Below are 141,520 nucleotides of genomic sequence, written 5' to 3'. Positions count from 1 at the left end.
AGTTCAGTCGCTCAGTCATGTCTGACTCTGTGACCCCATGAATCGCAGCATGCCAGGTCTCCCTGTCCATCACCAACTCCCAGAGTTCACTCAGACTCATGTCCATCGAGTAGGTGATGCCATCCAGCCATCTCATCCTCTGTCGTCCCCTTCTCCTCCTGCCCCCAATCCCTCCCAGCATCAGAGTCTTTTCCAATGAGTCAACTCTTCGCATGAGGTGGCCAAAGTACCGGAGTTTCAGCTTTAGCATCATTCCTTCCAAAGAAATCCCAGGCTGATCTCCTTCAGAATGGACTGGTTGGATCTCCTTGCAGTCCAAGGGACTCTCAAGAGTCTTCTCCAACACCACAGTTCAAAGGCATCAATTCTTTGGCGCTCAGCTTTCTTCACAGTCCAACTCTCACATCCATACATGACCACAGGAAAAACCATAGCCTTGACTAGATGGACCTTTGTTGGCAAAGTAATGTCTCTGCTTTTCAATATGCTATTTAGGTTGGTCATAAATTTCCTTCCAAGGAGTAAGTGTCTTTTAATTTCATGACTGCAGTCACCATCTGCAGTAATTTTGGAGCCCAGAAAAATAAAGTCTGACACTGTTTCCACTATTTCCCCATCTATTTCCCATGAAGTGATGGGACCAGATGCCATGATCTTCGTTTTCTGAATGTTGAGTTTTAAGCCAACTTTTTCACTCTCCTCTTTGACCTTCATCAAGAGGCTTTTTAGTTCCTCTTCACTTTCTGCCATAAGGGTGGTGTCATCTGCATATCTGAGGTTATTGATATTTCTCCCGGAAGTCTTGATTCCAGTTTGTGCTTCTTCCAGTCCAGCGTTTCTCATGATATACTCTGCATATAAGTTAAATAAGCAGGGTGACAATATACAGCCTTGATGTACTCCTTTTCCTATTTGAAACCAGTCTGTTGTTCCATGTCCAGTTTTAACTGTTGTTTCCTGACCTGCATATAGATTTCTCAAGAGGCAGGTCAGGTGGTCTGGTATTCCCATCTCTTTCAGAATTTTCCACAGTTTATTGTGATCCACATAGTCAAAGGCTTTGGCGTAGTCAATAAAGCAGAAATAGATGTTTTTCTGGAACTCTTGCTTTTTTGATGATCCAGCAGATGTTGGATCATCGAAATTTGGAAAACTCAGCAGTGACCACAGGACTGGAAAAGGTCAGTTTTCATTCCAATCCTAAAGAAAGGCAATGCCAAAGAATGCTCAAACTACTGCACCATACTTTGGCCCCAGGTAAATAACAGGGAGGGAACACAGCCCCACTCATCAACAGAAAACTGGATTAAAGATTTACTGAGCACGGCCCTGCCCATCAGAACAAGACCCAGTTTCCCTCTCAGTCAGTCTCTCCCATCAGGAAGCTTCCATAAACCTCATCCTTCTCCATCAGAGGGCAGACAGACTGAAAACCACCATCACAGAAAACTAACCAATCTGATCAAATGGACCACAACCTTGTCTAACTCAGTGAAACTATGAGCCATGATGTGTAGGGCCACCCAAGATGGATGGGTCATGGTGGAGAGTTCTGACAAAACATGGTCCACTGGAGAAGGAAATGGCAAAGCACTTCAGCATTCTTGCCTTGAGAACCCCATGAACAGTATGAAAAAGGAAAAAGATAGGATACTGAAAGATGAACTCCCCAGGTTGGTAGATGCCCAGTATGCTACAGGAGATCAGTGGAGAAATAACTCCAGAAAGAATGAAGAGACAGAGCCAAAGTGAAAACAACACCCAGTTGTGGATGTGACTGGTGATGGTAGTAAAGTCCAATGCTGTAAAGAACAACATTGCATAGGAAACTGGAATGTCAGGTCCACGAAGCAAGGCAGATTGGAAGTGGTCAAACAGGAGATGGCAAGAGTGAACATTGATGTTTTAGGAATCAGTGAATTAAAATGGACTGGAGTGGGTGAATTTAACTCAGATGACCATTATATCTACTAGTGGGCAAGAATCCCTTAGAAGAAATGGAGTAGCCATCATAGTCAATAAAAGAGTCCAAAATGCAGTATTTGGGTGCAATCTTAAAAATGACAGAATGATCTCTGTTTGTTTCCAAGGCAAAACATTCAATAATCACAGTAATCCAAGTATATTCCCCAACCAGTAATGTTGAAGAAGCTGAAATAGAACAGTTCTATGAAGACCTACAAGATCTTCTAGAACTAACACCCAAAAAAGATGTCCTTTTCATCATAAGGGACTGGAATGAAAAAGAAGAAAGTCAAGAAACACCTGGAGTAACAGGCAAATTTGGCCTTGGATTACAAAATGAAGCAGGGCAAAGACTAACAGAGTTTTGCCAAGAGAACATACTGGTCATAGCAAATACCCTCTTCCAACAACACAAGAGAAGACTACACATGGACATCACCAGATGGTCAATTCCAAAATCAGATTGATTATGTTCTTTGCAGCTAAAGATGGAGAAGCTCTATACAGTCAGCAGAAACAATACCGGGAGCTGACTGTGGCTCAAATGATGACTCCTTATTGCCAAATTCAGACTTAAATTGAAGAAAGTAGGGAAAACCACTAGACCATTCAGGTATGACCTAAATCAAATCCCTTATGATTATACAGTGGAAGTGACAAACAGATTCAAGGGATTAGATCTGATAGAGTTCCTGAAGAATGATGGACGGAGGTTTGTGACATTATACAGTAGGCAGTGATCAAGGCCATCCCCAAGAAAAAGAAATGCAAAAAGGCAAAATGGTTGTCTGAGGAGGTCTTACAAATAGCTGAGAAAAGAAGAGAAGCTAAAGGCAAAGGAGAGAAGGAAAGATATACTCATTTGAATGCAGAATTCCGAAGAATAGGAGAGATAAGAAAGCCTTAGTGATCAGTGCAAAGAAATAGAGGGAAACAGTAGAGTGGGAAAGACTAGAGATCTCTTCAGGAAAATTAGAGATATCAAGGGACCATTTCATGCAAAGATGGGCACAATAAAGGACAGAAATGGTATGAACCTAACAGAAGCAGAAGATATTAAGAGGTGGCAAGAATACACAGAAGAACTATACAAAAAAGATCTTCATAACTCAGATTACCACAGTGGCGTGATAACTCACCTAGAGCCAGACATCCTGGAATGTGAAGTCAAATGGGCCTTACGAAGCATCTCTGTGAACAAAGCTAGTGAAAGTGATGGAATTCCAGTTGAGCTATTTCAAATCCTAAAACATGATGCTATGAAAGTGCTGCACTCAATATGCCAGCAAATTTGAAAACTCAGCAGTGGCCACAGGACTGGAAAAGGTCAATTTTCATTCCAATCCCAAAGAAAGGCAATGCCAAAGAATGTTCAAACTACCAGACAATTGCACTCATCTCACATGCTAGTAAAGTAATGCTCAAAATTCTCCAAGCCAGTCTTCAACAGTATGTGAACTTCCTGATGTTCATGCTAGATTTTGAAAAGGCAAAGAGATCAAATTGCCAACATCTGTTGGATCATTGAAAAAGCAAGAGAGTTCCAGAAAAATATCTATTTCTGCTTTATTGACTGCGCCAAAGCCTTGTGTGGATCACAACAAACGAGAAAATTCATCAAGAGATGGGAATACCAGACCACCTGACCTGCCTCCTGAGAAATCTGTATGTAGGCCAGGAAGCAACAGTTAGAACTGGACATGGAACAGCAGACTGATTACAAAATCGGGAAAGAAGTATGTCAAGGCTGTATACTGTCACCGTGCTTGTTTAACTTATATGCAGAGTACATCATGTGAAATGCCAGGCTGGATGAAGCACAAGCTGAAATCAAGATTGCCAGGAGAGATATCAATAACCTCAGATATGCAGATGACACCACCCTTATGGCAGAAAGCAAAGAAAAACTAAAGAGCCTCTTGATGAAAGTGCAAGGGGAGAGTGAAAAAGTTGGCTTAAAACTCAACATTCAGAAAACGAAGATCATGGCATCTGGTCCCATCACTTCCTGGCAAATAGATGGGGAAACAATGGAAACAGTGAGAGACTTTATTTTTTTGGGCTCCAAAATCACTGCAGATGATGACTGCAGCCATGAAATCTTTTAATTTAACATTTGCTCCTTGAAAGAAAAGTTATGGCCAGCCTAGACAGCATATTAAAAAGAAACATTACTATGGCAACAAAGCTAGTCAAAGCTGTGGATTTTCCAGTAGTCATGTATGGATGTGAAAGTTGGACTATAAAGAAAGCTGAGCACTGAAGAATTGATGCTTTTGAACTGTGGTGTTGGAGAAGACTCTTGAAAGTTCCTTGGACTGCAAGGAGATCCAACCAGTCCTTCCTAAAGGAAATCAGTCCTGAATATTCTTTGGAAGGAATGATACTGAAGCTGCAACTCCAATACTTTGGCCACCTGATGTGAAGAACTGACTCATTTGAAAAGACCCTGATGCTGGGAAAGATTGAAGTGGGAGGAGAAGGGGATGACAGAGGATGAGATGGTTGGGTGGCATCACCAAGTCGATGGACATGAGTTTGAGTAAGCCCTGGGAGTTGGTGATGGACAGGGAATCCTGGCATGCTGCAGTCCATGGGGTCGCAAAAACTCGGACACAACTGAGCAACTGAACTGAAGTAGACTTATTACTGGACATGGTGCATTCTTCAGGTCAGGACTTTAAAGGCCCTGCAATGCTGCAGACCACTTATCATTTTATATGTATTGCTGATCTCTCTGCTGTGTACACTCAACTCTGCTGATTACCTTCTGTGCTCTTCAGATTAGTGAACTTTGATTGGTATAAATGGATATTGTCTAAGATTTGTCTTGATGTCAGTCTGAGTGTACTGCTAACATTTATCCACACAGTTGTCATGCAGAGTAGTATCAGAAGCAGGAATGATGCAGAGACTTGGACCATGATGTCTAAGTCCTTGGGGAGAAAGTGCCAAGAATAATGAAGGGGTGGAAGATGATCTGAGAATGCCTTGTTAGTCTGCTGACTGGTATTCTCTCAGCTGACTCTCTTCAGGGTCTCCCAGCTGAGAAAATATCAGCTAATGGTCTGGAGGTCCTCTCTACACACAGCTCTTTCTCCGGGAGTGGTATCATATTGTAGTACCCTCTGTTCCTGCCCTGGAGTCCTAAACTATCTGTTTATAGTTTCCCTAATACTCTGTCTTCATTTAAAAAATAATCCTTTTTGAAACACTTCTGGAATGACCTTGGTCTGCAAATTATTTTTGCCCATGCCCTGACTTACCTTACTTACTTTGGTCTTTTACTGAAAAGAATGGTTGAGAGCAAGTGTGTGATCTTAGTATTCTTTTTAGGTATCTGCAGCCTGGGTTGCCACAATATCACAGCTCCAGTATTGATTTCTCCAACAAACTTCAGGCTTAATAGAATGGAAATACATGTGGTTACTTGGTAGACCATGGTCAATGTACATTTTGGAAGCAGCCTTTAGTAATGCTGTGGTTTTAGTTATAGTATGATGGTTCTACTATTTATGTTAAGAAATGAGAATAGTTATAACTGTGGGTTCATAATTCCTATCACTGATACCTGATGGAATGATGGCAGTGATAATGATATTCAACAAAGTCATTTGAGAAATTGAATTCTGGTCACCAGCTAATGAGATATACATGGAAGCACACTGTCCTGGGAAATTTGTAAGGCACTGTTTTGGTTCACAGAGAGTGTCTATATGTTTTTTTGGTTAGCCTGAATTATTGCTGACATGTCAATACAGTGGTCAGGCGCTCTGAAAAAATCCATCCTTTGAGCAGCTTTTACGATACTTCATTATTGTTATCATTTAAACATTCAGGTACTGAAGAATTTCCGATGTCGTGACTCCCTAGAGATGAGCTTGTAGCCCCTTCATGTGAAGCATACTCTAAGAAAACAAGGAAAGAGGCACTAAGAGGCACTCCATTTAATTCTGATCCAGGACCATTGACTCTGAATTTTTCCTGTTTTATGAATGTAAACCTCCCTCCAGGATGATTGTGATAGTGCCATATGGTGAAATTCTGATATTTCCCCCTTTTGTATGTGTCCCTGAGTCGTTCCTCCTGAGTGATTCTGTGTGACCCTTCTGGTGACCCACCTTTCCACTCTGGGTTTGCATTCCACTTTCCACTCAGAGCCCTACCACCTTTGAAATGGAGCCCAAATCCTCCATCTTCTTTGTGACTCATCTCTTTCTTCTCTGTGTGACACTGGACACTACTCTATTTGCATTTTGGCAAAGAGCTTCCGAGTTTAGATCGTAGATGGGATGTGACAAACCAAGTCATCCTCTAAAGAGGACAGACTAACCTGAAAGAGCCAGGAGAAGGTTTGCTGTGTTGTGTCTACAACAGACCAAACTGGGCAGAGATAAGAGACAGGTACAGAGAAGCAGCAGGTAGAGGTGATTAACAGGAATTTCAAATCAGCAAGAGAATGTTTCTCAATGGAAAGAACAAAGATCAGGTCTGCTGAACAGCAAACATGTTGAGACTCAGCAATATGGGGTTTCTGGTTCTGACCACCATTCAGTTCATCCTGGGAATGCTGGGGAATGGTTTCATAGGGTGGGTCAATGGCAGCAGCTGGTTCAAGAGCAAGAGGATCTCTTTGCATGACTTCGTTATCACTAACCTGGCTGTCTCCAGGATTGTTTTGCTGTGGATTCTCTTGATCGATGGTATTTTACTGGTGTTCTCTCCCAAACTACATGATGAAGGGATAATCATGCAAATTATTGATGTTTTCTGGACATTTACAAACCATCTGAACATTTGGCTTACCACCTGTCTCAGTGTCTTCTACTGCCTGAAAGTGGCCAGTTTCTCCCATCCTATGTTCCTGTGGCTCAAATGGAGAGTTTCCAGGGTGGTTGTATGGATGCTGTTGAGTACCCTGCTGTTATCGTGTTGCAGTGCCATCTCTCTGATCCGGGAATTTAAGATCTATTCTGTTCTTGGTGGAATTGATAGAACCGGGAATATGACTGAACTTTTTACAAAGAAAGAAAAAGAATATAAACTGATCCATGTTCTTGGGACTCTGTGGGACCTCCCTCCCCTAGTCATATCGCTAATCTCCTACTTTCTGCTTATCCTCTCCCTGGGGAGGCATATGCGGCAGATGCATCAAGACTGTGCCAGCTCCAGAGATCTCAGTACCGAGGCCCACAGGAGGGCCATCAGAGTCATCCTCTCCTTCCTCTTTCTCTTCCTACTCTACTATCTTTCCTTTTATGTTTTAACATCCAGTTATTTCTTACCAGCAACTAAGATGATTGCAAAGATTGGAGAAGTAATTGCAGTGTTATATCTTGCTGGCCACTCCTATGTTCTCATTCTGGGAAATAGTAAGCTGAAGCAGATGTTTGTGGCGATGCTCCGGTGTGAGCCTGGTTGTCTGAAGCCTGGATCCAAGGGATCTGTTTATCCATAGAGCATCGTGGGGTGTGGGAGGGAGCCTAGGAGTCCTTAGACCTAGGAGTCCTTAGCCAGGATCACAGGGCTCTTCCTCACCCTCCTGTGGCACCAATTCTGTAACTACTGCTTCATCCTGTTCCCCTCGGGGACGCTTCTCATGGCCTCTCCTTTTATGGTTGCTTTGAAGAGGCTGAAATAGTCTTTGGAATATGTAGACAAGGAGTTTTATTTTAATAAGTATCAACTCAACATAATGAGCTGATTACTAGCTTTTAAGTTCAAGTTTATACTGACAGTGATGTAGTGAACTAGAGGGGAGAGAGCAAAAAAGCACTATAGTCCCACAGGCTTGTGTTTGAATTCTGCTTCAGTCCATTTTCCAAGACTTTTTTTTGGCCTTAGGGGAGTTACTTTAATTACCTGTTTGACTCTGTCTTTCCCCATTTAAAAATGCAGACTATGATAATGACTTCACAGGGTTTTAGAGATTCAGAAGACTGTGTGCTGTCATTTCAGCACAGCATATTGTGTCAGGATTATATCAGAATTAGGGGAGAAGGGGGCAGTTGGATAGCATCACTGACTCAATGGACATGAGTTTGAGAAAACTCAGGGAGATAGTGATGGACAGAGAAGCCTGGCGTGCTGCAGTCCGTGGGGTCACAAATAGTCAGACATGACTGAGCAACTGACCAGGAAGGAAATCTGCAGGCGGTGAAGCTGTTACTGTAACAGTGAAGTGTGCCGCTGCAGTGGTCACCACAGGAGACCTGCTTCCACAAATCCATTATGTACTGACAACCAGAGAAATGCAAGTCAAGACCCTTGGATACTAGGTTCCAATCCAGTCTGCTGGTTAAGTCATTTTACTCTAATTTCAATAGTCCTTTGCTTTCCTTTATCATTTTGCTGAAGCAAATTTTCAAGTAATTTTTAATTTTTTAGATTGGTCAAAATATCCAAGATGCGTATCTGTTTTTAAAATGTCAGAGTTTTATGTGAAATAAGTGGTTTTTCTAAATGTAATCACTTTTATTTTAATAAAATTATGGAGACTTTGATTTCCTTCCTGTCACTGAGCAGTGCTGACAAGTCAGTGAGAATATTATTCCTTGAGATCTCAAACTTGTAAACATATTTAGGACACATGGCAACTCTAAATCTGGATTTCTTTCACTAATGGAGCTCTCAGGTATAAAGTTTTGTGGCTAAAAACATAGACCAGATGGCCTGAGCTCAAATCCTGACTCAGACCTTAACAAACTGAGTGACTTTGGGGATGTTTCTTAACCTCTCTCTATTTCACTTTCCTCATATAGTCAAAGGTATGGTTTTTCCAGAAGTCATGTACAGATGTGAGAGTTGGACTGTAAAGAAGAATGAGCGCTGAAGAATTGATGCTTTTGAACTGTGAACTGTGGTGCTGGAGAAGACTCTTGAGACTCCCTTGGACTGCAAGGAGATCAAACCAGTCAATCCTGAAGGAAATCAACCCTGAATATTCATTGGAAGGACTAATGCTGAAGCTGAAGCTGAAGCTTCAGTACGTTGACCACCTGATTCGAAGAGCTGACTCATTGGAAAAGATCCTGATGCTGGGAAATACTGAGGGCAGGAAGAGAAGGGGGTGACAGGATGAGATGTTTGAATGGCATCACCAACTCAATGGATGAGTCTGAGCAAACTCAGAAAGATAGTGAAGAACAGGGAAGCCTGGCATGTTGCAGTCCCTGGGGTCATAAAGAGTTGGATGTAACTTAGCAACTGAACAACAACAATTTGTAAAATAGAAATAGTATTTTCTTGATAGATTGTTGAAAGCAATGAGTGAATCAACACATGAAAACTAGAGTCCCACATGGAGTAAATCAGTAAATACTGCTATTATTATTTTTGTTCTTGTTTTGTGAAAGAGGTTACATTCTGACATAGCATGAAGAATTAACACATCTCTTAGCACTTTGACATATGTAGCCCAAAGTGAGTTTTCAGGTTCTGATTTATACATTCATTTTCAAAATTATAGAAATAAAATGTCTTTTGGTCTGTATTGTTTGCTTTCAAATTGATATTTGCCTCTTGGAGGTGCTAGGAAAATTCCTAATTCTGACATCAAGTTCTCTTTCAAAAAGATATCTATTGAAACTTAAAATGATAATTTTTTTCTTAATAAAAATTTAATTTGGAGGAAGAAGGAATTTTCCAAGAGGGTGTAGACACACAGAGAGAAACAAATGGGAAAAAAAGCTAAAAATATATAGAGAAAAATCATCAGTGGAAATAATGATTTAATATTCATTCATAATTCACTAACATAGAAGGATTCTAAAAGGAGAACTTCTGTAATTAAAAAATCTGTGCTTCTTTTCAGCACAGGGAAGTTTAACTGTGGAAAAACTGCGGTCTCAACTGATATGTGCTTTGTTCACCTTGAACCCTACTCTTGGATTTATCCTCTCCGACTCTTGAACACTTGTTCTTACTTCTGGTCATTTTGACAGCTTCTCCACCTAGCCCTGACTTTCTGGTTCCTTAGCCTTTACCGGAATTCTTAATCCTGCCTTCTGCCTTGGGTGTGGGAATTTTCTTCTCTTTTAATTGAACATAGCATTTTATTAGAGATTTTGGCTTGGCTGTTATTTGTTTCTTGGTGCCTTTGGCTAGTTCCTGGATGTTTCCTCCTCCTTTTTCTACTGAGGTTTCATTAAATCCTACCCCAATCTAATAGATTCAGTTGGGTGGGTCCAGTAAACTTGCTCAGGCTACCACTAACATTCATTCCACTGGAGCCTGGAGTATGGATGGAAAATGTGGAATTCCCCAGTAAGGAGTCTGTTGTCGTAGTCCAGTTGGCTGAGTGCAGAGTTTCGCTCCATGAGAGCAAATGAAATCAGACTCATAGGTGTGGCATTCCCAACCCCTCCCCTGTTTCCTCTTTCAGAGAAATCTGGAGGTGACTCCTGGGAAAGCTCAGACTTTGTTATGTGACTGCAACAATATATTGGCTGCCCTTAATCAAAGACTGGGGTGGGAGTAGGGATGTGGGTCTGAGTAGTGGGTGATTTGCTGAGGAATGGAATCTTACTTGTGGCTAGAGGCACACTGAAGGGAAGTTTAGCTCTTTTGGAGAGGATTTGGTCTTCTGAAACCACCAGGGGAAATACTTAATCTGCCTTCTCCTGACTGAGTCCAAGGCCATAGGGGAGAATTACCTAATACCTCACTCCCATTTTTGAGAAACCCTGAAAGTGGCCATCTGGTTTGTTTTGTTTTCCTTAAATTAGCTTTAGTTGCTAAATCCCTTAAGATTCTTATATCTGGCCATTTCAGGCACAAAGGACCAGAGCATACCTTTTCCCCACTGTGACCAGGTTCTTAGGGTCAAAGTATGAGAATGAGAATTGTCCTTGCATTTGGAGTCCAGTTACAGGCTAGAGCTTGTTCCTGAGGCCATGTGTCTCCACCAAGCGCATCTGTTCTTTGGTGTATGGTGGAGGGGCCTTTAACACATGAATCCACAGTAAGTTATGACAGTACCTCATGAAACATTCCACCAGAGCCCCCTATATACCCTGTGTCTCATGGAACTACTTCTCATTTTTGATACTCTCTGACCTCTCTGGCTTATCTTGATTCTACTTCATTCTTTCATACTACAGACACTTATTTAACACTCTGCACCAGTGTACTAGATCATTCATTATTCTCAGAAGCATTGCATGTAGTGGGCAATAAAGATGCAGAAATGAGTATTCCATCTCTCCATCACTGAAACAGATGCTTCAGGTATGATGAAGGGATCCTGTGTTTATCAGAGGGTTCTGGCCCAGGTGATCTCTAGCTCTCTCTTTCTGACAGCTATTAAAATGTACTGTTACAATATTGTAAAGTAATTAGCCTCCAATTAAAATAAATAAATTAAAAAAATATAAAATGTACTGCTCACTTCTCTTGCCCTGGGGAGCAAAGTTGACTGAGGGCTCCAGCTCCTGAGGCCACACTTCCTGCAGACTGCTCCCAGCCAGTGATGGAGACCGGAGTACTAAGGTAGGTCTGCTCCACTGAGACATGAGACTCTTCCAACAGGCAGTTTTGACCCAAGGACTCTCCATCAGCTTGGTTGACCCCTTTTTGGAACTGTGCTGCAGTCTATAGCTCTTCTTAGCCAATTCTTTCTTCTCCCTCCCTTTTTATAGGTATCAGACCTACATTGCTATCTGAATATTCACCTTCCTTTGCTTCCTGCCACCTAAAATCTCTTGCATGTCTAATCCTATTTCTGCCTGTGTTTCTTGTGTAAAAGATATGTGTTGTGTTTTTTTCAAGTGAACTAGAATTTTGAAAATCATCCCAGATTCTTCCTTTTCCTTCAGTTTTGATATTCATTTGGTCACTAAATCTGGTTGTACTCTAAAAATTTTTCTTTCAAATGCCCCACTAGTCTCTATTCACACACCCACGATGGTGTGATCACTCACGAGAGCCATCCTGGAATGTGAAGTCAAGTGGGCCTTAGAAAGCATCATTATGAACAAAGCTAGTAGAGATGATGGAATTCCAGTTGAGCTTTTTCAAATCCTGAAAGATAATGCTGTGAAAGTGCTGCACTCAATATGCCAGCAAATTTGGAAAACTCAGCAGTGCCCACAGGACTGGAAAAGGTCAGTTTTCATTCCAATCCCAAAGAAAGGCAATGCCAAAGAATGCTCAAACTATTGTACAATTGCACTCATCTCACATGCTAGTAAAGTAATGCTCAAAATTCTCCAAGCCAGGCTTCAGCAACACATGAACTGTGAACTTCCAGATGTCCAAGCTGGTTTTAGAAAAGGCAGAGGAACCAGAGGTCAAATTGCCAACATCCGCTGGATCATGGAAAAAGCAAGAGAGTTCCAGAAAAACATCTATTTCTGCTTTATTGACTATGCCAAAGCCTTTGACTGTGTGGATCACAATAAAGTGTGGAAAATTCTGAAAGAGATGGGAATACAAGACCACCTGACCTGCCTCTTGAGAAAGCTGTATGTAGGTCAGGAAGCAACAGTTAGAACTGGACATGGAACAACAGACTGGTTCCAAATAGGAAAAGAAGTACATTAAGGCTGTATATTGTCACTCTGCTTATTTAACTTATATGCAGAGTACATCATGAGAAAAGCTGGGCTGGAAGAAGCACAAGCTGGAATCAAGATTGCCAGGAGAAATATCAATAACCTCAGATACGCAGGTGACACCACCCTTATGGCAGAAAGTGAAGAGGAACCAAAAAGCCTCTTGATGAAAGTGAGAGGACAGTGAAAAAGTTGGCTTAAAGCTCAACATTCAGAAAACGAAGATCATGGCATCTGGTCCCATCACTTCATGGGAAATAGATGGGGAAACAGTGGAAACAGTGTCAGACTTTATTTTTCTGGGCTCCAAAATCACGGCACATGGTGATTGCAGCCATGAAATTAAAAGAGGCTTACTCCTTGGAAGGAAAGTTATGACCAACCTAGATAGCATATTGAAAAGCAGAGACATTACTTTGCCAACAAAGGTCCGTCTAGTCAAGGCTATGGTTTTTCCAGTGGTCATGTATGGATGTGAGAGTTGGACTGTGAAGAAAGCTGAGCACAGAAGAAGTGATACTTTTGAACTGTGGTGTTGGAGAAGACTCTTGAGAGTCCCTTGGACTGCAAGGACATCCAACCAGTCCATTCTGAAGGAGGTCAGCCCTGGGATTTCTTTGGAAGGAGTGATGCTAAAGCTGAACCTCCAGTACTTTGGCCATCTCATGCAAAGATTTGACTCATTGGAAAAGACTCTGATGCTGGGAGGGATTGGGGGCAGGAGGAGAAGGGGACGACAGAGGATGAGATGGCTGGATGGCATCACCTACTCGATGGACATGAGTCTGAGTGAACTCCGGGAGTTGGTGATGGACAGGGAAGCCTGAAGTGCTGCGATTCATGGGGTTGCAAAGAGTTGGGAACGACTGAGCGACTGAACTGAACTGAGTCTCTATTTGTACTCATTTCATTCCTTAAGAGTGACTGCAGCAGGTTTTATTTATTTATTTACCTTAATATCTGTTTGTTTATGTAGTGTCACTGGGTCCTAGTTACAGTGTGTGGGATCTAGTTCCCTGACCAGGTATCAAACCTGGGCCCTCTGCATTGTGAGCTCAGCGTCTTAGCCACTGGACCACCAGGGAAGCCCCTGAAGCATGATTTAACTAGTTTCCTTTTCTGATTCCATCCCCTTCCAGCAACGCATTTCCACATTACTGGGTTGTGGGCTTCATGCAGTGAACGTACAATCATGGTGCTCTTCTCTTAAAATCCTGCAGTGACTCTCCATTGCTCACCCCAGTCTTTTGCTTGGATAACCCCTTTGCGTCTTCAGTAGTTAATTTATATGTCTCCTTAAGGATGCCTTTTGTGAATCCTCAAAGCTGTGTTAAAGGCCCCTGTGGGACACTCCCAGTGTACCCTTTGTTTTTCCTTGTTATAGCACCTAATACATGATCTAATTGTCTATTTGTCTGTCTCTCCCACTATTCTGTATGTTCTTTGAAGGCAGGGTGTGCTGTGGGTGATTCTTCCCTGTTTCCTTAGCACCTAATGTATAAGTGACTGGCTGATAATAACAATTTACTGAATGAATGAACCAATGAGGAGCTGCCTAGTGTAGAGACAGAGCTCAGTCTCAAAAGACCTTCCAAATTAGCCACTGATTTTCTGTGACATTTGGCAGTCACTTACTCTCTTTGATCTAAAATTTCCTCATCTGGAAGTAGGAATAATCAGATTTCCCTCTTAGAACTGTTTTAAAGATGAACTGAGGTTTATGATGCCTGGGAACATAATAAGCACTCAAAAAAGTCTAAGAAATATTAATAAATGTTTTCTTCTTCCTAAGCAGCATTGATACTCTTTTGAAAACAATTAAAAGTTTTAAATTCCTGTTTATCCACACCTGAACTCATTTTTCAAAGTCTTCATCAAATAAACCAAGTCATCCTTTTGCTTTGACTGTTTGCCCTAAGACTTTTCCTACAGATCTACTGAGTAGCAAAGTATGGACTCAGGACTACACTGTATCCACCCTGGGTCTTCTTGGGCTCTAATAAATAAATAAATGGTCAGACTCACAAGACTGTCTTAGGCCATTCTGGCACCAGTGTACTCAGACGGGTATAGTTCAGGGATCCAGTTCAGCAGCAGGGGAATGTCAGACCTTCTTCTTTTGCAGTGTCCTTGCTGCCAGTTATACAGTTCAGGTACAAGGAGAAGAGATCCACATTTAGGTAAGGGTAGAAGCTGCCCTAAAATAAAAGCCTCATGTTTCAAAGAATCAGTTTCTCTTGTAATAATTTCATGGCCTTAGTTTCCAGGTTGAGCCAAGGGATACACACCTAGGAGTTATCCATCACATTCAAGGAAGCAAGAGGTCTCCATAACATATTTAACTGAAGGTCAAATTCTCATGCAGGGGGAGAAGGATTTTGTTAACACTTTGCCTATAGTGACCCTTTCAGAAATGACTTCAGATAGAACCAGCTTACTCATTGCTCTTGCTAGTTAACATGCTGCTGCTGCTAAGTCACTTCAGTCGTTTCCGACTCTGTGTGACCCCATAGACGGCAGTCCACCAGGCTCCCCGGTCCCTGGGATTCTCCAGGCAAGAACACTGGAGTGGGTTGCCATTGCCTTCTCCAATGCGTGAAAGTGAAAAGTGAAAGTGAAGTTGCTCAGTCGTGTCCAACTCTTAGCGACCCCATGGACTGCAGCCTACCAGGCTCCTTTGTCCGTGGGATTTTCCAGGCAAGAGTACTGGAGTGGGGTGCCATTGCCTTCTCCGCTAGTTAACATGATCACATCTTAATTCCATGCTACTGAGAACTCAACCACTTCATGTATCAACCTCTGAATGTGGCCTATTACTGCATGACACTGGGTTTCCTCTTTTTTGGGACATTTACTACTTTTTTCTTTTAATTAAAGTATAGTTGATTTACAATGTTGTATTAGTTATTGGTATATAGAAAAGTGGTTAAGATACACACACACACACACACACACACATATATATATATATTCCTTTCAGATTTTTCCACTATATTACAAGATATTGACTATAGTTCCCTCTGCTATACAGTAGGTCCTTGTTATTTATTTTATACATAGTAGTATGCATCTGACAATCCCAAATTCCTAATTTATCCCTCCCTTACCTTTTCCCTCAGGGTTGCTTTGGCAGCTCTGGGTCTTCTGTGGTTCCATATAAATCTTAATATTTGTTTTAGTTTTATGAAAAAATATCATGGGTAATTTGGTAGGGACTGCATTAAATCTGTAGATTGCTTTGGGTAGTATGGCCATTTTAACACTATTAATTCTTTCAATCCAAAAGTGTGAGATAACTTTCCATGTGTTTGTATCATCTTCAGTTTCCTTTATTGGTGTTTTATAGTTCACAGTATATAAGTCTTTCACCTCATTTGTTGGTTTTATCAAGTAGTTTTTTAGATGTGATTTTAAAAGGGATTTTTCCCACTTTCCCTTTCTGATATTTCATTGTTGGTATAAAGAAATGCAATTGATTTCTGTATACTAATCTTCTATACTGCTACCTTTCTGAATTTGTTTATCAGTTCTAATAGTTTCTGTGTGGAGTCCTTAGGGTTTTCTATATATAGTATCATGTCATCTACATATAAAGATGATTTTACCTCTTCCCTTCCAATTTGGACACCCTTTATTTCTTTTTCTTGTTGGATTGCTGTGGCTAGGGCTTCCAATAATATGTTGAATAGAAGTGGTGAGAGGGGACATCCTTTTCTTGTTCTGGATTTAGTGGGAAGGTTTTTAGCTTTTCACTTTAGAGAGTTATGTTGGTTATGTGTTTGTCATAAATAGCTTTTATTATGTTAAGATAAGTTCCCTTGATATCCACTTTGGTAAGAGTTTTTGTATCATGAATGGATGTTAAATTTTATCAAATGCCTTTTCTGTATCTATTGAGGTGGTCATGTAGTTTTTATTTTCTTTTGTTGATGTGGTGTATCACATTGATCAATTTCCATATGTTTAACCATCCTTGTGACCCGGGAATGAATCCAGCTTGATCATGGTGTATGATCCTTGCAAAAGCTAACAAAGTTTTGTCAAGAGAACACAGTGGTCATAGCAATACCCTCTTCCAACAACACAAGAGATGACTCTACACGTGGACATCGCCAGGTGGTCAATACTGAAATCTGATTGATTATATTCTTTGCAGCCAAAGATGGAAAAGCTCTATAGAGTAAGCAAAATATAAGACCTGGAGCTGAGTGTGGCTCAGATCATGAGCTCCTTATTACAAAATTCAGGCTTAAATTGAACAAAGTAGGGAAAACCACTAGGCCATTCAGGTATGACCTAAATCAAATACCTTATGATTACACAGTAGAGGTGATGAATAGATTGAAGAGATCAGATCAGGCAGACAGAGGCCTGAAGAACTATGGATGGAGGTTCATAACACTGTACAGGACATGGTGTCCTGTACACTATGTACTAAAACCATCCCCAAGAAAAAGAAATGCAAGAAGGCAAAGTGATTGTCTGAGGAAGCTTTACAAATAGCTGAGAAAAGAAGAGAAGCAAAAGGCAAGGGAGAAAGAGAAGGATATACCCAACCAAATGCAGAGTTCCAAAGAATAGCAAGGAGAGAGAAGAAAGCCTTCTTAGGTGAAATGCAAAGAAATAGAGGAAAGCAATAGAATGGGAAAGACTAGAGATCTCTTCAAGAAAATTGGAGATATCAAGGGAACATTTCATGCAAGGGTGGGCACGATAAAGGTCAGAAATGGCAAGGACCTAACAGAAGCAGAAGAGATTGAGAAGACGTACCAAGAATACACAGAAGAACTATGCAAAAAAGATCTTAATGACCCAGATAACCACAGTGGTGTGGTCACTCACTTGGAGCCAGACATCCTGGAGTGGAAGTCAAGTGGGCCTTAGGAAGCATTATTATGAACAATGCTAGTGGAGGTGATGGAATTCCAGATGAGCTATTTACAGTCCTAAAAGAGGATGCTGTTAAAGTGCTGTACTTAATATGCCAGAAAATTTAGAAACTCAGCATTGGCCACAGAAGTGGAAAAGATCAGTTTTCATTCCAATCCCAAAGAAGGGCAATGCCAAAGAATGTTCCAGCTACCATACAATTGCACTCATTTCACATGCTAGCTAGGTTATGCTCAAAATCCTTTAAGCTAGGCCTCAGCAGTATGTGAACTGAGAAATCCAGATTTACAAGCTGGATTTAATAAAGGCAGAGGAACCAGAGATCAAGTTGCAAGAATTCATTGGATCACAGAGAAAACAAGGGAATTCAGAAAAACATCTATTTCTGCTTCACTGACTATGCTAAAACCTTTGTGTGGATCACGACAAACTATGAAAAATTCTTAAAGAGATGGGAATACCAGACCACCTTACCTGCCTCCTGAGAAACCTGTATGTAGGTCAAGAAACATCAGAACTGGACATGGAATAACAAACTGGTTCAAAATTGGGAAAGCAGTATGTCAAGGCTATATATTGTCACCCTGCTTATTTGACTTATTGCAGAATACATCATGCGAAATGCTGGGCTGGGTGAAGCTCAAGTGGGAATCATGGTTGCTGGGAGAAATATCAACAGCCTCAGATGTACTGATAATAGCACCTTAATGGCAAAAAGTGAAGAGGAACTAAACAGCCTTTTGATGAAGGTGAAAGAGGAGAGTGAAAAAACTGTCTTAAAAGTCAACATTCAAAAAACAAAGATCATGGCCTCTGGTCCCGTCACTTCATGACAAATAAATGGGGAAGAAATGAAAACTGTCACAGACTTTTTTTTCTTGAGCTCCAAAATCACTAGAGCCATGAAATAAAAAGATGCTTGCTCCTTGGAAGAAGAGCTGTGACAAACCTAGACAGTGTATTCAAAAGCAGAGACATCCCTTTGCTGACAAAGGTCATATAGTCAAAGCTATGGTTTTTCCAGTAGTCATATATGGATGTGAGAGTTGGACCATAAAGAAAGTTGAATGCCAAAGAATTGATGCTTTTGAGCTGTGGTGCTGGAGAAGACTCTTGAGCGTTCCTTGGACAGCAAGGAGATCAAACCAGTCAATCCTAAAGGAAATCAACCCTGAATATTCATTGGAAGGACTGATGCTGAAGCTCCAGTCTTTGGCCACCTGTTGTGCAGAGCCAACTCATTGGAAGAGATCCTGGTGCTATGGAAGATTAAGGGGAAGAGGAGTAGGGGGCGACAGAGGATGAGATGGTTGGATGGCATCATTGACTCAATCAATGGACATGAGTTTGAGCAAACTCCAAGAGATATTGAAGGACAGGAAAGCTTGGTGTGCTGCAGTCCACAGGGTTGCAAAGAGTCTGAAATGACTGAGTGAACAAAAACAATTGATAGATATGTATTTATTGCTGCTTTAAACCTTGTTTTCCAGTTGATTTTGTATTTCTTTGTATTTCTTTTTCTTTTTTGTTTTTCCTTTTGTGGTTTGAAGGTTTTTTCTTTGTATCATGCTTGAGTTCTCTTGTTTTTGTGTTTGTGAATCCACTCTATGTTTTTGATTTATAACTACAAACCTTGGTTTTCAAGTATTGAACGTTAATTCTTATGAGTTCAGTTCAGTTGCTCAGTCGTGTCCAACTCTTTGTGGCCCCATGGACTGCCGCATGCCACACTTCCCTGTCCATCACCAACTCCTGGAGCTGGTGATACAATTAAGATGTAATTCTTGTATCTTACTCTATATTGTTTATTCTGTTTAAATGTGGTAGGTATAATATTTCAACGTAATTACTTCAGTGTAATAATCAATTTTGTAGATAGTTAAGTGGAAATATCTGCTCTGATACAACCTTTCCTTTAATTGTTGCCTTGTTTGCTCACTCTGTGTTGCCTGTTTGATGTGGCCACCCGTGGTTTTGTGTGTGTGTGTGTGTGTGTGTGTGTGTGTGCGTGTGTGCAGGAGCGAGGCATGGGAATTCCCACCATATTCTGAGGTTGCAATGAGGGGAAGTCCAGACATGCTGGACCAGAATTCAGTCATTTGCTTTTGATAACCTCGGAGTCTGCTGTAATTTTTCCTTCTAGCTTTCCTTCTCCCAGAGAAGTGGACTCCCAGGTTCACTTTGTTGGTTTTAATTAGGCATTTCTAAGGAAAACAGGACATGAATGAAGAAATAGTAATACAATCCTTGGAAGATTTGCATCTCAGTAAAAGCAGCTGGCTCTTAGACCACTAATGGTTCATTTGCCACAGTGGGGAAATTAAAATAGGAAATATCTTTTCTGGCTTGGTACTGGTGCCTACTTGTACATTACAATATTTTCCCTGCTCCCACATCAGCACTGCATCTCCTGAGTCCTCAATGAGTAAAGATGCTTCGGATAGTCTTTTTTTCTTCTGTCGTTGTCTCTGAAATTTTAACTTTTGTAGGACTCATTGTGAATCTCTTCATTGTAGTGGTCAGTTACAAGACTTGCATCAAAAGCCACAGGATCTCTTCTTCTGACAGACTCCTGTTCAGTTTGGGCATCACCAGATTTTTTATACTGTTACTGAATGTTGTTGTCATCATCTCTCCAAATGTGGAAAGGTCAGTCTCCTTATCCTATTTTTTTCTGTCATGTTGGATGTTTTTGGACTGTAGTAGTCTTTGGTTTGTAACCTTGCTCAACGTCTTGTATTGTGTGAAGATTGCTAACTACCAACACTCAGTGTTTCTCCTGCTGAAACGAAATCTCTCCACCAAGATGCCCCGGCTGCTGCTGGTCTGTATGCTGCTTTCTGTCTTCACCACTCTCCTGTATGTTATGCTCAGACAGTTGGCACCCTCTCTTGAATTTGTGACTATGAGAAATGGCACAGTATTTGACATCAATGAGGGACTCTTGTCTTTGGTGACTCCTTTGGTCTTGAGCTCATTTCTCCAATTCATCATTAATGTGACTTCTGCTTCTTTGTTAATCAATTCCTTGAAGAGACATATACAGAAGATGCAGAGAAGTGCCACTGTTCTTTGGAATCCCCAGACTGAAGCTCATGTGGGTGCTATGAAGCTGATGATCTGTTTCCTCGTACTCTACATTCCATATTCAGTTGCTACCCTGGTCCATTATCTCCCTCCTTCTATAGGGATGGATTTGAGAACCAAGTCTATTTATGTTATTATGTCCACCATTTACCCTCCAGGACATTCTCTTCTTATTATTCTCACACATCCTAAACTGAAAACAAAAGCAAAGAATATTCTTTGTTTCAGTAAATAGTGGGATTTCAATAATAAATGGTGCTAAAGTCACCTCAGGGGGAGCAAGATTTTCTTTGTTGGTAGTTTTCCCAATGATCTGAGAAATTCATTTTTGTAATTACTGATCTGACTCCATAAACCTTCAAGTGCCTGTATTTCAGTTAATTCTACAATATATTGTTTAGTAATATTCTAAAATCAGGCACTTTCTATAAGGAACTTGTTGGAGGCATTGCTTATCATGTGTTTTGCATGGGCATCACATCCCTGGATCATGGAAATCACCACACTGTTCCACTGGCTACTGAAGTGTAATGGGTAGTTCCCCCAAATTAAGCAATATATTAGAGGTCACTTCATTAGTTAAATTTTTGAAGTTTAGCTGAGGAACCCTGAGTAAGGGATCAGCAATGGGTAAATGGTCATCGGGAGCCACTCAACTGGCTTAGGCATAAAAAGAGGGTACAGTGAGAAAAAGAGGAAGGGAAAGTTTCAGAGAGACAAGAGAGGAAAGAGAAACATCAAAGGAGATAGGTGTACATTATGTTAGATGTAGAAAAAAGGATCCTCAACTTGCTGAGGGACAGTAACTGCCAGGACTGAATTTCTACTTTTGTTCTGGAAAAAAGGGAAGGGCCAGAATTGATGGGTGGAGGGAAGTGACCAGCATTAAAGAAGCCCAATCCAGGATGCCTTTAAGGATCTTCAAATCTGGGAAGCCAAGTTCAGAAGCATATGCCAAAGAGTGAAATCAACACATTCTGAGTGCCACATTACAAAAGATTTGACCCTATCATGATATGGACTTCGGTAGAAAGCTGAGAGGAGTCACTGGACTGGTGGTGGAAACACCTGACCTTTGGTGAACTTCTGTCATCTCTGTTTGAATTTATGTACTGAATTTTATGGGCACGGCATAATTCTCCAGAATGTTGCGCTTTCTGTTTATTTGTTTGTTTGAAACAGCAGGACTGTGGCTACAGAGGAATAGAAATCTGAAGTTGAAATACTGATGTTTTGAAATGGGATTTGGGAAATAGTAATTTATATAGTTTTTTTTGTGTGTTTACAGGATATGTAATATTTATACATCTCAAAATGATCTTATTAAAATAACATTTTCCTTATTAAAAATTATCCCAAGAAATCTCCAAATTTTACAGTTTACCTGATATTTCTCATCCCAGCCACCAGAATCTTGACTAGAGTATTCAGTAAGATTACCCAAACCAATATTTTATACTCCAAAACTTGGAGATATCTGTTAGATTAGAATCTGAAGATTAGGAGATAAAGGATTGCTGAGAGTGATTAAGCTACACTATGACATCAGAACTCTAAAGGAATAGCAGAAAGCCTGATGGACCCCAACATCTTTTCTTTTCCCCCATAAATTCATAGTTACAGAATTTTTAGCTACTTAGAATTCTGGTAGCTTTCTCTTGTAATTAGGTATTGCCATATGATTGAGTTCTGCCAATACAGTATGAGCAGAGGCTGTGTATATGATTTCTAGGTGGTGCCCCCAGAATGGGTGTTAATAGATGCTTGCCTTCCTTTTCCCCCTTCTCCTTTCCTGTGGGCTGGAACGCTGATACAGGGATTGGCCATCTTGCATCACAGATGAGGTGACGGCCTGGGGATAGTGGAGCAGATTTTCATCCTAGACTTGGCTGTTTGGTTCCTAACACTGTGGAACTGCCTTACCTTAACTCCAGGACTGTTTATGAAAAATAAACATCTCCATTCTTTTCCACTCTATAGTTTGATGTTTCTATTGCCATACTCAAATAACTTATGCTATACCGTAAGTATGTACAATAGCATATATCTTTATGATGAAGTAATGTGTAGCTATTTACCATTTTATAGTCAAGGAATATTTTTATATGATCTGGTAAAATACTTATACTACTAAATGAAATAAAAATAAATAATGCATATGCAAAAAAATTGAAAACAACAATTTTTTTAGGTAGAAAGTTTTGTTTTGCTTCCCTGGTGGCTTAGATGGTAAAGAATCTGCCTGCAATGCAGGAGACCCAGGTTCGATCCCTGGGTCACGAAGATCCCCCAGAAAAGGGAATGGCAGCCCACTCCAGTATTCTTGCCTGGAGAATTCCATGGACAGAGGAGCCTGGTGGCTACAGTCCATGGGGTTGCAAAAAGTCGGACACAACTGAGTGACCAACACTTTCACTTTCAGAAAGTTTTGAGAAATTCCACCCCCCCCTCCCAAGTTTCCAAGTTTTCTATGATGAACATATATTTCTTTGATAATCAGAACAAACTACATACTTTAAAATATAAACAGTAAGAAATTATCTGTCTGTCAATCTATCTAAAGGAGCTATGGGGTCTTCTGATGTCAAAATTCTATTTTTCCTCACTAAGAAAGGCTGCGTGAATAACTGTTCTTCGAGTTTATCTGGATTCTTTTTCTAGTATTGACAAAGTTCTGCTAATTCATTTCTTGATTGTCTTATATTGTATTCATTTATTTCCTATTTGGACTGGATATATTGGTTTTGTATTAGGAATTTTTTTTTCCTTTAAATCTTTTTTTTTTAATAATTTTATTTTATTTTTAAACTTTACATAATTGTATTAGTTTTGCCAAATATCAAAATGAATCCGCCAAAGGTATACATGTGTTCCCCATCCTGAACCCTCCTCCCTCCTCCCTCCCCATACCATCCCTCTGGGTCGTCCCAGTGCACTAGCCCCAAGCATCTAGTATCGTGCATCGAACCTGGACTGGCAACTCGTTTCATACATGAGGAATTTTTTAAATTAGGTTTTGCTACTTGAAGAAAGTCTAGAACCTTCCCTCACCTTGAGACTCTTTCTTCAAGCTGTTTCTTGAGAAGAGTCACTTTCTGAAATGAATGGCAGGCACCAGGACAATGTCTGTATAACATCATGAAATATTCACTGTGGTAGCTATAACTGGGGAATTTGTTACTAAACTTTTAACTGCTACAAGTCCAAATATTCTCTGGGCTACATTTTCACATGCTGTTTTATTGGTTCCTCACAATTTCTTTGGTAATGTAGGTGTCATTATGCCCATTATATGACTGGGAAAACTGAGGTACAAACAGATAAAGTAAATGACTCATAACAGTAAAACTAGGAGAGGGTAGACCCAAGGCTCCAATTCATCTTCTGATTCTAAAATACAGTTATTTTTCCCCTGTGTCACAAGATGACTGGGAAGACATAGTGACAGAGTAGAAAAATGTCCAATTATAAAGCTTTATTTTCTAGGACAATAAAAAAGTATTCAAAATGATGTCTGAAGCCGGATGTATCCAACCTGAAAATCTCACCCTAAGGCTGCTAGAATTTATATTTATCTATTTATCTCTATCTGTCTATTTATCTGAGAGAGGTAGGGGAGATATGAAATCTTGTGGGTGCTTAGTTTCCTTCCCAAATAAGTATTATGGGATCCTGTAGATTACTGGATTTTTAGGCCCTGGAATTTGTGTGAGATATGTTTTTTAAACCAACAAGTAGGAACATTAAAGAAGAAACCATTTTACGATTTCTTTTGAATGCTACTATTTGGGAAGGAATAGGCCAATAGATGGCAACCCACTCCAGTACTTTTGCCTGGAAAATCCCGTGGACGGAGGAGCCTGGTAGGCTGCAGTGCATGGGGTCGCTAGAGTCGGACACGACTGAGCGACTTCCCTTTCACTTTTCACTTTCATGCATTGGAGAAGGAAATGGCAACCCACTCCAGCGTTCTTGCCTGGAGAATCCCAGGGACGGGGGAGCCTGGTGGGCTGCCGTCTACGGGTTGCACAGAGTCAGACACAACTGAAGCGACTTAGCATCAGCAGTAGCAGCAGGCCAATAGAAAGAGGGTGGGAAGGTAGATATAATTCATGGAAGAACTAAATAAGATTCTTGGCCTTTTCAAGTATTTTGAAGGTTTCTCTATATTGCTGAGATTTCACTTAAACATGTGACTTTGGGTTTCCCTGATCATTGTTACCAGCTTTTTTTAGTTGTTTCAGTTAAAAAACAAAACAAAACAAAACACTAACAAAAGAAAGAAGGGATTAAGAGGAAGAAGACAGTAGTGTCTGAAAGCATAAATTGAATGTAAATTTTAAGATAGCCTCAAATGCCAGAGTTTTCCAGTGAAACTGAAGCTTACTGAAAGCATTTAGAGTAGGTTTCCCAATAATGTTCTTTTTTATAAGCTCAGGCTGGAGATGTAGCCTCTCATCTGCCCACTGCTTCTCAGAGAGCGCTGGAGAAGCTGGGACTTTCTTTCGAATTTTGTATGCTTGCTTCCTGTTCTTCCTGAGTGAGTAGAAGGTGGAAGTGGTAATTTGATAAAACTCCCTAAGGAGTTAGATAACTGACCCTTGGCCAGTTTGATTCCTTAAGTAAAAAAAGGAGAAAAGAAACTCCATGGATGTGTGAGAATTTGCCTGGCATGGAAATTGACAACAGGTAGGTGATAGAAGTTAATGGACATTAGGGAGGGGAGGGAGAAGGAGAGGGGTCAGAGGGTAAGGGCCACAGCAGGGGGAGGGGCACAGACTGCACATCAACCTCCCCAAGCTGCTGGGGTGGGTGTAAGGTCAGTCTTCTTGGGGCATGCCAGTAGTAACTTCACGTCAGAACAGCTGGCTTGTTCTCTGGATGATGGCTGAGGGCTGGGTAGGGTCTGGGAAAAGGCAGGAATGTAGCTCCATGTCAGGAGGAAGGAGACTGAGGCCCTGGTGATGGCTCCATATGTGTACAACTCGCTTGCAAATGAGGTGTCTAAACACAGGGACATGATTTGTTTCATGATTTTCTGACCTATTTTATACATAAAGTGAAGTTGCTCAGTCGTGTCTGACTCTTTGTGATCCCATGGACTGTAGTCTACCAGGCTCCTCCATCCATGGGATTTTCCAGGCAATAGTACTGGAGTGAGTTGCCATTTCCTTCTCCAAGGGATCTTCCTGACCCAGGGATTGAACCCAGGTCTCCCACATTGTAGACAGACACTTTACCATTTGAGCCACCAGGGAAGTCCTATTATATATATATATATATATATATTTTTTTTAATTAGAGTATAATTGTTTTATAATGTTGTGCTGACCTATTTTAAATACAGAAAATTATTTGTCTCAGTTTGCTGCTTTCATAGTTGGGAAAATGACTATATAATTACCTGAATTCAGGGCTCTCAAGAAATAATCAAATATATTGATATTACTCAGAAAAACCTAACTCCCACTTGTTCCTCTGTATCTTTGACTTCTCTGCCTGTTTTTAAAGGCCTGTCACCTATCATCACTCTTACTGTCCAGAAATTCTGGAATTGTGTAGAGCTGATCACCTTTTTAGAAGCACCATCCCAGTTCTTATATTTGTGTACTGTGATACCAGCAGACTTCAGATGTTCCCCTACTTTGTTGACAGGAGTGAAAATGGAGAGAAATCACCAAGGAAGGAAAGAAAAATACTGCCATTAATTTGTAGGAACCAGGCTAGGTAAATTCAAAACTTTCTTCATTAGGAGGAACCAGGAGCTCTGAGAGCTTAATTGACTTGTCTAAGAACATGGCTTCTGACTGATTGAGCGGGGAGGCACACCCAAACCTGTCAGATTTTGAAGCATGGTGCCTTTCTGTGAGTGGCCCCAAGCACCCCTCTTTAAATTCCCCTTACAAGGAGCTGGTCAAGAGATTTGCATCCCATTGAGGGTTAGTGCTAGCACGGGACTATGGACACTTTACTTTGGATGAGCAGATATCCAGAACGTCCTGTCTGCCATCTCTGTCGCTCAACTCTTTTCTTAGCATGATCTTGCGAGGGGAAAACCTCCATCTCCTAAATTTCCTCTGGAAAAGCACAAGTCCCAAAATGTTAAAAATGTGATTGTCATGCGAACAGCCTTCTGTAACTGGGTTTTATGTAACTTTTCAAAAATAAAGTTTTAATTTTATTTTGCAGAAAAGTTGCAAGGAGAGTATGTAGAGTTCTTATATTCTCTTCTCTCAGCTTTTCTGATGTTAATACCTTACATAACCTGATACATTTGTTGAAACCAGGAAACCAGCATTCATACACTTAACTGTTAACTAAACTACAGACTTCATCCAAATTTTACTGGTTTTCCCATACATGTTCTTTATCTGTTCCAAGATCCAGTCCAGGATATCACATTGCAGATAGTGTTGGTCTCCTCTGGTCTATGATGTTTCTCAGTCTTTCCTTGTTTTTCATGACCTTGAGAGCTTAGAGGGTTACTGTTTGGGCATTTTGTAAAATGTCTCTTCACCTGAGTTTGTCTGATGTTTTCCTCACAGTTAGATTTGGTTTGAATGCCTTTGGGGAAGAGTACAACAGAGGTGAAGCACCCTTCTTATCTCATCACATCACATCAGGGGTACATGATGTCATCATGACTATTCATTGGTCCTGTTAAACTGGATTGCCCTAAGGTAGTGTCTGCAGGTTTCTCCACTGCCTGCTTACTCTGCTTCCCTTTCCAGACATTCTAGTTTAGAGGTAAGTCTCTACGTCTGGTTCACTCTCAAGGGAAGGGGCATTAAGCCGTGCTTCCTAGAGGGTCTCCCAAATTTTGTCTATCTTACTTATTTCTCCTCCCAAATTTTCATACTTATGGAACCAGAGAAAATAGCTTCTGCTCTCCTATCTTGGAGAAGGCAATGGCAACCCACTCCAGTATTCTTGCCTGGAGAATCCCAGGGACGGGGGAGCCTGGTGGGCTGCCGTCTGTGGGGTCGCACAGAGTCGGCTACAACTTAGCAGCAGCAGCAGCAGCAGCTCCCCTATCTGCCAGGTCCCCTCACTACCATTTACTTTTTCTGCCCCAGCATTGTTGCTGCTGCTTATATTTTTACACTGATTCTTGCTGCACACAAGCCATGGAGGATGATGTAGTTTGGCACTTCCTTCTCCCTGCAAACACCTGAATTCCAGTAGCCAAGACATGGTACCAACCCAAGAGAACAAGAACTCCACCTCTTCATAAAGTGGTGGGAAAGAAGCTGGAAAGACAATAAATATATGTATATTGATAGTTTTGGTTACACATGCTTATTAATAACATGCTTAATTTGCTCAATTTCTGAATGTTTAGATTCATACAGAGTATTAAGAGAAGAATTAATTTGCTCAGGTGAACAACTGCTATTGGCTAGTTGCCTTCTAGATGCCTTCTGATGGTGATGTGGGCACAGTTCTGGGAAGCATTGAAAAAGGCTGTGTACAGGAGTACAGAATGGTTGAGTCCCCGGGATATGTCAGATGTAGGAGATGGAGCTGGACTGAGTCTGGTAGCTTGTAGGCGGAAGGCATGTTTTGGATGAAAGTGTCAAACCTGAGTCTTTGAAACCAAAGTCTCTTAGCTGCTGCTTCTTCACGTGGCTTTCATGCCTTGGCTAGCCTCTCTGCCATCATCTCCAGCTCTTCCTCTGCTGAACCCAGCACTGGCTCATCTCTGAGATACTCATGGCTGCCTTTACATATTGGGCTTCCCTGGTAGCTCAGCTGGTAAAGAATCCACCTGCAATGCAGGAGACCTTGGTTTGATTCCTGGGTCGGGAAGGTCCCTGGAGAAGGGATAGGCTACCCACTCTAGTATTCATGAGCTTCCACTGGCGGCTCAGACGGTGAAGAATTTGGCTGCAATGTGGTGAGACCTGGGTTCGATCCCTGGGTTGGGAAGATCCCCTAGAAGAGGGTATGGCAGCCCACTCCAGTATTCTCGCCTGGAGAATCCCCATGGACAGAGGAGCCTGGCGGGCTGCAGTCCATGAGGTCACAAAGAGCTGGACACGACTGAGTGACTAAGGACATTTAGATTACAATGGTTAGGAGGAATCAGACCTGTTGAAGAATTCTATGGAAGGTGTCCACGACATGGGAGGGAGATCGAGTCAGCCCTTACTCTAGAAAACTGCCAATAGTAAAATTCACTTACTGTAAAATTAACTTATTATAATTAACTTACTGTAGAGTTAATGAACTTTCTGTTCTCTTTTTCTTATTTCTTCTTTAAGTTTGAAATAAAATGAGAAAGTAATGTGAAAAGCAGAATAGAAACCAGAGCTGTTGCTCTCTAAGCAATGCCAAGTGCTTGTTTTGTTAAACTCCAGATGTCAAAACTGAGTTTTCATGTTTTGCATGGAAAGGATCACATTTTTCTAAATTATGATAGGTAATCCAATTCTCTTTGCCAATGTAGACTATGTATCCCCTGATGAAATGAAGTAAAAAAAAAAAATAGCTGTAATCTTGAAATAATGAGTGTTAAAAAGACTTGAACCTTGTGTTAGTTGCTAGATGTTTTTTAGACAAACATTTTTCTTATTAAAGTTAACTAATTATCTCATTTCTCTATGTGGTTTAGCCTTTCTTAATACCACTTATAATCTGTCAAGAAACCATCTTTTTGTTTCTGGTGATTTTTTTTTCTTTCGAGGCGAGACTGGGCTTTCTGGATACATGTCAGTGGCTACCCTGCTTTGCCTGAGGTTCCACTGCCCAAGACCTGGAGCGGCGGGTAGGAGAGAAGGATGGTTGCACCTGCTGCCTGAAAAGTCACCATAGAAGCCTTGCTCTTGGAGAGGCTCATGCCTTATCCCAGCTCTCTGACTGGTGGCAGTTGTGGTCTTCCCCTTTGCCTCTCCACAGCTGCAGGCGGACTTCTCAGGTGCCAGGCCCTCAGGTGGATGGGGTGAGATACAACGCGTGCGCCCTGGACGCAGGGGCTGCTCGCTGCTGTGTTCCTGGGCCTGCTACACTGCCAGGCACATGATGAGCGCTCTGTGTATCTGACCTAAATGAGCTGAAATCCAATCCTACAATCCATTATATTTTTAGTGGAACAGCTGAGACCTCGAGAGGGTGGTGGCTCACTTGCAGCTTCATAGAGTGCCCCAGGTACTGCTGGGACGTGGGACAGAACTCTTTTCACTACACCCGTGCTGCCCTCCTAAGAAGCCAGCCTGGCCTTTCCCCTTCTTTCCAATCCAATTCCACTGTCTTCTCATTTCCTTTATAGTTGTTTCTAGCCTGTATCAAATACCATACTGGTTTTTCTGTTCTCTGCACAGCAAGACAAGTTTAACAGCTTAAAACAGCATACTTTTATTGTGTCATGGTTTCTGTAGATTAGGCTCCCAGCACAGCCCAAGTGGGCCCTCTGTGCAGGCTTCTCAAAAACCACAGGTAAGATGTTGGCTGGGCTGTGTGCCTTCTGGAGCTCAGGGTGCTCTTCCAAGCTCTTGGTTATTGGCAGGATTCAGTTCTTTGCATTTGTAGGATGAGGCCCCATTTTCTTGCCAGCTGTCAGGTGGGGGTGTCAAGTCCAAGCATCTAGGGGCCTCCCAGAGTTCCGCAACATGTAACACTCTCATAACATGGCAGCTGGACTCTTCAGGGCCAGAAGAAGGGCTCAGTTCCTCCTCTAAGACATGAGCTGATTAAATCAGGTGAATCTCCTTTTTGATTAACTCAAACTTGACTGATTAGGCCCTTAATTACATCTGCAAAGCCCTCCGTCTTTGCCATGTTATATTGCCTAATCACAGGAGTGACATCCCCTGTTCTTCATAGTCCTACACCTGCTCAAGGATTATTCTGGGTGTGTACACCAAGGGGTGGGAACTTTGGAAGCCAGTTTAGAATTCGGCCTCTCACAAACACATTTGCTTTTGGCTGGTCCCAAGGAAGTTGGGATCTGAACAATAAATGAAGCAGTTTCCCTGTATTTCATGATAACTGGGCTAGTCTTTTTCCCCGTCTTCAAGCCCATCTCCTTTTTCTTAAGATTTTGATGTGAGATATACGCTAAGTCAGGTGTGTGTGGATAATTAATCATAAGGGCAGATGACCTCAGAGATCCTAATTAATAGTAATGGTTTCTGTACCCTATCTCCTATATGTTTTTTTTATTATTTGCCACTTAAGTGAAATATGTTCTGGTTCTCTGATTGTCTTCTTTTCCCAGACTCCCCTAATTCTGTCTTTAATAATAAAATATATTTTGAAGTTCTGAATTTATTCAGCTTTCATTCTTACATGTTCAAAGTTCTTTTTATGAAAATAGAATTTATCCTGGGTCGTCCCAGTGCACCAGCCCCAGGCAACTGGGAGGGAGGAGGGAGGGGGGTTCGGGATGGGGAACACGTGTATACCTGTGGCAGATTCATGTTGATGTATGGCAAAACCAATACAATATTGTAAAGTAATTAACCTCCAATTAAATAAATTTATATTAAAGAAAGAAAACAGAATTTCTTTTTTATATGAATAAGCTCACATCTGGCATGGTATAGAATCTGAGAATGTTTTGATTTGGTGTCTCTTGTTGATGAGCATATATGCTAAGTTGCTTCAGTTGTGTCCAACTTATTGTGACCCCATGGACTGTAGCCTATAGGACTGTAGCCCTATGCATGGGATTCTCCAGGCAAGAATACTGGAGTGGGTTGCCATTTCCTACTCCGGGCATCTTCCCAACCCAGAGATCAGACCCATGTCTCTTATGTCTCCTGCATTGGCAGGAGGGTTCTTTATCACTAGTGCCACCTGGGAAGCCCTTATTCTATGATGTGTTAGTATCTAATGTTAACCCAATATCCTTGAGAAGGAGACTTGGTGTCTGTGATCTTTCAAATGTCTTGTTTCAGGGTTTGTTCTGTGTTCATTCAGGTGAATGCAAATACAGAGAGATTTGTAACTTCTAAACTCTTTGCTCCTGGTCAGAGCTGTTCAGTCTATGCTTGAGAACAGATTGCAGAAGGGTAAGACCAAATCCAGATTTTGTGATCTAAGAAATTGCCTTGAGTGTGGTATCACCTTCAGGGAATCTTCAGTATAGCCAGGAGCTGTATACACTTATCTGCACTAAGGCAGAGCACCTTCTGCGACAGCAGTAAGGGACTTCCCTAGCCATGCCCTCTTCTATCCTAGGACTGCTGATGCTGGTGGCAGTAGCTGAATCTCTCATTGGCCTCATTGGAAATGGAGTTCTTGTGGTCTGGAGTTTCGGAGAATGTCTCCAAACGTTCAGGGCGTCCTCGTATAACCTCATTGTCCTGGGCCTGGCGGTCTGTCGGTTGCTTCTACAATGGTTGATTATGGTGGACTCAAGTCTGTTCGTGCTTTTCCAGAGCAGCCATTGGCTTCGCTGGCTCAGTGTCTTCAGGGTTCTGGTAAGCCAGGTCAGCCTGTGGTTTGCGAGTTTTCTCAGTGTCTTCTATTGTAGGAAGATCATGACCGTTGAACACCCTGTCTCTTTGTGGCTGAAGCAGAAGGCCTGTTACCTGAGTTGCTGGTGCTTTCTGGTGTACTTCACGATCCATTTGTTACTTACAGTCAGGGGTAGCTTAGACTTCTCCAGTCCTTCCCAAGGAAACAGCAACATCTTATTCCCCATTTCAAACTGGCACTATATATGTATATTACAGCTCAATACAGAAAGTATGATGCCTTTCACGATGTTTCCTGTTTCCTCTGGGCTGCTGTGTCTCTTTGTATAGACACTACAGGAAGATGAAGGTCCATACAGCCGGCAGAAGAGATGCTCAGGCCAAGGCTCATATCACTGTCCTGAAGTCCTTGGGCTGTTTCCTTGTACTTTACATGGTCTACATCCTGGCCAGCCCCTTCTCCATCAGCTCCAAGACTTTTCCTGCAGATCTCTTCACTGTCTTCATCTCTGAGACACTCATGGCCACCTACCCTTTTCTTCATTCTGTCATACTGATCATGGGGAACCCCAGGATGAAGCAGGCATGTCAGAGAATCCTGTGGAAGACTCTATGTGCTTGAAGAGCCCAGGGCCTGTGAGCTGGAGAGAGGGGTGGTCAGGAGACTGTTTTGAGATAATTTTTTGATAGCTCTCCCAAAGAGGACTGACTTTAAAATTTTTCCTTCTTTAAAAATTTTTTTAAAATTTTATATTGGAGTATAGTTGATTAACAATGTTGTGTTAGTTTCAGGTATACACAGAGTGATTCAGTTATACATATATATGTATCTATTCTCTTTCAAATTCTTTTCCATTTAGGCTATTACACAATATTGAGCAGAATTCCTTGTGCTATACATTAGGTCCTTGCTGGTTATCTGTTTTAAATTTACCAGTGTGTACATGTCAATCCCAAACTCCCAATCTGTCCCTCCCCCAAAGTCTCTCCCCCTGGTAACCATAAATTTGTTCTCTTAAGTCTTTGAGTCTGTGTCCCTTTTGTGAATAAGTTCGTTTGTATCAATTTTTTCTTTTTAGATTCTGCTTACTAGCTCAGCTGGTAAAGAATCCACCTGCAATGCAGGAGACCCCGGTCCGATTCCTGGGTCAGGAAGATCCACTGGAGAAAGGATTAGGCTACCCATTCTAGTATTCTTGGGCTTCTGTGGTGGCTCAGCTGGTAAAGAATCTGCCTGCAATGCAGGAGACCTGGGTTTGATCCCTGGGTTGGGAAGATCCCCTGGAGAAGGGAAAGGATGCCCATTCCAGTATTCTGGCCTGGAGAATTCCATGGGTTGTATAGTCCATGGGGTCACAAAGAGTCGGACATGACTGAGTGACTTTCACTTTCACTTTTTATAAGTGGTCTCATATATTTGTCTTTCTCTGTCTGACTTATTCCACTTAGTACGACACTCTTTAGGTCCAACCATGTTGCTGCAAATGTTGTTACCTCATTCTTCCTGAAAAAATGTTTTTTTTGGACTATAGTTGATTTCTAATGTTATGTTAGTGTCAGGTGTATAGCAAAGTGAATCAGTTACACGTATTCACATATCCACTCTTTTTGCAGATTCTTTTCCCATATAGCCATTATAGACTATTGAGTAGATTTCCCTGTGCTATACAGTAGGTTCTTATTATCTATTTTATAGTGTGAATATTTCACTCTTTTTAATGGCTGAGTGAAAACTTTCCTTCTTTAACACTAAATCAACAAATGGGAAATAGAAAATACAGAATAAAAATCAGTAGTATTTCTCTCTTGATAATATGAAGTACATTATTTTCATGTATTATAGAAATCAAGCCTGGGGCTTCATGTTTGGTAAAAGAAGTGTTATGTTCTGTTTATATATAACAAATAATTCATTTCTTTTAAATTTACATATGTAAGTTGTGTTTTTCCTAACCTCTAAAGAAATAGAGGTTAGGAACAATTAATATAGTGATTATTAATTTTTATGAAATTTCATCTATCTGTTAATGTTAGTCATTTTAGATAAGTTTAATAAAAGTATCAATGGATTTTCCCATTTCTCTAGTTATCTAACTGAAAAACAAAACAAAATATATTTCTATTTGTGGAAGTTTCTTTGAGCCCTAGACCTGCCTTTTAGGATAAAAGTCAATTGGCTGCCATAATTGGTATTAAGTTCTGATGCCCAGGACCTGGGGGAAGCAAGATGGGAGTGAGGGGCACTTGCTTCTGCTCCCCAAAAGAACACTGCTCCCTTCAGAGGTCAAACCCTATTTCCTTTGGTCATTTAGCCATCCTGACCGTCCACTCTGGCCTCTCTGCAGCCTAAAGGCAGAGTTTTAGCATGCTGGGTCTTGGAGTTGAATGGAGATCATCTAGCACATCAAATCCATGACAGTAGGAACTGTGCCTGTTTTTGTTTCCTGCTTAGGTTCCTGGAGCCTAGAATATTACCTGGCCTATAATAAACAATTTCTAAATGGTTGATTTGCTGTGTGAAGTAGACTTTTAACTCCTTTTATATATTATAGAGAAAATGAGGACCAGAGAGGGCAATGGGCTGTTCCAGAGTTTCAGAGAGCCAGAACTAACTTTCCTGACTCCTATCCCAGGCTTTCTTTATATCACACTACTTTCCTAAGGAGTTAGCTTCGCATTCTTTGTATATACTTCCTCAGCCTTCTTTTTACGCTTATTTGAACACATTTTCCCTCTGTAATATAAAGAACAGTACTTGATATACTTACATTTTTTTTCATCTCTTACTAACCATGCTAATCTACTTCCATTAACGTGTTCTAACACATATCTTTTCCTTATCCAAAGCTGTGTGCTGAGGAGTGTGCTAGGCGCATGTGGATGTTGGTCATCTTTCAAGGGAGGCATAGCTCCACTGATGTCACTGTGAGTTGTGTGAGGTCAAGCACCATATTAGTCTTCTGGAAATGATAATAATCATCCTTTTCAAGTAGAGAGATACCTCTCTCTGGCTATATTTTTAGTAGTAGGATAGATTTTCCATTATGCCATGCCTATACAGCTGTCTTTTGTGACCAATTGTTGTAATAATGATAATTACCTAACATTTGTATTGGGCTTTATATCAAGTATTCTTATGTGTAGTCTATTATCTCGTTTGATTTTAATAGCAACCCTATGAAAGTGGTAATTGTTTTCCCATTATGTAGATGACAAAACTCAGGCTGGAGTGATGATTTGATCAAGATCATCAGCTAATAAAACAGTCCCAGATGTTTGAACCTCAAATCTTATGCTTTTTCCAGTAAACCTTAAATTCCTCGTGTTCATACTTGTGAGACTTCATGCTGGGATTAGTCTGTGGTATGCTGAGGTTTTTGAGTATTTTTAAACAGGTGAAATAAGCAGCTAATATTTCAAATTTGGTGTTAGTGGGATGCTTGGGAGCCAAGATCCAAAATCATGACGGACTGAAGTTTCTGTGACTTGCTTTTCTCAGGGACAGAACACTTGCATTTTCCCAGTCATCTTTTGGGATTGAATTTCCTTCCTCTTCTGTGTGTGATTTAGCTCATGATGGATGTGAGGCTACTTTGTGTTTTAACCAAGGAAACAAATCTGGAGGCAAATCTGTGCTCTTGAGTTAAATCTTGTGTAATTAAATCTTTTATAGTTTGCATTCTCAGAGCTGCAGCTGGGTCCGTGTGCATGTGCGTGTGTGTGTGTGTGGGTTCAGCTAACCTTCCTTTCTCTTATGGACTGAGATCTCTGACGGTGCAGCCTAGAGGGGAACTAGGAAGAGATGTGAGCAGTACAGAAAGGTAGAAAATGTACAGCAGCATTTTCCCATTCCATGCTCTGACGTTAGTCCCAGATGTAGTCACATTTTACCTTTTGTCTTCATTCTTCTGGTGATGACTTTCACAACACTAAATATTCTGCCTCTCTTACTTGGTTTGTTAACTTTGAACTGTAACTTTTGAATCCCATTCATCAAAGTTTGGGGATTGTCTCACTTAACCTCAAATTTATTCCCCTCTCCGATATTTGATTATTTTTATTTACTTGTCATTCTTCTGGTCACTAATTTTTATGACTTTAAATAATATATTTTTTACTTTGCTTTTTAAAATCATAACTTATGACAGTAGCTACAGAATCTGAACTATGTAGAAGGAATAAATTAGTTCTTTAACTCTCCTGTACTCTCCCCATATCCCAACTCATGTGTCCAACTTGATATGACTTAAGAATAAATTTAGTTTATTGGAAGGGAATTGGCTATCTCTTGGAACCAAAGGGAAGTCTGGAGAATCAGTAACAGAAAGAGAATCAAGGGGGTTGAAACAACTGAGAACACAACCAAATCATTCTTGAGGGACTGATGCTGGCACCACCATTCACATTTCAACTGGCAGCATGTGTCTTTGATATGGCCACTGCCTCTGTAAACATGTCCCTTTGAATTATAGAACCAAGGTCTAAAATCCTGGCTTAAGAGCCTCTGCTTGGTTGATTCTACGTCATACCTGCCATAGATGACAGGTCTTGTGGCAAGGAAAAATCTGATTGCACTTTGGTTTCTGAAACATGTATTTTTAGATTAGATGACATATTCAACAGTGACATTAAGCATCAGATTCGATACAGCTGATGTGAATTAATGAACTGGAAGGTGAGCTCAAAGAACGCTCTGAGAAGGTATCAGGAAACAGTAAAAATATGGAAATAGGAGAAACAGACCAAAGAAATTAAGCATATAGATTGAAGACAAAATGAACTGTTGGAGACAACTTACTTTCAATTAAAGAGAAAACATTAGCAATGTATGAGCATTTTAAGAACAAAGCTGAAAACTTTGCTGAGGTTCTTTCCTCTAGTGGGAGCTAGTGGAGTAGCTTCAAAACTTCAACATTCTACCTTAAATACAGTTACTATATAAGCCAGCAATTCCTCTCATAGGTATATAGCCAAGAGAAATGAGAATATATGTCCACACAAAAACTTACCAATGAATGTTCACAGCAACACTGTTCATACTAGTCAAGAAGTGGAAACAACCCAAATGTCTGTTGCCTGATGAATGGATAAACAAAGTGTGATGTGTGTGTGTGTGCACGTGCACACACATAGGCATATAATAGAATATTATTCAGCTGTAAGAAGGAAAGAAGTACTGATACATGGCACAGCGCAGATGGACCTGGAAACATGCTAACTGAAAGAAGCCTGTCAGAAAGACTTCATGATTTATGGTTCCCTTTATATGAAAGGTTCAGAATAGGCAGATCTGCAGAACAGAAAGTAAATTAGTAGTTTCCAGGTGCTGGGACTATAGGTATTGGGTAGTGACTTTATGGATATATATGGTTTCTGTCAGGGTCATGAAAATGTTCTAGAATTAGATAGTGTAGTAATTTTTGCTTAAGTCTGTGACTATATGAAAAAAACCCCACTGATTAATATGCTTAACAACACATTAAAGAAATAAAAACTTTAAATATTAGAAAATAATAAAACTATCATTATTTTAAGCAGATATGGTTGTCTACATAGAAAATCCAATCAATTAAAAATTTTTAGGAAATAAGTTAATTTAGAAAGGTAACCATATATAAGGTCAATATCTAAGAGTTAATGTGTTTCTATATTAGCAGTATGAAGCAATCAGTAAACATGAGTTTTTAGAAGACCATTTTTTTGTAGCCTCTAGTGTTCTATAAAATTCTGGGAAAGATTTAGATAGTACATGCTTCATGGTAAAAGTTAGTTTCAAGTTCTCAGTCTTGGCAGCATATGAGAATCACTTTGGCAGATTAAAAGATACCACAAATACCCAAGTCTTGCCCAAGAGCAATTCTGTTAGAGTCTCTGAGATAGGACTCAGGCATGATGTCTTTTAAGTGTGCAAAAGAGGTTAAGAAGAGTAGAGTATTAATCTCATTGTAGTTTTCTTAGCATAGTATCATTAAGATGAACTTATCCTGAATTTAAGGTAAAAGATAACTTTGAAAATCAGGTATCAACAGTTCAGGCTTTCTTTCTTTTAATAAGGTTTTGTAACTCAGCACTGGATATCTCTGAGGAACTGGTAGAAGAGTTGGGGGACTATCTGATGGCAGCATCTTTCACTCCCAGGCCCCTAGCTTTGTAAATTGGTTTTGGCTTTCCCAGTATCTCCAGAGGAATGGTAGCCAATTCAACCCTTACTCCTGAGATTCCTGTCCTGGATGTTCCCTAGATGGATCTCTTATTCTCTTCCCTTCTTCTGCCCATTTGTCAGCATCAGTGCCTGCCGGGTATGTTCAAGACTCAGGAGCCACATTCTGTCACACTTTACTGTCACAACTTGTCATAAACATATTCCTCATCCTCACTTCCTCACTCCTGATCGTCGCATTTTGACTCTTCTGTGTTAATCATGATTTCTCTAGGAGGGCAGACACTGCCTTTCCCAACCACCTTTCAACTCTATTTTCTGCATTTCCAAGAAGATTTCATAGAACCTACTCCAGTTTTGGGGATACTTGTTGAGTAATTCTCAATGTATGTTCTCTTTAAAATGTTACCTCAGTACTCCCCAGTTTTACTCTAGTTTTTTTTCATAGTACTTACCTGACATAATACATTTTAAAATTTACCTGTGTCTCTAAACTAGAATGTATACTCTGCTGCTGCTGCTGCTAAGTCGCTTCAGTCGTGTCCGACTCTGTGCAACCCCAGAGATGGCAGCCCACCAGGCTCCCCCGTCCCTGGGATTCTCCAGGCAAGAACACTGGAGTGGGTTGCCATTTCCTTCTCCAATGCATGAAAGTGAAAAGTGAAAGGGAAGTCGCTCAGTCGTGTCCAACTCTAGCGACCCCACGGACTGCAGCCTACCAGGCTCCTCCATCCATGGGATTTTCTAGGCAAGAGTACTGGAGTGGGGTGCCATTGCCTTCTCTGGAATGTATGCTCTATGAGGACAGAAATCTTTGATTTTCTCCTATGTCTTCAGTGTTTAGAACAGTAGATATTATTGAATGACCACACATATTATTGTGTATGATTGTACTGCCTTTTAAAAAATGAGCCACACTCTGTGGCCCCCCACCCTACCAGAGTTTTGCTCTCTACGGTGTTACAGTGAACATCCTTGTAAGACTCTAAAGGTAGACATCAGAGAATATGCATATGCATAGTTCTAAGGTTTATCATATGCATTGCCAAATTCTTGTGGAAGATGAACATGCACCAGAAGTGGGGTCCTAATTTTAGATAGGGTAGTCAGACAAGACTTTACTAAGAAGATATTCATTATTATTTAGACAAATGTTTATTTAATTTACTTATTTGACTGCACTGGGTCTTAGTTGTAGCATGTGAGATCTAGTTCCCTGACCAGGGATTGAACTCAGGGCCCCTGTATTGGGGGCATGGAGTCTTAGCCACTGAACCACCAGAGAAATCCCTGTATGCTTTTAAAAAATGTATTTATTTATTTACTTTTGACTGTTCTGGCTCTTAGTTGCTGTGTAGGGGCTTTTTCTAGATGCGATGAGAAGGGGCTGCTCTATTACAGTGTGCAGGCTTCTCATTGCGGTGGCTTCTCTTGTTGCAGAGCACAGCCTCTGGGGTGGACAGGCTTCAGTAGACGTAGCACGCAGGCTCCGTAGTTGGAGCTCTTGGACTGTATAACGCAGGCTCAATAGTTGTGGTGCATGGGCTTAGTTGCTCCAAGGCATGCGGAATCTTCCCAGACCACAGAGCAAACCCATGTGCCCTATGTTGGCAGGCAGGGAACTTATCTACTGTGCCACCAGGGAAGTCCAGAAAATATTTAAACAAAGATTTTAGGGAGTGAGGGAAGTAGCCATTCAGGAATCTGGGAAAAGTGTGAAAGTTTTGAGTAAAAAAGTGTCTAATGTGTTCAAGGGAGAGCAGGGAGGCTAGTGTGGCTGGAGTAGAGGTGTGGGTGATGAGGTCAAAGGGGCGGAGGGGGGGCCCATGGTTTTAGGGCCTTTATAGTCCAGTGTACACATTTTTTGTTTATTCTGAGTGAGGGGACCATTGGAGAGTTTTTAGCAGAGACAAGTGACAGAGCTTGACTTATGTTTTAAAAGAAGTTGTATTGAGAATAGGTTGAATTTAGTAAGGCAAAAATGGGAGATACTGCAATACTCCAGGTTTACCAGAGTGGTAGCAGTGGAGGCAGAGAGAAGTAGTAAGATCAGATAGACAGAGTGCCTGATGAACTATGGATGGAGGTTCGTGACACTGTGCAGGGATCAAGACCATCCCCAAGGAAAAGAAATTCAAAAAAGCAAAATGGCTGTCTGAGGAGGCCTTACAAATAGTTGTGAAAGGAAGAGAAGCCAAAGCAAAGGAGAAAAGGAAAGATATACCCATTTGAATGCAGAGTTCCAAAGAATAGCAAGGAGAGATAAGAAAGCCTTTCCTTAGTGATCAGTGCAAAGAAATAGAGGAAAACAATAGAATGGGAAAGACTAGAGAACTCTTCAAGAAAATCAGAGATACCAGGGGAACATTTCATGCAAAGATGGGCTCAATAAAGGACAGAAATGGTATGGACCTAACAGAAGCAGAAGATATTAAGAAGAGGTGGCAAGAATACACAGAACTATACAAAAAAGATCTTCACGACCCAGATAATCACGATGGTGTGATCACTCAGCGCCTGACATCCTGGAATGTGAAGTCAAGTGGGCCTTAGGAAGCATCACTACGAACAAAGCTAGTGGAGGTGATGGAATTCCAGTGGAGTTATTTCAAATCCTGAAAGATGATGCTGTGAAAGTGCTGCACGCAATATGTCAGCAAATTTAGAAAACTCAGCAGTGGCCAGAGGACTGGAAAAGGTCAGTTTTCATTCCAATCCCAAAGAAAGGCAATGCCAAAGAAAGCTCAAACTACCACACAATTGCACTTATCTCACACGCTAGTAAGCTGCTGCTGCTGCTGCTAAGTCGCTTCAGTCATGTCCGACTCTGTGTGACCCCATAGACAGCAGCCCACCAGGCTCCCCTGTCCCTGGGATTCTCCAGGCAAGAACACTGGAGTGGGTTGCCATTTCTTTCTCCAATGCATAAAAGTGAAAAGTGAAAGTGAAGTTGCTCAGTCGTATCCGACTTTAGCGACCCCATGGACTGCAGCTTACTAGGCTCCTCCGTCCACGGGATTTTCCAGGCAAAAGTACTGGAGTGGGGTGCCATTGCCTTCTCTGACACACTAGTAAAGTAATGCTCAAAATTCTCCAAGCCAGGCTTCAGCAATACGTGATCCCATGAACTTCCAGATGTTCAAGCTGGTTTTAGAAAAGGCAGAGGAACCAGAGATCAAATTGCCAACACCCACTGGATCATCAAAAAAGCAAGAGAGTTCCAGAAAAACATCTATTTCTGCTTTATTGACTATGCCAAAGCCTTTGACTGTGTGGATCACAATAAACTGTGGAAAATTCTGAAAGAGATGGGAATACCAGAAAACCTGACCTGCCTCTTGAGGCCTTACAAATAGCTGTGAAAAGAAGAGAAGCAAAAAGCAAAGGAGAGAGGTAGCAGGGAACAGAAGCCAGTATCTGTTGTAATGCTATGGACTTGCCTATAATTTCAAGGCTAAGAATCTGGCGTTTTGGGGTTCCATTTCAGGCTCTGATAAACTACCACCTATAGATAATGTTAAGTAACTTCTCTTTGTCTCAGTTTTCCCATTTGTAAAGTGGGAAGAAAAGACAACTTCGAGGGTTGGTTATAAGCTTTAAATGAGATAATAGGTATAACCCTATTATCTTATTTCACGTTTCGTTCTTGGTTCTTCAGCTCTTTATGGGATATGTGCAGAGATACAAATGAGAAAACACAAGATACTGGTGTGGTAAATCCAAATATTTCTATTTGGACATTTTATTTTGAACCTGGGGTAAGTTGTTCGTGGTTGGTATCGTCCATGGTGGAGCTTCTGGGACACTTAGGGAGAAACACGTCTCATTTGTCTTTAGTGGTGCTCTCAATCCAGCTGACGTATTTCTGAACGTTGGTGTAGATGCCCACATCCCCTCCCATGAAGTGTCCGACCTCGATCCCCTGCAGCTTGTTTTTGCAGATGACAGTAGCAACGGCCAGCTCCTAGAAGGTATCATCGCACAGAGAGAGGGAGGCAGACAGATGTGGTCAAATCTCCTTATAGGCACTCTCTAGTCCCCGTGTGGACGCACCCTGCCTGAAGGTAGCATGCTGCATCAAGATAAGAGTCCGCAGACTGGAAGCTTGATTCATTCATCTAACTTTGTCATAACTAGCCTTGTGTGACGTTGAGAGAGTCAGAGAAAAGCCTTTCTAGAACTCACATTTAAAATGAGTCAAACTCCATTTACTTGAACTGATGAAGCCTATTTCAATTTGTGAAGTATTTGAATTATTTTTTTTTTAAGTGCTACCCATTTTCAGTTGCAGCTATGAGAAAAAAAAACCAATTATTAACTCTTGGTGTTGCTTGATGCCCCTTAATGAATACAGATGTCTCTAATGAGGGCTCTTTACTGAAGATAATGGGAGGCTTTGCTGCAGCCTTACCAAATTCTCAAAAATTTGTGAAGTTGTCGGCTTTCTATTTTTTAAATACCGTGATTAAATAGTTAACTAGACATATCCAAATGAATGAAAATTGGATAGAGAGAAAAGATTACCCCAAAAATTCGACTGAACACTTTTAGAAATTTAACACATATGGAGTTTCTGTGGCTTTTTCCTTGTTCGGTTTCCTGGCAGGCTGTGTCGGACATCACGGGGGCCTCCAGGTTCTGCCTTAAATCAGGGTGTCTGCCTGAGGGAAGACAGGGATAAAAGAAACCTTCCTGTTCACAAATGTCATTTAGCTCTCCAATCCCCAGCTTCTGTTTCAACTGATGTTTTGTGTCTGTCTGAACAATACTTGAGCCACCTGATGTGAAGAGCTGACTCACCGGAAAAGACCCTGATGCTGGGAAAGATTGAGGGCAGGAGGAGAAGGGGATGACAGCGGATGAGATGGTTGGATGGCATCACCAACTCAATGGACATGGGTTTGAGCAAGCTCCGGGAGATGGTGATAGATAGGGAGGCCTGGCATGTAGCAGTCCATGGGGTCGCAAAGAGTCAAACATGACTGAGTGACTGAACTGAACTGAACAAAATAATGAGGAAGAAAGAAGACGTGATTTTGTGCATGGTTATGAGGGTTAATCTTGAAGATTTTGAAATGGCCTTTATGTCTCTTTAAAAAGCAGCATTTTCTTTCTACTCTGTGTCTGTTCTTGGAGGAATAAGAGGTGACCTGACTCAAGTTCTCAGGTGTCCTCAACAAGAGAAGTGAGCCAGTACGGGAAAGCGGAGCCTTTTTAATGTGAGCTGTGCCTCTGACAATCAGGAGGCGTGGCCTCTGTGCTGAGTCAGGTGGCCTGGTAGCTCCATCTGCCAAAGCTCTGAAGAAGCAGTGGAGCTTTAGACAGCCTGGGAAAGGAGGAGTCTGGACTTCTGACAGGGTCTCTTTTTGCCAGACCCCTCAGACAGTACTTCCCCCTTGGTCTCCACCCCACCCTCCTCTGCTCTCAGTTACACAGACATGGGGCTCCTCCCGGCCTGTCTCATCAGATATAACTCATGACCTGATGTTCGGGGGCAGGTGCACTCACCATTGTTGTTTTGGCTCCAGTCCAAACCGGAAAGCATGCAGATGGTGCCTGGCTTGACGGTGCTGGTGGCGAGGGCAATGGGCTGGACTTTTTCGTTGAGGATGGCGGGCTTAGCCAGCCTAATGAGCATGAGGTCATCTTGGGGCGCAGTATGACTATGGTTCCAGTAGCGAATAATCTGGATAGGGTTAATTGTCTGCTCTGTCCCATCTCTGATTCTGATTCTGAGATTTCCCAGCATCACCTTCAGATTTCTGGAGGGACAAGGGGTTGGAAGTCACCATCATCGTTACTGTTGGTATCATCATCAAAGCTGATGTTACAGTGGGCCAGGCGCTTTGCCAAGAGCTTTGTCTGAATCCTGGATTCCCCGTTTACTACTCACAACAAAGCAGGGATTCAAAACAGAATCCCCGTGTTACAGATGAAGGAATGGAGGCACATGAGAGTATTCACCCATGATCACACAGTTAAGTGGTGGAGCCTTTCACTTCTCTGTTTTCATGTAGTGGGAGAGAAAAGAATGCATGGTCTAGAAATATTATTTCCCCTCCTTTCCGGCTCCAGCCTATCTGGGCATTTCCATTCCGGTGTCGGGAAGAGAATGAGGTGACTTGAGTGTTGGACAGCTCCTGTTTGCTTTATCAAATCTCCTCACAACTCTATTTCACCCATCTCTGTACTTTGGAAGGTGAAATAGGTGGATTAAGTCCACGTGCTTTCTTGTCCTTTGGCATTTGATTGGTATTTGGCTGATAAGAAGCACCAGAAAGGAACATGAAGGAGAAGGGAGAGGTTGGCAAGTTTATCCTCCCACCTGCCGTGCCCCGTTGGGTTGCTGCAGGGTTGTGGCTGTCGACCGTCTCCTGATCAAAGGTTAGGACTGCTATCAGGCTGTCTCTGTACACAGTGCTGTCTCTTTCTCTCTCACTGACTCTTTTCCTCTCCCCGCTTAAAATCATTCTCCCCCTGCCCCTTTAGGTCTGGGAGTAGTAAGTGCATCTTTCTAATACTGAACCCCAGAGGAACTGAACTGTTGTCTATGTTTTCCCTGTAACTAGACCATACCTTTGTCATTAGTTCTTTTTTTTATCAATTCTTCTCAATTTAATAAAATCTGAGTGCACCATCAGTTGTCTGCTGGTTCCTTAACTGACAAAACTCATATTGCCAGTAAAAAAACCTTGGAAAGACTTATGGGAGACTGAGGAGGCCCCCCAGCAGCCCTGTTGGCGTGCAGGGCTGGATGGCTGTGTTGTGGGGGGCTGCTGTGTCCAGCGTAGGATATTAAGCAGCATCCTTGCCCTGGCGTTCACCAGGCAGATGCCGTTAACACAGCCCTCCCCGCAGCCCTCACTCTATTGTGACAACCAAGAATGTCTTCCTTTGCCACATGTACCCTGGGGGGAACGTTGCCCCTGTTTGAGAATCACCAATGCAGAGTGAGTAGAGTGGATGAGGATGGTCAACACTCACGGTAAGTAGCAGTGAGCAGGGGCCAGCACCCAGTTGCTTTTGATGAGGACGCCCACACAGGGGTTGAAGTGAGACTTGAGGTAGACCAAATAGGGGGAAGGATCATCTTTCTGCACAGATGAGTGAGCGGAGAAAAATGTCCCTGAGGAATAGATATGAGAAGTTCTTAGAAGTTCTTAGAACAGTCAACAGCTTCTTAGCTGAATGGAAATATGGACAATTTTAAAGTAGTAATCAGTTGGGCAGGAAATGTGAAGGTACTTGACATTAAAAAATCAAAATGTACATGAAAATGACATACCATTTTATCTAATAGTTTTAATAATCATTTTTGTCCAATGTTAACAATATTCAGCCTAAGAAAGTAAAATGAGAAAGACTCTCATTTACTACTTATAGGAATGGGAATTGATTCTGTCTGCTTCAAAAGCAATTTAAAAATGAGCATCAAGAATTGTAAATGGTTTGTCACCTTTGACCTAATAATTACAACCCCAAGAATTCTTGATTCTAAAGAAATAATCAGATGTAGATCAAGATTATTAGTAAATGTGCTCATTTTAACACTATTTATAATAGGTAATTCTTGGGCTTCCCTTGTGGCTCAGCTGGTAAAGAATCTGCCTGCAATGTGGGAGACTGGGTTTGATCCCTGGGTCGGGAAGATCCCCTGGAGAAGGAAATGGCAACCCACTCCAGTGTTCTTGCCTGGAGAATCCCATGGATGGAGGAGCCTGGTAGGCTACAGGGTTGCAAAGAGTCGGACACGACTGAGGTACTTCACTTTCTTTCTTTCTTATAATAGGTAAATGTTTGAAATACGAATGTCCAATACAGTAATCTTGGATATTGAAATACAAAGGAGTGTGAACAAATGGAACAGCATATATATTAAAACTGCATTTATAAAGAATATTAAACAGCAAAGGAATACTAATAACCTTTTAGTTAAAAAATAATAAAAATGTGCATTTAATCTAGTAATCCAATTATCTAAGAACAAGTAAAGAAACAAAAATAAGCCATTAAAATAAATAAAATAAAGCCTGGGAATAAATTCAAAAAGTGCATTAGCATGTGTTGACTGAGGTGGGACTATGAAAGCTGTTTATTTTTTATACTTTTTAATATTTCTCAATTTTCTAGTATGACTGTGCAGTGCTTTTATAATGAATTTTTTAAAAAAGAGAGAAGAAAGAGGAGGAAGGCTGATTCTAATGTCAGAAATATTGTTTTTGTTTCAGCTGCCCTTGGTTCTTATGTGAATCCTTTCCAAGCCCAGGCCTGTACCTCACCACACCCTTTTCTGTGGACTCACACTGTTAGAAACCCCAAGGAAAAAAGGGTGGGGTATTAATAAGGACAAGAGCCATTGCACCCTTGTCCTAAATCTTCACAATGACTCTATAATGTAGGTAGGAATATCCCCATTTTGACTGTAGAAACTGAAGCCCAGATAGATTAATTAACTTGTCCAAGGTCACACAGCTAATTTGTGATGCAACAACCTAGGTAGTCAGGGTGTGGTGGGAAAGGCCGCTCTGGTGAATTCAGAAGAGCTTCACATAGTCAGGGAGTACAGATGGAGGGTCCTTGCATTTGATCTTTTGTTCCCATCTTCTCCATTCCCCGCATTCTGAGTCTCTAAGCTTTTGCAACAGGGAGGCATCAGTTCAGTTCAGTTCAGTTCAGTCGCTCAGTCGTGTCCGACTCTTTGCGACCCCATGAATCGCAGCACGCCAGGCCTCCCTGTCCATCACCAACTCCTGGAGTTCACTCAGACTCACGTCCATCGAGTCAGTGATGCCATCCAGCCATCTCATCCTCTGTCGTCCCCTTCTCCTCCTGCCCTGAGTCCCTCCCAGCATATCAGTCATCAAAATGAGTTCTCTGTCCTTGTGACTACACTGAGACTTGCCCCTGTGTGATGAAGCCTGTATTTTGGAATAACCAAGGTGGAACACTCACTGTTGAGTGTTGAGTGTGGAACTCTCCAAGTGTGGAACAAGAAGCCCAAGCTTAGCACTGGGCTTCTCAGCCTGTCCAGAGAGCCTTTGGCTAGAGTCTGAGGGGGGATCCCCAGTGCTGCTCCTGACAGTTTCTCTTGACTTTTGTGCCATCCCCACATCCTGCATCTGCCCTCCTCCGTTCTGTATTAACCTGTGCCTTATACGACAGAGTAGAAAGTCCTGGATACATACCAGCAAGGACAGTCAAGCAGAAGGTAAACTTCATAGTCTTCCCTTGTGAGGTGCAGAAGATCAACAGAGTATGGAGCTCTCAGTTCAGTAGTTTCTCTGAAACACCTAGTAGAACCAGTGGGTATGATTAGGCAGGAGGGTTGAAAAGCAGCTCTGGGCATGAACAGTACAGGGGAAGAGGGCTCCAATAGGCAGATGGAGGCCCTTCTGTTCCACGGAAGGTGGGGGACTATGCCTCTCATGGAGAGACAAGGAAGCTTCGTGACTGGACTTCAGGACCCAAGTCCCTCAATTTACTGTCCCTAAAAGCCCATCTGCCTAAAAGCAGTTCAGCTGTCTGTGGGAAAGGGAACTCCAGGCTTAGGACTTATGTCCCCTTGGAGTTTTTCAGGCCAGGGCTGTGGGGGGACAGTATTCTGCACCTTAGTTCAGGAAGACAGTGTGCCCAGATTTTCTCTGAGCCTCGTCACAGCTACTTATACTTTTCTTCAGCCCCTCCCCTCTTTATTACATTGGCTTCACCTTTCCCTGGGTTCACTATTTCATCACTCCACCGTCATAGCTGCCTGGAGAATCCCAGGGACGGGGGAGCCTGGTGGGCTGCCGTCCATGGGGTCACACAGAGTTGGACACGACTGAAGTAACTTAGCAACAGCAGCTGTCATAGCTTGGCCTGGTTGTTGTGATCAGCAGGTCTGAGCTAAGCAAATGGGGAAATGTAAAGCATTCATTGAGCAGTCATTTTGACAGTCAGGGAATGATTTATAGTCTAGATTACATTAGATCTAGGATCTACTGAATGGTTGGCAGGACTTCTAAGTGCTTCTTACCTAATGAAAAGATTGGTCAGCCAATAATAGACTGCCGTGTCATCCTTGGATAATTGGGAACACAAAGAGCCTGGTTGCTAATAGCCAACATTTTGTGAGCATTTACTGCATCCCAGCCACTGAGCGAAGTTCTTTACAGACATTGTTAGTGGTGATTTTATATCAGGTTTTATATCAAAAGCTGAGATACAAACTTAAGTAAGCTTTGTATCATTCTTACCCCTGAAGGTTTCCTAAACTCATAGTCTCATTCCAGTGTCACAACAACCCTGGAAAGATGAGTCAGGGCTGGTATCATTCTTTCTTTTCTCCTGATCTGTAGTGACAGGACTGAAACAAAGAATTAAAATGATTTTCTCAAAATCACACATGACTGGAAAGACTAGAAATACAGTATCTATATTTTATTACTGGATACCCACCACTTTTTAGCCACATCCTCCAGGCTTCAGCTCATCAGCCAGCATTCATGAATCCTGGAAAATTATACAGTCCCTCACACAAATTTCCTGAAGTATGGAATGAAGAGTTAACATGGGAACTTCTCTCGTGGTCCAGTGGTTAAGAATCTGCCTGCCAGTGCAGGGGAGACAGGGTCAGTCCCTGTTCTGGGAAGATCCCACATGCCTTGGTGCAGCGGAGCCCCTGCACCACAACCACTGAGCCTGAGCTCTAGAGCCCGCAAGCCGCAACACGGAAGCCTGTGTGCCTGGAGCCTGTGCTCCGCAACAAGAGAAGCCACTTCAGTTAGAAGCCCGGACACCACAAGGAAGAGTATCCCCTGCTTGCCACAACTGGAGATAGTCTGCGCCTTGCAATGAAGACCCTGCGCCACCAAAAACCAATACGTTTTAAAAAGTTAACATGGCACATACTTTCCTAAACCTCACAATGAACACAGAGCCACACTGGGATTAGGGCTCGTTTATGAAATACACTTGAGATTCCTGGACAGGATGGAGTTGTGGAAGGTTTTCTGTGGTGGGGGTTCAGTTCAGTTCAGTCGCTCAGTCGTGTCCGAGTCTTTGCAACCCCATGAATTGCAGCACGCCAGGCCTCCCTGTCCATCACCAACTCCCGAAGTTTACCCAAACTCATGTCCATTGAGTCGGTGATGCCATCCAGCCATCTCATCCTCTGTCGTCCCCTTCTCCTCCTGCCCCAATCCCTCCCAGCATCAGGGTCTTTTTCAGTGAGTCAACTCTTCACATGAGGTGGCCAAAGTACTGGAGTTTCAGCTTCAGCATCAGTCCTTCCAGTGAACACCCAGAACTGATCTCCTTTAGGATGGACTGGTTGGATCTCCTTGCAATCCAAGGAACTCTCGAGAATCTTCTCCAACACCACAGTTCAAAAGCATCACTTCTTTGGCGCTCAGCTTTCTTCACAGTCCAACTCTCATATCCATACATGTCTACTGGAAAAACCATAGCCTTGACTAGATGGACTTTTGTTGGCAAAGTAATGTCTCTACTTTTTAATATGCTGCCTAGGTTGGTCATAACTTTCCTTCCAAGGAGTAAGTGTCTTTTAATTTCATGGCTACAATCACCATCTGCAGTGATTTTGGAGCCCCCAAAAATGAAGCCTGACACTGTTTCCACTGTTTCCCCATCTATTTCCCATGAAGTGATGGGACCAGATGCCATGATCTTAGTTTTCTGAATGTTGAGCTTTAAAAGCCAACTTTTTCACTCTCCTCTTTCACTTCATCAAGAGGTTCTTTAGTTCTTCTTCACTTTCTGCCATAAGTGTCATGTCGTCTGCATATCTGAGGTTATTGATATTTCTCCCAGCAATCTTGATTCTAGCTTATACTTCTTCCAGCCTAGTGTTTCTCATGATGTACTCTGCATATAAGTTAAATAAGCAGGGTGACAATATGGAGCCTTGATGTACTCCTTTTCCTATTTGGAACCAATCTGTTTGTTGTTCCATGTCCAGTTCTAACTGTTGCTTCCTGACCTGCATATAGGTTTCTCAAGAGGCGGGTCAGGTGGTCTGGTATGCCCATCTCTTTCAGAATTTTCCACAGTTTATTGTGATCCACATAGTCAAAGGCTTTGGCATAGTCAATAAAGCAGAAATAGATGTTTTTCTGGAACTCTCTTGCTTTTTTGATGATCCAGCAGATGTTGGCAATTTGGTCTCAGGTTCCTCTGGCTTTTCTAAAAGCAGCTTGAACATCTGGAAGTTCATGGTTCACGTATTGCTGAAGCCTGGCTTGGAGAGTTTTGAGCATTACTTTACTAGCGTGTGAGACGAGCACAATTGTGTGGTAGTGGTGGGGGTGGGATTAGTTAAATAGAGGTTAAACATTTAAGAAAGAGAGAGACTTTACTGTCAGGTTGTTTTTCCTAGTTCTTTTGGAAAGATTCTGGGCCAGGAAGGGAGTTTGTCTGGGGATGTGAGGACTGAGAGCAGAAAAGCAGATTTTCTGGAGAAGCTGGCACGGGGGTCTGCTGCCTGTTGATGAGCCTCACATTGGTATCTGTAGCCAAGAGCTCTGGTCCTGCATACACAACTGCTTCCTGGAAACCACTGTTTGCACCTCCTCTCGGCTCCTGAAATGTAGCCTGTCAAGCTAAACTTCTTATTCCGCTAGCCTTTCAAATTCAGTCTTCTGCCAGTTTTCCTCCTTTTGGGAGACAGCTCTGCCTTTCAGTTTGATTTTTTTTTCTCTTTTTCTGACCACTCGATCCCAAAGTTCATCCTGCTCTCCCAAATCTCTTCAATCCATCCGTGCCTTTCCATTCTCACTGCTGCCACCCTACTCCATGCCATAATCTTGACTCACTTGAACTAATGCGTGTGCCTGCCTACTATCGCTCCACTTAACATTGTTGTACTCAGACATCTTTCCTAAAATGTAGGTGAGAGCATTAGTTTCTTCCTTAAAACTCTTGAGTAGTTCCCTACTGACCGTAGAATGACCCCTAACATGGTTTAGGGAGATCCCTTGACATCACCTCATTTCATCTCTTCTCATCCCCTCTCTGCTACCCCCTCCTGCCTGCCCACCCCACACACTTATTTGTAGGCCTACAAAACTAGTTTCAAGTGTGAATTTTCTTGTTTCAATAAATAACTTTTTTTTATGATACATTAGCTCTTGAATGTTTCCTTTAGTTTGCCAATTTCATTTTTTTCCCAAAAAGATATTGATATCTGATATGGACATTGTTCTTAAAGTTTTTTTGTGAAAGATAACTTTAGAATCCTATGAGTATGTATGTATATGTACAATATTCAACATTTCCTCATGTTTGTAAATTTCTTATCATTAAGTTCTTTATTAGAGTTATTATAGATTCCATACATATATATACATGGAGATATACCTGTCCATGGCCTCATTGCACAGAATATCTAAGGTTTAAAGGGACTCTAAATCTATTATTGTTTCATTCTGTCATCTAATAGATTTTCTATTTAAGTAATATCCTTGTTGTATTTGGGCTTCCCTCATAGCTCAGTTGGTAAAGAATCCACCTACAATGCAGGAGACCCCGGTTCAATTCCTGGGTCAGGAATATCCTCTGGAGAAGGGATAGGCTACCCAATCCAGTATTCTTGGGCTTTCCTTGTGGCTCAGCTGGTAAAGAATCTGCCTGCAATGTGGGAGACCTGGGTTCGATCCCTGGGTTGGGAAGATCCCCTGGAGAAGGGAAAGGCTACCCACTCCAGTATTCTGGCCTGGAGAGTTCCATGGACTGTATAGTCCATGGGGTTGCAAAGAGTTCGACACGACTGAGCGACTTTCACTCACACTTCTTGTATTTGCTGCCAAAAAAAATCCATTTAAACAAAGCAGCCACAGAGAAAGGAGAGAGTGAGTGAACAAGAGTATGCTGTCCCAGAGGGCAGTGTAGTAGGAACAGATTTGGAGATCTGACAGGGGCCTCTAGTACTGGTGTTGGTTGAGAACTTTTCTTCAAATGGTATGTGTGAATACAACATGCACAAGTGAAGCAGTTCTGAGGGGGCGGGCTGAGTGTGACATGGATAAAGGAGAAGGGAGTCTGTGTCACAGAGAAGGGTGGAGTCATAGCTCTGCTTCATCAGAGTAGCCCAGAAAGCAGAGGGTCAATGGGACATGTAGAGGGAGGGGTGCTAGTTAAACACTGTGGGGGAGGAACTGGTGAAAAGAACTGAGAAGCTAGGGAAAGAACTTGGGATGAATTTTAATACCACAGAAGTTTCACTCGGTTCTCACTTCCTTAGATAAGGGATAAGGCTCAGACCCCTGAAGCTCATCTTCCCATAGGGCAGATATCAATTAGACTGCGAGGATTTCCATGCCAATTGACTGAGAGAGTTGGCAGGTGTGACTAATGAATCCTTTTTTATACTAAGGATCAAGACTGGAAGAAGCAGCCTCTAAATGACGGGCTTATAGAGTCCCCATCCCAGTTCTCTCATTTGCACTTCATCCTGCTGTCAGAATTCCTAAGTGGGTTATAAGTTCTGTTCCTGCTTTGTGACTATTTCCACTAGAACCTTATCCTCAGGACAAGATTCAGGCATCAACATGAAGTGTATCCTATTAACCTTGCTGATGATAACTGGTGAGTGACTAAGGGTATCTCTGTCTTGTCTGATTGGGCCTCAACTAGGAGATAAGGCTATAGAGCTCCGTTGGGAGGGAGAGCTGATGGACCAGAAACAGGAAAGTTTGGGAAATATGTCATCTACCAGTCATTTTCTGTGCAGGCTATGCAGAAGCTTTTTAGTTTGATGTACCATCACTTGTTGATTTTTGCTTTTGTTGCTTGTATTGTTACTGTCGTATCAAAAGCATTCTTTTCTTCCCTATGTTTCCTTCTAGGAACTTTATGGTATCCCATTTACAATAGCATCAAAAACATAAAATACCTAGGAATAAATTTAACAAAGGAAGTGAAAGATCTGTACAATGAAAACCATAAGACTTTGCAGAAAGAAATTAAAGAAGACATAAACAAAATTGAGATATCTCATGTTCATGGCAGAGAAGGCAATGGCACCCCACTCCAGTACTCTTGCCTGGAAAATCCCATGGATGGAGGAGCCTGGTGGGCTGCAGTCCATGGGGTTGCTACGAGTAGGACATGACTGAGCAACTTCACTTTCACTTTTCACTTTCATGCATTGGAGAAGAAAATGGCAACCCACTCCAGTGTTCTTGCCTGGACAATCCCAGGGACAGAGGAACCTGGTGGGCTGCCATCTATGGGGTCACACAGAGTCGGACATGACTGAAGCGACTTAGCAGCAGCAGCAGCATGTTCATGGATTGAAAGAATTAATGTTGTTAAAATTTCCATACTACCCCAAACCATCTATAGATTCAATGAAACCTCCATCAAAATTCCAATGACATTTTTCACAGAAATAAAAGAGCAGTCCTAAAATTTATATGGAATCACAAAAGACCTCAAATAGCCAAAGTAATCCTGAGAACAAAGCCAGAAGCATCACACTTCAAACTATACCACAAAACTATAGTAATTAGAACATTGTGGTATTGGCAAAAAAATAGAAACATAGAGCAATGAAATAGAATAGAGAGCCTAGAAATAAATGCTTATATATTCAATCAATTGATATTTGACAAAGAAGACAAGAACACTTTATGAAGAAGTGATGGTTTCTTCAATAAATAGTGTTGGGAAAACTGAATAACCACATGCAGAAAACTGAAATGGAAAACCTGTCTTACACCACTCACAAAAATTAACTCAAAATGAATTAAATACTTAAACAAAAGACCCGAATCTTTGAGATTCCTAGAAGAAAATATAGGAAAGAGCTCCTAATTGATTTTCAAATGTTGAACCAGTCCTGCATACATAGCAGAAATCCCACATGGTCTTAGAGCATGTATGTTTTTTATACATTGTTGAATTAGATTTGACTAATGTTTTGTTGAGGATTTTTGATCATGAGAAGGTCTTTTTTTTTTTTTTTGTAGTTTTCTTGTAATGACTTTGTTTTTGGTATCAAGATAATGCTGGCCTCATAGAATAATTTAGGAAATATTCCCTCCGCTTCTATCTTCTGAAAAAGATTGCAGAGAATTGGTGTAATTTCTTACTTCAATGTTTGGTAGAATTCATGAGTCAACTCATCTGGGCCTAATGCTTTCTCTTTTGGAAGGTTATTGTTTAATCGATATCTTTAATAGATATATCTGTCCTTTTCTCCTTTGCTTTTCGCTTCTCTTCTTTTCACAGCTATTTGTAAGGCCTCCCCAGACAGCCATTTTGCTTTTTTGCATTTCTTTTCCATGGGGATGGTCTTGATCCCTGTCTCCTGTACAATGTGGCGAACCTCAGTCCATAGTTCATCAGGCACTCTATCAGATTTAGTCCCTTAAAGCTATTTCTCACTTCCACTGTATAATTGCAAGGGATTTGATTTAGGTCATACCTGAATGGTCTAGTGGTTTTCCCTACTTTCTTCAATTTAAGTCTGAATTTGGCAATAAAGAGTTCATGATCTGAGCCACAGTCAGCTGCCGGTCTTGTTTTTGTGACTGTATAGAGCTTCTCCATCTTTGGCTGCAAAGAATATAATCAATCTGATTTCGGTGTTGACCATCTGGTGATGTCCATGTGTAGAGTTTTCTCTTGTGTTTTTGGAAGAGGGTGTTTGCTATGACAGGTGTGTTCTCTTGGCAAAATTCTATTAGTCTTTGCCCTGCTTCATTTCATATTCCAAGGCCAAATTTGCCTGTTACTCCAGGTGTTTCTTGACTTCCTACTTTTGCATTCCAGTCCACTATAATGTAAAGGACAATAGCAAGAAGAGATAAGAAAGCCTTCCTCAGCGATCAATGAAAAGATATAGAAGAAAACAACAGAATGGGAAGGACTAGAGATCTCTTCAAGAAATTAGAAATACCAAGGGAACATTTCATGCAAAGATGGGCTTGATAAAGGATGAAATGGTATGGACCTAACAGAAGCAGAAGATATTAAGAAGAGGTGGCAAGAATACACAGAAGAACCAAACAAAAAGATCTTCATGACCCAGAAAATCATGACGGTGTGATCACTCACCTAGAGCCAGACATCCTGGAATGTGAAGTCAAGTGGGCCTTAGAAAGCATCACTATGAACAAAGCTAGTGGAGATGATGGAATTCCAGTTGAGCTCTTTCAAATCCTGAAAGATGATGCTGTGAAAGTGCTGCACTCAATATGCCAGCAAATTTGGAAAACTCAGCAGTGCCCACAGGACTGGAAAAGGTCAGTTTTCATTCCAATCCCAAAGAAAGGCAACGCCAAAGAAAGCTCAAACTACTGTACAATTGCACTCATCTCACACGCTAGTAAAGTAATGCTCAAAATTCTCCAAGCCAGGCTTCAGCAATACGTGAACTGTGAACTTCCAGATGTCCAAGCTGGTTTTAGAAAAGGCAGAGGAACCAGAGATCAAATTGCCAACATCCACTGGATCATGGAAAAAGCAAGAGAGTTCCAGAAAAACATCTATTTCTGCTTTATTGACTATGCCAAAGCCTTTGACTATATGGATCACAATAAACTGTGGAAAATTCTGAAAGAGATGAGAATACCAGACCACCTGACCTGCCTCTTGAGAAATCTATATGCAGGTCAGGAAGGAACAGTTAGAACTGGACATGGAACAACAGATTGGTTCCAAATAGGAAAAGGAGTATGTCAAGGCTGTAATTGTCACCCTTATTTAACTTCTATGCAGAGTACATCATGAGAGACGCTGGACTGGAAGAAGCACAAGCTAGAATCAAGATTGCCAGGAGAAATATCAGTAACCTCAGATATGCAGATGACACCACCCTTATGGCAGAAAGTGAAGAGGAACTAAAAAGCCTCTTGATGAAAGTGAAAGAGGAGAGTGAAAAAGTTTGCTTAAAGCTCAACATTCAGAAAACGAAGATCAAGGCATCCGGTCCCATCACTTTATGACAAATAGATGGGGAAACAGTGGAAACAGTGTCAGACTTTATTTTTTTGGGCTCCAAAATCACTGTAGATGGTGACTACAGCCATGAAATTAAACGACGCTTACTCCTTGGAAGGAAAGTTACGGCCAACCTAGATAGCATATTGAAAAGCAGAGACATTACTTTGCCAACAAAGGTCCATCTAGTCAAGGCTATGGTTTTTCCAGTGGTCATGTATGCATGTGAGAGTTGGACTGTGAAGAAGGCTGAGCACCGAAGAAGTGATGCTTTTGAACTGTGGTGTTGGAGAAGATTCTTGAGACTCCCTTGGACTGCAAAGAGATCCAACCAGTCCATTCTGAAGGAGATCAGTCCTGGGTGTTCTTTGGAAGGAATGATGCTAAAACTGAAACTCCAGTACTTTGGCCACCTCATGTGAAGAGTTGACTCATTGGAAAAGACTCTAATGCTGGGAGGGATTGGGGGCAGGAGGAGAAGGGGACGACGGAGCATGAGATGGCTGGATGGCATCACCGACTTGATGGACGTGGGTTTGAGTAAACTCCGGGAGTTGGTGATGGACAGGGAGGCCTGGCGTGCTGCAATTCATGGGGTCGCGGGGAGTCAGACAGGACTGAGCGACTGAACTGAACTGAATAGATATAGACATATTTAGATTGTCTATTTCTTCTTGTGTTTTGGCAGAGTATATCTTAGACAGAATTCATCTAGGTTTTCATGTTTGTAGGCAAAGAGTTGTTTATAGTATTCCTTAATAGTCCTTTTGGACTTCCAGGTGGTACAGTGGTAAAGAATCCACATGATGATGCTGGAGACATGGGAGATGTGGGTTTGATCCCTGGGTCAAGAATCTCCCCTAGAGTAGGAAATGGCAACCCACTCCTGTATTCTCGCTTAGAAAATTCGGTGGACAGAGAAGTGTGGTAGCTACAGTTCATGGGGTTGCAAAGACTCAGACATGACCCAGCATTCTCGCTAACAAGAGATGATCTGGATTCAGGATAGATTGTGGGAGTTAAATAAGAATTAGAGTTATGTGCTGGAATTAGAACATTGCCTATGCAAGTGTTTTGCCACTTTTTGACCATAAGAACTCCTCTTAGTCTTATTAATAAAACATGATGTATTAACATCATATATCTTGAGAGTCCCTTGGACTGCAAGGAGATCAAACCAGTCAATCCCAAAGGAAATCAACCCTGAATATTCATTGGAAGGACCAATGCTGAAGCTGAAGCTCCAATATTTTGGCCACCTGATGCAAAGAGCTGACTCAGTGGAAAAGACCCTGATGCTGGAAAGACTACAGGATAAGATGGTTAGATATTATTACTGACACAACAAACATGAATCTGTGCAAACTCCAGGAGGCAGTGAAGGACAGGGAAACCTGGTGTGCTTCAGTCTATGGGGTTGCAGAGTCAGACACGACTTAGTGACTGAACAACAACATTAACATCATAAAAAGATTCAAAGTATTTTAAGACTAAAAGGTGTTCTTATGCTAAAAAAAGTTGCGAAGCAGGTGGCACTAGTGGTAAAGAATCCACCTGCCAATGCAGGAGATGCAAGAGACGCCGGTCTGATCTCTGGGTTGGGAAGATGCCCTGGAGTAGGAAATGGCAACGCACTGCAGTATTCTTGCCTGGAGAATCCCATGGACAGAGGAGCCTGGTGGGCAACAGTCCATGGGGTTGCAGAGAGTCAGATATTACTGAAACAACTAAGCATGGATTCATGCATGCATGGCAGAAACCAATTAGTATTCAACAGATTTAAAAAATGCATGCATGTATATATTTGGACAGAAGTATACATGTCTGTATACATAATATTAGCCTTTAGTGATGATGCTTGTTTCATATATGAATCCATAAAATCCTTGCATTAATTTCAGAGCCTTCCTGTGGCCCCTTGCATGCAAAGTGAGTTTTACTCTAATCTGTCATTAATTCATTTATATAATACCTATGTATTGAGTTTATACTGTGTGCTGGGAATTATGCTGAATGCTTGGGGATATTGCATAAATCATTGTTCTTTTACTACTTATTAGATGAAAACCCATAGACCAGTAATATAAATTGATATAGCAAGAGAAACCCCAGTTGGAACATAGATTTTTTAAAAAAAGAAATAGTTTTATATTTTCCTGTTTCCTTTCCTGAACTGGAAAAAGCAATATTTGACCTAACTTGTTGAACCCACTAACCAGATGCCACCAAGAACACCACCAAGAGTTTTTTTAAGTGAGGTTTTTTTAACTTTATGCAGTAGGGACAACACACTCCAGAGAACCTCATGTGTCCCAGTACAGGGAACTTGGGAGGAGCATCTTAAATGGTTTGATGGATAATTTGGAAGATGGAGTTAGAGAAATGGAGTCAGTTCAGAATTCGGTGTTGTCAAGAAGGAACATTCTGACTCTAATTAGGGTATCCTAACCCTAGTTGACTAGACTATCCATCTAATCAAGGCTATGGTTTTTCCAGTGGTCACGTATGGACGTGAGAGTTGGACTGTGAAGAAAGCTGAGCACCAAAGAATTGATGCTTTTGAACTGTGGTATTGGAGAAGACTCTTGAGAGTCCCTTGGACTGCAAGGAGATCCAACCAGTCCATTCTGAAGGAGATCAGCCCTGGGATTTCTTTGGAAGGAATGATGCTGAAGCTGAAACTCCAGTACTTTGGCCACCTCATGCGAAGAGTTGACTCATTGGAAAAGATTCTGATGCTGGGAGGGATTGGGGGCAGGAGGAGAAGGGGATGACAGAGGATGAGATGGCTGGATGGCATCACTGACTTGATGGCTGTGAGTTTGAGTGAACTCCGGGAGTTGGTGATGGACAGGGAGGCCTGGCGTGCTGCGATTCATGGGGTCGCAAAGAGTCGGACATGACTGAGTGACTGAACTGAACTGAACTGAACCCTAATTGGGTACTTCAAATGTTTTAATTAGTAGGTAAGAGGATTAAATTAGGGTTGGAGCTGTCACTGATAAAGAAGTAGCAATAATGCAAAAAAAGGGTGATATCAGTCAGTATCCAATGTTTAGTTGTTTGGTAGGTAATGGAGAGGCTTTGTCTGTATCTTTTTCTGAGTATTAGTTTGCAATTTATCAGTATAAAAATATTCTTGAAACTGCCATAGTGTAAAATAACACTTATTGAACACACATTATATGCATTATTTGCCAAACATTCTTTCAAGTGATTTACATACATTAATGCATTCAATTTTCACAGCAATCTTAGGAGAGAAGTTCGTTTGTGATTTCAGTGTACAAATAAGGAGATTAAGGTACAGAGATCTACCTAATTTGTACAAGTTCCTACTACTGGTAAGGATAGAGCTAGAATTTGAATCCAGATAATCTGTTTCCAGAGAATAAGTACTGACCTATATTTACATGCCCATCTGTTTAGAATATCTCTCCCTATATTTTCATGCCAGAATTAAAGTTTTAATTTTGGTTAACTAATGAACTTATTGCTGTTGGAGTCACACTGACTGGTCTCTGAGCATCCCTGCAGTGTGCTGGTAGGAAAAGTCAGGGAGCTGCAGGACAGGCTGCGTGACTGTGACTGTGGATTCAACCAAGAAGGCTTAAGCCTTTGGGAGATTGGAAATGAGCTAAGTCATCCTGGGAAACTGCAGACAGGGCGAAGAAAAGCGGGAGATCGTGTGGAGGAGAAGGATGTACATGGGATTTGGAATCAGGTAGACTGAAATTGGGATGCTTGAACAAACCATCATTTACTAGTTGTATGACCTTAAGTATATTTCCTAAGGTTAAGTTCTTACTTTGTAAAATAATATAAAATGTACCCACTTTATCTTGTTTCCTGTGAAAATTAAAAAAAAATTTTAAGTACTTAAAGTGCTTAGTGCGGCTGCATAGGTGGTTCAGTGGTAAATAATCCACTTGCCAGTATAAGAGACCTGGGTTCAATCCCTGGTTTGGGAAGATACCCTGGAGGAGGAAGTGGTAACCCATTCTAGTATTCTTACAGAGAGGCCTTGTGGGCTACAGTCCATGGGATCTCAAAAGAGTCGGACACAACTGAGTGACGAAACAACAATAACAAACTGCTTAGTACAGTGTTTGTACAGTGTGCGATTCTAGTACCATGAAGTGAAAAGTGAAAAACTGGAGTAGGTTGCCATTTCCTTCGCCAGGAGTACTTCCTGAACCAGGAATTGAACCCATGTCCCTAACACTGACAGGTAGATTCTTTACCACTAAACCACCTGGGAAATCCCACTAAGTACTTTGAGTTCAGTTCAGTCACTCAGTGGTGTCCGACTCTTTGCGACCCCATGAACCACAGCACGCCAGGCCTCTCTGTCCATCACCAACTCCTGGAGTCCACCTAAACCCATGTCTATTGAGTCAGTGATGCCATCCAACCATCTCATCCTCTGTTGTCCCCTTCTCCTCCTGTCCTCAATCTTTCCCAGCATCAGGGTCTTTTCAAATGAGTCAGCTCTTCGCATCAGGTGGCCAAAGTATTGGAGTTTCAGCTTCAATATCAGTCCTACCAATGAACACCCAGGACTGATCTGATCTCCTATAGGATGGACTGGTTGGATCTCCTGCAGTCCAAGGGACTCTCAAGAGTCTTCTCCAATACCACAGTTCAAAAGCATCCATTTTTCGGTGCTCAGCTTTCTTTATAGTCCAAGTCTTACATCCATACATGTCCGCTGGAAAAACCATAGCCTTGACTAGACGGACCTTTGTTGACAAAGTAATGTCTCTGCTTTTTAATATGCTATCTAGGTTGGTCATAACTTGCTTTCCAAGGAGTAAGTGTCTTTTATTTTCATGGATGCAGTCATCATCTGCAGTGGTTTTGGAGCCCAAAGAAATAAAGTCTGACACTGTTTCCACTATTTCCCCATCTATTTCCCATGAAGTGATGGGACCGGATGCCATGATCTTAGTTTTCTGCATGTTGAGCTTTAAGCCAACTTTTTCACTCTCCTCTTTCACTTTCATCAAGAGGCTCTTTAGTTCTTCACTTTCTGCCATAAGGGTGGTGTCATCTGCATATCTGAGGTTATTGATATTTCTCCCTGCAATCTTGATTCCAGCTTGTGCTTCTTCCAGCCCAGCATTTCTCATGATGTACTCTGCATATAAGTTAAATAAGCAGGGTGACAATATGGAGCCTTGACATACTCCTTTTCCTATTTGGAACCAGTCTGTTGTTCCATGTCCAGTTCTAACTGTTGTTTCTTGACCTACATACATGTTTCTCAAGAGGCAGGTCAGCTGGTCTGGTATTCCCATCTCTTTCAGAATTTTCCACAGTTTATTGTGATCCACACAGTCAAAGGCTTTGGCATAGTCAATAAAGCAGAAATAGATGTTTTTCTGGAACTCTCTTGCTTTTTCGATGATCCAGTGGATGTTGGCAATTTGATCTCTGGTTCCTCTGCCTTTTCTAAAACCAGCTTGGACATCTGGAAGTTCACAGTTCATGTATTGCTGAAGCCTGGCTTGGAGAATTTTGAGTATTATTTTACTAGCATGTGAGATGAGTGCAATTGTACAGTAGTTTGAGCTTTCTTTGGCGTTGCCTTTCTTTGGGATTGGAATGAAAACTGACCTTTTCCAGTCCTGTGGGCACTGCTGAGTTTTCCAAATTTGCTGTCATATTGAGTGCAGCACTTTACAGCATCATCTTTCAGGATTTGAAATAGCTCAACTGGAGTTCCATCACCTCCACTAGCTTTGTTCGTAGTGATGCTTCCTAAGGCCCAATTGACTTCACATTCCAGGATGTCTGGCTCTAGGTGTGTGATCATACTATCATGAGTATCTGGGTCGTGAAGATCTTTTTGGTACAGTTCTGTGTATTCTTGCCACCTCTTCTTAATATCTTCTGCTTCTGTTAGGTCCATACCATTTCTGTCCTTTATTGAGCCCATCTTTGCATGAAATGTTCCTTTGGTATCTCTAATTTTCTTGAAGAGATCTCTAGTCTTTCCCATTCTGTTGTTTTCTTCTATTTCTTTGCATTGATCGCTGAGGAAGGCTTTCTTACCTCTCCTTGCTATTCTTTGGAACTCTGCATTCAAATGGGTATATCTCTCCTTTTCTTCTTTGCTTTTGGCTTCTCTTCATTTCACAGCTATTTGTAAGGCCTCCCCAGACAGCCATTTTGCTTTTATATATTTCTTTTCCTTGGGGATGGTCTTGATTCCTATCTCCTGTACAATGTCATGAACCTCTGTCCCTAGTTCTTCAGGCACTCTGTCCATCAGATCTAGTCCCTTAAATCTATTTCTCACTTCCAGTATATAGTCATAAGGGATTTGATTTAGGTCATACCTGAATGGTCTAGTGGTTTTCTCCACTTTCTTCAATTGAAGTCTGAATTTGGCAATAAGGAGTTCATGATCTGAGCCACAGTCAGCTCCTGGTCTTGTTTTTGCTGACTGTATAGAACTTCTTCATCTTTCGTTGCAAAGAATATAATCAATCTGATTTTGGTGTCAACCATCTGGTGATGTCCATGTGTAGTGTCTTCTCGTGTTGTTGGAAGAGGGTGTTTGCTATGACTAGTAGGTTCTCTTGGCAGAACTCTATTAAGTCTTTGCCCTGCTTCATTCTGTACTCCAAGGCCAAATTTGCCTGTTACTCCAGGTGTTTCTTGACTTCCTACTTTTGCATTCCAGACCCCTATAATGAACAGGACATCTTTTTTGGGTATTAGTTCTAGAAGGTCTTGTAGGTCTTCATAGAACTGTTCAACTTCACCTTCTTCAGCATTACTGGTCAGGGCATACATAGACTTGGATTACGTGATATTAAATGGTTTGCCTTGGAAACGAACAGATCATTCTGTCGTTTTTGAGATTGCATTTTAGATACTTTAAAAATACATTTTTTAAAATTTTCACAGGAAATAAAAAGGTGAAGTGGATGCAGTTTATATTATTTTACAAAGTAAGAACTTAACCTCAGGAAATTTACTTAAAGTCATATAACTAGTAAATGATGGTTGTTTCAAGGATTCTGACTTCAGTCTATCTGAGTCCAATACCCGTATATGTCCTTCTCCTCTGCATTATCTCCCTGCTTCTCTTTAGAAGGAAATGGCAGCTCACTCCAGTGTTCTTGCCTGGGAAATCCCAGGGACAGAGGAGCCTGGTGGGCTACAGTCCATGGGGTCACAAAAGAGTCAGACATCACTGAGCGACTAAGCAGCAATAACAAAGTGCTTGGTACAGTCTTTGTACAGTATGGGACTCAGTACCATAGGGTAGGCTAAGTGATCAATGTGGTAAATATTGATACTATCTGACACTGGTGTCTTAAAATCTCCATAACCATGCCAGTTCCCTTTAACCAGCTGTGTTATATCCCAGTGATTCTTCTCTTTGTGTGTTTCAGGTGTTATTTCAGTTTTTGTTGAAGATACTGCAGACCTAAACAATCTTTTCTATTTATTATATCTGAAATCCAGTTACAAGTCCTGTATGGGGACTCTGATTGCTCCTCAGTGGGTGATAACGGCAGCACACTGCTTCTTACCGTAAGTGGTGGGGAATGTTCTACTCTATTAAGGCTTCCAGGCTGAGGCTCAACACTCCTGTGGAAATTGTATAGAACTTGTGCTAGTCAGGAATTCTTAATGATTTGATGGTAAAGGGGAGCTCAAGTACACAGATAAAATTTAACTACACGTTCTTATGTTTAACATGTCCAGAAAGGAAACAGTTTTATGGTATAGAACAATATTTCATATACACATAAAAATAAACCTGCACATTGTTCTTAACATTTTTAAGATTCATCCAAAACTGTTAGATGTGACTGTATTTCATTTTTCATTGCTGTATAATTTTTCAATGTGAATGTCACACAGTTTGGTTCATTCTTTTCTTGATAGATGTTTCAGTTATTTCTAGCATTCTGCTATTTTGAAGTATTACTGTAAACATACTTGTACCATGTACCTTAGAACTTTTTCTTGTGTATGTATCTGTGAGAGATATTCTGTATCTATATATGTATTGGTATCACAACATATTGATTTGTATCTGTAAGTACACCTCTTGGTATATAAATAGAATATATAACAAGGAGTGGAATTTCTTGGTTGTAGAGCTTGCAAATGTTTATCTTTACACACCCTCCAGCAATTTATGAGTTCTTCCAACATTGGGTATTGTCAAGCTCTTTAATTTTTTTGCTGATTAAGTGTCAATTATCTTAATTGTGTTACTTTGACTAGTAGTGATGATCAACATCCTTCCTCCCCCTCCCCCTCTTCCTTCTCCTGACAATAATGTATCTTTTGGGAAATACTCTTTTTTGTCTTTCGAACATTTTGTGTATTGTAAAAATACTGCTTCATAGGATTTCTATAAGTGCTCTAGATATTAGTCGTTTGTCAGTTATACATGTTGAAAATATCTTCCACTCTGTGGCTTTATCTTCTCTTTATGGTGTATTTTCATGCATAAAAGTTCTTAATGTCAAAAAAAAGGAAATATATAAATAAATAAATATTTATAAATAATAAATAATATATATATATATAAATAAATTAGAAACCCACATGGTACTTTGCAACTAATGTTTAAGACATATATACAAACATATAAAGCATGCAAGCTTTCAATGAAAAAATAAGTGATTCATTAATGTAAAAAGAGTTCTTAACTTCAGTATAATTAAATTTAAAACTTGAATTATCAGTCTTTATTTGTGGTTATTGATCATTGTGCCCAGTTGAAAATATCTTTTATGATCATAAGCAGAAAGATATTCCTTTACATTTACTTCTAAAGATTTTAAAGCTTTGACTTTAATATTTAAATTTTTTGTATAATTTGGAATTGATTTTTGTGAATGATGTGAAGTAGGGATCCAATTTTATTTTTTTTAACGTATTAAGCAAAATATCCAAATATCATTTGTAAGTAGTCCCTTCTTTCTGCACTGATCTACAGTATCTGTTTGTTGTCTATCAAATTTCTATCTGTCCATGGGTCTGTTTCTGGGCTGTCATTGCTGCTCCATTGGTTTATTTAGTATAGGCTGCAGTGCCTTAATAATTATGACTTTATCATAATTTGTGGTGTATGATGTGGTTGGCCAGCCATCTTATTCTTCATCAGGAATGCTTAGGAATTCTTTTACATAAATTTAAAAATCAACTTGTTGCATTCTATGAAAAGTTCTATTGGGATTTACTTGGAAGTGCTTTGACTTTTTATATCAGTTGGATGGTAATATCACTAATTATTAAAGAAATGCAAATCAAAACCGCAATGAGATATTACTCATACCTGTCAGAATGGTCATGATGAAAAAAGGTACAAATAACAAATGTTGGAGAGGATGTGGAGCAAAGAGGACTCATATACACTATTCGTGGGAATGTGAATTGGTGTGCCAGTGTGGAAAACATCATGGAGTTTCTCAAAATACTAAAAATAAAACTGTAACATGATCCAGCAATTCCATTCCTGGGCAAATATCCAGAAAAAATGAAAACAGTAATTAAAAAAGATACCTGCACCCCCAATGTTCATAGAAGCATGATTTACAGTAGCCAAGATATGGAAGCAACCCAAGCGTCCATCAACAGTTGAATGGATAAAGAAATTGTGAGATATATATCTATATATATCTATATATATATGTCCACATATATATATTCAATGAGAAGTTACTGAGGCATAAACAGAAGGAATTCTGCCATTTGCAGCAACATGGATGGACCTAGAGAATATTATGCTTAGTCAGATAAGTCAGAGAAAGACAAATATGATTTGACTTAAATGTGGAATCTAAAAAATAATACATGAGTGTATACACAAAACAGAAACAGACTCCCAGATATAGAAAACAAGCTGGGATTTACCAGAGGGGGAACAGATGGAGGAAGGGGGAAAGTAGGTGTATGGATTAACAGATACAGACTACTGTGTTTGAAATACATATGCAACAAGGATATATTGTATAGAATAGGGAGTTACAGCCATTACCTTTTAATGACTATGAATGGAGAATAATCTGTAAAAATACTGAATCACTATCTTGTACACTTGAAACTAATATAATATTGTAAATCAAATATACTTCAATAAAAAGAAATAAAATAGAATTTCCACTTGATTAAATCTTCCATTTGTAAGTTTAGAATTTTGGGAGTGAATTTTCTAAATTTTCCCAAATTAAAAAAAGTGTTTTGATAAGGAAACTCCTTCCACTGTTGGTTGATGGGGATGTGAATTGGTACAGCCATAATAGAAGGCAGCATGGAGGATCCTTAAAAGATTAAAAGTAGAGTTACCATATGACCTAGCAATCCTACTCCTGGGCATATATCCAAAAGACAAAAACTCTAATCCTAAAAGATATATGCACCCCATTGTTCATAGCAGCATTATTTATTGTACAATAATCAAGATATGGAAGCAACCTAAATGTCCAATGAAAGATGAATAGATAAAGATGTGGTATAGCGATATAAAACGGAATATTCAGTTCAGTTCAGTCACTCAGTCGTGTCCGACTCTTTGCAACCCCATGAATCGCAGCACTCCAGGCCTCCCTGTCCATCACCAACTCCCGGAGTTCACTCAAACTCATGTCCATCGAGTAGGTGATGCCATCCAGCCATCTCATCCTGTGTCGTTCCCTTCTCCTCCTGCCCCCAATCCCTCCCAGCATCAGTCTTTTCTAATGAGTCAACTCTTCGCACGAGGTGGCCAAAGTATTGGAGTTTCATACTCAGCCATAAAAAGAATGAAATAATGCCATTTGCAGCAACATGGATGGACCTAGAGATTATCATACTAAGTGAAGTAAGACAAAGACAAAGATCATATGATATCGCTTATTGTGGATTCCAAAAAATATTACAAATGAACTTATATAAAAAACAGAAATAGATCCACAGATGTAGAAAACAAACTTATGGTTACCAAAGGGGAAATGTAAGGAGGGATAAATGAGGAGTTTTGGATGAACAGATACACACTACTGTTTTGTGGTCTGAGAATGTGATCTATGTGATACTGATTCTTTGAAAATCATTGAGACTTAGTTTTGGGACTAGCATGGAGTCAATTTTTATAAATGTTTCTTGTGTGCTTGAAAGAAAGTGTACTCTCTAATTTTATGGGTGAAAGTTTTATGTATGTTCAGTATATCTAGTATATCAAACTTTTAAATTATGTAGTTCAAATCTTCTATATCCTTTCTTTTTTTTTTTTTTTTGCTTGAAACCAGGAAATGAGAGGATTGTGTTGAAATTATTCCTCTGTGTTAGTAGACTGGTCAAAATAGTTCTATGAATTTATTTTTATTACTTTTTGTTTTTTAAAAATATATTTTAGGCTATTTTATTTGGTATCTATAAATTTAGGTACATTTATAAATTTAGGTACTTGGTACATTCCTGGTAAAATCAAACCTGTTATTATATGTCATTTGTTTCTCTCATACAATTAATATGTTTTATCTTAAAACCTATTTTTGTCAGTTTTTAATACACCAACCCTGGTTTTCTTTTGGTTACTGTTGTCCTGGTATATCATGTTTACATCTTTTCTTTTCCACCTTTCTGTATCCTTTTGATTTAAGCATGTATCTTAATTTATATATAGGAGGACTTAAAAAAAATGTAATACCATAATTTGTCTTTTAATTGGTGAATTTAGACCATTTGTGGTTATTTTGATTATTGCTATGTTTATATTTGCTCTTTACCTATTTTGAATTTCTACTGTATTTTGTTTGGGTAAAAATACTTTTGCTTTCTTGTTAGATTAGTAATTTAGATAACTTTAAAATTTTCCTTTTTTTTCTATTCTTTCAGTTATTACTTTGTAAATTTTAATGGCTTCCCTGGTGGCTCAGCTGGTAAAGAATCCACTTGCAATGCGGGACACCTGGGTTCGATCCCTGGGTTGGGAAAATCCCTTGGAGAAGGGAACGGCTACCCACTGTAGTATTCTGGCTTGGAGAATTCCATGGACTGTATAGTCCATGGGGTCACAAAGAGCAGGACATGTCTGACTTTCACTTTCACTTTTCAAATTTTAATATGAATATTTAATAAAGTCTTAAGTTAAACAATATCCTGATGTTCATCCTAAACTCCTTCTCAGTTACTTTCCACTCATATTTCTCAGAGGCACCTACGCTTCTGGTACTTTTTCACCATAATTTAGTTTTCTGAAACATTATTTATTTTATTTTTGGTTGTGCTGGGTCTTCGTTGGGGCAAGTGGGCTTTCTCTAGTTGCAGCGAATGGAGGCCACTCTTTGTTGCAGTGCGTGGGTTTCTCATTGTGGAGCGTGGGCTCTAGAGCACAGTGGTTGTGGTGTACGGGCTCAGTTGTCCCGCGGCATGTGCGATCTTCCCGGACTCGGGATCACACTGGTGTCTCTTGCATGGTCAGACGGATTCTTTACCACTGAGCCATCAGGAAAGCCCTCCTCCATGCCACAGAGTTGTTTTAAGCTGAAATTCACTTACCATAATTTGCCCAAGAATCATCTGTTTACTTACGAATTTTCTTCAATATAAGTAGACTTCTAAATTATAAATATATTTTACGATGCTATTGTTGTTCAGTTGCAAAGTTGTGTCTGACTCTTTGCAATCCCATGGACTGCAGCATGCCAAGCTCCCCTGTCCTTCACTATTTTCTGGAGTGCTCAAACTCCATGTCCATTAAGTCAGTGATGCTATCTAACCATCTCATCCTCTGCCGTCCCCTTCTCCTTTTGCATTCAGTCTTTCCCAGCATGAGGGTCTTTTCCAGTGACTTGACTCTTTGCGTCAGGTGGCCAAAGTATTGGAGCTTCAGCTTCAGCATCAGCCCTTCCAATGGATATTCAGGATTGATTTCCTTTAGGATTGACTAGTTTGATCTCCTTGCAGTCCAAGGCACTCTCAAGTCTTCTCCAGCACCACAGTTTTATCTTATAAACTCCCAACAGAGTGACAAGAATAGATTGAGACAAATTATACTGCTGTTAGGAGACAAATAAATTTAGCATTTGAGATTGCAGCAGAAAAGTGGTGTTCAGTACCTGTTGGGGGCCAGAGTGAGGTACTCCGCCCGTGACAAAGGTCATGAGGAAGGAGGCTCGACATACGCAAAGGCGGGATCAAGCCTCAGGAGTCCCCCTGGAACTCCTCGAGCATCTACCCCCATAACCAGAGCCTGCCTACTTTACTACTTTGTGCTCTTACCTACACCTCTGACTTTACGGGGGGGCTGTCCCCCACCACCTCTTTTGGAGAAGGAGTTAACTTAGAGCTCCAGTTTATAATAATTCCTGGGCGTGACAAGAGTGTTTTAACCTACAAACTCCTCTGAAGGTTCTCTGGCCTGCCTGACAGGCTTGTCCGGCCACATGTGATTGCTCACAGCCTCCCAACCGTGAGATGCTTTAAACCCTCTAAAAACAGGTTCTTTAGAGAAGTTAGAAAACTATAAGTATAGTGGGCTAATTAGAAATTGTGTTGGTGAAGGGTTTTTCATTTGTTGAGCCAATGTTTGTTGCTAAGTCTCCACATCCCCTGCCCTTACACACATTAATGAATATATAGAATTAACCTTTGATATTAATCACGTTAGACCTTAGGCTAAGTAAATTCTTTCCTTAACTAAAACCCACTACACCCTCACCCTGTAGGAATGTAACTTTATTTGGGTGGCGTCTGTTTTGAGAATAATCAGCCCTGGAGAAATAAGTGTCCTGATTGACTGACCTCTGTCACAAGGAGAGGGTCGTAAATTGTCAGCAGGCCGCCCTGGCCAGAAGATGATGTAACACCCCTAAGACCTCTGTATACATTTGTGTGAAGCACCTGACTTTAATAAAAGTCAGGACTGCTGTCCCCACGTGACTTTTGTATAACATCTTAGTGTATAAAAACAGACTCTGGAAAATAAAGAATTGGGATCAGTTTCTCGAAATACTGGTCTCCCCATGTCGCTCTCTCTCTCACTCTGGTTGAGTCTCCATCTGGGCGGCGGAACCCACCATGCTTACTAATTTTGCCTGGGCTTCTAAGATCCGACCGGGGAGGCCTCAGTGTCTCCTCTCCTTCGGGAGAATGGAAGGGCGCCTGCGGCCTACACGTAAGTGGTGCAAGCTTCTTGTCTTGAAGTTTTATTGGTCCCCAGCGTAAACCAAGCTACTCAGCCTCTTTTCTCCACTGAATTTTCCTACTGAGCTATCCTTATTCTATTACTCTTTATATCTTTAATTAATATCTAATTGAAGCTATCGTATCCTGATCCTCGCCTACGCCGTCTCTCCTTCGAATACCCTGGATCAGCCGGGGCTGGTCCCCGCCAGGTGGCGCCCGAGACAGGGATTTTCGAAGGTAAGCTCCCCAAAGCAATCAGAGCCATCAGCCCTATTGCTCCCCGTTCTCGGAACAACTGGGTTATCAGCCCTCTTGTTCCCCCACGGAGCAGTTTGGGTGACCAGCCCTACTGCTCCTCCCTCGGAACAGTTTGGGCCATCAGCCTACTGTTCCTCCCCCGGAACAATCTGGGTCATCAGCCCTATTGTTCTTCCAGGGTTCGGGACGGCTAGGACCCCACTCGAGGGTGCCGCGGACCCCCCTGTAGGATAGACAGGGCGAGAGGAGTGGGAAGTGTTGAAAGTGTTAAAGAGTTAGAGTTAGAGAGAAAAAATGGTTTCTGAAGTTAAAAGGCCAAAGAAAAGCCCGATCTTTTGAAAGCTAAAAGCTTTATCTTCTATTATATTTAACTTTCTGACATGGATAACACTGAAACTAAGAATGGCAACTCTTTATACAAGTAATCTTGAAACTGTTAAAGAAGCTACTGTTAATTTAGATACTTGGGTGAAGGTGAAAAAAACAACTAAACACTTATCCTATAAATATGATTAAAAATGTTCTGGATCCTCGTCATGAGGCTGTGGGATGACCTATGGGAGAGGCTATAGCGGTGGATGGTAGTGGGTCTCCACCTTCTGTGCAGATCATATTTTCTGCCATTGACAAGGAAAAGGAGGGACACTGTGCTCTACCTCCCGAGGAGTGAGAGGGCTTACAGGACGCTGCGGCCGGGCGCCTGGCGAGCCCCTCTCCTCTACACAAACCTTTAAAAATTTATCCAACAATTTCTGATTTAAGGCGACTACTCCACCTCTGCTTGCACCTCCCAGGGCCTAAAAATTCCCCAGTTTACATCCAAAGCCTCCCAGAGCATTGCCTAAGGTTGAAAAAGATTAAAAAGTTTTATTTTTAAAGAAAGGAGCTTTTAAAAAATACACAATATACAGAGCCTGCTCCTTGCAGAAAAACCCCCTCAGGGGGGCTTCACCCAAGCAAAAAAAAAAAAAAGAGAGAAAGAGAGAAAAATAAAAAGAAAAAAGAAAAAAGGTGAAAAAGAAAAAAGGAAAGAAAATAGAGAAAGATCTAAAGATAGAAAAAGAACTAAAGAGTGAAAAGGAGAGAGGAACGGAGGAGGAAGGAATCAGGGAATGCAGCAAGATAGAAAAAGGAAAAAAGGAAGTTAGAAAAAGAGATACAGAGAAAAAGAGAAGGAGGAGGAAAGAAAAAGTTAGAAAGAGGGTAAAGGAAAAGAAACGAAATAAAGAGAAGGTAGTAAGAAGGAAGAAGGGAGAATGAAAGAGGGAAACAAAAAGGAAATGATAGAAAGTAAAAGAGAATAGAAGAGGAAGGAAAAAAGATAGAGTGAGGGAAAGAAAACTTGAGAAAGATTTAAAGAGAAGAAGTAAGAAAAAATCAGCAGAGGAGAGGAGAGGACTTACAGGACACTGTGGCCAGACGCCCTGGCGAGCTACCTCCCCCTCTGTGCAAACTTTTAAAAAAACGTATCCACCACTTTCTGATTTGGGGCGATAGCCGCCGCCTCCGTTTGCGCCTTCCAGGGCCCAAGAGTTCCCCACTTTGCCCCCAAAGCCTCTCAAAGTGTTGCCTAAGCCTGAAAAAGATAAAAAGTTTTTTAAACAGTGGAGCTTTTAAAACAGACTGCATGCACAATATGCAGAGCGTGCTCCTTGGAGAAAACCCCCTCAGGGGGGTCTCACCCAGGCTAAGAGAAAAGCCAAACGGTAAGGGGATTTAGCAACAATATTAACCCTTGACGAGGTTACTCCAATTCCAACGGGAGTGGCTGGCCCCCTACCTGAGGGCATTGTAGGACTTGTGCTAGGGCGTAGCTCGCTTTCTTAAAAAAAAAAAAAAAAAAAAAAAAAGAAAAAAAAGAAAAAGAATAAATAAATAAATAAAAAGAAAAGAAAATTTTGGTGGTGTATGGTGTAGTAGATTCTGATTATATTGAGAAATTAAAGTTTTGACCTCACCGCCTACTAAAACTGTGCAAATTAATAAAGGTCAAAGAATAACCCAGCTTTTGCTTTTTACCTTATTATCAGACAAGAAAAACCTTGACTTCTCAAGCTAAGAGCCACAGAACATTTGGATTTAGTGATCTAGCCTTTTGGGTGCAGGAAATTACAGCTCCAAGGCCTTTAAAAGATCTTTTAATTCAAGAAAATAAAATGTCAGGGCTATTAGACACAAGAACAGACGTCTCTTAACATTGCTGGAAAAGACTGGCCTAGTTCCTGGCCCACGTATAATACTGAAAATGAGTTGGTGGGATTAGAGAAAGTGTTATGCGGGGTGAGAATGCTGTAAAAAAAAAAAAAAAAAGGTGAGGGAGAGTTTAAAACCTTGAAGAGTAGTGAGTTCCCTGTTGCTGGAAGTATTCAAGCAAAGATTAGATGGTTGCTTGTCATCTAAAAAGCTATAGACCAGATTTGGTTTACAAAACAATAACTGGAGAAGCTTATAAACATGTTGTGCAACACCTCTTTACTTGCTTCTCATATTTAGGTGTGCCAAAAGTTTTAAAAACTGATAATGCCCCTTTGAAGCTATGGGAGAGATTGTTTACTAACTTTAAATGATTTCCAAAAATTATTAGGGGACATTAATTGAAACGCCTCATTTAAAACTGACTACTGCAGATTTAAAGCCTTTATTTGATTGCTTAAAAATTGATCCTAATTCCAGTTCTAAGAGAAAGTTGACTAATGAGACAGAGTTAGCTCTTGTTGAAGTGTATGAGACTTTAAATGATCAGTTAATTAAGATTAATATTACCAAAAGATAAGATTAAATTATTTTTGCCACGAAACATACACCTACAGGGTGCTTGTGACAAAAAGGCCCATTGGTTCCATCTACCAGTGACCCCAAGAAAAATAGTTATATCTTATCCCAGCTTGGTGGCACAATTAATTATAAAAGGAGGAAAAAAGAAGTGTGGAACTTTTTAGAAAAGAAGTAGCAAATATAGTAATTCCATTCAATAAGGATCAACTGCAAGTCTTTTACAAAATAGTGATGATTGGCAAGTTGCCCTGATAGATTTCAGGGGTCAAATTTTGTTTCATTTGCCCTCAAGCCCCACAGTAGTTAAAAGTTCAAAAATGTTAGATTGGCAGTTTGAGAATACCTGTGGAACTTTCCAACCCTATGTAGTTCCTATGCTCCCCTTTACCCTATGGGGGAGGGACATGCTGTCTCAAATAGGAGGTACTCAGAGAAGGGTTTTCTCAATTTCTTAGTGATCAACAGGCGGTACAATTAATAATACTATATATATTATTATAAATACATAATATAAATATATTTGCCTAATTGCAGTTTGCCTAATTAGGTATGGGTATAAATAAAATATAATAGAGGTATACCTAATTCTATTTATGGATCTATACTTAATTAATCTGTATATAAATTGGTATGTATACTGTATATGCATATTATATATATACTGTATAATCAAATATATATTGCAGTAATATAATGTGTGTGGCTGATATTAATTGGTATGGTTTGATGTGCTGTGATGATATATGCTCTATATACTGTATAATTATATATGTGTGACATGTATTATTGCAGTACATTGGTTTGTGTTGGTTGGTATTAGCTGTGTACGTGTTGTATTGCTGTAATACATATTAATTAACATATTAATTATAAAGATTAATTCAAGTATATTATGTCAATAAGTTTATACTTGTTGCCATGTATAAATACATATATAAATACATTTTGCATTTAGATATATTTGTTTACCAAAATGAGATAAGGTTATACATTTATTATTTAAATTTATACACAGACCTAAACTAAACATTAGACCTAAATTAACATATCCCAAAATTTATGCTGTTAAAATGTAAATTTAAAAATTTAAAGAATTAAATTGACAACTGCTTGACAATTCCTTTGCCATAAAACCCCCATAGGTGTAATTGGGGTGGCCAGACAAAAAATTGGTTTTATAGCAAAACGGCCCCCTAGAGTGGGTCCATCTTCCCGCTCAAACTAAAAAGGTAGTGGCTTCTTATCCGGGATTGATAGCTACTTTGATATTAAAGGAAAAAAGCGGAGCATTAAATTATTTGGTAAAGAGCCATCAGAAGTTGTAATTCCATATAATAAGGAAAACTTGATGCTCTTCTAATGTTTGATGAGGACTGGCAGATTGCCGTAGGAAATTATTTTGGTCAAAATTTTTGCATCATTTACCTTCACATGTTTTGCTAAATTTTATATCCAGACATCCAGTTATTTTTCCTGTCAGATGTAAACAATCTCCTATTCCAAATGCTCAAATAGTTTTTACTGATGGGTCACCAGACGGTAAAGCCTCCATAGTTACTAAAAATCACCAAAAGGTTTTAGAAACATGGAAAACTTCAAACAGCATAGAGGCTTTTGCTATGTTTGCAGATGAAGAATTTAACCTTTATTCTGATTCTCAGTATATTGTCAGGTTGTTTCCACACATTGAAACTGCGGTTTTTGTCTGAAAATAAAACTACCATATTTCATTTGTTAACTAAATTACAGCAACAAATTTGGAAAAGAAATAAAATATTTTTCACTGGACACATTCAGGCTTATTCCGGATTGCCCGGCCCTTTAAATGCCTTTAATGATTTGGCTGACTTAACCAGAAATACAGTGGCTACTGTGATTGAGGAGGCCAGAGCCTCTCACTCACTTCATCATCAATATGCTACTGCCTTAAGATATCAATTCCAAATTCCCAGAGAAACTGCTAGGGAGATTGTGCGTTCTTGCTTATATTGCCCCACTGTTTATAATATAGTCTACCTACGGGAGTTAATCCTCATGGTCTCAAACCTAACGTACTCTGGCAGATGGATGTAACTCATGTCTCTTCATTTGGAAAACTGTCCTTTGTTATACCTTTTCTCATGTCATTATTGCAACGTCTTATACCGGAGAGGCAGTTAAAGATGTTATACAACATCTCTTTACTTGTTTTTCATATTTGGGCCTACCAAAAGCTCTGAAAACTGACAATGCTCCTGCTTACACTTCTAAGTCTTTTCAGGAATTTTGTATAAAGTTTCAAATTAAACATAATACAGGCATCCCTTACAATCCCCGGGGACAAGCCATTGTGGAAAGAGCACATCAAACATTAAAGCTTCAAATTCAAAAATTAAAAGAAGGGGAGTTTAAGTATAGCTCTCCCCATCAAATCTTGCAACATGCTCTTTTTGTAATAAATATTCTAAATGCTGATCTGGCTGGAACTACTGCAATGCTTCGTCATTGATGCCTGGAGCAATTAAATGCAAAGCCATTAGTCAAATGGAAGGACCTTCTCTCAGGACAATGGAAGGGTCCTGACTCATTATTAACTAGCGGTCGAGGATGTGCTTGTATTTTTCCACAGGACGCAGATTCACCAATTTGGGTTCCAGACAGGCCAGGTTCGCGGCGCGCACTCGCTCGCCCCCGCCCACCAGGCAGCCCTCGCCTCTGCGCCTCCAGCCTCGCCCCGCACCCTCCTCGCTGCACCCCGCGACCTAGAGCAAAGAAGTTTGTGCAGCGAGTGAGGGCCAGAGAAGAGAGTGCACCCACAAAGTGCCGACCAGACCAGCGCGACGCCGGCCAGCAGGGGAAACAAGATAAACATCGAGATCCCGGCGAGACTGACAGGGCAGCTGCAGCGTGAACTCCAACCAGAAAATAATTCTACTTATTCTGTTTTAGCTTATCCACCCTCGCCTTATGTTTTCCTTTTTACTAATGACTCCAACAAACTTAATGTAGGCATGAATTATTCAGGTGGACCTAACATAGTGACTTGTGAACAATGTATGCTTTCATCTTATTTAAACCCTCAATGTAATGTTTGCTCCTTTGTGGTGTTACAATGCCCATCCTATCTTATGGTGCCTATATGATAGCTATGGTCTTACTGTGTTACAACAACTGCAGGATTTAATGCGATCGCGACCAGGTTTGTGGTCTTGCTTATCTTAGGAATATCAGCTTTAATAGCAGCAATTAGTTCTGTTACTGCAGCAGCAATATCATTGACTCAACAAGTGCATACTGCCCAATATGTTGATACCATGTTTAAAATTGTCTTTTTAACTCTAGCAACTCAGGAAGCTATAGATAGAAAATTGGAGATGAGAGTAGACGCCTTAGAAGAAGCAATTATGCATATTGGGACTGAGTTACAGGCTTTGAAAGTGAAGATGGCTTTGACGTGCCACGCTGATTACAGGTGGATATGCGTGACATCTTTGAAGGTAAACGAGACAGATTATGAATGGGAAAAGATTAAAAATCATATCTCAGGTGTTTGGAACAGTTCTGATATTGGCCTGGACTTAGGGAAACTTCATAATCAAATACAGACCTTGGAACACTCTCGACTGGATTTTACCGCCACTGGAGCAGCTAATGATTTTTTTAACACCTTCTCTAACTTTATTTCTGGAAAAAATATTCTGTCTAATATCCCTAGTCTCTAATCCTACTTCTCATAATCATTCTTCCTTGTATTGTCAGGATTCTCCGGCAGAGCATTTGGAAGCTCGCGACTGAGCTGCATCTGGTTGTTTTAAGAAATAAAAAAGGGGGAGATGTTGGGGGCCAGAGTGAGGTACTCCGCCCGTGACAAAGGTCATGAGGAAGGAGGCTCGACATACGCAAAGGCGGGATCGAGCCTCAGGAGTCCCCCTGGAACTCCTCGAGCATCTACCCCCATAACCAGAGCCTGCCTACTTTACTACTTTGTGCTCTTACCTACACCTCTGACTTTACGGGGGGCTGTCCCCTTCCACCTCTTTTGGAGAAGGAGTTAACTTAGAGCTCCAGTTTATAATAATTCCTGGGCGTGACAAGAGTGTTTTAACCTACAAACTCCTCTGAAGGTTCTCTGGCCTGCCTGACAGGCTTGTCCGGCCACATGTGATTGCTCACAGCCTCCCAACCGTGAGAGGCACGAGATGCTTTAAACCCTCTAAAAACAGGTTCTTTAGAGAAGTTAGAAAACTATAAGTATAAGTATAGTGGGCTAATTAGAAATTGTGTTGGTGAAGGGTTTTTCATTTGTTGAGCCAATGTTTGTTGCTAAGTCTCCACATCCCCTGCCCTTACACGCATTAATGAATATATAGAATTAACCTTTGATATTAATCACGTTAGACCTTAGGCTAAGTAAATTCTTTCCTTAACTAAAACCCACTACACCCTCACCCTGTAGGAATGTAACTTTATTTGGGTGGCGTCTGTTTTGAGAATAATCAGCCCTGGAGAAATAAGTGTCCTGATTGACTGACCTCTGTCACAAGGAGAGGGTCAGAATTGTCAGCAGGCCGCCCTGGCCAGAAGATGATGTAACACCCCTAAGACCTCTGTATACATTTGTGTGAAGCACCTGACTTTAATAAAAGTCAGGACTGCTGTCCCCACGTGACTTTTGTATAACATCTTAGTGTATAAAAACAGACTCTGGAAAATAAAGAATTGGGATCAGTTTCTCGAAATACTGGTCTCCCCATGTCGCTCTCTCTCTCACTCTGGTTGAGTCTCCATCTGGAGCGCGGAACCCACCATGCTTACTAATTTTGCCTGGGCTTCTAAGATCCGACCGGGGAGGCCTCAGTGTCTCCTCTCCTTCGGGAGAATGGAAGGACGCCTGCGGCCTACGTAAGTGGTGCAAGCTTCTTGTCTTGAAGTTTTATTGGTCCCCCGCGTAAACCAAGCTACTCAGCCTCTTTTCTCCACTGAATTTTCCTACTGAGCTATCCTTATTCTATTACTCTATATCTTTAATTAATATCTAATTGAAGCTATCGTATCCTGATCCTCGCCTACGCCGTCTCTCCTTCGAATACCCTGGATCAGCCGGGGCTGGTCCCCGGCAAGTACCGATATGGTATTTATTTCATTCTTATGGTTGGAGAGACCCCTGAGTGGGAGACTCAGGGGCCTCAGAGAAGTGTCCTGTTCTGAATTTAGAATCTTGAGCCATGTTAGTGAGTGGATTTCAACTGGATCTCAGTGGAACATCCAGTATTTTTGACTCTTATTCTTGTAAAGGACCATCAGAAAACCCTGTTAATTCAGTGAATTTTGACTGAGATGAGTAGAGCATAGCATATTTGGATGATCCTCCCTAGCTTTAAAATATTTCAACTCTCTAAGCTGTTAATTATTTCATTTGTACAGTCTCATATTTCTTGTTTACCCCTAACACCCAAAGAAGTCCACTTACAGAAATTACTTTCAGAGAAACCTTGACTATCCACTTGTACACTTCTTTCAGCTATTTCTGGGTGTCAGATTGAAGCTTCTCCCTGGAAATATGCTAAAATTGGAGACCAAGCTATTGTATGCTTAAGTCCTGGAGGTACCATTCACATTATAGTCTGGGTTAATGGCAACCATAGAGAAGGCTGAGTGCTGAAGAATTGATGCTTTCAAACTGTGGTGTTGGAAAAGACTCTTGAGACAGTCCCTTGGACAGCAATCCTAAAGGAAATCAACCCTGAATATTCATGAGAAGGACTAATACTGAAGCTGAAGCTCCAATACTTTGGCCACCTGATGCGAAGAGCCGACTCATTGGAAAAGACCCTGATGCTGGGAAAGACTGAGGGCAGGAGAAGGGGGTGACAGAAAATGAGATGGTTGTATGGCATCATCAACTCAATAGACATGAGTTGGAGCAAATTCTGTGGGAGACAGTGAAGGATAGGGAAGCCTGGCATGCTGCGGTGCCTGGGGTTGCAAAGGGTTGGACATGACCGAGTAACTGAACAACAACAATAGCAACCCACTACGTTTTATGGCAGACAACCTACCTGACCACAGTGGCAGCTATGCATAAAGGTTTAGATGGACAAAGATGAGAGGAGCTTAAATGGATTACTATGGAAGGAAAGTGCACATGACTGTGTGTGTGTGAGGGAGATAGAAAGAAAGAGAGAGAGATTAGTCTTGTGATATGTGATATGTGATAGTAGATAGTATCAACCTTTTTCTCTCCATTTTCCAGAGATCTCCAGGTTATCTTAACTGGTGGAGCCACCACTTTTCAAGAGTTAATTGGGGAGATTCTGCCTTATGAGGAGGTCATCATTCACCCAAACTTCACTTTCACTTCTCCTAAAAATGATCTTATGCTGATAAAGTTGTCTGTACCTCTCACCTTCTTCTCTACCAGCATGTTTCAGTTGCCTGTTTCCAATTCAAGTGACATTGCAGATTGCTTGGTTTACACCTGGGTGGAGGATAAAAGATCTTTTGGTGAGTGATTGTCAAAAAAGAATAGTTAGCTGTATTCTTGGATATGTTCACATCTTCAGGATCTCTGAGGAGTCAGGGGAAGGAATTGGAACTAATTTTTAAGCATCCAGTTGTAACGGGAGAAATAGAGCAATGGTGTCAGCTCTTTAGAATAGAAGGGGTCATCTCCTTTAGGGCTTTGGGAATCTAATCCTAAATCAATGTGTTGCATGTATGTATCACATTGGTACACACAGCAGAGGGCTGAGGCTCAGGGATTTATGTTTGAGTTTTGGTTCTGCCATTTATTATATGATTACTGAAAGATCCTTTAACTTCTCTGAATCTTAATTTGCAAATTGATGAAAATCATATTTTTCCTTTACCTGCCTGTCAGTGATATGGTTATCACTTACAACAATGACAGATGCTACCATTTGTTGAACACTAATTATGTCCCAGGCACTAAGCATCCTATATGTATTATTCAGTCATCATCATATATCATGTAGATCAGTTTTCTTAGGATTTATATCTTATAAATGAGGAAACTGAGACTCAGGGAGGTTAACTAGTTGTCCAAAGTCATAAACTTCATGATGGCAGAGCTTGGATTCAGATATTGTTTGGAGTGTCTTGGTTGGTACCACACCTTGATGCTGATCATCTTTCAAAGATGATAAATAAACAGGAGGACATGTTTAATCCATGTTCTTTCTCTGCAGTCTATTCTAACTGAAAAGAAGCCCTGAAGGAGAGGGAGGCAAAATACCTTATGAAAATGAAAAGAGGAATGAAAGTCTCCTTTATTTATTATGCTTAGGAAATAGAAGAGGTTACCTGCAAAGCTTCATGACTGAACTGAGTACTGATTTGGTCTGCAGAACATTACTGCATAAAAAGTTCTTTGAAGACGTGTTCTGTGTGGGACACTTAAGAAAAAACACAGATGAGTGCCAGGTAACCTTTCTCATTTCATTTGCCCATAAGCTCAGTCTCTGTTCTTTGTCTTTGTGTCTCTGTTACTCCTCATCCTTCATGAGGGTCTGTATTTTGCAGACAGACTGAGAGCTCAGAGAGTAAAGGGCTGAAGAATGATGACTCTGTCTCCTCCATCCTATGTGAGAGATGAGAGAAATAGATTGTTGAGGAGTGTAAGGCTGTCTTCCAGTTATCATTTTGAAATTTCTGTCCAGGGATGAGTGGGAGGTAGCAGTGGTTAATGCAGTGGAAAGCTTTCACACTATTGTATCCCAGGTCCTTTTGCATGGCAGATATAGTGGCCTTTGCTTTTGTTCAAGAGTTGACAAATTTCCAGGTGGGAAGGAAGTTCTGATCCCCTCTGTTCTGTCTGGCAGGTGACCACAGCTGCACCAGCCACATGTGGCAATAAATTACAAGGAATTATGTCTTGGACAACTGGATGTTTTCTGACAGATCATTCTGCTGTCTTCACTAACATCTACAGCCACATTCCATGGATCAGGAGCATTATTTCTACATAAGCTGATTCGCAACTCCATTGACACCCTCCCTACATCCCAGCTGATCCATGGAAACGACTTTCTGTATCTTAGTCCCAATTTTTCCTAGGATCTATGCTTGCATGGAGTGTCAAGAGAAATCACTGATGACTCCTGGGTGTTGACATTTCTCTAGTTTCTTTAACTACTTCTTTGCTTATTCCCAGCTCACGAACAAGTGTTTATAACATTGAAAACAGGATGCTGGTCTCAAGAAGTGTAGTCCTACCAACTCAGATACTTCTGTTAAAATACTGCCTGTTTTATGCTAAGAACACAGAAGACAAGTGGATATGAGGAACAATAACTACTAGGAGTCTGTTTGGGCATGATGCAAACCACATACCTGAGCAGTAATTTGCTGAAATTAGTTAGATGATTTAGTAATTCTTCTAGTGACCAAATGTCTCCTGGGTGAGTGAGTGAGAGACAAAGAGAGTGTATGTGTGTATGGGTGTTATAGTTAATGTTTCCATTACCTACTTAAAAGATCTGTGAAATCAAAATTTTCTGAGGTTTGCTGAGGCCACCCATAGGTCAGTGTAATTTTGGAATATGGGTTTATATGAATTTTGTAATTCATATTACAAATATCAAGGATTTCATAAGTGGTTGGATTGTTTTTTTCCCCAATATATTTTCCTTCCAATACATTTTCCTTTCTTACAGGGAAATGCAATAGTAAAATTCATGAGGATTTTGGCTGAGAGATTTCATTCATGACCCTGAATGCATTCTCTAGGCCATGCATATATTTGTGAGCACATGCTTTTATTCTCAAGCACACCCAAAAGACACTTGTTTGTCGTTCCACAAATATATTCTCCACATATCAAGTTTCATTAATCCATGATAGAGTAAACTGATTTTGATCTAAAATCTGCTAATTTTTATATAAAATACTGAGTGATCAAGAAATTTTAGTATCTGAAATGTAAAACACATTTTTATTTTGTCCAGTGTAGTGAAATATTGGGATTCTTTTGTTCAAACTGCTGATTGATATAAATTGCTTACTTTCACAAAGCTTCTCAAAATCAAAGCCATTATTCCTTTTAAGACTATCATGGTGATCAGAGATAATGTGTTAAGTGCTAAGTATATTGGAATGCATAGGAGGGATTCAGGAATTGGCAACAGTTAGTAATTTTAACAGTTTCCAACTGTTTCATTTTTTGTTGCCTACTTAATTCCTACTCCAAGTTGTTACGAGATATTCTCTGTCCTTCCAGGATATGCCAGATGGTATATTGTCCTCAGCCATTTGAGCTAGTTGCAACCTGAACTTTTCATTGGCATGATTTTCCTAACAACCTACCTGTACTTCTGTCCTCCTTTTCCTGGCCTCATTCTTACAGTTCTCAATGTCTTTATCCCATTGCAGTTGTTCTAGATTGAATCAGGCCCTCTACTTGCAAGCCTGTCTTATTGATTGGGTCACCAGTACTTCAACCATTGGGCATTTTTGCTTCTTCATATCTTCTGACTTTGGATTTTCCTGGTATGAATTGCCTTCTTTCTATCTCACCTTGCTCTCCAATATAAAAAGGAAGGGTAAATCATTGCCTGTATCTATCTATTTATCTATCTATGAATGTGCTTCCTTGGTGGCTCAGATGGTAAAGAATCTGCTGCAATGGGGAAGGTCCAGGTTTGATTCCTGGGTCAGAAAGATCCTCTAGAGAAGGAAATGGCAACCCACTTCAGTATTCTTGCCTGGAAAAACCCATGGGCAGAGAAGCCTGGTGGGCTACAGTCGGGGTCACAAAGAGTCAGACACAACTGAGAGACTAACACATGAATGGACAGTTAATCAATCTACTAATTTGTGGAGAGTGTGAATACCTTTCTACTTATCCGGTCAATTTCTTCTAAACTCAATTCTGTATATGGAAGAAAGTGAAAGTGTTAGTCACATTCCTGTCTCACTCTTTGCAAGGCTATGGACTGTAGCCCACCAGGCTCCTCTGTCCTTAGGATTCTCCAGGCAAGAATACTAGAGTGGGTTCAGAAGACTGAACCCAGATCTCCCATATCACAGGCAGATTCTTTACCATCTGAGCCATCAAGGAAGCCCCAATCTTGCATATGGTTGCAAAGCCTTTTCATTTCTGTCCCACATTTAACTTGGTTTATCAGTAACTTCAGGTAGCCTCTACCCTGTTTTCCCTCACGTCCACCTCCCTCTCCTGACATATCCACCAATCACTGTTGTATTCCCTTTCTGGTTCCTTTTTCTCTTTCCATGGATTGGGGTTAATATCCCATACCCTTCTCTTTAGCTCACGTCCATTGCACTGAAATGGACCCCTGATACAAAACAGCAGATTTCAGTGTGGTAAGTGAAGAACACAACAAAAATGGAAACATGAAGGATGGCCTGGTCAGGCGGGTGGGTCTCCTCTGCAGTGTGGAGGAGAACTATCTTGTCTCCAGCCTTCTGATTCAATCATGTCTGATCTTTAGCTCATGAGAGAGATCACCTTTCATGGGTCTATAACTTATAAATTATTTCAAAGATCCTTTCTAAACTCATGTGTAAATGGTGCCTATTAACTTCTATTTATCCCTAATTTATTCTGTTTTTATTTATTTATCTTAGACCCATTCCAGTGTCCTGAAGAGTTCGTTCCAAAATCTGATTATGGGTCTTCATTTCTATTGGTTCCCTTGGTAAACTATTCTACTTGCACCACCTCTGTTATTACCACATACTTGCCTACTTTTGCGTACTTCTGACATCACATCTTTCCTTCTCAGTCATTTCCTTCCTCATTGTATACCTTCTTCTTTGGAAATATGTGAGGGATGATATGCAGTAGATTGTGGTTCCTTTATTAGAATTGACAGACTATGTAAATTTAGAAAATAATTGGGCTTTGGCTCTTAGATTTATTTGATATACAAAACAAAAGAGTTAAACCTGTGGATGCTGTGGTTGCCTTCTCAGCATCCACTTCTACTCTCCTCTATTATTTTCAATTATAATGCACTAGGGATGTGACCTGCTTGTCCCAAGCTTAGCAGTGAAATCCCTGTGTTAAACATCAAACCCTTTATTTATGTTCAATGTTGGGATAACACAGAATGAGCTGTGTTGAGACATTGCTCTGGGCATATGAACATGGCCTATGAATGAGAATCAAAGTTGCTGCTGTCATTTTGCAGTGACCACTGGGGAAACTGCCTAAGGATGAAGCCCACACACAGAAATCAAAAGAAGAGCATTGCCCAGAAGTAGAGCGAAGTCCTAATAAAACTGTGACAGAATGTAGGCCTTTTCTCTAGACATTTTCACTTATCATCTACTAGATTTCTTTCAATGTGTAAGATAGTTTGAGTCAGGCTTTCAGTTGCTACAATTAAAACCATCTCCAGTGATAGTTTCCAAAACCTCTTCCATCTCTGCATCAAGCTATGCTTAATGCTTGTGCTATCTAGCTATACTTGTGCTATATAGCATTAACTATACTTAATGCTAGAACAAATGCTTTATATATTCATTCTTATTTTCATGGCATGTCTGTGGGGCCATTTTAATGGACACAGATGTATAACTTCTCAGATCCTCTCAACCACCTCTTTCTTTCCAAGGGCACTGCCTGTATCCTGGGTCATACTGCTATCACCTTTTCTGGGCTCATTCCAAGCTGACTGGAGGCCACAAGAAGCTATGCTCATGAATAGCTCTCATGTCCCTGAAAAGTGAAAGCAAAAGTTGCTCAGTCATGTCTGACTCTTTGTGAATTCTCCAGGCGAGAATACTGGAGTGAGTAGCCTTTCCCTTCTCCAGGGGATCTTCCCAACCCAGGAATTAAACATGTGTCTCCTGCATTGCAGGCAGATTCTTTACCAGCTGAGCCACAAGGGAAGCCCAAGAATACTGAAGTGGGTAGCCTATCCCTTCTCCAGCAGATTTTCCCGACCCAGGAATCAAACTGGGGTCTCCTGCGTTGCAGATGGATTCTTTACCAACTGAGCTACCAAGGAAGCCCGTAAGCTGAGCCTATCCAGGCCAACTTGCCATATTGCTTTAAAACTTGTCTGAAAAAAACATTTTCAGACCTTGCTTTGGGCTTCCTGGGTGACTGTCAAGGGAAAGATGATGCTATCGTAAATTCTGAATAGTTATATCCTGGGATATGAACCTTGACCTATGAGAAATGAGATGGGGAGCCAAACTGCCAAGGGCTGCTCTGAGCTGTGTTTTTGTCTATCACATCTTGCTTTAGCTTTACTTCATGTGTCTTTTTACCTCACTTCCACTTTCTTCTCACCCTTCCTTCCCTAGTGTTCAAATTGTGTTAGTTCTTTAATCCTTGCCTCTGCTGCTGAAAGGACCATCTTTATTCTAAAAAGGTAACACCTGAGGTATTAGCTTGTTCAAGATCACTCAGTAGCAGCTCCTGGATTTGCATCTCAGAGAAGGCAATGGCACCCCACTCCAGTACTCTTGCCTGGAAAACCCATGGATGGAGAAGCCTGGTAGGCTGCAGTCCATGGGGTCGCTAAGAGTCAGACATGACTGAGCGACTTCACTTTCACTTTTCACTTTCATGCATTGGAGAAGGAAATGGCAACCCACTCCAGTGTTCTTGCCTGGAGAATCCCAGGGACAGGGGAGCCTGGTGGGCTGCCGTCCATGGGGTCACACAGAGTCGGACACGACTGAAGTGACTTAGCAGCAGTAGCAGCAGCTCATAGGAAGCCAGATTTCCATAAATGTTTCTAAAGATTTACTTTGCATGCATTGTTGCATGCTAAGTCGTTTCAGTTGTGTCTGACTCTGTGCGACCCCATGGACAGCAGCCCACCAGGCTACTCTGTCCACGGGATTCTCCAGGCAAGAATACTGGAGTGGGTTGCCATTTCCTTCTCTGATTTAATTGCTAAGTCACATCTAACTCTTTGGAACCCCATGGACTGTAGCCCACCAGGCCCCTCTGTCCATGGGATTTCTCAGGCAATAATACCGGAGTGGATTGCCATTTCCTTCTCCTAATATTTACTTTACAGTTTGTAATTTGCTTTTCACAGAACAGTAACAAACAGTTTAAGGACCACTGGTCATTGGACCACACTTCACATAGTGCTGTTCATACTAGCACTACAGAAGCCTCAGAGTCTCCAGTTGTGTTCTTTTGGCCTCTTTACCCCCGGCATCCTTCCTGCCACACTTGCTGGGAGTGGACTTGACTGGTTGGGAAGATATCAAAGGGACTTTAGTCCATTCATTTATGCATTAAGTAATTCACACTTCATTGCATACCTTCTTTATTTGGAGATGGAATTCATGCTTTGGGGCCCTGGAACATCTTCCAAGAGTTTGTAATGGCATTGTGTTTGACGCAGGGGGAAGATCAGAATTTGTTGCCTAGGCTTTTAGTTTATCTATAGATATCTATTGGGCTTCCCTTGTAGTGTAGTCAGTAAAGAATCTGCCTGCAATGCAGGGGACCTGGGTTCGATTCCTGAGTTGGGATGATTGCCTGGAGAAGGAAATGGCAACCCAGTCCAGTATTCTTGCCTGTGAAATCTCATGGACAGAAGAGCCCGGCAGGCTACGGTCCAGGGTGTCACAAGAGTCGGACACAATTTAGCAACTGAACTACTACCATAAATATCTATCATATTCACAAATATTTTAGCTTATATTTCACTTAGGCTGTATCCTATCTTCCTGAATTGAGGCCCAAAGCTCTGCCACTTAAAATATTTCTAAGTTTATTAGACATGAGAAGAGGTTCATTTGTAAGGAGAATAGTAGATGGTAGGAGTTGATATGAAACTGTATAATCAGATAAGTCTAATTTCAAAAACCAGCCTAACTATTAATAAGCTATGTGTCTGGGGGAAAATTATTTAAACCCTCTGATCCTTAGTCTTGTCAGTACAAAAGGAGAGATAATAATAACTAGTCACTCTAAGGGCTCAGTCTATAGAGTTGGGCTGCTGGCATTTGCATCCTGGCTTTATTGTTTATACCTAATGAGAATCTTGAGTGTGTTACATAGCTTCTATTTCATTCTCCTTACCTATGTGTAATACACTAAGTCCTCACTTTTTACAAACTTAAAGGGGAAACAGTGACAGATTTTATTTTCTTGGGCTCCAATATCACTGCAGATGCAGCCATTAAAAAATGCTTGTTCCTTGGAAGAAAAAGTATGACCAACCTAGACAGCATATTAAAAAGCAGAGACCTTACTTTGCCAACAAAGGTCCATCTAGTCAAAGCTATGGTTTTTCCAGTAATCATGTATGGATGTGAGAGTTGGACCATAAAGAAAGCTGAGCACTGAAGAATTGATGCTTTTGAACTGTGGTGTTGGAGAAGACTCTTGCAAGTTCCTTGGATTGCAAGGAGATCAAACCAGTTAATCCTAACCTAAAAGAAATCAGTCCTGAATATTCATTGGAAGGACTGATGTTGAAGCTGAAGCTCCAATACTTTGGCACCTGATGTGAAGAGCTGACTCATTTGAAAAGACCCTGATGCTGGGAAAGATTGAAGGCAGGAGGAGAAGGGGACGACAGGGGATGAGATAGTTGGATGGCATCACCAACTTAATGGACATGAGTTTGAGTAAACTCTGGGAGTTGGTGATGGACAGGGAAGCCTGGCATGCTGCAGTCCATGGGGGTCACAAATAGTAGGACATGACTGAGTGACTGAAGTGAACTGAAAGTCTCAGTACAAGGAATTGTTCTTTGTCTCAAAGCAACAGATCTGCTTTTGCCTCTTGGACACAGAGTCACATGGAGCGATCATTCATTGGCTGGTAAAAAGTTCTAGACTGAATCTGAAGCCCACTGCTGGCAAGTGACCTGGGGGGGGGGTGGTGGTGTACTATGTATGCCACCTATGTCTGGTTTCATCTTTCTTTCTTGTCATATAGGGTGCCCACCTATGCTATGTATTTTCTTATAAGCAGCTTTATATTCCTTTTGGAAAGAGGATACATATGAATTAAACATGAAAGTGAAAGTGTTAGTCACTCAGTTGTGTACAACTCTTTGTGACCCCATGGACTGTAGCCCACCAGGTTCCTCTGCCTATGGGATTTCCCAGACAAGAATACTGGAGTGGGCTGCCATTTCCTTCTCCAGGGGATCTTCCCAGCCCAGGGATTGAACCCGGGTCTTCTACATTGCAGGCAGATTTTTTACCTCCAGGGAAGAAAATGTTAAGTGCTTCTTTTATACCCAAGAAATGAGTTTCCTTGGTCTTTGCCTAGTACTGTGCTTTACTGAGAATATCAAATGTTTGTAGCTTGGTCTGTGCCCTGTGCTGATGGATGTCAGTGAATGGAGCTAGCTATAAGCAGAACTGCCTGTGATGAATCCTCCTTTCCCTTTGCTGTCCATTTAAATAAGAGGTAAGATCCAGCTTGGTTTTGAGGAGGACTGGCCCAGAATGTTGAGTACACTACAATTGTGAGTGCAAAGTACAATGTAACTTGAGGATCATAAGCAGACTCAATACAGAACATACTACTAGTTATCTTTAGGCTTAAGAGAGGAATTTTTATGTGATGAATTAGTGGAGTGAGATCTGTAAATTTCTGTAATTCTGATTCTTTGGTCTCTCCTAAAGTAAATACATCATTGGCTTTAAGAATCCCATAAGGTAAAAATTCTACATACCAGAAGTCTTAAAATTGTACCAGGCTTCTGTGAGAGAAGAATAAGAAAACTTGTTTGAGTGGTTGTGTTTTTTAAATTGAGATATAGTTGATGTACAGTATCATTTAAGTTTTATAATTGTTAAAGATTATATTGCATTTATAGCAATTATAAAATATTGGCTCTATTCCCTGCACTGCACAATATATTCTTGCAGCTTATTTATTTTACACATGGTAGTTTTTACCTCCTAATCCTCTACCCCTATTGTGTTTCTTCCCTCTTCCCTCTCCTCACTGGTAACCACTAGTGTTCTCTATATATGAGTGTATTTCTATTTTGCTGTATTCACTAGTTTTTGTTTTATTTTTTAGATTATGCATATAATCTAAGTGGTAACATAGGATATTTATCATTTTCTGTCTGACTTATTTCACTTAGCATGATGCCCTCCAGATCCATCCATGTTGCTGCAAATTGCAAACTTCATTCTTTTTTAATGGCTGAATAATATTCCACTGTATACATGTACCACATCTTCTTCATCCATTTATCTGTTGATGGACTCTTAGGTTGCTTCTGCTGCTTCTAAGTCACTTCAGTTGTGTCCGACTCTATGCGACCCCTTAGACGGCAGCCCACCAGGCTCCCCCGTCCCTGGGATTCTCCAGGCAAGAACAGTGGAGTGGGTTGCCATTTCCTTCTCCAATGCATGAAAGTGAAAAGTGAAAGTGAAGTCAATCAGTAGTGTCCAACTCTTCGGGACCCCATGGATTGTAGCCTACCAGGCTCTTCTGTCCATGGGATTTTCCAGGCAAGAGTACTGGAGTGGGGTGCCATTGCCTTCTCCATAGAATAGCCAAGATGTAGGTTGCTTCTACATCTTGGCTATTGTAAAGAATGCTGCTAAGAATATTGGGGTGTATGTATCTTTTCAAATTAGTGTTTTCATTTTCTTTCAATATGTATCTAAGAGTTGAATAGCTAGTTCATATGATAGTTCTATTTTTAGTTTTTTGAGAAATTTCCATACTGTTTTCCACAATGGCTGTGCCAATTTCTATTCCCACAAACAATATACAGAGGATTCAGTTCAGTCCAGCCATTCAGTCGTGTCTGACTCTTTGTGACCCCATGGACTGCAGCACGCCAGGCCTCCCTGTCCATCACCAACTCATAGAGCTTCCTAAAATTCATGTCCATAGAGTCAATGATGCCATCCAACCATCTCATCCTCTGTCATTCCTTTCTCCTCCTGCCGTCAATCTTGCCCAGCATCAGGTTCTTTTCCAGTAAGTCAGATCTTTGCATCAGGTAGCCAAAGTATTGGAGTTTCAGTTTTAGCATCAGTCCTTCCAATGAATATTCAGGATTGATTTCCTTTAGGATTGACTGGTTTGATCTCCTTGTGGTCCAAGGGACCCTCAAGAGACTTCTTCAACACCACAGTTCAAAAGCATCAGTTCTTCAGTACTCAGCTTTCTTTATGGTCCAACTCTACATCCATACATGATTACTGGAAAAACCATAGCTTTGACTAGATGGACTTTTGTCAGCAAAGTGATGTCTCTGCTTTTTAATATGCTGCCTAGGTTGGTCATAGCTTTTCTTCCAAGGAGCAAGCATGTTTTAATTTCATAGCTGCAGCCACCATCCGCAGTGATTTTGGAGCCCAGTAAGATAAAGGCTGTCACTGTTTCCATTGTTTCTTCATCTATTTGTCATGAAGTGATGGGACCAGATGTCATGATCTTAGTGTTTTGAATGTTGAGTGTTAAGCCAGCTTTTTCACTCTCCTCTTTCACAAGAGGCTCTTTAGTTCCTCTTTGCTTTCTGCCATAAGGGTGTTGTCTTCTGTATATCTGAGGTTATTGATATTTCTCCCAGCAATCTTGATTCCAGGTTGTGCTTCATCCAGCCCAGTATTTCTCATGAAATGCTCTGCATGTAAGTTAAATAAGCAGGGTGACAATATACAGCCTTGATGTACTCCTTTCCCAATTTGGAACCAATCTGTTGTTCCATGTCCAGTTCTAACTGTTGCTTCTTGACCTGCATACAGATTTCTTAGAAGACAGGTAAGGTGGTCTGGTATTCCCATCTCTTTCAGAATTTCCCACAGTTTTCTTTGATCCACACTGTCAAAAGCTTTTGGCATAGTCAATAACACAGAGGATTACTTGTCTATCAAAATAGAAGAAGTAATGCAAAAATCAAGGAAGAGAGGGAAAGGTATGTACAGTTAAATGCAGAGTTTCAAAGAATAGCTAGGAGAGACAAGAAGGACTTCTTCAATGAAGAGTGTTTTATAAGAAAACAAAAAAAGGAGAAAAACTAGAGATCTCTTCAGGAAGTTTGGAAACATCAAGGGAGCATTCCGCACCATAAAAGATAAAAATGGTAGAGATCTAGTAGACACCGAAGAGATCAAGAAGAGATGGAAAGAATATACAGAAGAACTGTATAAAAATGATCTTAATGAACTGGATTACTACAATGGTGTGGTTAGTTACCCAGAGCCAGACATTTTGGCATGGAAGCCACATGGGCCTTAAGAAGCACTGCTGTTAATAAAGCTATTGAACGCAATGAAATTCCAGCAGAACTATTTAAATCCCTAAAGGAGGATGCTTTCAAGGTGTTGCATTCATTATGTCAGCAAATCTGAAAGACCCAGCAGTGGCCACAGGACTGGAAAAGGTCAATCCTTATCCCAATCCCCAATAAGGGCAGTACTAAAGAATGTGCTAACCATCAGACAATTGCACTCATCTTCCATGCTAGTAAGGTCATGCTTAAAATCTTGCATGCTAAGCTTCAGCATTATGTGAACCAAGAACTTCCAGATGTCCAAGCTGGGTTTATAAAAGGAAGAGGAACTAGAGATCAAATTGCCAACATTCACTGAATAATAGAGAAAGCAAGGGAATTTCAGAAAAGCATCTCTGTTTCATTGACTATGCTCAAGCCTTTGACTGTGTGGATCATGACAAACTGTGAAAAACTTAGAGAGATGGGAATAGCAGACCATCTTCCCTGTACCCTGAGAAACCTGTATGTGGGTCAAGAAGCAACAGTTAGAACCCTGTATGGAACAACTGATTGGTTCAAGATCGAGAAAGGAGTATGACAGGGCTGTCTGCTCTCACCCTGTTTGTTTAATCTATACACTGAGCACATCATGAGAAATGCTGGGCTGGGTGAATTACAAGCCAGAATCAAGATAGGTGGGAGAAACATCAACAGCTCAGATATGTGGATGATAACCATCCTAATGACAGAAAGTGAAGAGGAACTAAAGAGCCTCTTGATGAGGGTGAAGGAGGAGAGTGAAAGAGCTGGCTTAAGACTAAATATTAAGAAAACTAAGATCTTGGCATTTGATCTTTTCAGTTTTGTTCAAAATTTAAAATTTGTTCAAAGTTGATGCTTTTGAACTGTGATGTTGGAGAAGACTCTTGAGAGTGCCTTGGACTGCAATGAGATCAAACCAGTCAATCCTAAAGGAAATCAGTCCTGAATATTCATTGGAAGGACTGATGCTGAAACTGAAACTTCTTAGATCTCTAAGACACACATCACCTCTTTTTGAAAATCATAATATATGCATGCATACATCAAATAACATTTGGAGTTTTAGTTGACAAAACTTTTCTAGAAATGAGAGCCTGAGGAATTCCTTATTTATTCACATATACATTTATTTCTCTTTTAAACAAAATCTTACTGAATACGTACAATGTGCTAGATACTGCACCAGAGTCTGTGAAGACTATAAAAGTGAACCCTGTACCTGAACTAAGAACTTTGAACTAAAAGCTGCATAATTTGGATAAGACATATCCACAAATAACTATGGTAGAGTGCTGAATCTCCTAAGTTCTAGGGGAGAGTTACTACAGAGTGCTTGGGAAATTCCAAGGAGGAAGAGATCACATGCAGATGGAAGAACAGGTTATTGGAAAGGTAATCATTTGTACTAGTCCTTAGGATATGAGTGTAATATTGATAGACAATGATAGGAAGAGAAGGCCTTTCAAGCATTAGAATCAGCATGAACAGAAGTTTGAATTCAGGAAGATATGGACAACATTTGGTAAGTCACCATTTGGCAAATAGTAAGAATGGGATAGTACAGGGTATGTGAACATAGATTAGCTGAATAGAACTAGAATGGTAGATTGTTAGATAAAGTGTAATAGATTATTATTAGGATAGTTACATTTATTCTGTCTCACTAGTTTCTAGAAAGAGAGGTTATTCCTAAACACTCCTGACCCTTTACCCTACACCTTCCCTTACTCTTCCTAATGGAAAGTGGGAGGATCTTTCTGCTCAATGAATTCAGAGGCAGAGACCAAATTCAGCTCCTTGTTAGTCTTCTATGGCTTCTCTGACAGCCAGCGATGTATAAGAAGCCCAGCAACTCCATGTGGTGAGTTTTGCAGGGGCAGAGCCTGCAAAAAAGGGGAGAGAGGTGGATCAGAGGGAACCTACAGGTTTTCCTCCCTGCCTGAGTTTCATGCATCCCACTTATCTAAGCCTTGCATATCAGCCAACTTTTATCAGTGATAGGCTGCTGTATATTTATTTATGTTTACATGTTTATCTCCATCAATGTCTGTTCCTTTTATGTGTGTTCTTGGAGATGCTATGTCACAAGACATAACCCCAAATATCAATCTCCTAGTATAGAGAAGAATGAGTCTTAAAGCTCACCACGGCATAGTAGATGGAAATACTGTTACTCTACCCTCTCCTTCTGTGAGCATCTCTCAAAGGAGCTGATCATCAGAGAAAGCAGTTTTTTTTTTTTTTTTTTTTTTTTTTCTGTTCTGCCTTAGTCTTCCCAACAAATCATTTTTGTCAGGCTTATAGATTAGAAATGGTATCTCATTGTAATTTTAATGTGAATTTCTCTTACAGTGAAGGGAGTTGAACATCTTGTTTGTAAGGGCCATTTGTGTATCTTTCTCTGTTTATTTCTATATTTTTACTTTTTAATTTTGGGTCTTTTCATCCATTTTCTTGACTTTAAAAGCTTTTAATATATATATTCAGGAGACTAGTTTTTTATCTGTGGTAAAATTCATCAATATTTTCTCCAAATTTGTCTTCTGTGTTTGACTTTGATTAAGGTCATTTTGGCAGGCAAATGTTAAAAACTTAAAAAAAATTATGGAGTGAAATGTGTCTATCATTTCTTTTATGCCTGGATACTGTATCACAGTGAGAAAATCTTTCTATACTTGAAAATTATAACGGAAAATTTTCTTTCTGTTTTGGTTTTCAAGTCTTACATTTAGCTCTCCTATTTGGGGTTTACTCTAGAACAAGAAGAGACTATGGAATTCTCCAGTCCAAAATACTGGAGTGGGTAGCCTTTCCCTTCTCCAGGGGATCTTTCCAACCCAGGAATCAAACCCGGATCTGCATTTGCAATCCCATGGACTATACAGTCAATGGTTTTTCCAGTAGTCACGTACGGATGTAAGAGTTGGACTATAAAGAAAGCTGAGTGCTGAAGAATTGATACTTTTGAACTGTGGTGTTGGAGAAGACTCTTTTAAAGTCCCTTGGACTGCAAGGAGATCCAATCAGTCCATTCTAAAGGGAATCAGTTCTGAATATTCATTGGAAGGACTGATGCTAAAACTGAAACTCCAATACTTTGGCCACCTGATGTGAAGAACTGACTCATTTGAAAAGACCCTGATGCTGGGAAATATTGAAGGTGAGAGAAGGGGACGTCAGAGGATGAGATGGTTGGATGCCATCACCGACTCTGTGATGTTGGTAGGCTCCGTGAGTTGGTGATGGACAGGGAGGCCTGGCGTGCTGCAGTCCATGGGGTCTCAAAGAGTTGGACATGACAGAGCGACTGAACTGAACTAGAATAAGAGTGACAAATAAAATTCACTTGACATCTATTATGTGTTAAAATGAAGCAATTTCTACAAGGATATCTTTGAATTTTATAATATCAGAATTTGTAGGTTCTAAAAGATCATGTAGGACAATTCATTATTCATAGGATAAAAGTCATTCAGTTGTGTCCAACTCTTTGCAACCCCATGGATTGCAACCCCATGGAATTCTTCAGGTCTGAAAACTGGAGTGGGTAGCCTTTCCCTTCTCCAGGGGATCTTCCCAACCCAGGGATTGAACCCAGGTCTCCCACATTGCAGGCGGATTCTTTACCAGCTGAGCCACAAAGGAAGCCCATTCATAGGATATCCTCCACAAAACAGAATTTATCTTAATAATGAATACTAATCTAGGAATCAGGAGACTCTGGTCAGTAAATTTGTTTTGCTAGTAAATTACATGTGATCTTGAGTTAAGTTATTTGACCTCGTATTCACTATATTAAATATTTGCTACCTTGAACTTCAAAGATTTTCTCTATTTATTACTTATTGGTCAAAATTAAAGTACTTTAGGAGCCAGCACAGGAGTTCCCACCCATGACTAAGGTCATGTGGAGAGGATCTGACATGCAAAGGCGAATCAGAACTCAAGAGGCCCCGTGGACCTGCCCGAGCATCTACCCCCAAACCAAAATCTGTCTGTTTTACTATTTCACGACTTTCACCAACTCTTCTGACATTAATGGGGGTCTATCCCCAACCACCTTTTTCTGAAGAAAATCAACTTAGAGCTCTAGTTAATAATTCTCCTGGGCATAATAGGAGTGTTTCAATTCAAACCCCTCTGATGATTTTCTAGCTTGCCTGACAGGTTTGTTCACACTCCTGCAGCTACACATGTGATTGTTCATAGCCTCCCAACCACGAGAGGCATGGGAAGCTTAAGATATTCTAACAATGCAGAACTTCTCAGAGAGTTAAAATTGTTAGAATAGAACTAGTAGAGGATTTATTTGTTGAGCTAATGCTTGCTGCCAAGTTTCCATATCCCTTACCTACTGTGTCCCTGGGAGTGTATTGATTAATATAGTTGGTATATAGAAATGTAAGTAGTAGCTTTAATGTTTGTAACCTTGGACCCTTGAGTTAATTCTTTTCTTGTTATAGCCCACCACACTTTTGCCCTATAGGAATGCAACTTTATCTAAAGCTTTCGGAGGGTGGCGCCTGACGTTAGAATAATCACCTTTAGAGAAAAATAAATTTTCTGAAGAAAGGGTCATAAAATGTTAACAGGCCTCCTGGCCAGATGATGTAAATCACCTAAAGCTTTTGCGTATGATAAGTTTACAGAAAGAAAGCCTGGCTTCGATAAGGATCAAGGACTGCTAATCTTGCATGACTCTACCCCCCACCCCCCCATTATCCTCTATGCACAACTTAAGGTATAAAAACTACTTTGGAAAATAAAGTGTGGGCCATGCTCATCAAGCTTGGTCTCCCCATGTCATTCTATCTCTTTCCTTTTCCTTTTCAGGCTGATTCCCTGGAGCGCAGGGGCCCTCTGAGTTCATTTTCCTGCCTGGGCTTCTAAGACCCACTCGAGAAGGTGCCTAAGGTGGGGCACCTTCAGCAATTCGAGAGGGCGCCTGCAGCCTACGTGAACAGAGGAAGTCCCGTGCTGGGGCTTTATTGGCTTTCTGTGTAAACCAAGGAACATCAGCCTCTTTTCTCTCCTCTATTTTCTTAACTGCAAAATTCTTTCTTTATCTCTTTCTCTATTTCTCTCAGTCACTGACGCCGTCCTCCTGAGGGAATCCCTGGATCCAACCGGGGCTGGACCCCGGCAATAGTATTCTTACAATTTATTATGATAGTAATGAATAACTCATTTGGGCAAGAATTAAAGTAGATTGAATATATGTATACTGAACAGAAGTCATATATTTTTGCACTGAACTACTAAAGGATAGTCACCAGACAGTTTAAAACAAATGTAAAGCTCTCTCTGTACAAATAGCAAAGTTTATTGAACAAAAACTGAAAGAGAAAAAAGAAAGCAGTAAAGATCACTTATAGTATAAAAAATAGTACAAGAGAAAACATTTAACAGAAACAAAAGAATATAATCTTGGAGTGGGACTTTGTAAACAAAACACAAAACTTGAAAGAAAAGATTGAAAAATAATACTGTGTAATTAAAAAAAATTCATACCAAAGCATAATCAAAATTAGAAGGCAAACAGGAAGCTAAGAAAGATATTTAAAATATATATTAGAATAAAAGAGGATAGTTATTTTATTGTATACAAAAACTTATTAAAACTCATAAGAGAAAATCCACTAGACCAATAGGAAAATAGCAAGTATGTGAAGAGGCAATTTTCAGAGAAACATATGCACATGGCTTTAAAAACTGAAAATATGCTTAACTTCACTTTGTTGTTGTTGTTTATTTGCTAAGTTATGTCTGACTCTTTGTGACCCCATGGACCACAGCCTGCCAGGCTCCTCTGTCCACGCAGTTTCCCAGGCAAGAATACTGGAATGGATTGCCATTTCCCTCTCCAGGGGATCTTCCCGACCCAGGGATTGAACTCGATTCTCCTGCATTGGCAGGCAGATTCTTTACCACTGAACCACAAGGGAAGCCCTAACTTCACTTACAGTTAAAGAAAAGCAAAAATATATTATCATTCCCTTAATACATGACAGGGACTGTGAATATAGCAGGGAGAAAAAATAGAATGATCTCTTTCCTGATCTCTCCCTCTGGTACAGAGGGAAGGCCCAACAGTCATCATTTACAAAATGGGTCACAGAAGGCCTTCCTAAGTGACCTTTGAGTAGAGTCTGCAGAATGTAAAAGTTAACTATGAAATCTGGATGGGAAGGGGAAAAACATCTAAGATAAAGGAAATAGAATGTTCAAAGGCTGTGAGACAGGAGAAGGAAGCAAAACTTGGTCAGTGAGCCAAGTGAATATCAGGGTACCTCGAGGGGAGAAAACAAAAGAAGTGGGAGTATGAGATGGGGAAGAAGTGGACTGGGACCATATTACTATATAACACTGAAGGGTTTGCTAGGTGTTGGAGAGTTGCCCTCAGAGCATTGAAACATATTGGAAGAGTTTTAAGCAGGGGAGTAAAATGTTGCAATATGGTTTTCAAAAATATTACTGACCACCTCACACCTACTGGGATGGCTATTATTTAAAAAAAAATCAACCCCCACCCCACCCACAAAATACAATAAAAAACCCAAATAGGAAATAAGTGTTGACAAGGACGTGGAGAAACTGAAACCATTGTATACTAATTTTTTTTTTTGATGGCGATAATACATGATATTTTATTCACTTTAAAATGCTTCAGTTGATTTTGAAGATTTCATTTGGGAAATAAATATTTAAGAAAATAACCTATTTAAGCAAAGGGCTGAAAAAAGATGGCAGGAAAGAATTTGCAGAGAATCTGTTTTGTGTCTGGATTCAATTTTTACTTATTCAGATTTTTCATCAGTTCTTTTTTAAAAAAATTAGTTTTTAGGGATGTGCAATTTATTGAAGGAAAAAAAGCACTGAGCATCTGCTGTGCTGTGTCCTGAATCATCACAAATGAAAATGATGGATAGAGCCTGACTTGTGCAGTATTGATGGGAACGTAAAATGGTATGTATGAGTAAGTGAAGTTGCTCAGTTGTGTCCAACTCTTTGCGACCCCATGGACTGTAGCCTGCCAGGCTCCTCCACCCATGAGATTTTCCAGGCAAGAGTACTGGAGTGGGTTGCCATGTCCTTCACCAGGGGATCTTCCCAACCCAGGGATTGAACCTGAGTCTCCCGCATTGCAGGCAGAAGCTTTACCATCTGAGCCACCACAAAGCCTATAAAATGGTACAGCCTATAGAAAACCGTGTGGTGGTTCCTCAAGAAATTAAAAATAGAATTATCATATAATCCAGCAATTCCGCTTATGGGTATATACTTAGAAGAATTGAGAACAGAGAGATATTTGTACTCCCATACTCATAGCAGCATTATTCACAATAGCCAGAAGGTAGAAACAACCCAAGTGCCCACTGACAGATGAATGGCCAAATGTGGTTTAGATATACAATGGAGTATTATTCAGCCTTTAAAATGAAAGATTTTTGACATATGCTACAACATGGATGAAACTTAAAGACATTATACTAAATTGAAGTCAGTCAATGAAAGACAAATGCTGTATGATTCCACTTATATGAGAGTCATCAGATTCATAGAGAAAGAAGAAAAATGGTGGTTGCCAGGGGCTGGAGTGAGAGGGTGGTCTCATAGGTGCAGAGTTTCAGTTCTGCGAGGTGAAAAGAGTTTTGGTGATTGATTGCTCAACAGTGCAAAAGTGCTTAACAGTACTGAACTGTGCACTTAAAAGTGGTTAAGATGGTAGATTCATGTCATGTATGTTTTACCACATTTAAACAAAAAAGATCTTGAACTTGCTTCTTGCAGAATGAAGTGGAGGAAGTTGAGAACTGATGTAACTGTGTGAAGAGTTTCTGTTTAATTTTCACCGCCTGAATGATTATAGAAGATAGTGCTTACCAGTTTCAGGGATCTTAGTTTTCCCTGGCCCATGATAGTTTTTCCTTTTCATCCTAGATAGTCTCCTTTCTGTAATTTGGAGGGAAACAAGGAGCCATGAACTTACTAAGTCATGAAAGAATCAGTTATGGAATTCAGAACAGTAGGCTCTTTTTACTGATGATCTGATATTGTTGCAGGAAGGCAGACCCCTTCCAGGGCCTGAAACTGGGCTCTTGTCTAACACTCGGAAATGAATTGTCCGAGGAGACACATGTGCTGACAAAGCAAGAGATTTTATTGGGAAAGGGCACCTGGGTGGAGAGCAGTAGGGTAAGGGAACCCAGGAGAACTGCTCTGCTGCGTGGCTCGCAGTCTCCAGTTTTATGGTGATGGGATTAGTTTCCGGGTGGTCTTTGGCCAATCATTCTAATTTAGTCTTTCCTGGTGGCGCATGCATCACTCAGCTAAGATGGATGCTAACAAGAGGGATTCCTGGAAGTGGATGGACACACAGTGTCTCCTTTAGACCTTTCCCGACTCTTCCGGTTGGTGGTGGCTTATTAGTTCCGTATTCCTTATCAGGATCTCCTGTCATAAAACAACTCATGCAAATGGTTACTATGGTGCCTGGCCAGGGTGGGTGGTTTCAATCAGTGTGCTTCCCTTAACAATATGGCCTTGAATTTAGTCTAATTTAAGGAATCTAGGATGTAGGACTGATATAAGGAAGTTGGTTCTGAAAAAGGAGTTCTGAAAGGTTTCTTGTCTATGATCTTTGGATATCTTTATTTGCCAGCAACCTTCCTTTCACATTTCCACATCTGTCATCACATGACCCAACACTGCTGCTCTAAGGCTAACAGGCAGATAATAGCACAGAGGCTCCCTGGGTGGCTGTCAGCATTGTTCCCATGGGCCAAGGACCTCTGGGATATGTCCTTCTTCCAAGATTCTATCCAATTATTGATTTCTATGATCTGCACAGAGTTAAGAGTGAAATGGAATCTTGCCTGGAGGCTTTGCAGACAGACCCAATATAATCTCTTTTCAAGAGATTATAAATTGTTAAAATTCAGGGGAAGGCAATCTGATAAAAGATAGAAAATTTTTACATAATTATTTACAGTTATATCTTTTAAAAAGTATGGGGCTTGCCAGGTGGTTCAGTGGTAAAGAATCTGCCTGGCAAACAGGAGATGTGGATTCGATCCCGGGGTAGGGAAGATCCCCTGGAGAAGGAAATGACTATCCACTCCAGTATTCTGGCCTGGAGAATTCCATTGACTGTGTAGTCCATGGGGTCTCAAAGAGTTAGACATGACTGAGTGACTTTCACAGTAGAGTAGACTTTCACAGTAGACTTAGATGTGCTACAATGTATTACATGGAAAAAAACAAGTTTCAGGACAGTATGTGTGATGGAATACTACTTAAAAAAGCACATGGTTATATAGATGGGACATCTTTAGAGAGACATTTAATTTTTAACTATCTTTTTATACAGTTTTAATTTTCAACATGAGCTTCTTTAGTTTTTAATATATCAGTAGATATTTATCCCAAAGCAAAGCTAAACATATTTATCACTTTTATAACTCTCCACCTCTGCATTTTGACACTTTACCCTTTACCTCTCACTGCTACCAGCTCAGGGAGGTGACCCCATAGATTTGAAGGGAAGCATATGGCTGAAAAGTCAGTTGGAATGCATGCATATTGGATAGGCTGGAATGGCCATGAGGTTGGATGGGTGGCAGATTCTCTATTTCTCTCTTACTTAGGTTCCCATTACAATGGCCAAAGGATATTGGGGGATGGGTAGTGCCAAGATCATCTGGGGAATAGGGTCTCATGAAGACTTCAAGATGAAGAGAACATTTTTGACAGAAGCCCGTTTGCCATTTTTTCCCATCTCTCTTAAATACTCCTCATGTCAAGGTCTCTTTTTCTTACTGTGGTAAATAAATATAGCATACCATTTACTATTTAAATAATTTAAAGTGTAAAACTGGGACTTCTTGGGTGGCACCAGTGGTAAAGAACGCACCTGCTAATGCAGGAGACATAAGAGATGCAGGTGCGATCCCTGGATTGGGAAAATCCCCTGGAGGAGGAGACGGCAACCCACTCCAGTATTCTTGCCTGGAGAATTCCATGGACAGAGGAGCCTGGAGGGCTACAGTTCATAGGGTCTCAAAGAGTCGGACACGACTGAAACGACCAAACACACACAACTGTAAAACCAGTACGGTTAATTACATTAATTATTTTCACAATGTTGTGCAGTCATTGCCAATATTTCCAAACTGTTTCATCACACCAAACAGAAACTACTCATTAAGCAAGAATTCTCTATTCTCCTCTGCCTGAAGCCCCTGAGAATCTCTAACCTATTCTAACCTCTAACTTGTCTCTAACCTCCGCTAACCTCTAACCTGTTTCAGAATTTGCCTATTATTGTTATTATACAGTATTTGTCCTTTTGTTTGATTGATTTAACATAATGTTTTCAAGTACATCCATGTTATCACAACTCCTTTATATGGCCAAATAAAATTATATTTTATGTGTATGCTACATTTTATTTATCCATTCATCTGCTGAGGGCCACTTGAATTTTTTCCCACCTTTTGGTTATTATGAATAATGCTCCAATGAGCACTGTCATACAAATGTCCGTTTGTGTCCCTGTTTTCAATTCTTTGGGGTATATGCCTATAAGTGGAATTTCTGGGTTATATGGTAATCCTATGTTTAACTTTTTAAGGAACTGCTAGATTGTTTTCCACAGCAGCTGGACCACTTACATTCCCATCAGCATTGTATGAAGATTCCAATTTCTCCATGTCCTTATTGTTTTCCCTTTGTTTTAATTGTAGAAGGTGTGAAATGGTTTCTCTCTGTGGTTTTGATTTACATTTTCCTAATGACTAGTGATGTTGAACATTTTTGTTGTTCCTATTAGTGATTTATGTATCTTCTTTGAGGAAATGATTATTTAAACCATTGTGCATTTTGGGGGCATTGATTTGTTTTTGTTGCTGTTGTTGAGTTGTAGGAATTATTTCTATATTCTGGATAGTAAACTCTTATATATATATGATTTGAAAATACTTTATCCTATTATGTAAGTTGTCTTTTCATTTTCTTGATTCTCTCCTTTGATGAAAAAACATTTTCAATTTTAGTAAATTCTAAAATTCATTAAAATGAATTCTTCAAATGATGAATTTGATGCATCTGTTTTTTTGTTTGTTTCCCATGCTTTTGATATCTAAGAAGCCATTGACAAATTCAAGACCATCAAGATTTACCTCTATGTTTTATTCTGAGATTTTTATGGTTTACCTTTTATATTTAGGTCATAGATCCATTTTGAGTTAATTTTTATAAATGGCATGAAATAGGGGTCCAACTTGTTTCTGTTACCTGTGGAAATCCAGTTGTCCCAGGACCACTTGCTATAGAAATTATTCTTTCCACATTATTTTTGTCACCCTTGTTGAAAATCAGTTGGCCATATGGGTTTATTTCTGAATTCTCAATTCTATTCTGTTTGTCACGCATCTTTTCTTATGCCTGCACCATGCTGTTTTGATTAATATAGTTTTGTATTCAGTTCAGTTCAGTTCAGTCACTCAGTCATGTACGACTCTTTACGACCCCATGAACCATAGCTTGGTGATGCCATCCAACCATCTCATCCTCTGTCGTCCCCTTCTCTTGCCCTCAGTCTTTCCCAGCATCAGAGTCTTTTCAAATGAGTCAGCTCTTTGTATCAGGTGGCCAAAGTACTGGAGTGTCAGCTTCAACATCAGTCCCTCCAGTAAACACCCAGGACTGATCTCCTTTAGGATGGACTGGTTGGATCTCCTTTCAGTCCAAGGGACTCTCAAGAGTCTTCTCCAACTCCACAGTTCAAAAGCATCAATTCTTTGGCGCTCAGCTTTCTTTATAGTCCAACTCTCACATCCATACACGTCCACTGGAAAAACCATAGCCTTGACTAGATGGACCCCGTTCTCTTTTAGGGGTTCCCCTCTGTGAAGGAAAGAGTAGGAGAGGATCAGGATGGGAAGTTGTGGTCCTGGCTGGTGTCTAGATAAAGGACACGTCGAGCCTGAAGAGTGCGCCAGGGCAGCAGCAGTGTGGAAGGACTCATCTCCAAATTCCCCTGCATTGCAGAGGGCTGAGTCAGCTCTTCCTTGACGTGATGCTGGACACAGGCACAGCTCCTTGCTGTGGTTAGGAGCCTCCTCTTGTCTTTGTGTTCATTTAGTCCCGGCTAAACAAAAAAGCTGAAGCTCCACTACTTTAGCTACATGATGTGAGTAGCCGACTCATTGGAAAAGGCCCTGATGCTGGGAAAGATTGAAAGCAGGAGGAAAAGAGGGTGGCAGAGGATGTGATGGTTGGATGGCATCCTTGACTCAATGGACATGAGTTTGAGCAAGCTCCAGGTGAAGATGAAGGACAGGAAAAGCCTGGCATGCTGCAGTCCATGGGGTTGCAGAGTCAGACATGACTTAGTGACTGAACAACAACAAAACAGAAATTGTGGAAGGCAGACAATTAGGTTCTCCCAACAAATCTACCCTTGTTACTCAATTGCCTTTTATAAGAGATTTCCAGAGAGAGGGCTGCATGTTGACAGGGCAGTGTTTCAGTGAAGACAGCAGGGCAGGTTTGCTTCAAAATTGGCCAAAGCCAAGACTAGATATGCTTTGTTCATAGATTCTTTCCTTAATTGATTGATTCATTGACTTGTTCATTCAAAAGTATTCACTGAGTATCAGAAACCATAAGTAAGCATGACAAAATTTCTGCTTTCATGTTGCTTACATTATAAAACAGGAGACAGGAAATAAGCCAAAAGTAAACATCATTTTAGGTGATAGGAACTAAGGAGATAAACAGATCCTTGTGAGGTGGTAGAAAGTAAAGGATGGTATGTGTTCTCTTAGGATGATGAAGAAAGGCTCCCTGAGCTTTGGCACTTGAGCAAAGGCCTGAAGGAAATGAGGGAGGAGCCCAGAAATCCTAAGGGGCTCAGATCCTTGGGTCCATTTCATGTTACTGACAGCTCAGTCTTTACTCTTTTATAAGATTTTGGAGGAAAAAACTGGTTGTAGAAGGAAGAATGTCTCTGGGGAGACTTTCTGAACTTTCTGTTAGATCAAGTCCAAGACCACTTATATGTATAGCCTGGGCTGGACCCAGAGTTCACATTTGGCAGCCTTGACTCCCTGCTGGATCTAAGGTTTTGAAGGGAGGGGATGTTGAAATCAGACCTTTAGCCTCTTGTCTCCCCATTCCAGCACAAGGAAGATGCAGGACAGGTGGAAGCCGAGGATGTAAGTCCACGTGTGCCCTCCTCTGGACCCTCCTCCTGTGAATCTGGTGATTATTGGTCTTAGAGCCTGGGAGAGAGAGACTCCTGACTGACTAACGCCAGTGCTGGCCAGTCTGCCTTCTATGAGAAAACACGTCCACTGAAGAGAAAAGCGAAGCTGATATTCACTCCCAAAAACAGAGTGGAAGAAAGTGGTAATTCAGCTAGGCAACTAGTTGGCCCATAGATTAAGGGAGACTCTGTCCTTGCCCTCACTATCTCACAGAAAATCCTCAAATTGATCCCCACTCCCATGCCCACCAGTGACACCAATGATGAAAGACATAAAGAAAAAGCTTTAAAATGAATGTAGTGCCAATGGACCCTATTTCAAGAAAAACCAACAGATAGCCAGCCCTGGGTAGAATTGAGGTGGCTGTGGGGGTACTTTTCTACAGGGTGTGGTACTGAAGCAGGCTCATAGGACACAATGCATTTGGTGGAGCAGGTAGTTCCATCCCAGATGGAAGGGAGAGCGTGGTAAAAAGGACTGCACTTTTGGGGGTGGGGTGGCCTGGGAGGCTGTTGGGAGCAAAGGGGAAGTCATGGTGCCCTGTGGATGGACAGATGCAGTCATGCAGGCTGGGCAGAGGAGCCTTGCCTATGGTACAGTGTGGGTGACTGGGCTCATCTTCTTGGCCAGGTTCATTGTTCTTCATACATCATGTATATTCTTAGAAATAATTAGTACTGACCATGTAGAAGAACACTAGGGCATGAACCCTTCCTAGTCATGTTGTAGAGCTTATCAACCAGGGGGGAATATTTTCTCTACTTAGAACTGTTTCTGCTTTTCTGAGATCAGTCACAGTGTTCTCTCTCTCTTTTGCTGTCTAGATATCAGAAGGAACAAGCACTCAAAACTAAGTGGTGGGGAATTATACCAGTGCTACTTAATTTTATCTCTTAGACTTCCCCGGCTCCCAGGAATTACACAATTACACCATATGTTATTTGCTACCTTCATCCTCTTCTACTCAGTGACAGTGATGGGAAACCTGGTCATCGTCTTGAGGGTCTATATTGATAAATGTCTGCAGACCCCCATGTATTACTTCCTGGATCACCTCTGTCTTAGAGATGCTGACCACATCTGCAGCTGTCTCCTTGATGCTCTGGGGTCTGCTCCTTCTTGGGATGCAGGCAATATCTTTGACTACCTGTTGTGCACAACTGTATTTGTACCTGTCTTTGGGAACGTCAGAGTTCATACTAATGGGAACAATGGCTACAGACTGCTATGTGGCATCTGTAACCCTCTGCGGTACAACATCATTATGAATACAGATACAGATATACCTGTCTCTGGGCGGTAATTGTGTCCTGGGTGTTTGGGTTCCTGTTTCAAATCTGGCCAGTCTTTGCCACGTTTCATCTTACTTTCTGCAAATCAAATGTGCTAGACCATTTTTACTGTGACCGAGGGCAACTGCTCAAACTATCCTGTGACAACAGTCTTTTCACAGAGTTTATTCTGTTTTTAATGGCTGTTTTCATTATTGGTGCTTTTACCCCCACAATTATCTCCTACACCTACATCATCTCCATCCTCAAGATCCCCTCTGTTTCTGGGCGGCAGAAAGCCTTCTCTACATGTGCCTCCCACTTCACCCTTGTTGTCATCCGCTGTGGCAGCTGCTTGTTCCTCTTTGTGAAACCCAAGCAAACGCAGGCCGCTGAGTACAACAGGGTAGCATCACTGATGGTTTTAGTGGTGACCTCTTTAACAGATTCATTGAGGTCTTCTGAGACACCATGAAATGATACTGTCATCTCCTTAAGGACTATCTCTGTCCTAAGGACCATCATGTACTCATCATCACAGGCCTGAGTAACCTAGAAGCACTGATTGAGATCAGAAACCAGAGCCTTTTCATCATCAAATGGTTTGTGACCTGTGAGGGAATTTTAAGGCACTGACAGTGCTCAATGTTATAGCTGGATGGTTCCTACGTAGGAGTCACTTTAACATTTTAAAAGGATATATACATTTATACACATTACTGTGGTTGAAATGAGTTTCACAAAATAAATTTTACAAGTATAAATATACACAATATATGTGATTTTTTTAGAACACTTATATTTGGGTGGGATAGACAAGGAAAGTGTAATTCATTCTCTTGACAGCTGACTTAAATGTTTGATTATAGGTTCTGGGTCACCTTCCCCTATATTATTCCATTCTTTCCTGAGTTTTTCACTGCTTTAATTATTATTTTTTAAAAATTTATTTATTTTTAATTGGAGGATAATTGCTTTACAATATTGTGTTGGTTTCTGCCATACATCAACATGAATCAACCATAGGTGTACATGTGTCCCCTCCCTCTTGAACCTCCCTCCCATCTCCCACCGCATCCCACACCTCTAGATAGTCACAGAGCACCGGGTTTGAGCTCCCTGTGTCATGCAGCAAATTCCCACTGCTTATCTGTTTCACATATGGTAATGTATATATTTCAGTGCTACTCTCTCAATTTTCGCCCCTCCTTGTCCTTCCCCAACTGTGTCCACAAGTCTTTTCTCTATGTCTGCATCTTCATTGCTGCCCTGCAAATAGGCTCATCAGTGCCATCCTTCTAGATTCCATATATATGTGTTAATATGCGACATTTGTTTTTCTCTTTCTGACTTACTTCACTGTATAATAGGCTCTAGGTTAATCCACCTCATTAGAACTGACTCATGCATTCCTTTTCATGGTTGAATAATATTCCATTGCATGTATGTACCACACTTCTTTATCCAATCATCTGTCGATGGACATCTAGGTTGCTTCCATGTCCTAACTATTATAAATAGTGCTTCAGTGAACATTGGGGTACATGTGGTTTTTTCAATGATGGTTTCCTCAGGTTTTATGCCCAGTGGTGGATTGGTGGGTCATATGATTGTTGGAGGGAATGTAAATTGATACAGCTACTATGCAGAACAATATGGAGATTGCTTAAAAAATAACAAATAAAACTATCATATGACCCAACAACCACTGCTTAAATTATTTCTCTGCATGATGCCACATCCAATTTCAGGATTTAACCTTTTCTGAGATTCCTGACCCAAGGTCCAACAGAGACAGTACACCTGTGTAGATCGTCTCAGCTGGCAGTTGTGAGAAGAACTCACTCACAACCCTGATCTTTTACCAACCTCATGGCCAAATGGATGTGTTAATGCAGACAAGTCTATTTTCAGTGGGCTTTATCAGGGTGTGGAGGGAAGTTCTTGGAAAGAGACATTCTCTTATCTAGCATCACTCACATCATCATGGCAGCCCTAAATTTGGAAGGGAAATGGCTGGGTTGTGGCAGCTGAAAGTGACAAGGGAAACCCACCATGCTGTGTCCCTTGGTTGAGGGAGGACACAGAGGGGACAGGGAAAGAGAAGACAAGTGGCATCTGATTGCTTCTCCCTGCCTTTCTCACAATGTTCAATCCTGACCTGTGCATTTCATCTCTTCTCTCTTACCTATGCCAGTCCCTCTTGTCCACTTTCTTTTCTGATTCATTCTCATGTTTGATTTGATGGGGTTGCCAGATTCATTTCTGTGTTCTTTTTCTTCTCCCATCCCCACCCTCAACTTTACCAGGCTATCTTTTGGCTCTACTCGGAGCTTCCCACTCTGTACGTTCCTATTCTAATACTGTCCTATTTCAGTCCCTCTTGCTGTCACATCACTATCGCTGATGCTTATTTCTGCTCTTCTTGTACGGCCAAGCAGGGGTCAAAGAACTGTGCACATGAGACTGTGTCACCAACTTTACAAATGTATGACCTGACCTCCCTGAAGAGGGAGAGGCAAAAGGGAGTAACTTTGAAAAACAGCGTTATTAGCTGGAATTTGGAAGACTGCGTTAAAAAAAGGAAGAGTGCCAATGATAGTACTCTTGCTAGTAAGTTTGTTTCTTCAGAGGGTGTGAGTTAATAATTCTGAACTAGCTGTACGTGTGTACAGCAGTTGAGAAAGTGATAAAGGTCTCACTGTGGTGGGGCAAGTTACAGACAAGCAAGGGGAGAAGGCTGGAATAAGGCATATGGTACTGGACTACAGTTGGAGGCATCAGTATGCACTCAGATTTAGATGAATATATGGACACAGGTGGATAGAATAGTATGCAATATGCCTAAATAAAGAATTGATGCTTCTTTTTCAAAACTTTTGGCTATTCCATTACCATTTTCTTTCTGTATAAATCTTAGAATCAGTTTGTAGATATCTACTACAAAGCTTCAGTTCAGTTGCTCAGTTGTGTCCGACTCTTTGCGACCCCATGGACTGCAGCATGCCAGGCTTCCCTGTCCATCACCAACTCCTGGAGCTTGCTCAAACTCATGTCCATCATGTCGGTGATGCTGTCCAGCCATCTCATCCTCTGTCATCCCCTTCTCCTCCCAGCTTCAAACTTTCCCAGCATCACAGTCTTTTCCAATGAGTTGGTTCTTTGTATCAGTTGGCCAAAGTACTGGAGTTTCAGCTTCATCATCAGTCCTTCCAATGAATATTCAGGCCTGATTTCCTTTAGGATGGACTGGTTGGATCTCCTTGCAGTCCAAGGGACTCTCAAGAGTCTTCTCCAACACCACAGTTCAAAAGCATCAATTCTTTGGTGCTCAGCTTTCTTTGTGGTCCAACTCTCACATCCATACATGACTACTGGAAAAATCATAGCTTTGTCAGGATGGACCTTTGTCGGCAAAGTGATGCCTCTGCTTTTTAATATGCTGTCTAGGTTGGTCATCAGAGAAGACAATGGCACCCCACTCCAGCACTCTTGCCTGAAAAATCCCATGGATGGAGGAGTCTGGTGGGCTGCAGTCCATGGGGTCGCTGAGTCGGACACGACTGGGCGACTTCCCTTTCACTTTTCACTTTTGTGCATTGGAGAAGGAAATGGCAACCCACTCCAGTGTTCTTGCCTGGAGAATCCCAGGGACGGGGGAGCCTGGTGGGCTGCCGTCTATGGGGTTGCACAGAGTCGGACACGACTGAAGCGACTTAACAGCAGCAGCAGGTTGGTCATAGCTTTCCTTCCAAGGAGCAAGCATCTTTTAATTTCACAGCTGCAGTCACCATCTGTAGTGATTTGGGGCCCCCCCAAAATAAAGTCTCTCACTGATTCCATTGTTTCCCTATCTATTTGCCATGTAGTGATGGGACTGGATGCCATGATCTTCGTTTTCTGAATGTTGAATTTTAAGCTAACTTTCTCACTCTCCTCTTTCACTACAAACCTTGCCGGGATGTTAACTGTGGCTATGATGAATCTACAGTTAAATAGTTAAAGCCCCAAGATACAGGACTCTCAGTTTATGTATGATGATGATAGGCCCACATGGAGGTCCTTGGATACTACAGGGTCTATCCTTCATCTCTTTCGTAACTGTTGTCTATATCTCATTTCAAATGTAAGCATAGTTGTCTTCCCTCTGTGACATTAGGCTTGCTCCTGAGTCATCCATCCCTTTGTACCAGTGGTTTTTCTTTCATTTCGTGTGTCTACTATCACAATGATATTGTACAAAACTGTCTAGTAGGTTTTAAACGTCTTAGAAGGCATTTATCTTTATCACGTCACCCTTGTGTATTAGAGTCCTCATCTGTTTTACCTGCAGCCACCTCTCCTCCAATCCAAAGAGCCAATATTGTTTTTACACTCTATGCCTGACGCCATCTGTCCCACTCAGGTACATCGCCAGCAGTTAGCAATGGTCAGCTGCTTGTAATAGACTCTGAATGAGAGGAGTCAACCCAGCCCCACCTGGGTTTTTTTCCCTTTTACTTGCCATACCTGGACAGTTACTTTTATATACTGAAGTTTATATAATTTGCTATTAATAACTTGAGAGTTCAAAATAAAAGGAAATAGCAGCATTTTTTTCAATCATAGCAACATTGTTCACAATTGTTAAAAGTGGAAATAACCCAGAAGTTATCATATGAATATACACCCTAAATGTGAAATCTGCATACAACAGAATACTATTCAGACATAAAAAGCAATGAAATTCTGATACATGTTGCAACATGGGTGAATCTTGAAAACATGCTTAGTGAAACAAGCCAGACACAGTGGATAAATACGTATGATATTCCACTTAAATGAGTTACCTGGAATAGCCAAATTCATAGTGATTGAAAGTAGAAAAATAAGTAGTAGGGACATGGGGAAGGGAATAATAAGAGAAACTCAAGTAAGATGGTAGGTGTTGCAAGAGGGCATCAGAGGGCAGACACACTGAAACCATACTCACAGAAAACTAGTTAACCTAATCACACTAGGACCACAGCATTGTCTAACTCAATGAAACTAAGCTATGCCTGTGGGGCAACCCAAGATGGGCGGGTCACGGTGGAGAGATCTGACAGAATGTGGTCCACTGGAGAAGGGAATGGCAAAGCACTTCAGTATTCTTGCCTTGAGAACCCCATGAACAATATGAAAAGGCAAAATGATAGGATACTGAAAGAGGAACTCCCCAGGTCAGTAGGTGCCCTATATGCTACTGGAGATCAGTGGAGAAATAACTCCAGAAAGAATGAAGGGATGGAGGCAAGCAAAAAGAATACCCAGCTGTGGATGTGACTGGTGATACAAGCAAGGTCCGATGCTGTAAAGAGCAATATTGCATAGGAAACTGAAATGTCAGGTCCATGTATCAAGGCACATTGGAAGTGGTCAAACAAGAGATGGCAAGAGTGAATGTCGACATTCTAGGAATCAGCGAACTAAAATGGACTGGAATGGGTGAATTTAACTCAGATGACCATTATATCTACTACTGTGGGCAGGAATCCCTCAGAAGAAATGGAGTAGCCATCATGGTCAACAAAAGAGTCTGAAATGCAGTACTTGGATGCAATCTCAAAAAGGACAGTATGATCTCTGTTCACTTCCAAGGCAAACCATTCAATATCACAGTAATCCAAGTCTATACCCCAACCAGTAATGCAGAAGAAGCCGAAGTGGAACGGTTCTACGAAGACCTAAAAGACCTTTTAGAACTAACACCCAAAAAAGGTGTCCTTTTCATTATAGGGGACTGGAATGCAAAAGTAGGAAGTCAAGAAACACCTGGAGTAACAGGCAAATTTGGCCTTGGAATATGGAATGAAGCAGGGCAAAGACTAATAGAATTTTTCGAAGAAAATGCACTGGTCATAACAAACACCCTCTTCCAACAACACAAGAGAAGACACTATACATGGACATCACCAGATGGTCAACACCGAAATCAGATTGATTATATTCTTTGCAGCCAAAAATGGAGAAGCTCTATACAGTCAGCAAAAACAAGACCAGGAGCTGACTGTGGCTCAGATCATGAAATCCTTATTGCCAAATTCAGACTGAAATTGAAGAAAGTAGGGAAAACCACTAGACCATTCAGGTATGACCTAAATCAAATCCCTTATGATTATACAATGAAAGTGAGAACTAGATTTAAGGGCCTAGATCTGATAGATAGAGTGCCTGATGAACTATGGAATGAGGTTCACGACCTTGTCCAGGCAACAGGCATCAAGACCATCCCCATGGAAAAGAAATGCAAAAAAGCAAAATGGCTGTCTGGGGAGGCCTTAAAAAATAGCTGTAAAAAGAAGAGAAGCAAAAAGCAAAGGAGAAAAGGAAAGATATAAGCATCTGAATGCAGAGTTCCAAAGAATAGCAAGAAGAGATAAGAAAGCCTTCTTCAGCGATCAATGCAAAGAAATAGAGGAAAACAACAGAATGGGAAAGACTAGGGATCTCTTCAAGAAAATTAGAGATACCAAGGGAACATTTCATGCAAAGATGGGCTCGATAAAGGACAGAAATGGGATGGACCTAACAGAAGCAGAAGATATTAAGAAGAGATGGCAAGAATCCACAGAAGAACTGTACAAAAAAGATCTTCATGACCCAGATAATCACAATGGTGTGATCACTGACCTAGAGCCAGACATCCTGGAATGTGAAGCCAAATGGGCCTTAGGAAGCATCACTAAGAACAAAGCTAGTGGAGGTGATGGAATTGCAGTTGAGCTATTTCAAATCCTGAAAGATGATGCTGTGAAAGTGCTGTACTCAATATGCCAGCAAATTTGGAAAACTCAGCAGTGGCCACAGGACTGGAAAAGGTCAGTTTTCATTCCAATCCCAAAGAAAGGCAATGCCAAAGAATGCTCAAACTACTGCACAATTGCACTCATCTCACACGCTAGTAAAGTAATGCTCAAAATTCTCCAAGCCAGGCTTCAGCAATATGTGAACAGTGAACTTCCTGATGTTCAAGCTGGTTTTAGAAAAGGCAGGCGAACCAGAGATCAAATTGCCAACATCTGCTGGATCATGGAAAAAGCAAGAGAGTTCCAGAAAAACATCTATTTCTGCTTTATCGACTATGTCAAAGCCTTTGACTGTGTGGATCACAATAAACTGTAGAAAATTCTGAAAGAGATGGGAATACCAGACCACCTGATCTGCCCCTTGAGAAATTTGTATGCAGGTCAGGAAGCAACAGTTAGAACTGGACATGGAACGACAGACTGGTTGCAAATAGGAAAAGGAGTTCGTCAAGGCTGTATATTGTCACCCTGCTTATTTAACTTATATGCAGAGTACATCATGAGAAATGCTGGACTGGAAGAAGCACAAGCTGGAATAAAGATTGCCGGGAGAAATATCAATAACCTCAGATATGCAGATGACACCACCCTTATGGCAGAAAGTGAAGAGGAACTCAAAAGCCTCTTGATGAAAGTGAAAGTGGAGAGTGAAAAAGTTGGCTTAAAGCTCAACATTCAGAAAACTAAGATCATGGCATTCTGTCCCATCACTTCATGGGAAATAGATGAGGAAACAGTGGAAACAGTGTCAGACTTTATTTTTTGGGGGCTCCAAAATAACTACAGATGGTGACTTCAGCCATGTAATTAAAAGACGCTTACTCCTTGGAAGGAAAGTTATGACCAACCTAGATAGCATATTGAAAAGCAGAGACATTACTTTGCCAACAAAGGTTCGTCTAGTCAAGGCTATGGTTTTTCCTGTGGTCATGTATGGATGTGAGAGTTGGACTGTGAAGAAGGCTGAGCGCTGAAGAATTGATGCTTTTCAACTGTGGTGTTGGAGAAGACTCTTGAGAGTCCCTTGGACTGGAAGGAGATCCAACCAGTCCATTCTGAAGGAGATCAGCCCTGGGATTTCTTTGGAAGGAATGATGCTAAAGCTGAACCTCCAGTACTTTGGCCACCTCATGCGAAGGGTTGACTCATTGGAAAAGACTCTGATGCTGGGAGGGATTCGGGGCAGGAGGAGAAGGGGACGACAGAGGATGAGATGGCTGGATGGCATCACTGACTCGATGGATGTGAGTTTCAGTGAACTCCCAGAGTTCGTGATGGGCAGGGAGGCCTGGCGTGCTGCTATTCATGGGGTCGCAAAGAGTCGGACACGACTGAGCGACTGAACTGAACTAAGTAATGGGCACAGAATTCCAGTTTGGGATGATGGAAATATTCCAGAGCTGGTCAGTGGTGGTGATTGTGCAACAGTATGAGAGTACTTGTGCTATTGGATTGTACACTTAAAATGGTAAATTTTATGTTATATATTTTTATGAAAAAGAAAAGGCATCAAATAATGCTAAATGATTTATACGGTCAATCATCAGATTGTTGTCTTTTTCTTTCCTAATCCTTAGTTCTGCTTTTCTGAGGCGGCCATATTTAACTTTACTGCTCTGTATTTATAACAATATACTTACACAGGTTCTTCTAAATTATTCAATAGTTTTTCCTTTATCTAATAATTGCCTTACTTAAAATTTTACTTAAACAGTCACCTTCTTTTTTCTTTTTGTAAGTTTCAGAAATCTTAAACCTCTTTCAAAACCTTTTTGCTACATAGGCCTTTTCTTGTTCATTTGCTTCCAGGTTTTAATGGAACAGTATTGCTTGCATTCTTCTAAGAGAGAACTCAGGTTAGGTAAGTTTTCTGGGTATTTTTACTCCAGCTTCATAATTCATTGCACTTTGGCCAGATAAAAACACCTGGGGGTTCCTCACTTGCCAGTGCACCCAATGCTCTGCATCTCCACGCTGTGTCCCCCAGCACTCAGTGTACCTCACCCGTCCCAACCTTGTGGCTGACTCCTTGTACACAGTCCCAGTAGCTGCTTGATTGAATTTTGGTGGGAAGCCAGTGAGCACTCACAGCAAGCTAATGTTTATGGATAGGAAAACTGTTACTAAGATGTCAGTTCTTCCGAATTTGACCTTTTAGATCTGACCCAATCCCAGTCAAATTCCCAGTAATTTCTTTTGTGCATATTGCTAAATCAGTACTAGTGTTTATATGAGAAGGTGAAACACTGAGTGTAGCCGATGCAATCCTGAAGAGCAGAGTCGAAGTGCTCATACCATCAGTACTGGAGTTACCAAGAGTGTGTGTTAACAGCGAAGTAATAGAGAAGTATGTCCAGGGAACAGAATAGAAAGCTAAAAATTAGGCCAACACATATGTTATCAACTGGCCTTTCATGAAGAAGAAAGACAATTCAATGGAGAAAGGATAGTCTTTTCAAAAAATGGTGCTGGAACAACTGGACTTTCACATGTGAACAAAACATATCTGGATACATACCTTACATTTTTCACAAATATAAACTGACATTGGTTCATAGACCTAAATGTAAATTGAAAAACCTATACAACATCAGAATACAACCTAGGAGAAAATTAGGTACCTTTTGGCTCGATGCATAATTTTTAGATACAACATCAAAAGCATGATCTATGAAGGAAAAAAAAATGGAAAAGTTGGGCTGCATTAAAAACTGTGCTTGGGAAAGAAATGACTGATACTGATTTCATTTTTCTTTTTTTTTTTTAAACTCCAGATAGTTAACTCAGTTTTTCATGGACACTGAGAAAGTATCCCACATATTTAACTCAATTCTGGCACTATTTATCTATAGACGATGTCATATTCCACAGGTTAAGGGTCAGTGCCTGTGCTTGTGACCAACTGGCTATAGATTAGAGGCTCCCCTGACCCTTTTCGACATTTCATTAGTTCTGCTCACAGAACTCAGGGAACTATTTAATTTATTAGATTGCTAGTTTATTATAAAAGGAGATAACTCAGGGACAGCCAGATGTAGGAGATGCACAGGGCAAGGTATGTGAGAAAGGGTACAGAGCTTCCATATTCTCTGAGCTTCTGACTCTCCCTGAATTGACACATTTTCACCAACTTAGAAGCTCTCTGAACCTCTTCATTTTGGGATTTCATGGGGGCTTTGATAAAACAGTTGATTGAATCATTGGCCTTTGGTGATTGATTCAATATCCAGTTCCTTTTCACATCCTGAAAATAAAGCATGGGCCTGAAAATTCAAATCCTCTACTTATGGCTGGTTCTTTGACAACTAGACCTCCATATTAGGGGATTTCTGGAAGTCACCTCATTAACATAAACTTAGTTATGGTTGAAAGATCCTTGATATGAATTACAATACACTCATTTCAGGTTTATGGCTCTGAAGGGATTTCAGGCTTTCAGGAACTGAGGTCAAAAGACCAAATATAGTAACAAAGGATGGCTTTTATTGCATATGAAATTTCAAGGATTTTGGGAGCTCTGTGCTAGAAAAAGAGGACAAAAACCAAATATATATTTCTTAATATAAATTACATGTCACAGAAAGACTGTTAATAGAACGGAAAGAAAAGCCACAGTTTGGGAGAAAATATTTGCAATACAGCTATGAAATATAGCACATGTATCCAAAATATTGGGGGATTCCCTGGTAGCTCAGCTGGTAAAGATTCTGCCTGCAATGCAGAAGACCCCAGTTCGATTCCTGGGTCAGGAAGATCCACTGGAGAAGGGATAGGCTACCCACTCCAGTATTCTTGGACTTCCCTTGTGGCTCAGTTGGTAAAAAATCCACCTGCAATGTAGGAGACCTGGGTTTGATCCCTGGGTTGGGGAGATCTCCCGGAGAAGGGAACAGCTACCCACTCCAGTATTCTGGCCTGGAGAATTTCATGGACTATACAGTCTATACATTCCATGGGATTGCAAAGAGTCAAGACTGAGTGACTTTCACTTCACTTCACATCCAGAATATACAAAGAGCTCTTAAAACTCAACAATAAGAAAACGTAAGATAAAAATAAAATGGCCAAAGTATCTGAACAAACACCTCCATAAGAACATATGCAGATGACAATATGCACATGAAGAGATGCTCAGTATCATAGATCACCTGCAAACTGCAGATTAAAACAGCAATGAAATCACACTACACACCTAATAAACAATATGCACATGAACAGATGCTCAATATCATATATCATCTAGAAATTATAGATTAAAACAACAGTGAAGTCACACTACACACCTACTAGAATGACCCTAATCTGGGACACTATATGTCACCAAATGCTGGTGAGGATGTGGAGCAACAGGAACCTTCATTGCTGATGGTGGGAATGTAAAATAATGTAGCCACTTTGGAGGACAACTTGAGAGTTTCTTTCAAAACTAAATACAGAGTGTCACCAACTTACAATGGCTTGACTTACAATTTTTTGACTTTAGGATGGTGCAAAGAGATATACATTCAACAGAAACCATATCTTGACTTTTGAATCTTGTTCTTTCCCTTGGCTAGTGATACATGGTATGTGATAGCCTTTTGTAATGCTAGGAAGCAGCAGCAAGCTACAACTCCCACCTAGCCACTTGATCACAAGGATGAACAACTGATACAACCATTCTGTTTTTTGCTTTTAGTATGGTATGTAATGAATGACATGAGATATTTAATACTTACTATAAAATGTGTTAGATGATTTTGCCCAACTGTAGACTAATATAAGTGTGATAACAAGGTTACATTTGACTAGGCTAAGCTATGATGTTGAGTAGGTTAGGTGTACTAAGTGCATTTTTACTTGTGATATTTTCAATTTGTGATGAGCTTCTCTAGATGTAACCCATTGTCCAAGAAGTCCAGGAATATCTATATACTCTTACCATACAATCCAAAAATTGAGCTCCAAATTTGCTCATTTGGATATTTACCCGAATGAACTGAAAACTTATGTCCAGACAAAAACCTGCACAGGTATGTTTACTGTAACTATATTCATAATCCCCCTAAATTGGAAGCAGCCAAGATGCCTATTATGGGTTGAATTGCATCCCTCAAAATTCATTTGCTGAACTGCTAACTCCCAGTATCACAGAATGTGAACTTAATTAGAAATAGATCATTGCCAATGTCATTAGTTAAGATGAGGTTATACTGGAGTAGGATGAGTTCCATCCTACACAATTATGTAATTGTAATATGGAAAGGTTTAATGCACACACACACACACACACACACACACACACAGATATTATACAGCTGAATATCCAACCCTGTATTTTCATTGGAAGAACTTATGCTGAAGCTGAAGCTCCAATACTTTGGCCACCTGATGTGATGAGCCAACTCATTGTAAAAGACCCTGATGCTGGGAAAGACCAAGGGCAGGAGGAGAAGGGAGTGACTGAGGATGAGATGGTTGGATGGCATCACCAACTCAATGGACATGAATTTGAGCAAATTCAGGGAGATGGTGAAGGACAGGGAAGCCTAGTGTGCTACAGTCCATGGTTGCAAAGAGTTGGACACAGCTTAGTGACTGAACAACAACAAATGTTATATATGTATCCAGAAAGAGGTAGTAGGATAGTTTATTTATTAAATCACCATTTACTCAATAAAAATATATAGAGATATTCATGTATATACACAGAGAACTTCTATATTAATACAATAGAAATCTATAATAATATTTAGCTCTAGGAGATGGATCAGTAGAATCAAACAAATGGGGAGAGGGACATTTAAATTTTAGCCTGGGTCCTTCCATGTGAAATTTTAATTTTGATCTGTGGTAATTTTATGAAAAATGACAGTTGGTTTTGAAAGGGTAAAAAATATATATTTAAAATATGATTTTTCTACTTTACTAAGCATCCCAAGCATCTTCACTTCTATGTTTTTAAAAATCTTTTTTATCAGTCCTCATTATTGTTTATAAACCACTCTTATCCCTCAATTCAAGCTGATGAGGGAGGTTACCCAATCACACTTGGAGACCTAGAGGGAAATGTATGGCTGAACAACCCCACTTGGAACACATGCAGGTTAGAGAGATGGGAATGGGCTGTGGGATTAACAGGTGTGGGGTGGAGTAGTGGCAGATCCTCTCAGTTTATCTCTGACCAGGATGCATAACTATGGCCAGAGGGTATGTGGAACACAGAGGGCAGAGATCATCTGGGAAAGATGGGCTTCCTGCAACCCTGGATATGAACAGAGAATTTGGACAGACGTCCATCTGGTGGCCTCTTAGGTTTTTGACAAGTGTCTTGAATCCTGGTGGGTTCTCAGCTTCGGGGTGGCTTAGGCTCTACAGGGCTCCATGTAGTCAGGGAGAAGCACATAGCAGCTGAGTTGGCTGACTGTTGACAGCTGGGATTGTGTGGTGGTGTGTAAGGGCCCGGGAAGGAGGCAGCCTGGTTGTTGAGAAGTTCCTCACTGGGAACTTTCAAGTGTGCCCACTGCACAAAACTTAAACTTCCATGGTCTCCAACTTGATTAGCCTCGGGAGGGAAGAGTGAAAGTTTCTTCAGCTTTTCCTTGACTACCTCCCTAGTGTGTATCTGCCTGTGAAAATTGTTCCTCAGTGAATAGCCATCCCTGGGGACAGTCTAGGGAGAGGAGGAAAGAGGCAGAGAGAATGAGAGACAGGGAGACAGCTGGATCCTTCTCAGCACCATTATTTCTGGACTTCTTCAAGTTTCTGTGTGTGGCCAGTTGTTCCTCATTGTGAGTGGAGATAGCAGAATCAGACTGTCTGCCAAATATTGCTTTCTACTAGCTTTACAGGAGCTGGGCCGAGTTGATGCCTAAAGGGTGGTAGAAGTTACATTCTGTCTCCTTCTCTGGAGGTGAGTGTCTTCCAAGCGATTTCCCTCTGTGAAAAGAATCACCATGGGAAGTCCTGAGCTGGGCTGCCTCCTGGAACAAGGACATTTAGAGGCTGATGAGTGAACTGAGAAAGCTGCAGAGGAGACGAGCTGTGCATCAGACCATCCCTCCATAGCAAGGAGCAGGTTGAGGGGTGTAGGCCACAGCCGCCTGCCTGAGAGAGCTAAGACCCTCACTTGCCATTTGTAAGGCATCTGCAGCAAGAGAGACTGCAGGCTAACTGGACAATGGTTTAGAGAAGAATGAATGAGGGAAAGCTAGTCAGATTGGACATTATTTATTGTATGGTTCTTTATCTACTAATTGATATATTCAGTTAATGATATTTACAGAGCACACACATTGTCAGACTCTATTCTTGTCACTTGTGGTGATATAAGAATACTAAAGAATGTGCCTTCAAGGTACTTAATTCTAATTAAGGGATTTTTATTGGGATGGGGTTTTGATTTTGATGGGATTTTGATGATAAATGAATAAACAAGTAAAAGCATGGTAGATATCAGATATTGATTAGAGCCTAGTGAAAGCCATCTGGTCACAGAGGAATTGTAATCTCAGAGCTAGAAATCATCAACTGGAAACTGGCCAGATTTTTCTTGCATAGAGGAGACATATTCAGTGAAGGCAGAGATGAAGATCATTTTTATCATAAAAGTAAAGAGAAAGACATGGATAATTCATTTTAGGGAGCCAGCTTCCCCAAATCAGAGGAGGACTTTGTTTCAAAAATAGCTTTTATCTCATGACAATGTTCTGGATTGATCCAAATTCCCAACAGCACCCCCAAAATGATAAGTATAAGAGCCAACAAATTTAGAATGAATATAATTGAAATGGACCCTGTTTTTAGCAGATACAGAGGAAAGAAGTAACTATGTCTGGCTGTGATTAACTAGGAATTCTGTCTCATAGGCTCCTCTGGTGGCTTAGGTGGTAAAAAATCTACCTGTAATGCAGGAGACCCAGGTTAGATCCCTGGGTCGGGAAGATCCCCTGGAGAAGGGAATGGCTACCCACTCCAGTATCGTTGCCTGGAGAATTCCATGGACAGAGGAGCCTGACAGGCTGTTGTCCATCGGGTTGCAGAGAGTCTGACACAACTGAGTGATTAACATTTTTTTGTCTTATAACTGTTTATGTACAGCAGTTTTTGCAGGACATGGACAAAACAGGCACAGAAGACAGTTCAGGGCATTCAGAATGGAAGGGGTCATTGTATAAATGAGCATGGTGTGTTCCAGAAGGTAAATAGGGTAGCAGATGAGAGCAAAGCTGTGAACTGAGAGGCATGGGTGCCTACTGGGGAGGGTGGGTTTTCATGCCTAGGGTGGTATTGGTGACCATTGCTCATCTTTTTGGACCTATGCTATTATCTTAATATATTACACATTCCTTCATAAAGTATCTACCATTAACTTTGTGTAGAAAATAGTCATGTTGTAGAGCCTAAGAGTAGGGTGTATTTCCTCAAGCTGAAAATGGTTTTCATGTTTCTGAGGTTAGAAGTATGTTATCTCTCCCTTGCTCTCTAGACTTCACAAGGAACAAAAGTCCGAGCTACATGTTGGGGAATCACTCCAGTGCCACTGAATTCTATCTCCTTGGCTTCTCAGGATCTAGAGAACTACGCCATATCCTCTTTGCTACCTTCTTCTTCTTCTATTTAGTGACATTAATGGGTAACACAGTCATCATTGTGATTGTCTGTCTTGATAAACATCTGCAGTCTCCCATGTATTTCTTCCTTGGTCATCTCTCGGCCTTGGAGCTCCTGGTGACCACCATTATCGTCCCCATGATGCTCTGGGGGTTGCTGCTCCCTGGGATGCAGACAATATCTCTGGCTGCATGTGTCACCCAGCTCTTCCTGTACCTTGCTCTGGGGACCACAGAGTTTACGCTGCTGGGAGCGATGGCTGTGGACCGTTACATGGCTGTCTGTAACCCCTTGAGGTACAACGTCATAATGAATAGCCGCACCTGCAACTTTGTGGTAATTGTGTCATGGTTGTTTGGGTTCCTTTTTGAAATTTGGTCAGTTTATGCCACATTTCAGCTTTCCTATTGCAAATCAAATGTGGTGGACAATTTTTTCTGTGACCGAGGGCAATTGCTCAAACTATCCTGTGATAATACTCTTTTCATGGAATTCATCCTCTTCTTAATGGCTATTTTTGTTCTTTTTGGTTCTTTGATCCCTACAATTGTCTCCTATACCTACATCATCTCCACCATCCTCAAGATCCCCTCAGCCTCTGGCCGCAGGAAAGCCTTCTCTACATGTGCCTCCCACTTCACATGTGTCGTGATTGGTTACGGCAGCTGCTTGTTCCTCTACGTGAAACCCAAGCAAACTCAGGCCACAGATTACAACAGGGTTGTTTCCTTGATGGTTTACGTAGTCACTCCTTTCCTCAATCCTTTCATCTTCACTCTCCAGAATGACAAAGTCGTAGAAGCACTTCGGTACAGAGTGAAACAATGCTGTCATCTATTCAGGAACTAGTCTTGCCCTAAAGCTTTTTATATGGCAGAATACATTCTGAATTCTAGAATGGTCTGAAAAGCACTTTGAACTGGAGCCTAATCATCATCAAATAATCTGTGTGCAACAGAACTCTTTTATATTATGGCCATGGTGTTTATCATTATAGGTTGTTATTTAAAAATTCACTTTATTGTGTGTGTGTATATATATATATATATGTTTCACTTATGGTGCATTTCACAATAAAATGTTTTAAAATTAAATGTAATAATAATATATGTGATATTTAGGTTTCTGAAGAGGGGAGTATCAGAAATATATTCTCTGGCTCCAGAATTGAATAACTACTTGATTCCAGGTTCTTCTTCTTTTTTTTTTAATTTTATTTTATTTTATTTTTAAACTTTACAATATTGTATTGGTTTTGCCAAATATCGAAATGAATCCACCACAGGTATATATTTGTTCCCCATCCTGAACCCTCCTCCCTCCTCCCTCCCCATACCATCCCTCTGGGTTGTCCCAGTGCACCAGCCCCAAGCATCCAGTATCGTGCATCGAACCTGGACTGGCAATTCATTTCATACATGATATTATACATGTTTCAATGCCATTCTCCCAAATCTTCCCACCCTCTCCCTCTCCAACAGAGTCCATAAGACTGTTCTATACATCAGTGTCTCTTTTGCTGTCTCATACACAGGGTTATTGTTACCATCTTTCTAAATTCCGTATATATGCGTTAGTATACTGTATTGGTGTTTTTCTTTCTGGCTTACTTCACTCTGTATAATAGGCTCCAGTTTCATCCACCTCATTAGAACTGATTCAAATGTATTCTTTTTAATGGCTGAGTAATACTCCATTGTGTATATGTACCACCGCTTTCTTATCCATTCATCTGCTGATGGACATCTAGGTTGCTTCCATGTCCTGGCTATTATAAACAGTGCTGTGATGAACGTTGGGGTACACGTGTCTCTTTCCCTTCTGGTTTCCTCAGTGTGTATGCCCAGCAGTGGGATTGCTGGATCATAAGGCAGTTCTATTTCCAGTTTTTTAAGGAATCTCCACACTGTTCTCCATAGTGGCTGTACTAGTTTGCATTCCCACCAACAGTGTAAGAGGGTTCCCTTTTCTCCACACTCTCTCCAGCATTTATTGCTTGTAGACTTTTGGATCGCAGCCATTCTGACTGGCATGAAATGGTACATCATAGTGGTTTTGATTTGCATTTCTCTGATAATGAGTGATGTTGAGCATCTTTTCATGTGTTTGTTAGCCATCTGTATGTCTTCTTTGGAGAAATGTCTATTTAGTTCTTTGGCCCATTTTTTGATTGGGTCGTTTATTTTTCTGGAGTTGAGCTGTAGGAGTTGCTTGTATATTTTTGAGATTAGTTGTTTGTCAGTTGCTTCATTTGCTATTATTTTCTCCCATTCTGAAGGCTGCCTTTTCACCTTGCTAATAGTTTCCTTTGATGTGCAGAAGCTTTTAAGTTTAATTAGGTCCCATTTGTTTATTTTTGCTTTTATTTCCAATATTCTGGGAGGTGGGTCATAGAGGATCCTGCTGTGATGTATGTCAAGAGTGTTTTGCCTATGTTCTCCTCTAGGAGTTTTATAGTTTCTGGTCTTACATTTAGATCTTTAATCCATTTTGAGTTTATTTTTGTGTATGGTGTTAGAAAGTGGTCCAGTTTCATTCTTTTACAAGTGGTTGACCAGATTTCCCAGCACCACTTGTTAAAGAGATTGTCTTTAATCCATTGTATATTCTTGCCTCCTTTGTCAAAGACAAGGTGTCCATATGTGTGTAGATTTATCTCTGGGCTTTCTATTTTGTTCCATTGATCTATATTTCTGTCTTTGTGCCAGTACCATACTGTCTTGATGACTGTGGCTTTGTAGTAGAGCCTGAAGTCAGGCAGGTTGATTCCTCCAGTTCCATTCTTCTTTATCAAGATAGCTTTGGCTATTCGAGGTTTTTTGTATTTCCATACAAACTGTGAAATTATTTGTTCTAGCTCTGTGAAGAATACCGTTGGTAGCTTGATAGGGATTGCATTGAATCTATAGATTGCTTTGGGTAGTATACTCATTTTCACTATATTGATTCTTCCAATCCATGAACATGGTATATTTCTCCATCTATTAGTGTCCTCTTTGATTTCTTTCACCAGTGTTTTATAGTTTTCTATATATAGGTCTTTAGTTTCTTTAGGTAGATATATTCCTAAGTATTTTATTCTTTCCATTGCAATGGTGAATGGAATTGTTTCCTTAATTTCTCTTTCTGTTTTCTCATTATTAGTGTATAGGAATGCAAGGGATTTCTGTGTGTTGATTTTATATCCTGCAACTTTACTATAATCATTGATTAGTTCTAGTAATTTGATTCCAGGTTCTTGAATCATCGTCTCATAAATTGTCCTTAGCTTTATATCCTCTGACTGTGGGAAGCTCCCTATTCCTGCTCTGGCTCCAGCATATTCTCCTGTTTTCCTATCCCAAAGTCCTGTGGCCTTAATACTTCTCTGCACATTTTCTTGGCTGGCTGTGAACTCAGTGCACAGTCTGATACCTGTACAGTTTCAGGGGTGGCCATTGTTTAGGTGCAGACATGCCTCTCTAATCTGTGGACTTTCTCAGGGTGTGGGAGGAAGGGCTGAGCAAGGAGTTCTCCCACCTGCTGGCCCCCAGGTTGTGCTGCCCGCCAGGAGTTGGGTGGGTCAGCAGAGCTGCTGTGCCCAAGGTGGAATGGAGGGGAGAGCTGGCCTTGCTGGGTGGCTGGGCTGAGGGGAGTGCAGAAGTGGAGGAAGAGGCAGCCTTTGTCCCCTCCCTGTATTTCTTACATTCTGCCATCCTTTCAAGGTCCCTGCTTCCTGTCCCTTCATTTGTTCATCCTCTTCTGGCCACTTTCCCTCCTGATTCCTCTCTATAGTTCTCTTTCTGTGGTTCCAGGTCTTTGATTCATCTCTGGGTCCTTCTTTTCCTTTCCCCATACACACCCCAAATTTACCACACTAGTATCCAGCTTTCCACAGAGATGTCTCATGCCTCCCTTATAGCATTGGCAACCTCACCACTCCCCTAATCCGTACCTCCTGCTGCTGCTGCTGCTGGTAAGTCGCTTCTGTGTGACCCCAGAGCTGACAGCCCACCAGGCTCCCCCGTCCCTGGGATTCTCCAGGTAAGAACACTGGAGTGGGTTGCCATTTCCTTCTCCAATACATGAAAGTGAAAAGTGAAAGTGAAGTTGCTCAGTCGTGTCCGACTCCTAGCGACCCCATGGACTGCAGCCTACCAGGCTCCTCTGTCCATGGGATTTTCCAGGCAAGAGTACTAGAGTGGGGTGCCATTGCCTTCTCCGCAGCATCCCCTACCCTAGTCCTAATCCATCTCCCCATTTCTTATGTCATTAGTTCAATGTTATCAGCGTCTTTGTTACAGTGTCTTTGTAATAACAACATATTGATGGCAGTGAGATATCTATAGGTGACTGGTTAAATAAATTCTGTTTCATCTGTATAATAAAATATTTTTTTGTTCAGTCGCTCAGTTGTGTCCAACTCTTTGTGACCTCATAGGCTGCAGCACACCAGGTTTCACTATCTGCTGGAGCTTGCAAAACTCCTGTCCATTGTGTCCATGATGCCATCCAACTATGGCATCCTCCATCGGCCCCTTCTTCTCCCACCTTCAATCTTTCCCAGCATCAGGGTCTTTTCCAGTGAGTCAGCTCTTCACATAAGATGACCAAAGTATTGAAGTTTCAGCTTCAACATCAGTCCTTCCAATGAATATTCAGGACTGATTTCCTTTAGGATTGATTGGTTTGATCTCCTTGCTGTCCAAGGGATTCTCAAGAGTCTTCTCCAGTACCACAATTTGAAAGCATCAATTCTTCAGTCAGCCTTCTTTATGGTCCAGTTCTCACATCTGTACATGACTACTGGAAAAGCCATAGCTTTGACTATATGAACCTTTGTCAGTAAAGTGATGTCTCTGCTTTTTAGTATGCTGTCTAGATTTCTCATGCTTTCCTTCCAAGGATCAAGTGTCTTTTAGTTTCATGGCTGCAGCCACCATCTGCAGTGATTTTGGAGCCCAAGATTATTTTATATTAATGTATAAAACATGTGAGACAGAATTTTTCCTATGCGATGCTGGTGATGCTGAGATAAACAGCTTACTCTACACCAATTTCCCAGCATTTGGAAGTCAAGAACTTCATCACTTCAGAAGATTAAGAAAAAAAGATGTTTTTGCACTTGATTTCTGACAGGGGAAGGGACATGATTAACTGGTTGAAATACTTGCATCAGAGTGTCTCAAGAGAAATTCTGAGTGATTTTGTGCTGGAGGTATTAATAGAAGCTGAGTTAAGGTATATGCCATCTAAGAAGGAGATAATTGCTTTAATTCCTTACAAAGTTTTCAAAGTGAGAAAATAATTAATTAGTCCCTGTGAGTCAGTGCAGAGAAACTTTTCAACTGGAGAAAAATATTTCTCCTGGTTTAGAATGCCACCCAACACTTACAGATGCTCAAAGATGGAGAAATCTCCCCCTCCTGACTAGTAGCTTTTGGAGAAGACCCTAAATTAGGGGTTAAAGAGCTCCGTGTTATCTACAGGTTAACATTCATAAACTATGTTCCTACCATAAACTTATGTGTGTGCACACAGGCAAGTGCACATGCACATGCCTGAGTTTAAGCTACCTCTCCACCTCCTGTGCAAAACCAGCAGCCTGAGGTCAGAGGGCAACCATCCACTCTGATATTTGGATTAGAAATGTGCGGGATGCTGCTTCTCCAGTTACAGTGTCAGCAGTTCCTTGTAGTATTTAGGGTCAACTTATAATATATTTCTCTTCATACTTTTCCAGTTTCAACCCTTTCCACATTCAGTCTCAACCAAGAAACCAGGTATTTTCTAAGCTCTTCATGCATGCCTCCTCTCTGCATGACCCCCTAATTCCAAGACAGAGCTCAGAGGAGGCACCTCTCCTAAATCTGCCCCTTTTCAGCCATTCCAGTCCTCCAAACCAAAGCACAGCTCTAGTTTGTTCTCTTCCTCTGTTCCAGATAGGAGCGTATTCACTCTATGTGAGTGCCCTAATGACTCCTTTGTTCCCTAACAAGTCTAGGGCCAGAAGATAGAGAGTGAAGCACCAGGGAGGGTCAAGATTCATGAAAAAGAAACAGCTGACCCCTCACCCGGGATGCTACAGTTCAGTTCTAGGGAGGAGAATAATAATTCTTTCTATTTAATGTGATCAGCTAACCATTTCCACTTATTCTCCCAATCACACTAAAAGGCATTGTAGGAATCAAAAATTGTTAATTAGCAAGGACAAAGAGAATGGGGAAAAAGTTACAATGGATAATATTTCACAATTTTTTAATATGGAAAGCAAAAATAAGTGTTTCCAAGGTAAAAAGACTGAGGTACAAACTAAATTCTGCAAAGGGGAAAGTAAGAAGAAACAGGTCAGTTCACCCAACAGAACTGGTCAGTCAGCACATGGAGGCCTCAGCTACCAAGGACTGTGAGGGTGAGAGCTTAGAAACAGGAATACTGCTTAAAAGTTTGTATAAATAGCAACCAGGCACTGCAAGTGCCTTGCATTTTCTGTGTAGGCAAGGAAATACCTGTCCCACAAGTAGAGTGACCCCTCATCCCACATTATCAAGGACTGTCCCATTTTAAAAACTGAAGGTCCTGTATCCCAGAAACTCCTCAGTCAACTGTGAAGCCAGGATGGTTGGTCACATTATCTATATTCAGCTGACCTGCCACAGCAGTTGGAGGAACCAAGAGAACAAAAAACAGAAGACAAAAAATTCGAGGAAAACGAAGATCAGTTAGGGAACAAAAACAATTTTTAAAATCCTATAATATATATCCTTTTAAAATTAGAACATGTTTTATTCTGAAGAAGAGGATGCTGTGTGAAAAAAAAAATCAAAAAATAAAGGAAAATGACCCTAGAATATAATATTAGGACTAGTAAAAAGAAATTCATAAATAGACTGAGAAGAAAATAAAAGTGCCCAAAACATATCAAAAATAGACTAAAATTTGGAAAATTAGAAAGGTAAGCAGTTTAAAAGATTAATTCAGGAGTCCCATATCTGAATATAAAAGTTCTACAAAGATAGAACAAGGGAAGCACAAATGAGTCAATTGCAAAAGAAAGTGTAAGAAAATCTCCCCCTTCTGAAGAATTTGTCTCTGCAGTTTGAGGAAGTCTCTAAATGCAGAGCACTGTGAGCGTATGAATGAGAACCTGCACAAAGGCACCTAGCATCCAAAGGTGAGCAGCTGGAACACTGCAGGGTCAAGCGTCCGTGGCATAGATACAGTGACTGATAAGGTTTTGTATAGAATTTTGAAGATTCAAGTGGGAAGATACTTAAAAGCCAGTGCATGTAACTCAGGATTTCCTTTGTGGCTCAGATGGTAAAGAATCTGCCTACAATGCAGGAGACCTGGGTTCAATCCCTGGGTTGGGAAGATACCCTGAAGAAGGGAATGGCTACCCACTCCAGTATTCTTGCCTGGAGAATTCCATGGACAGAGGAGTCTGGCGGGCTACAGTCCATGGGTCACAAAGAGTCAGACACGACTGAGCGACTAAAAATTTCATGTTTTTCATGTTCCATGTGACTCAAAAGGGTAGAAGTTGGACAAATGTAGATGTTACATTAGGTTAGTTTAAGGCTTGACATAAAGTTAAAGAGTTCAATAATTAGAGCTCCCTTCCACAGATCAGCCCTGGGATTTCTTTGAAAGGAATGGTGCTAAAGCTGAAACTCTAGTACTTTGGCCACCTCATGTGACGAGTTGACTCATTGGAAAAGACTCTGATGCTGGGAGGGATTGGGGGCAAGAAGAGAAGGGGACGACAGCGGATGAGATGGGTGGATGGCATCACTGACTTGATGGACGTGAGTCTCAGTGAACTCCGGGAGTTGGTGATGGACAGGGAGGCCTGGTGTGCTGCGATTCATGGGGTCACAAAGAGTCGGACACGACTCAGCGACTGATCTGATCTGATCCACAGACATGTGTTCATCCCTTGAAATGGTAAAGCTGTGTTTCAATTTTCACCTATTAATAATGTTACAGGGAAGATTCTTTCAATAGGGAATCTCCCCGTTGCCTTCTTGTTTGTAAGTTTTGAGTTTGTCACATCACTCTTACATTTGGGAAAGTCATCCCTACATACGTCTCCAATGTACATCCCAGGACAAATAGACAGAAAGTAAGGATAAGAAGCCCTAACATACTCACTAAGGAAGAATTTAAGAATATATATGTAGATATTGGCAAGAATGAACATCAACATTCTAGGAATCAGCAAACTAAGATGGACTGGAATGGGCGAATTTAACTCAGATGACCATTATATCTACTACTGTGGGCAGGAATCCCTTAGAAGAAATGGAGTAGCCATCACAGTCAACAAAAGAGTCCAAAATGCAGTACTTGGATGCAATCTCAAAAACGACAGAATGATCTCTGTTCATTTCCAAGGCAAACCATTCAATATCACAGTAATCTGAGTCTACGCCCTGACCACTAACGCTAAAGAAGCTGAAGTTGGACAGTTCTATGAAGACCTATAAGACCTTCTAGAACTAACACCCCAAAAAGATGTCCTTTTCATTATAGGGGACTGGAATGCAAAAGTAGAAAGTCAAGAAACACCTGGAGTAACAGGCAAATTTGGCCTTGGAGTACAGAATGAAGCAGGGCAAAGGCTAATAGAGTTCTGCCAAGAGAATGCACTGGTCATAGCAAACACCCTCTTCCAACAACACAAGAGAAAACTCTACACATGGACATTACCAGATGGTCAACACCAAAATCAGGTTGATTATATTCTTTGCAGCCAAAGATGGAGAAGCTCTATACAGTCAGCAAAAACAAGGCTGGGAGCTGACTGTTGCTCAGATCACAAACTCCTTATTGCCAAATTCAGACTTAAATAGAAGAAAGTGGAGAAAACCACTAGACCATTCAGGTATGACCTAAATCAAATCCCTCATGACTATACAGTGGAAGTGAGAGATAGATTTAAGGAACTAGATCTGATAGACAGAGTGCCTGATGAACTATGGATGGAGGTTCGTAACATTGTACAGGAGACAGGAATCAAGACCATCCCCATGGAAAAGAAATGCAAAAAAGCAAAATGGCTGTCTGAGGAGGCCTTACAAATAACTGTGGAAAGAAGAGAAGTGAAAAGAAAAGGAGAAAAGGAAAGATACATCCATTTGAATGCAGAGTTCCAAAGAATAGCAAGGAGAGATAAGAAAGCCTTCCTCAGCAATCAATGCAAAGAAATAGAGGAAAGCAATAGAATGGGAAAGACTAGAGATCTCTTCAAGAAAATTAGAGATACCAAAGGAATGTTTCATGCAAAGATGGGCTCTATAAAGGACAGAAACAGTAGGGACCTAACAGAAGCAGAATATATTAAGAAGAGGTGGCAGGAATACACAGAAGAACTGTACAAAAAAGATCTTCATGACCCAGATAATCACGATGGTGTGATCACTGACCTAGAGCCAGACATCCTGGAATGTGAAGTCAAGTGGGCCTTAGGAAGCATCACTAAGAACAAAGCTAGTGGAGGTGATGGAATTGCAGTTGAGCTATTTCAAATCCTGAAAGATGATGCTGTGAAAGTGCTGTACTCAATATGCCAGCAAATTTGGAAAACTCAGCAGTGGCCACAGGACTGGAAAAGGTCAGTTTTCATTCCAATCCCAAGAAAGGCAATGCCAAAGAATGCTCTAACTACCACACAATTGCACTCATCTCATATGCTAGTAGAGTAATGCTCAAAATTCTCCAAGCCAAGCTTCAACAATATGTGAATCGTGAACTTCCAGATGCCCAAGCTGGTTTTAGAAAAGGCAGAGGAACCTGAGATCAAATTGCCAACATCCGCTGGATCATCAAGAAAGCAAGAGAGTTCCAGAAAAACATCTATTTCTGCTTTATTGACTATGCCAAAGCCTTTGACTGTGTGGATCACAATAAACTGTGGAAAATTCTGAACGAGATGGGAATACCAGACCACCTGACCTGCCTCTTGGGAAACCTGTATGCAGGTCAGGAAGCAACAGTTAATGCTGGACATGGAACAACTGACTGGTTCCAAATAGGTAAAGGAGTACGTCAAGGTTGTATATTGTCACTCTGCTTATTTAACTTATATGCAGAGTACATCACGAGAAATGCTGGGCTGGAGGAAGCACAAGCTAGAATCAAGAATCCTGGGAGAAATATCAATAACCTCAGATATGCAGATGACACCACCCTTATGGCAGAAAGTGAAGAGGAACTAAACAGCCTCTTGATGAAAGTGAAAGAGGAGAGTGAAAAAGTTGGCTTAAAGTTCAACATTGAGAAAACGAAGATCATGGCATCTCTTCCCATCACTTCATGGTAAATAGATGGGGAAACAGTGTAAACAGTGGCTGACTTTATTTTGGGGGGCTCCAAAATCACTGCAGATGATAACTGCAGCCATGAAATTAAAAGATGCTTACTCTTTGAAGCAAAGTTATGACTAACCTAGACAACATATTAAAAAGCAGAGACATCACTTTGTCAACAAAGGTCCATCTAGTCAAAGCTATGGTTTTTCCAGTAGTCATGCATGGATGTGAGAATTGGGTTATAAAGAAAGCTGAGCACAGAAGAATTGATGCTTTTGAACTGTGGTGTTGGAGAAGACTCTTGAGAGTCCCTTGGACTGCAAAGAGGTCCAACAAGTCCATCCTAAAGGTGATCAGTCCTGGGTGTTCATTGGTAGGACTGATGTTGAAGCTGAAACTCCAGTATTTGACCACCTGATGCGAAGAGCTGACTCATGTGAAAAGACCCTGATTCTGGGAAAGATTGAGGGAGGGAGGAGAAGGGGATGACAGAGGATGAGATGGTTGGATGGCATCACCGACTCAATGGACATGGGTTTGGGCGGGCTCTGGGAGTTGGTGATGGACAGGGAGGCCTGATGTGTGGCGGTTCATAGGGTTGCAAAAAGTCAGACATGACTGAGCAACTGAACTGAACTGAACTGAACTGATTATACACTTTTTCCATGGAAAAACCCAAATAAACATTTTGACCAAGCCAATATATGTTTTATTCTCAAAATTCCTTTAAAAGACACATGAATCTTTAAAGCAAAAATCATGATCTTTTTATAGCACCTGTAGATCTAATATATGATAACAATACCACGATAGATAGGGGCATAAATGTAACTGTACTTTAAAAAACTTTTACATTTTTATGCTAAGTGGTGCAATAATAATTCCTGATTGTTGTTGTTCAGTCACTAAGTCGTGTCTGACTCTGCAAACCCATAGAGTGTCCTTCACTATCTCCTGGAGTCTGCTCAAATTCATGTGCGTTGAGTGAGTGATGTTATCCAACCATCTCATCCTCTGTCTGCCGGGGACCAGCCCCAGCTGATCCAAGGTATTCGAAGGGGAGACGGCGTCGGTGACTATTTACATATTTATCAAAGATATAAAGAGTAATAGAATGAGGATAGCTCAGTAGTGAAATTCAGTGGAGAAAGAGGCTGAGTAGCTTGGTTTACGTGGAAAATCAATATTACCTGTGACGCCAGGTTAGCTCTGACCACGGAGGCCGCAGGCGCCCTCTCGAATAGCGGAAGGTGCCCCACCTTAGACAACTCGAGTGGGTCTTAGAAGCCCAGGCAAATAAATGGTCGCAGAGGATATCCGCGCTCCAGATGGAGACTCAGCTGGAAGTTAAGGAGTAAAATGACATGGGGAGACCAAGCGTTGGTGAGCAAGGCCTGTAGCTTTATTTTCAACAGGGGCTTATATACCCTAAGTTACACATAGAGGATAATAGAGGATGCAAAGTCAGCAGTTTTTGATCCTTATCAAAAACCAGGGTTTCTTTCCTGCAAATTTATCATATACAAATGGTTTAGGTGATTTACATCATCTTCTGGCCAAAAGGCCTATTAACATTTTATGACTCTTGACAAGAACGTGTCAACAAAGACTTATTTTCTCTAAGAGTAATTATTTTAAGGGTTGGCACCATCTTCCGAAGATAAAATTGCATTCCTGTAGGCGGATGTGTAATGGGTTTACAACAAAGGAAAGAATTTATTACCTTAAGGGTCTAAAGTTACTAACACCAAGGCCACTACTTATTTTTTCTACATACCAACTATTAATTAATACACATTCAAGGATACAATACAGGGGATGTGAAAACTTGGCAACAAGCATTGGCTCATCAATGAAATCCTTTACTAGTTTATTCTGACAGTTTCTAACTCTCTGAGAGGCTCTAAGCTATTTGAATATCTTAAGCTTCCCGTGCCTCTCAAGGCTGGGAGACTGTAAACAATCATATGCATAGCTGTAGGAGTCCGGGTAAACTTGTCAGGCGAGTTAGAGAGCCATCTGAGGGGTTTGGATTTAAACACTCCTAGTTGCCCAGGAACTTTATTAATTGGAGCTGTAAGTTAACTCTTTGACAGAGAGAGCGAGATGGTGGTGGGGGACAGCCCCCAGTAAAGTCAGAGGTGAGAGTACAAAACAATAAAGTAGGCAGACTCTGGTTTTTGAGGGGTAGATGCTCGAGAATATCCAGGGGGACTCCTGAGGCTCGATCCCGCCTTTGCGTATGCCGAGCCTCCTTCCTCATGACCTTTGTCACGAGTGGAATGCCTCTCGCCGGATCCCAGCATCTGTCAGCCCCTTCTCCTCCTGCTTTCAATCTTTTCCAGCACCAGGGTCTTTCCCAATGAGTTCGCTCTTTTCATCAGGTGGCCAAAATATTGGGGCTTCAGCTTCAGCGTCAGTCCTACCAATAATATTCAGAGTTGACTTCCTTTAGGATTGACTGGTTTGATCTCCTCGTTGTCCAGGGAACTTTCAAGAGCCTTCTCCAGCACAATTTGAAAGCATCAGTTCTTTGGCTCTCTGTGGTCCAATTCTCACATCTGTACATGACTACGGGAAAAACCATAGCTTTAACTATATGGACCTTTATTGGTAAAGTGATGTCTCTGCTTTTTAATATGCTGTCAAGGTTTATCATTGCCTTACTTCCAAGTAAATAGGATCTTTTAATTTCACGACTACAGCCACCATCCACAGTAATTTTGGAGTCCAAGAAAATAAAATCTTTCACTGTTTCCACTTTTTCCCCTTCTACTTGCCATTAAGTGTGGGACTAGATGCCATGATCTTAATTTTTTGAATGTAGAGTGTTAAGCCAGTTTTTTCACTCTCCTCCTTCACCTTCATCAAGAGATTCTTTAGTTCCTCTTCACTTTCTGCAATTGAAGTGCCATCATCTGCTTTTCCGAGGTTGTTGATATTTTTCCTGGCAATAAGTCCTGGTAGACTGTGATAATTTAAGAATGCATATTATAATCCCAGATAGCAACACTAAAGTAATAAAAAAGGTTATGTATAAAATGTGAAAAGAAATTATAATAGAAAAGATAAAATATTAGTTAACCCAGAAAAGATAGAAAAGGAAGAATAGAAGAAAACAAATGTATCTAGGACAAAATAAAAAGATAGGAAAATAGTACACTTAAAAAATAAAAAATCATATTCTATGTAAATGGACTAAATGCTAAATAAAATTGTCAGGCCAGCTCTTGATGTCTATCCTTGATACACTTGAAATATAAAGATAGGTTGAAATAAGAATGACAGGTTAAGTTATAACATGCAAACAAGAAGCATAAGAAAGCTGGCAGTGTTCTCTAATATTAGAAACCATAGATTAAGGCAAGAAATATTACCAGATGTAGAGAGGCTACCCAGATACTCTAAGATAATCTCCACATTTTAAAAACCTTAACTTAATCACAGCTTTAATGTCCTTTTTGCTGTATAAGACAACATTTTTAGGGCAGGGTGATCAGGCATTATTTAGCTACCACTACGCTAGTAAAGTAATGCTCAAAATTCTCCAAGCCAGTCTTCAGCAATACATGAACCATGAACTTCCTGATGTTCAAGCTGGTTTTAGAAAAGGCAGAGGAACCAGAGATCAAATTGCCAACATCCACCGGATCATCAAGAAAGCAAGAGAATTCCAGAAAAACATCTATTTCTGCTTTGTTGACTATGCCAAAGCCTTTGACTGTGTGGATCACAATAAACTGTGGAAAATTCTGAAAGAGATGGGAATACCAGATCACCTGATCTGCCCCTTGAGAAATCTGTATGCAGGTCAGGAAGCAACAGTTAGAACTGGACATGGAACAACAGACTGGTTCCAAATAGGAAAAGGAGTAAGTCAAGGTTGTATATTGTCATCCGGCTTATTTAACTTATGTGCAGAGTACATCTGGAGAAATGCTGGGCTGGAAGAAACACAAGCTGGAATAAAGATTGCCGGAAGAAATGTCAATAACCTCAGATATGCAGATGACACCACCCTTATGGCAGAAAGTGAAGAGGAACTCAAAAGCCTCTTGATGAAAGTGAAAGTGGAGAGTGAAAAAGTTGGCTTAAAGCTCAACATTCAGAAAACGAAGATCATGGCATCCGGTCCCGTCTCTTCATGGGAAATAGATGGGGAAAGAGTGGAAACAGTGTCAGACTTTATTTTTTTGGGCTCCAAAATCACTGCAGATGGTGACTGCAGCCATGAAATTAAAAGACGCTTACTCCTTGGAAGGAAAGTTATGACCAACCTAGATAGCATATTCAAAAGCAGAGACATTACTTTGCCAACAAAGGTCTGTCTAGTCAAGGCCATGGTTTTTCCTGTGGTCATGTATGGATGTGAGAGTTGGACTGTGAAGAAGGCTGAGCACCGAAGAATTGATGCTTTTGAACTGTGGTGTTGGAGAAGACTCTTGAGAGTCCCTTGGACTGCAAGGAGATCCAACCAGTCCATTCTGAAGGAGATCAGCCCTGGGATTTCTTTGGAAGGAATGGTGCTAAAGCTGAAACTCCAGTACTTTGGTCACCTCATATGAAGAGTTGACTCATTGGAAAAGACTCTGATGCTGGGAGTGATTGGGGGCAGGAGGAGAAGGGGACGACAGAGGATGAGATGGCTGGGTGGCGTCACTGACTCGATGGACATGAGTCTGAGTGAACTCCGGGAGTTTGTGATGGACAGGGAGGCTTGGCGTGCTGCGATTCATGGGGTCGCAAGGAGTCGGACACGACTGAGCGACTGAACTGAACTGAACTGAACTTGTAATTACAAATTTTCCTGTTTAGAAGATCTTGGTCTGGATGTTTTTACTAATTAAGTTTTCCAAATATTTCGGTGGGAAATGTAGGCATACTTCAAAGACATTACAGGTGTGGCTCCAGACCACTGCAATAAAGTGAATAATGCAATAACATAAGTGATATGAATTTTTAAATTTTCCAGTGAGTGCATATGTTATGTTTAGGCTATCTTACCTGTTAAGTGTGCAATAGTATTATGTGTAAAACAATAACGTACTTATCTTAATTAAAAATACCTTATTGCTAATGAAGAAGGAAACAGGCAGAACAGGCTCCATCTTGAAAGCAGGACTCCATCTTGGGCTGGACTGTGGACTTTGAGCTATATGCCTAGTATCTATGGAAATGACATCAGATCAGATCAGATCAGATCAGTCGCTCAGTCGTGTCCGACTCTTTGCGACCCCATGAATTGCAGCACGCCAAGCCTCCCTGTCCATCACAAACTCCCGGAGTTCACTCAGACTCATGTCCATCGAGTCAGTGATGCCATCCAGCCATCTCATCCTCTGTCGTCCCCTTCTCCTCCTGCCCCCAATCACTCCCAGCATCAGAGTCTCTTCCAATGAGTCAACTCTTCATATGAGGTGACCAAAGTACTGGAGTTTCAGCTTTAGCACCATTCCTTCCAAAGAAATCCCAGGGCTGATCTCCTTCAGAATGGACTGGTTGGATCTCCTTGCAGTCCAAGGGACTCTCAAGAGTCTTCTCCAACACCACAGTTCAAAAGCATCGATTCTTCGGTGCTCAGCCTTCTTCACAGTCCAACTCTCACATCCATATATGACCACAGGAAAAACCATAGCCTTGACTAGACGAACCTTTGTTGGCAAAGTAATGTCTCTGCTTTTGAATATGCTATCTAGGTTGGTCATAACTTTCCTTCCAAGGAGTAAGCGTCTTTTAATTTCATGGCTGCAGTCACCATCTGCAGTGATTTTGGAGCCCAAAAAAATAAAGTCTGACACTGTTTCCACTCTTTCCCCATCTATTTCCCATGAAGTGGTGGGACCGGATGCCATGATCTTCGTTTTCTGAATGTTGAGCTTTAAGCCAACTTTTTCACTCTCCACTTTCACTCTCATCAAGAGGCTTTTGAGTTCCTCTTCACTTTCTGCCATAAGGGTGGTGTCATCTGCATATCTGAGGTTATTGATATTTCTCCCGGAAGTCTTGATTCCAGCTTGTGTTTCTTCCAGTCCAGCGTTTCTCATGATGTACTCTGCATATAAGTTAAATAAACAGGGTGACAATATACAACCTTGACGAACTCCTTTTCCTATCTGGAACCAGTCTGTTGTTCCATGTCCAATTCTAACTGTTTCTTCCTGACCTGCATACAAATTTCTCAAGAGGCAGATCAGGCAGTTCTGGTATTCCCATCTCTTTAAGAATTTTCCACAGTTTATTGTGATCCACACAGTCAAAGGCTTTGGCATAGTCAACAAAGCAGAAATAGATGTTTTTCTGGAACTCTCTTGCTTTTTCCATGATCCAGCGGATGTTGGCAATTTGATCTCTGGTTCCTCTGCCTTTCCTAAAACCATCTTGAACATCTGGAAGTTCACGGTTCACATATTGCTAAAGCCTGGCTTGGAGAATTTTGAGTATTACTTTACTAGCATGTGAGATGAGTGCAATTGTGCAGTAGTTTGAGCATTCTTTGGCATTGCCTTTCTTTGGGATTGGAATGAAAACTGACCTTTTCCAGTCCCGTGGCCACTGCTGAGTTTTCCAAATTTGCTGGCATATTGAGTGCAGCACTTTCACAGCATCATCTTTCAGGATTTGGAATAGCTCAACTGGAATTCCCTCACCTCCACTAGCTTTGTTCGTAGTGATGCTTTCTAAGGGCCACTTGACTTCACATTCCAGGATGTCTGGCTCTAGGTCGGTGATCACACCATCGTGATTATCTTGGTCATGAAGATTTTTTTTGTACAGTTCTTCTGTGTATTCTTGCCATCTCTTCTTAATATCTTCTGCTTTTGTTAGGTCCATACCATTTCTGTCCTTTATCAAGCTCATCTTTGCATGAAATGTTCCTTTGGTATCCCTGATTTTCTTGAAGAGATCCCTAGTCTTTCCCATTCTGTTGTTTTCCTCTATTTCTTTGCATTGATCATTGAGGAAGGCTTTCTTATCTCTTCTTGCTATTCTTTGGAACTCTGCATTCAGATGTTTATATCTTTCCTTTTCTCCTTTGCTTTTCGCTTCTCTTCTTTTCACAGCTGTTTGTAAGGCCTCCCCAGACAGCCATTTTGCTTTTTTGCATTTCTTTTCCATGGGAATGGTCTTAATCCCTGTCTCCTGTACAATGTCACGAACGTCATTCCGTAGTTCATCAGGCACTCTATCTATCAGATCTAGGCCCTTAAATCTATTTCTCACCCCCCAGATGGAAGAACCCCAGGGGTCATACCTAGACTTTCCGTTGCCTAAAAGAATACCCTAATTATCTGTGTATCCAAATAGAACCATAAATTCTATTATGCTTATTGGGGTATGGCCACAGGTCTATTGATAACTGTCCACTGTTAACGACCTAGGCTTAAGGCATATGAATCATGGGTTAACTTTGTCTGTATCTTTCTCTCCTTTGTTCAGACTGGTTTCAGGGAATTTGGGGAGGTGGGTTTGGGCACATACACTTAGGGTATATAAGGTTTGCACAAAAACTGGTCGGGGTCCTTGGCTAAGAGGAGACTCTGCCTTGGGCCCTCCAGTGTAATAAACTGCACTCCACTATCTGCATCGTCCTTCTGAGTGAGTTTGTTTCCCAGAACGCATGGCTACAACACTAAAATATTCGGAACATCATCATACAATGCAGAGCTGTGACATTCTATTTGTAAGAAACTCAATTATCTGCAAGGCACAGTAAAACAAAGCACATTGTAACAAAGTGTGCCTATAATGTCGTATTGTCCCATAAGATAGAAAGAGGTAAATAATCCATCTGTCAATGCAGGAGATCAGGAAACGCATGTTCAAACCCTGGGTCAGGAAGATCCCTTGGAAAAGGGAATGGCTACTCACTCCATTAATCTAGCCTGGAGAATTCCATGAACAGAGGAGCTTGGTGGGCTACAGTCCCTGGGTTGCAGAGTCAGATATGACTTAGCAACTGAGCATGCACAGATAAAGGAGACATATTTCCTAATTCACTTTATAATAACCAAGTTTACCTTGATACCAAAACCTGAGAAAGATCTTATAAGAACAGAAAACTGCAGGCTAATATATTCCATGAAGATAGAAGTAAAAATCGTGAATAAAAAGGTGGCAAATAGAATTCAGCAGTATATTCCAGAATTCACTCATAATCTTTCCCAGTCAATTTCTCTCCAGGACCAAGGCAGTCACTTTGGGGATTTCTCAAAACATGGATTATGATTATTTTTGACCTATTTTAGAGCATTTATAGTGGAGTCATAAAATTGGAGAAGGGAAATTCTCCAGTATTCTGGACTGGAGAATTCCTTGCACCATATAGTCCATGGGGTTGCAAAGAGTTGGACACGACTAGGTAATTTTCACTGAACTTCACAAAATATTCAATCTTTGGCATGTCTGGCTTCTTTCATTCAGTGTGATGTAGGTGAGGATTGTCCACGCTGTGTGTCTCAGTAGTTTGTTACTTGTTATTGGTGAGTAGTATTTCCTCATATGACTATACAGTTGATTCTCATTATTTGTGTGGTTATGTCTTTGAAGTTTCTGAGAACATGGAATACTAAATCATTGCTGTAGGAGAAATATTCCTGGGAACATTTATCACAAGATTTTCATCAACTGATGGGCACATAGCCTTGTTTTACGTTTGTTGGTATTCAAACACACCTTACTTATTAAATATTATTTATCCATTAATATGGACACAGAGCCAACACCTATAACTCATGCCTGATAAGAAGTTGTGTTGTTGTTTAGTTGTTCAGTCATGTCCAACTCTTATGTGACCCCATGGACTATATCCTGCCAGGCTCCTCTGTCCCTGGGATTCTCCAGGCAAGAATACTGGAGTGGGTTGCTGTTTCCTTCTCCATTCCGACCCAGGGATGAAACCCGTGTCTCCTGCATTGGCAGGCAGATTCTTTTCTACTGAACCAGCAGGGAAGCCCCAAAGAAGTTTGCCTAACGCGCGCGCACACACGCACACATGTGTGTGTGTGTTTATTCATTTAGTTTTAGTTGTGCTGGGTCTTCATTGCTGGGTGCCAGCTTTCTCTAGTTGCGGTGAGCAGGCTTCTCATTGCCCTGACTTCTCCTGTTGTGGAGCACGGGCTCTCGGCTGGAGGCCTCACTAGTTGTGGCTCAGGAGCTTAGTTGCTCTGCACCATGTGGAATCTTCCCAGACCAGTGATGGAATCCGTGTCCCCTGCAATGGCAGGTGGATTCTTATCCGCTACACTACCAGGGAAGTCCCTTTTTTATTTTGGGTAAAAAAGCTTGTTTAATGCTTATCTAAGCTCATTTTCTCTGTAAGAAATGTAACAGCTTTCTTACACTTAGCAACAGTAGGTAGGCACCTCAGCACTGTGCTTGGGAGTCATCTTTAAGAGCAAAATCACCAATAAAATGCCAAAAACATGCCGCTAATTAGACAGCGAAGAAGCCATTATTTACGTTGTAGGAGTTGCAACAAAAAGATGGGGATTTTGCCGTTTTCAACTTTAGTTGAGAGCATGTGCTCCCTTGAAGGCTCTTGGAAATATTGATTTTGGAGATACACATAAGTTTTCATGAGTAGGTGAATTCATAAATACAGAATGTGTGAATAATGAGGATTGACTGTATCATTTTCTTGTTGATGGATATTTATTTGGTGTCACCTGATGTAATGAACTATACTGATATGAAGATTAAAATAGACATCTCTGTGAGGACGTATTTTTTCATTTCTTAGGTAGATAACTGGGAGCAGAATTGCTGAGTCATAGAGGAGGTGTATACTTAGTTTAAACTAAATGACAACATTTTTCCTAATGAGTTTTGCTAGTATCCACTGCTTCCTACTTCTGAAGTATCTGTTGGGCTCCTGTGGCCTTAACAC

The 141,520-nt window shown here is 40.9% G+C and overlaps 5 protein-coding genes, 1 non-coding gene and 1 pseudogene across 6 annotated transcripts; 5 read left to right on the top strand and 2 right to left on the bottom strand.

Moving 5' to 3' along the window:
• Positions 1 to 6,472: 6,472 nt before the first annotated feature.
• Positions 6,473 to 8,384, top strand: TAS2R3 (taste 2 receptor member 3). Its single transcript, XM_005901066.2, has one exon. It carries the CDS (start codon positions 6,473 to 6,475, stop codon positions 7,421 to 7,423), a length of 951 nt encoding a protein of 316 aa, XP_005901128.2. The 3' UTR covers positions 7,424 to 8,384.
• A 5,146-nt stretch (positions 8,385 to 13,530) lies between these two features.
• On the bottom strand, positions 13,531 to 13,603 carry TRNAV-CAC (transfer RNA valine (anticodon CAC)). Its single transcript has one exon. It is a non-coding gene; the product is annotated as a tRNA-Val (tRNA).
• Positions 13,604 to 19,839: 6,236 nt separating this feature from the next.
• Positions 19,840 to 20,730, top strand: TAS2R4 (taste 2 receptor member 4). Its single transcript, XM_014479895.2, has one exon. It carries the CDS (start codon positions 19,840 to 19,842, stop codon positions 20,728 to 20,730), a length of 891 nt encoding a protein of 296 aa, XP_014335381.2.
• A 10,927-nt stretch (positions 20,731 to 31,657) lies between these two features.
• Positions 31,658 to 32,537, top strand: TAS2R5 (taste 2 receptor member 5). Its single transcript, XM_014479897.1, is given in 2 exon segments — positions 31,658 to 32,229; positions 32,231 to 32,537. Coding segments are annotated over 2 exon segments (879 nt in total).
• Positions 32,538 to 41,898: 9,361 nt separating this feature from the next.
• PRSS37 (serine protease 37) lies at positions 41,899 to 47,294 on the bottom strand. The gene is made up of 5 exons (XM_005901065.3): positions 47,261 to 47,294; positions 45,060 to 45,201; positions 43,584 to 43,837; positions 42,600 to 42,736; positions 41,899 to 42,039 (listed from the first exon to the last, which is right to left on the bottom strand). The coding sequence occupies exons 1-5, from the start codon at positions 47,292 to 47,294 to the stop codon at positions 41,899 to 41,901; spliced, it is 708 nt and encodes a 235-aa protein (XP_005901127.2).
• A 29,359-nt stretch (positions 47,295 to 76,653) lies between these two features.
• LOC102277791 (olfactory receptor 9A1-like) lies at positions 76,654 to 106,398 on the top strand (annotated as a pseudogene).
• Positions 106,399 to 121,246: 14,848 nt separating this feature from the next.
• Positions 121,247 to 122,191, top strand: LOC102274211 (olfactory receptor 9A4). Its single transcript, XM_005901064.2, has one exon. The coding sequence runs from the start codon at positions 121,247 to 121,249 to the stop codon at positions 122,189 to 122,191; it is 945 nt and encodes a 314-aa protein (XP_005901126.2).
• Positions 122,192 to 141,520: the final 19,329 nt, after the last annotated feature.

The sequence above is a fragment of the Bos mutus genome, chromosome 4 (genome assembly GCF_027580195.1).
Source record: "Bos mutus isolate GX-2022 chromosome 4, NWIPB_WYAK_1.1, whole genome shotgun sequence".
Taxonomy (NCBI): Eukaryota; Metazoa; Chordata; class Mammalia; order Artiodactyla; family Bovidae; genus Bos; species Bos mutus.
This window is presented reverse-complemented; position numbering and strand designations above follow the sequence as displayed.

Excerpts from the sequence above, each read along its gene's own strand:
- LOC102274211 (XM_005901064.2), top strand. The coding sequence starts at position 121,247 with ATGTTGGGGAATCACTCCAGTGCCACTGAATTCTATCTCCTTGGCTTC.
- PRSS37 (XM_005901065.3), bottom strand. The coding sequence starts at position 47,294 with ATGAAGTTTACCTTCTGCTTGACTGTCCTTGCTG. Across the intron at positions 42,737-43,583 it reads CTGGAGCCAAAACAACAATG|GCAGACACCCTGATTTAAGG; the intron begins GTGAGTGCACCT and ends GTCTTCCCTCAG. Across the intron at positions 42,040-42,599 it reads TGTTCAGTCGAATTTTTGGG|GAGCTGGCCGTTGCTACTGT; the intron begins GTAATCTTTTCT and ends GATACCTTCTAG.
- TAS2R4 (XM_014479895.2), top strand. The coding sequence starts at position 19,840 with ATGCTTCGGATAGTCTTTTTTTCTTCTGTCGTTGTCTCTGAAATTTTA.
- TAS2R3 (XM_005901066.2), top strand. The coding sequence starts at position 6,473 with ATGTTGAGACTCAGCAATATGGGGTTTCTGGTTCTGACCACCATTCAG.